The sequence below is a fragment of the Apus apus genome, chromosome 4 (genome assembly GCF_020740795.1).
Source record: "Apus apus isolate bApuApu2 chromosome 4, bApuApu2.pri.cur, whole genome shotgun sequence".
NCBI lineage: Eukaryota > Metazoa > Chordata > Aves > Apodiformes > Apodidae > Apus > Apus apus.
Genome location: NC_067285.1, coordinates 16,596,176 through 16,740,354, shown reverse-complemented (window position 1 = coordinate 16,740,354; position 144,179 = coordinate 16,596,176). Strand labels below are relative to the sequence as shown.

General features: G+C 39.7%; 3 protein-coding genes across 11 annotated transcripts; all 3 read right to left on the bottom strand.

Moving 5' to 3' along the window:
* Positions 1-29,805: 29,805 nt before the first annotated feature.
* On the bottom strand, positions 29,806-32,929 carry LOC127384922 (cytochrome P450 26A1). The gene is made up of 7 exons (XM_051620012.1): positions 32,692-32,929; positions 32,286-32,510; positions 31,909-32,196; positions 31,638-31,787; positions 31,167-31,301; positions 30,801-30,953; positions 29,806-30,609 (listed from the first exon to the last, which is right to left on the bottom strand). The coding sequence occupies exons 1-7, from the start codon at positions 32,878-32,880 to the stop codon at positions 30,268-30,270; spliced, it is 1,482 nt and encodes a 493-aa protein (XP_051475972.1). The 5' UTR covers positions 32,881-32,929; the 3' UTR covers positions 29,806-30,267.
* Positions 32,930-36,567: 3,638 nt separating this feature from the next.
* Positions 36,568-45,140, bottom strand: LOC127384921 (cytochrome P450 26C1). Its single transcript, XM_051620011.1, has 6 exons — positions 44,949-45,140; positions 44,648-44,872; positions 44,243-44,518; positions 42,420-42,575; positions 37,323-37,826; positions 36,568-37,040 (listed from the first exon to the last, which is right to left on the bottom strand). The coding sequence occupies exons 1-6, from the start codon at positions 45,138-45,140 to the stop codon at positions 36,678-36,680; spliced, it is 1,716 nt and encodes a 571-aa protein (XP_051475971.1). The 3' UTR covers positions 36,568-36,677.
* Positions 45,141-45,980: 840 nt separating this feature from the next.
* EXOC6 (exocyst complex component 6) lies at positions 45,981-138,225 on the bottom strand. Of its 9 annotated transcripts, none has more exons than XM_051620001.1 (24): positions 137,986-138,224; positions 118,978-119,149; positions 117,654-117,701; positions 117,411-117,501; positions 116,451-116,496; positions 109,123-109,327; positions 107,813-107,968; positions 107,093-107,161; positions 103,422-103,505; positions 103,282-103,328; positions 102,814-102,934; positions 100,770-100,841; positions 100,009-100,106; positions 98,786-98,891; positions 94,853-94,962; positions 93,718-93,829; positions 91,980-92,114; positions 88,802-88,981; positions 85,582-85,611; positions 79,651-79,792; positions 71,615-71,688; positions 48,059-48,171; positions 47,590-47,601; positions 45,981-47,111 (listed from the first exon to the last, which is right to left on the bottom strand). In XM_051620001.1, exons 1-24 carry the CDS (start codon positions 138,105-138,107, stop codon positions 46,979-46,981), a joined length of 2,478 nt encoding a protein of 825 aa, XP_051475961.1. In that variant the 5' UTR covers positions 138,108-138,224; the 3' UTR covers positions 45,981-46,978. The 9 variants fall into 9 exon arrangements, with proteins under 9 accessions (XP_051475961.1, XP_051475964.1, XP_051475962.1 ...); XM_051620004.1 differs by lacking the exon at positions 137,986-138,224 and adding an exon at positions 135,777-135,891; XM_051620002.1 differs by lacking the exon at positions 47,590-47,601.
* Positions 138,226-144,179: the final 5,954 nt, after the last annotated feature.

Genomic DNA, 144,179 nt, shown 5'->3' with positions numbered 1-144,179 from the left:
AAATACATAAAGCCATGACCCATTTGTTTTGATATTCTGCAATGTTCCAGACGGGGAGAAAAGCCATCATTGAAACCATGAGACATACAAGACTTCACAATTTATTAAGAAGATTAGCTGGGTTTAGTTTGTGCAGTAATGATTAGTCACTGAATATGTGTTGGTTTGAAAGCCTAAAAGGTCAGGGATCAAGGAATTATTTGGCTTAATTGTGTTTAGGTTTTTTCAGTCTTTTAAATAGTTAAAAGTTTCTTTGAGTCAAGCAGAACTTTGTAAATGCGGAACTCCAAGTATACTCCACACTGAACAACAAACGCACCTTAAATATGGCATGTTATTTCACTTTTGGATTATATTTGTAGAACTGCCTGCTGTGAGATGACAAAGTTCATGGTGCATCTGAACTTTTGAACTCAAGTGAGTATTTGACACAGCAAAACAATCTAAATGAACCTAACACAAAGTTTTCATAGTTTAAACCTAGCTTTCAGGCCTTTGTCTGGGGCAATTGGGTAGGAAAGTTCTTTATTGATGTTGTAAAAACTACCAGTTTAATAACAGGCAGAGAGAGTGGAGAGATCAGTGGAAAGAGCACCTTAGCATTTCTGAAATAGTGCTGGTTTGGTAGTTCATTGAACTTTACCTGACCCCATTACGAAGGCTTCTCCAGGACAAGTTGTAGCTGCATTTGAGACAAGACTGAAGCTTCCTATCTTATTTCAAATAAGCTCCAGGGCTGGGAGTTCACAGATAAAGTTAGTTTAAAAAAAAAATAAAAAAAAATCAACTCTGCACCCATTAATTCACTTGGCTCCCTGCACTGCTATTTCATTTTTATGTTCAGGCTGGATTCTCTTCATTATGGACAAGTTAAAATATTTTTTTCCAAAAAGTTTTTCACCTGCATTCCTGGCACATACCAGAAAGAGTCCTTAGAAAAAGTCAGAAAACACAGTGCATTTAAGAGTCTTACGCTGATGCTCCTCACAAACCCCAAAATGTCAGCCTGCTTGCATGAGCGCTGTGATCCCTTAATGTTACTACAAAAGCATGAATTGAGACTGCTGTAGAATTAACAGTTTTAGACTGCCAACCAACAAAACTTAGAAAGTATTTCGAGGCTTTTAAAATTACTTTTAAGACCCTGCAAAATGTCATGCACTTCAAGCTCATAAGCAGTTAGCTTCGTAACCCAAAAGCTCATAGGACTAAGATTTCTGGCCACATTAGAAGTGCTGACTGCATACTACACAGGGTTCAAACAAGCCTTACAATAGCAACAGATGAGTGATAAAACCCTACAACTGTTCAGTCCTCTGTAAATGTCCTGTGAAAACAATCACACTTCACAAGAACCTGTATTTCACCAGCCTGTAAGACTGAAGTCACTCGCTACTTCCTCCCATCCAAGAGTGGAAGAAAAGCTACCCAGAGATGACTTAATGAGAGCAGCTGTAATAATCACTAATTACAGTTGTTAGCATTGCCTCTCTGATGCAGTTTCATAATACAGTTCTATATTTGTTTTATTCAACTGAACTATGACAGGAAAACAATTTGAGAATTATTAAAGCAATTTCAACACATTTGCTTTTACTAACTTTTTTTTTCCAACTAAATCTTCGAAATTTGCCATTTAACACCAAACTCAAACAGCTCTGTTTCTTACCCTTCCACTTCGTTTGCTGGCAGGGCTTTACTTCCAAGATACCTGCTCTTTTTTCTGTTCACCCAAGATGATACCATTTTGCAAGAATGAGGAGTGGGAATCTCTATCTTTAAACCCTCTCTGGGGCCGCTCCCTGGGACTAACTCCCCTCCGGATCACGCAGTTAACAGGTTATACAGCTGCAAATAACGATAAGGAAGAACTTCAGCTGGCACCCAAAGCCAGCTGCAGACCCACTTCATTTCAAACAGCTAGACAAAGGGATGCCTTGTACCTGCAATTAACAATCCCGGTATCTTCTTCTATCACTTGCACAACGCACTAAACCCGCGAGGCTTTTGCAAGGCGGGGCAGCCGCCTCGAGCCTCCAGCGCAGTCGGGCACCGGCGGCCGGCCCGGGCTGGGGAGGCCGCCGCGCTCACAGAGACGCGGCGCGGAAACGAGCCCGCGGGCGAGCAGAGCGCCGCCGGGCTGCGGGGAAAAGGCCCGCCGGGCTGCGGGGAAAAGGCCCGCCGGGCCGCCAGCGGGCCCGGCACTCGCCACAGCCGCCTCCCCGCGGGCGCTCCTGCCGTGCGCGGCCCTTGGGCTGAGGGGGACGCGCGTGCCGGGCGCCCCACGCGCCCAGCCCAGCCCAACGGCCGCGCAGCCCGCGCGCCGCCGCGAGGCGGGTCCGCGGGCCCGGGCGGCGGCCCTGCCCGTGAGCGGGGGCTCCCGACACGGGTGGCCCGGGGAGTTTTTTTAATTTAGTTATTTTCCGTTTCAGGACCCACCTGTGCTCTGCGGTGTCCGCAAACACGTGAAGGAGCTGACAGTGATTCCCTGGCTCAGTGTTTGAAGGGCAACACTCTACTGAAATTCCAAACAGGGACGCGCTCTAAGGCAGTAACGTTTTGTACAACACCCAGACACAGCGGGGTGCACCCTGTCGAGAGCCGCAAACCCCACAGACCGGGCCCCGAGGTGCCATGTGCCCCCTGCAGCTGTGCCACCCCAAACGGAGCCCGCAGCCGCCATCACCGCCGGCTGCCCCGGGGAGCAAGCCCTGCTGGGCTCTCTGCACCACGTCAGGAGGAGTCTAACACCTCCTCCCCGCTCTGTCAGAGTGATTCTGCTGCTTCCTGCTCCTCTGTGAAAAGGCTGTAGGCTGGTGCTCATCTGAACCGATGGTGGAGGAGAGGCTGTGGGCACCCAAGTGGTGATCTAGGGAGAAAGTTACCCCTGGCACCTGGGATGACAATGGGTAGGAAATATTTTGTTGTCAGCCCCCCTGAGGCTGCTGCTACCTTCACAATGACAGGTGTGGATGACCAATATGTGTTTAATCCCTCAGATCCCTCTATCAGTTTTCTGGAAAGTACGGAATAGGCTATCAAGCCCATTCCCCGACTGAAACACTGAATCCTCCGTGAGACTCAGGAAGCTGACCCTTGCTCTGTAGACCCTCTATGTGCCCCTGCTCTCCCATTTCTTTCTAATTTGTTGTAGGACTTGTACTGGCTACCTCTTACTGAAGCATAAATCAAACCAGCTCCTAAAATGGCTTGTTAGACTGCTGTGTTGATGCATGTATTTTTAAGAGATTGTGAGGGAGAAAGTTTAGAAGCTAGCAGTGTCACTGAAATTGACTGGAGCCAGATTTATTAATTGTGGAGTATGCAGAAGCCGTGTAGCAAATACAGATGGCTGTACAGACTACAGTGTTTGGAACTATGCAGCAAATGCCTCAAGCTTTTTAAAAATCTGTGTTTCAATGTGACATCTCTAATCACATGAAATCTCCCTGCTTGGTGCTGAAGGAAGGTCAGGTCTACAAGGCAATTCAAGATAACTAGTAGATCCTACAAAAGGTAAGTCTACCATTTATGGGCTGTTGTGTGGAGCTATCTCAAAAGCTACAAATAATTTGCTGCTCAAAAGCAGCAAATAATTCTGGCCCCATGAAGACATATATGGTTGTTTATGGTTTTATTAATTGTTTTGTTGGCATCACTGCAGGTGCTAGCAATGTTGCATAAATGCAAAGCAGACAAAGTCCCTAAGTCCCTACCCCAAAGTGATCTGCTATTAAATAAAAGATAAATTACAACAGAGCTTTACAACAGAACACAAAAACATTAAATCTTGAGGAGCAGACAACTCAGGACACCAATAGCCTGGTATTGGCATTGTATCTAAAGGCAGTGGTGGCACTTCCTTAGAAGTTCTTGATGCAGCTTCTGCCAAATCTGTGGGTGAAAGCACTGTGGTGCTCTTTTGAAAAGGTAACAAGTGGAAAATAGACACTGACATCATTAACAGGTTAAAAATACATTTCAACCTTCAGCTGCTGAATGAGAAGCTCATATAAGCTAGGAAACTCCTTAAAAGAAAAGACAAATCACTTACACTGACTTCAGCTATGGAGAGAATGATTGAGAGAGAGAGAGGTGAGTGAAATAACAGTCTAGGAAAATAATTTTTTTACCATCTTTCTGAAAATAAATGGAGAAAAACTGAATTTATGAAAGGCAAAAAGATGTGTTTTAAACTGACCTGTAAGTGTGTGAGTTTCATAAAAAGGTTTTAGCTGTGTAGGTATCTGAAGGTCATGGATCAGGAAAAGTTTGTAAGATAAAGTTCTACAGTCAACATTGGTAGCAGCTCAAGTATGCAGTATCATGCAAACAAATGGGTGAGGGTTTATTACATGGGTCTCAGCTGGTGCACACAATCTGTGTACCAGACACCAGCTCTGATCTATTCTCTGTTCTTCAGATTGGATGTTGCCCTAGGCATTTGTTTTTTCTCTACCAGTTTTTAACCTTTTCAGACTGTATTAGAGGTTAAAGTGTTAACAAAGGTAGAAATACAGACTTGGCACTCAAGTAGTTCCAGGCTATGAACTCAAGGCCAAAGACTATGATGTTTCATAACTGTAATAATGGTTTTTATGGCTAGGATTTGAAAGAATGTGTGTTAGGTCTGCACTGAGATTTGCCTGAAAAACAGAACTCTGAAAAACATCATACCTGAGCTAATTATTTGGTTCCTTCAACTGACTTCATTGAATGTCTCAAATCACCAATCACACCTTTCATTTAGTTAGGTTTGATGTTACTGAATCAGACTCTAAGCACATTATTCAAAAGCACAGGATCAGTACATTAAGAGTGATGTAAAGAAATGCACTAAGACCTTCCACAGTTATCACTATAACTACAATGATGTATTTTTCATACATTTAAACCAAAGGACATTCTTTATCTTCTGTTTCTGGTATTTCCTGTACTGCTTTTATGTAATCAGTACCAGCTGTAGTGTTACTACAGCTCCCAGCAATGTAGGATTCCAGCTCAAGTAATTGACAGCTTTCTCCACTGACCTCATCCTCTATTGAGGCATCATCTCTAAAACTTTCCACAGACACACTCTTACTATTTGCATACACTTAACTGCTACCTCTGGTTACTATACAGTCAGATTGCACTTGAGTCTCTGCCCATCCATTGTTTCACAGTTTGTGAAAATTAATGTGGCAACGTTGTTAAAATACTATGAAATGTACATATCTTGGTCATTCTGTCCTCTATTTTAAGATCATGATTCTTGTGAAACATTATTTTTATTAGATATTCATTCTTGTTTTGTCACCAACTGTCCTTCCTCTGTCTGTACCTAGTACTGCTATTGTATTACGGTCTTAACAGAAGCAGGGATTTATACAGGTCATTAAGTTTTGGTGAGAATCACACTGACTTTAGCCACTTTGTGGTCTCCTATTGATTTTGTTCTTTTCGCTGCTTTCTTAATTCCCTCAAGAGTATGGTTGCTCACTTAAGGACATACTCCACTGACAAAAGTCTACCCTCCAAATGAGCTTTCAATGGAAAATGTAACATTGCAGTCCCTTCAAACCATCTATTTGTGGGTGGTGTCAGCACTGCCATTGCTAGCACCATACTGCCCTGACATGCTCTCATATAGAACTCTAACAAATAGACAGATTAGCCCAAATAGTCCCTCTGTCTGATCATTCATCAAAGATTTCCCACAAGATGATCTTACATCTTTTATCTGTAGTAGTGTAACTGCCTCCTTTAACTTGTTCGTGGCAGTACCTTTTACTTTAAGGCCTTTGGCTTATAAATTGTATCTGTTTCACATCTCTCCATCTGATCATGTTTGTTTTCAAATATAGGTGCAGTCTTTAGAAGCAGTGTGTCATTAAAACCATCTAGGTACCAATCAGTGTTAACTACTGCCTCCTTTTGCAAGAAGGCATGCTGTGCTGCCTCTGGATCTATTGCCCCAATAAACATCACATCTGTGACCTCAGCTCATTCTCTTCTGTGGACCTCTGTGTTTCTTTCTGGGGAAGCACATTTTTTTTTCAGGGGAGTTTTCTTTACCATTTCAACACAGTTTACCATAATTTACCATGTGCTGGCAGTTTTGCTTGTAACTGGGTGTTTGGTGCTCCACTACTTGCACTCCTTCTCAGTTCCCTTCCCTCTCAGCTCAATGTGCAGTTTGAAGTCTACCAAACCTTACACTTCCTTCTCTCTTCTAAAGTACACATCCTCTCCTGTCAAATTCATTTAAGGGCTGTTGTTTAGCATAATCATCCACCTGGCCTTTCTAGCAAGTATCATCCAATCCCCACTTCAATTGATTAAAAGACCCATTCTGATGTGAGTGAACTCTGGATTGTACCTTTTAGTATTTAATCTAATCAAATTAGATTGTACCTTGGGAAGTAGTTGATGTTTTCAGAGGGTTGTTTTTTGGGTGTTTTTTGTTTGTTTGTTTCTTTTTTTGGTTGTTTTTTTTTTTTTTTTTTAGAGAGAGAGCAAAGTTAAGATCTATTTCAAAAGAGATCTATTTCAAAATACCTCTGCTGATCTGACAGTCAAATAATCAAATGTTATATCTCACATAAAGGCTAAACCAACCAGATGGGACAGAAAGAACAGACCTATGAAAGCTACAGCACAAATATGTATGATTGCTTTTTATGCAACAGAATACACATTGATCTGTAGGCTCTGAGCTATCCTGGCACAACTGAAGCAGGACTTTGTAGCGAAGCTTTTGCCTGATACAGATTACTTTACAAGTAGGATGAGCTTCTTGCGTTACAGCCTGTGCAGTGTTGCTTAACAATAGCAAGAATGCATTATGGAGGAACTACTACTTTAACTCTTACAAACTTCCAGTGAAGTGGTATGACTCACTTGAGTAATGTAAACAGAATTCACTCTCAAATGAATGTTTTCAATAGATATGTATGTAGACTTCACAAAAGACTTACTATTGTAATTTTTTCAACAAACATCCCCCATTGACTTTACATATGTCACTGCTGTATTTTATTCTTAATTTTAAATTTTTCTTTGGTATTTTAACATTTTTAATCTACCCAAAAAGTAAACAAAGAAAGAGGTGAAGGTGTTTCACAGACAATTGCTTCAGGCAACTGTCAAATGTAAAATTCAGTGGAAAGCTTCAGCATGTCTCTAGTTTAACTCAGTTGAGGAATGCTGCAGAAACAGGTGTTGTCTGACACAAGCAATAATTATCTTTCACCTTGATGGATGTTAGTTTAATCTGGTTTTTACATGGTAGCTAGGTCTTTCCTGGGTTAATGCCAGAAAGCAGAAGAGATGTTTTGCGTACTTTGTGTATGACAATAACCCAGACAGTTTTTAGTCTCCTTTTTTAGTATTGAACAGTTTTAATACTCTTAGGGGTTTATCCACTAAATTTTAACTCCAGATTCATTTAATGTTATGCTATCAATGTATTTTAAATTAAGTGTTGGCTTTTGAGTACTTTACTGGAAGAAAAGACACTAAGTAATAGAATATGCTTCTAAAATATGGATAGTTACTTATGCAATATTCACAAAGCAAAATGGCTTAAAGTACAAGGTTAGAGGAGCAAAGTTCAAAACAACCAACTTTTTTCTTATATGTTCCTTTGCATATATTACACTAGAGAGGAAAACCCTGTAAGTTCTATCTTTAATGCTAAATACGTTATTGCTTTTTAGTATCCAGTGATGACATTACATCCTTCATCAGATTAAGCCATTCCAAACTAGCCTACATCCTTCCTACACCCTTGGGCAGACTTTCTAGCCCTGTGGGTACTGGAATGGTCCCTAAACCATGGTAACATTGAACTTGGTGCAATTTCAGGGATTCTCTTAGCATAAACAGTGTTGTAACAGTTTCTTGAAGCTGTTAGGCAATAGTTACAGCAAGTTAAACAAAAGGCATGCAGGGCCTACTGGTTTGGCAATGTTTTCTGTAGAGCTTACATTTTTAGATGTGTGGTACACCAACGCTGATGTAAGGTTCTTGGTACTATTTCTTGCTTGCACACACACACAATGATGTATTTTGGAATGATTTCATACTGGCACACGCACTAGTCACAGATCACTGTAATACCAAAAAGTATACAAATACATGCTAATTTCCACCAGAATATATCGTCCCAATCAAGTGTCTTCTGTTTCTTAGGAGCTCCTGATAGATACATTTTCTGAATATCTTTGTGAATCAGCTACCTTCAGGAATTAAGTGGTGCTGCACTGCTTCTCTAATTGGCATTTTGCCTCTTAATAGCTCTCATATGGCACAGAACTTCAGCATGACAAGTAGCCTTATGCACCGACTGCCTCTGAACATGCACCCCGATTCTCCCACTGTACAGAATAGCCAATATTTTAAATAAACTCCGTGTAATGCAGACTGGCTTTGTTTCATTTGAAGGCTGTGAATCTTGTTCAGCTGACATTAAAAATTTACTTCTAGTTTACAGCTTCCTAATTCTCCAGAGGAGTCTCAAAAGTTTTAAAAACTTTGGCAAACACACTGCATAGTCTGCATGTCCTAAGATTCTCACTCATTTCACCTTACCACAACTACCACTACTCTGGTGTTAGGGTATTAGGCTAAAATATGAAAGCACTGGTCCAAAGGAGAGCACAAAGCAGGACCAGAAAAGACACAACTACCTGGAAACTTGTATTGAAAGCTGACTGTGGTCTGTATAGCTTACAGACACACAGAGAAAAATTGTCCCAGATGTATGTTTCTGAAACAGACTATTAAAAAGCATTTCCTAGTCCCCATGAAAGCAAATTACTGATCTATAAACAGAGTTACCAGTAAATCTGAATGCACAAGGCTGGTGGGAAATTTTGCAACTGTGCAGTTTGCCTTGGAGTAAACAGTCAGGAAATACAGATTAAATCAAAGTACAAAAAACATTACAAGACCTGTGTAGTAAGGCAGAACCTTATCCATTTGTCACAGAACAGGAGACCAGAAAAATCACACAGCAGCCTTTGAAGTTGAGGAATTTCATTTCAGTTGGTACCTTAATAAAAAAATAAAAAAAAAAAAAAAAGTATCATGGAGTTACTTAAAAATCCTATCCCATGTACGCGTTCATTCCTTACTATTTAAACGTGCAATATTTTTTCTCTAATATACTCATGCTTCTCCAGTAGGAAGGGATATCAGGATTGTGTTTTCATTTCTAGAGGACAGCTCAAAATGAAAGTAAAAATTGCCAGCATTTCAGGGCAGCATTCTGTGTCTTGGGTATACAAACATAGCTTCAGAGTTGTACATTCATTTTAGGTTCCCCTTTTCAACATGGCCCTCAAAGCACAAACCCTCCACAGAGTACAATGCTTGGCAGATGATTTTCACTCTATGGGAAAGAAACAAAAGATAAGAAGAGCTGACCCTGTGTGCCTAGGTATTTAATAAAAATACTTACGGATATCTTTTAATTAAAAGTGAAGAATAAGTCTTATAACAGGTGCCCAAGAATTTCTGTGAAAGACATTCATATGAAAGATTGGCCAGCTTTCAATATGGAATCTGGTTCTATTTTGTCAATGTTTTTAAGATGGCATTATGATTTATTTAGCAGCAGCTGGAGATATCATTACTAACATGTGTGCCCCTTCCAGGGTAAGTGTCAGAAACACTCAGCAGGCACCTCAGATGCAATATTAATGTTTTTGAATGTTACTACAGTAGACAGAGAAAGTCCATAAGTGTAAAGCAAGAGAATAAAAAACCCTGCACCTATGTAGACAGAAAATACAACAAAGCAGAAGGACTTGAGTTCATACTCAAACTTTTACAACTTGTTGGCATTTTTCATCCAAAACCTCAGCAATTTCAGACTATGTAGACTCCTATGTCTTAAAGAGCTTTCCTCTAAAAGGTTGAGATAGAAACAATACATAAAGCACAGTAACCATACTAAAACTCAGGCAGTAGGACACGAGATGAGGAGCTGAAAATCTGTGTTGAAGTGTATAATTCACCAGAATTCAGCATTCTGAACCATATGTGATATGGGAATGATAACACTTCATTTTCTCATTAAGAAAAATGCAAATCAAATGCATTGGGACTACAGTACTGAGGTATTACAACCATTGTGACCACACACAGGACTGACCAGTTTTAAAATACATCTGAGATGGTGCTGTTCAGAGAGCTGCTTAGTAGTTTGGGAGTGCAAAATTATTGAGCTCTGGGTAGTCATGCTCAGTGAATTAATACATCTCCTCCAGGTACAGATAGCAAACATGGAGGAGTTGCATACCTCTCAAGAACCTATAAAATATTTAACTGTAGACAGTTGCCAGAAAAAAAGTAATTCAAACCTGGAAAAATGCCATCCTTTGTGCCAGGATGACATGAATAAAAGAGTTAATAGTCAACAAACTCTAGGTAAAACCTTTTAAAGAGAAAGGAATAACTCAAGAGGACAAACAGAAGCAAATCTGGCATTAGTTCCTTAATGTTTTAAAACAAAAATTAAAGACCCAAGAAAGTAGGAAAAACAAACAGCAGGCAGAGATTTACTTTAGGGTGCTCACAGAATATACAGTAGAAACATATAATCATTAAAGTGAATTAATAGTGGAAGAAAAGACCAATGTGAGACAGATAATCTTTCATATATAAACACCACAAAGAACTAGAACGTATTGTCAAGCTGATATTACCCTACACACTGTTAAAACAAAAATTCTTTATTCAAGTCAGCAAAGTTAGAATTGGGAAGGGGAAAAAAAGGAGAAAAAACTTTTTATTTTCTAACATGATTCTAAACAACACAGTTGCTGTTTCTTTCTAACCATCCTTAACACTTGAGAAAAAAACAGAAGTTGAACTGCAAAACAAAATTCCCCTCTTTTCCTCTACCACTTCCTCAATAAGGCCAAAACAAATTGGAGACTTGGAATTTCTGTAAGGAAGTGAGGATAACAAACACCTTCCCAGTGCAGAAGCAATACTAGGAGAAGCAATGTAACCAATCCTGATTGCTGCTGCCATGTGCCTTGGGGAAAGGCAACTGCTGGCTGCTCTGTGGTAATAATCTCAACATAACTATTGAATAGCAGCTGCTGAGTGAGTAGACTCTAAACTTTAGAGGCAAATACCACTAACCTTTGAGAAATTCCAGGTAAGAAGTAGTTTTTCTCCTCCAGCACACCTAGACTGATGTGAAGGTACTGTTAAGAGTACTTTGGTCTTATATGTGGAAACAAAGCGCTAAAGAAATGAGACTGACCAGCTCAAAGTTTTACTAGGAGTGAAGGGGGTCAGGGAGTATGAGTTTTTCCTGTTTTCTTTTTTCTTCAGAATTTGCTGATTAGCAGCAATCTTTCATTTTTTATTTATGAATGAACTTTTCATTGTTGGGAATTAACAAGAATCAGATTTTTTTCTGCTATGCTGCTCAGACCACATGCAACACACCACTGTCTTTCTGTAGCTTGTAACTAGAAATATGTCACTAATATGGCTAAACTGAAGAGAGAATAGAACAATTAAAGCTAGATCTTGATCTGCTCAGATGTGGCAGGATTCAAATCATATAATTTTTTTCCCCATTCTGTCTTCCCAAAGCTATGTACTGGAATATGTAAAAATTAATTGGAATTTTGACAGCAGACATTTTTGTGAAGCAAATGGACCTATGACCTTGGAATAGTGTTTTTTAGGAAGAGTCTCTCCCTTCCTGTGTAGTCAGGCTACAATTCAGACTTGAATTAGATTTTTTTATATGATATAGCTGATGAGGGTGACTACCTTCTGTTGTTTATTACCATTTAGAGATGTGTACAGTAGTGGAGAAAACATTTTTAACCACACAACCATATCTTATCTTTGTTTCAAAGCAGCAATCTTTAAAACATAGCTGTAATATAATTGCTTCTAGCATTTGTTGCTTGCTATAGACCTAATTATTATGATTATAGATTACTCTGTAAACTCTGTTAAAAGTATATTTCTTGTAGGCATGGAATACATCTATAGTGGTTTATTGTTAATATATATATTTTAATATTTCAAATTTCTTCTGCCTGAACAGCATGGTTATACCAGAAACAAATACTTTGCTCGTGTAATCACAGTATTTATCTACCCAGTTAACATCACTGGCTTTTTATTACTGAACAAAGCATAACATATAAAAGAAGAAAGTTTTTTCACTTACGTGCAAAACCTGAAGTGGAATTATGCTTCTGTTGTTTTAAAGAAGGAGCTGCAGCATTACAAAAGGAACATGAATGTGTGAATTTTTTCCTCCCTTGTCTTGCACCTGATCTACTTAGATGGGTCATTTTGACATCCCTGTGAAAGGTATGAAACTCCTGCATCAAGGAAATTGCCTATGATTAAGGGATAATGTGAAAGGATGTTTAAATTTTTTTTCTAGCCCTTCTAACACGTGGTAATGACTATTAAGATTTTTTTACCCTTACTTGCCAAACTAATGGCAAAACTTTCTATTGTCTTCTAAAAAAAATTCGTATCCATTTTTTCTTGTGCATTTGACTTGAAACACAAATGCATACAGAAACTAGAATAAAATACGTGGTCTATTTGTTCATGCTACAGGAGTTTACTGACTAGTCAGAAATTTAGCTAGTAGTGATTTGTATTTTATTGAAAGAACAACGTGCAAAGTCAAATTACATGTCTACTAAACTTATGAAATATGTATACAGTCGAGGCAAAAAACTGTTACAGCCATCTGTAGTAAGAAATAATTTGGCATTTAACTGCTTTTGACTAGAAAATATTCAAAGGAAATTAATGAAATGTGCTAGTCTACTAAAGGGGCTACCAAAAAAAGGAATAGTTAATATTTTTTTCATATTTGGCACATATCTTCACTGTTGCTGACAGCTCCACTGATTTTTAATTCACTCTTTTGAATTCACCCCATTATGGAGCAAGTTTATAGGGATCCCCTTACTGTGTGATTACTGAACAGGACATGTATATGTAAGAGGTTAAATTATCCTAAGTTTATGCCTGTCATTTAATTTCATATACCTATCACATATGCAATTGCTTTACATATTTAAAATACTTCCAGGAAAAAAATACCTGGCAAGCTTTGAAGAAATAAGAGGACAATAGTTCAGACTGAATTTATAGGAATCACTGTAAAACTTTCCCTAGCAAATTCTGATATTAAATGCTTGCATTCTAAAACATGGCAATGACTGGGGTTTGAATGATTAGTTATGAGGTACATTCAACAATGTGTAACAGGAAAATATCAATTTACCTTTATGAAATGCCAAATAAGAAAGCTGAGGCTTCCCATTTTGGAAATAGATTCTGTAGTTAATCCATTAAAGGTTTATGGAAAAGAAGAACTATTCCTGCACCCCAGGAATGCAGATACTAAAGATTAGTAGTAAGCAATACACTGCTGTACAAATACGCATTTTCTCAATTAAGTTAGATATTTAGCAGTGTTACAGCATTGGCATACTTCATGATTTCTTCTTTTTAGAGATTTTTAGAGATTTTTAGATTCCAGAATAAGAAATTCCCTGAAGCCCTCACTTGCATTTTTAATTATTTACATTCAGATTGGCTATGCTATTAATTGTACTGCCTTCTGGAGTAAGTGAAGCTGGTAAGGCAGATACAAAACTTCATGATTGCTGTTTTATAGGCTTGGTTTCAAATGTCTCTTGGTTTTAGAACCAGGATATTTTAAAAAGAACCACTCATTCAAATATATACTGAAGCCGTAAGACTAATATTTTGAAAACCTCTAATTCAAAGACCTGTTATCTTTGCTTGACCTTATTTCCTGTCATTGGCAAGAAGTGAGTTGCTTCTATTCACTCTAATAGCCATATAGTATAACCCTTGCTGTGAACAACTGCTATTTATGCATCCCTTTGTAGAATGCTCCAATCCTGGGAAGTCATATGTCTGCCTCAGAAGGGTCATTTACAAACAGCCTCTTGTTTGACCTGAAGGATACATCACATCACCTCGCCCTGTACTTTTTACCTTGTATACTGTACTTCCTTCCTCTCATGCTTAACACAGCACAGGTGGTTCTGTGTTCCAAAACCAGGTGTCTAGGTCTGAACTAATCTGCAGAAATGTTTGCCTTCTTACAATTTTCAGCTGTATTTCAGAAGTTATAAAAACAGTTATTTTTCTTTGAGGAGGAAAAAACTATTTTTCATGGCTTCTTTCCATTTTGTAAAGAAAATATTTTGGTGTCTTATCAGACATATTTGTCATCATGACTGACTATATATCCAAACCACATACTTACTCCCTTTTCTAGAACATTATTAATGATAAGTCATTGATTAAAAAATATATAGGAACAGACACTATTAAAAGAATGGCTAATATTGTAAAATACCTTCTGTAATTTGTATAGAGTCCAAACATGAAAACTTTTTTAAGCCTTCCCACTTTGTAATTTTATTTTGCAATTGTATACACATAGATTTGTATAGGTAGTTATATCTGCTTGAGGTTGTCCATAGCAGAAAGAAAATTAATCTTTTCCCTCCTCACCTTAGCTGTGTTTCACTAAGATCTAGACCTCAAAAGAACATAAAATCATTAAATGATACAGAAATTAAGGACTTAGAGATTATTTATACTAATGCCTTCATATACACTATGTAATTTGGAGAATATTAATATTTCTTGAAGCATGTTTTCCTATTAGGACAAATTAACTGTGCCAGGTCCCTATTACAAAGCTGTAATAAATATTGCACAACTATAGTATTGAGAATTCTTTCATCAGGTTTGAAATTTCATAATTTTGATTCTGAGTGGAGAAAGCAACAGATAAAAGAGCAATTCAGACAAGCATTTTAAAAAAAAATATTATCTTACTGCATTCTATCCCCCATTATGGGAAGAATTAGCTATTGAATGTTCCACTAATGTACCACAAAACAGCACCTATTAATAATACCATTATCCATATTTGAAATGCATATATTTTTAATAATGCATCCTTAATAAAGTTAAGGAAAGTTTTGCAGGAAATTTAACAGAATTAAGATACAAAGCTCAATGCTACCAGCGAGAATTTATGCTGGTATTCGTGAATTCAGAGATTTTAATGCTGATTTGTTTTAAGAAAATAACAGAAGTTCTGCACACAGAAGAAGCCTGCACTGGAGCACTTGATGCTATGCTTTGTAAGTCATTGTTAGTTAAGATAGAGAAGGTAGGAGCTGATAAATTTCCTAGGGGGAAGTGCTGAAAGGAGGAATATTTAGTCAGAAGCAATTAGATCAGTTTTGTAACCATCTCATTTCACAAGAGGACAAAAAGCCAGAAGGTGGTGATATCCAAAAGAGAATGATCAGAACACCACACGAGAGAAACAGATGCTCTTGAAGACTACAGTAGCAGAAGTGGAATGAAAAGTAATTATATATAAAGTATATGTATTTAGCAACTAAAAGCAAGAATTTAAATTACGCTAAGGGGCTCATTAGCTGGAAAAAAAAACAACAACCACATCACAGAAGGAAAAAAAGATCAGGAGATATTACCTGATCATGAAAAGACTGAGTCACCAACACGATACTGTTGCGAAAAGCCAAAAGTGATCCTGGAATATATGAGGCAAGGTATTTCCATTGGAAATACTCAAATATACATAACACTGGAGAAAGTGTTGTTCAAGCCTCATCTGGAATACTGTTCACATTACCACACATTTTAAATTAATCTTTGTTCAAAATTGAATGGCTGAAAAAAAGACTTGCTGCATGACAGAATCCTGGAGGAGAATGAAAAGGCTCATGTGGTGCAATAGAATGAAGACTGCCAGGATGGCTGTCCATAAATAAAAGACAAAATACCCAAAATGGGAAAATATTAATTTTAAAACCAATTTTGTGCATGAATAAATAGATATAATCTAGCTCTGAGCAATTATTTTTTGGTATTTCAAAGGTTTAACTATCAGAAAAGTGACATTCAGTAAGAGTGTATGTTTTAAGCTCAAGTTTGATACATTTTGAGAATGGGTTTCGTGACCAGATAGTAGTTACCTCCAAAAGCAGTGTCAAAGAAGATCTATTCTAGTCCAGAGCTACCATAACATATATTGCTTATGGTAAAAATGCTAGCTCTGATATAAAAATTACCACATTGTTGCCACAAAAAAGTTATCTTGAAAATAACACCTGCGAAGTATTGACATATATTGACATAGTTTCTCTCAAAATTAAAACCTAGAAACAGCAGTTCTTTCTCTCCCAACTTCCTCCTACCACTTGCATCAGCAGATACTAAATTAGGCAAGGGACACTTCACCAAGCAATAGCAGAGGTAGGAATATATTATACAGAATGTTGACTTGCTTACATTGAAAGTTCAGTATATTGTTACTTCCAAAAGAAAACATACCCTAGGATGTGGTGAAGTGTAGGAAGATTTTTACAGTCAGTGTGATATTTTAATTTCTAGTTTTTGTAGAACATGATATGCCAAGAAATTATTAGTCTGTAGTGTATGAGCTGCCGCCCAGTCCTGCTCTTTTCACTCAGGCTTATCACGACTCTTTTTCAGATTAGGTGATTCTTTTACATTAATTGTGCATTTGAGTGAGGAATGCAAATCTGGATCCCAAATTACTACATGGAAATAACATGAACAAACCAAAATACCCTATTTGGAGAAACAAGGAATTCATATTTTGCATTGATTCAGTCTCTAACACACGTTTTCCAGATTTAACCCTCATATTCCAAGTTCTCCTACTATTTGATAACTCACTCTAAAAGGTTCGGGTCTATGAATATCTTTTATTCAATTCTTCTTTCCAGGTAGAGATAATAAAGTGGACAATGCTCACATTCAGGCACAGCAATATTTATAGCCCATTAGGAAACATGAGCATTTCTGCAGTAAGTCAGTGTTGCTGCTTCTTGCCTCGCTCTTGTCAGTTTTTCCTATGAGCAAATATGCTCCCCAGTGCATTGGTCCGTACGGTCATAATAGGAAACAACTGAACTAAATCACAGAGGACAAAACTTGAGTCTTTGGACTCAAGGGACTTGGGTCCCTAAGAACTTAGCTTTCATCCTTGGAAGTATTCTCCACTCAAAACTCAAACTTAGTCACCTTTAGAAATGTGTGTTTGTTATCCAGTGCTAAGGTTGTCCATGGCAGTGTAAAAAGCAGATAGAGCTGAACACAAATTCCACACTCATCTAGACATTGCACCACCATGGTAGCCAAAATGATAATATCAAACTCATCCTCAGTCTAATCAAGCTTTCTTCAAAAGATCTACAACTTCACAAAGGATGTAGCCAAGCCCCTCATTTTCAGACAAGCTCCACAACTCCCATGTTAGAATCCCACTTCCTGACCAGATCAGTGGATACTTAGAACCTTGCTCTGCCACAATTTTCCCAGGCAAAGTTAAATTTCTCCTCCAGAGCTGAGCACTCCACTATGCTCCTGGAGGGTGTCTGGTTAGGAATGCTTTCCTAGCAGAGGGGAGAAACATGTCACCCAGCCAAGGTATGACTTATGACTAAGTCTTGCATAACAACTTTCATTAGCAGGCAACTAGATGAAACCGAGACACCCTTTCTATTTTCCCTCTGTCAGATGACATCCAGAGCATATCTAGTAGGAAAGCAATGCATCTAGGGCCCTCAAGATCTGGAGATTGTTTGGTTCAAAGATGGGGCAGAAAATACCCTTTAGGACTCCTAGTCCATGCTTCAGATGCCTAGATACTATGAGAAAATTTTGAACAGTTTTGTTCTTTATTTTTTTTTGTGAAGATGTATGTAAAAACTAATAGAAATAAAAAGTTTCACCTTCCCCAAAACAAGTAAATTATTCAATTTCTCTGCCTGAAATGAAAACCTACATGAATCCAAGACACATGCTATTGTCATTGCTCAATGCACTTCGGGAAGATTCTCAAAGTGACAAGTGCAGCAAGAGAAGCTATGTAGAATATAACAGATTAAAATCTAGCACAGGAAACAGACAGAGCTCCAAACTCAAGCAGCTAATATGAAAGAGCTGTTGGTACAGGTTTACCTAGAAAATCATTCTGGGCACTGGCTTGGCCTGTACACAACAGCACAACAGGAAATATCTTCTGCCTGGCTTCTAATGTGCCAAGACATTCTGATAACAACTTTGAACAGAGAAGGGCTAATGGTCAGGGGCATCTGAACAATGTTTAAGACATTGTTTTAATCACATTACTGCATTGTACACCAATGATAATAGTGCCTACCATGCAGTTACATGTCTTCATAGCTTGTATGCTTTCAAAAGAGAAAATCACTTTTCGCAGAGGCAGAGAGATAAAGAGACATACTCAGTCCCAGGAAGCAACTCAAACCCCAGCTGAGCAGTCTGAGACTTACTGAAAATATGTGAAAACGACTTTTCTCTGCAGTAAAGAGTGGTGAAAAGGGTGCACACATTTGTCAATAGATAATGCTGCACTCCATGTCAAAGTGGTGCTATAATTGGCATCCAGCAGCCTCTGCATAAGGCCACATGGTTAGAAGAAATTGCTAAATTATTTGACTTGTAAGCCTAGTTTGAAATGCTAACTGCAGAGTATTTGTCTGAGTGATAAACTCTTTAAGGAGAAACCTTTGATCTCCAGTCAAGTAAAGACCCTTAAAAGTCCTGAAGACTGGGGTAGCCAGCCCTAAAGACCTTTGTTTGCAGCCATCAGTGAAGAGGGGGAGTGAAAAAGCATTTTGCACAGTGATTGCCCAGAAGTTTGGCTTTGCTTGTAAAGCTAGAGGGTGAAAGGCCATGCAGCTCACTTCCCTCCCCCCCAACAAAAAAAAGGTTATCCAGCTTTATGGTATAAGACAGTCCTTAACTACAGACTAATGACTTAGTCTTAGCAAAGAAGACTGTAATCTGAAAAAAAAATGTTTATAGACAGTGAATTTTCTTGCTCATGAAAAAGCATTTTTAAGATCAAATTTGAAGCAGCCCTTGGTATACATCCCTTAAGCACAGCATGTTGCAATACATTTTGGTTTCTAGCACTGAAATGGGTAAGAGTTCAATCTGTGTGCTAGTTCTGGTAGAAACACTTATTCATTTTATCACAGAGTTCAGATCAAGCCCAAATCTTGCACGTGTGCTAACCGTAATTCTTCAGCACCACTCAAACTAAAAGCAGCAGATTGTTGGGCTGCCACTACAGTCCTCTCAGCAGAGTAGAAGGACAGTTGAACCATATATGAACTCTCTCCTGCCACTGCACAGGCAATCTCTAGCAAAGACAAGCAGGGTTACTAACCTTTTCTGCCGCTGGAGTTTATTCATGGATAATACTCTTAATTTCCAAAATTCCTTGTGACAGAAGGAACTGGAGTTAAGAAAAACATCTAGCAAAAATCAGTAAGGCCCAAGTGTCACTCCTACTTCCTCCTGTGTCCTTTCACAACCACCCTGGACAAAAGTTCACAGCTGACTAACGATGTCTAACTGGCAGATCTTTTACTGCCAGCTTTAGCCTCTGTAGAGCTCCCAAATGGGATGGTGTTGCTTGATGGGGTCATCTGTTTACTTAAAACAGGACTGGGATCAAAAGTTCATTTTCATAGACCACTAAAGGACAGTGATATATTAACAACTTCAGCCACTGATGAGTTGGGCTGTATGTGACTCATAGGTGAATGACACCGTATGTCAGCCACCCTGTTTCTGACAAGATTTGTTTCAAGTACCTTCCCTATGCATCTCAGGGAATATGGAAACAGCCATCTTCCATACCAATCTAGAACATGTACCTGTAGGCAATCTGACATTATCTTCCCCTTAGAGGTCACTAGTGATTCATGATAGCATATTTACAGACACCCCACCAGCCACTTGGATTTGTTGCAATGAATCAGTAACACTCAATTTCTGACAAGTAAAATTTTACCCATCTTTCACATTTTTGGTCACAAGAGACTTACTAGTTGTGAAACATCAAATATTAATGTCAGCATTTGTGATCCAGACAGAGAATGAAGGAAAGAGGGGAAAAAAAAACAAAAAAACACACAAAACGAGAAGAGGTGAAAATTTAACTCCTTTCCAAGTCTTCAGTCAGCAGAACTGAATATGTGAGCAACAATTCCAATAGGGAGCCCCCTGAGAAGTGGCAGAAATATGACTGAATGATTTTTTGGTGTAAAAGTCTGAGATAAGTTATTTAAGCTTTTAAATTATTTTAATCTTTTTAACCAATTAACCACAAAAGCTCCATTCCAATCAAGAGTTAAGGCAAATTTTTACAGAAACACAAAGGAAGAATTCCTTAATAAAACAGGGACACTCAGAATGGGCAGCTGATAGACACATCTTCTGAAGGCCCAGCATCTGCCTGTAAAATGCAGACTTTCCTCCCAGAAAAGTGTTATTTTTCTTTCTCATGGCACATTTAAATACTCAAGGTAAAGTAAGAGCCCAAGTCACCAAATCCCACCCTCCTCTGCACAGCCACCCAGTGCACAGCTAACTCCAAGAAGGCACAGAGACCTGTCTGCAACTGCAGCTGACAGTCCTTCCCATGAAAGACAGATCCTGCTCACCAAGCCCCTCTCCAAAACAAAAATCTCAGATTTTTTATGACATTTTGTAAAGCCTTTTCTCAACTCCAGAGTCTCAACCCTGTGTAGCACAGCATGTTTTGACTAGCCCATCCAGTCCATTAGAAAAGAATGCTAAAGAATAGTGGAGATCAGTGCTAGGCCCTTCTTCAACTGGAGGAAAATCAGAAGAGTGGGAAGTAAGAAGTGGGAAAGGCCCTGGGCAGCAGCAGCACAGCTTAAGGGACTTCTGCTACGGTCTGTAGATCACACAAGTGTCTGGTGGCACCCATTAACTGCTTTCAGCATAACAATGGCTCTTTCTCATCTCTGCCCATCCTCCCTGTCCCAGTTAAATGAGCTATTTCCCAGACAAATAAAGACTGGAGAGGCTGCCTTCACTGCACTAGGGATAGGAGGCTAAGGGGGAAATTCAGATAGGAGCCATGGGATTCGGTAGCCTCTTGACAGGTATGGGGAGACAGAGCAACGCTGAATACTGCTATGAGAGATTGACAGATGAGGGGAAAGGGAAAGCCTGGTACAGAGGAGAGACGTGCAGGGAGCACGAGGGGACAAAAACAAACAAACAAACAAACAAAACACACACACAAAAAAACCAAACCACACAACAACCAGACAAAAAAAAACCCTCAAAACCAACACATTTATGGTCTGTCCAGGGATCTGCAGGAGGGAAGGAGACCACAGTGCAGGGGCAGATATTAGGGATCAGGGACATGAAGGAGGCCAAAGGAGGATGGGAAGGGAGGAAGCTGTTACCCTGCACCGGCTCAGCCTACCGCAGCTGCAAAGTTCAGCAAAACCAGCAGGCAAAGGGCTAGGTTTCTGCTCTCCTCTCTTACTGTTTTCTTAGCATACCTACGTCCTCTCTGTCCAAAGAAGTTAAGCAGGCAGGAGGGCAGCCACACAGCTGGTGGCCTGACCCCACTCCTGCTCCTTTTGTGCTTTGGCTTGCAAGGACAATGTGTCTGATCCAGAAGTTTCTTCTGAAATCCTAGTGCTGTTGTAGTTTTGCCACTTTTGCTGTTTCAAAACCACAGCCAGCCAGTGACATAGCAGAGCCCAGAAGCAGGGCTTTGAGAAGTGTGGAGTTCAGTACATGAATAATTACAAGACAAAGACTTAATTCATTAAAAGACATGCCAAACCTCTAGGCAAGGTTGGGTAGGGCTCTGAGCAGCCTGATCTAGTGGGAGGTGTCCCTGCCCAGGCAGGGAAGTTGGAACTTGATGATCTTTAAGGTCCCTTCCAACTAACTATTCTGTGATTCTAAGATTCTCTATCTACAGCAATGTCAATTGTAAGAAAACAGTTATCAAAAGTAAAGCACTTTGATTCTGCATCACTGTAAGCCAGCTGAAGTGTGATAGTTGCAAAGTAAAAAGCTTTGGGACTGTGATAATTGGTGTATCTAACAGCTATAACTCAATGGTGACCTCCTAAGCATCTTTACCAAGGCAGCTACCCTGGAGATTGAACCTACCGTTTTCTCCTGTAAGAGTTTTGTTTACAGCCCTGCCCTCCTTTTCCTGGCAGTCAAAAACAAACCTCTCTGTAAAGTGTGAAGCTGCACCTTTCTGGAAACAAGGCTGCTGGCCCTACGAAACTGTGTCAGGGCACAAGGAGAAAAATCCCTCTCTCCAGTACTGCACAGCTGCTTGCTCTGCTGTTTTAGGGGCAAGTCCTGCAAAGGAAACTCACATTATGGCTCCTTTTTAACACATAATGTTTGCTGAAAGTAGCTGTCAGTGAGAACACTGTAGCAATGACATAATTTTTACCACTCAGAAGTCAGAGTTAGGGGACACAGTTGCAGTTCAGCATGATCAGAGAAAGTCTCTGGTTTAGTAAGGCTAACTGTGAGGTCTACCTGTTTTGTAGAAGGTGAGATGTAATGTTGCATCCTGCCCAAATTTTTCACACCAATTCTTTCCCCCCCCTTGTGCCTTTCCTAAACTCATCACTGTCCCACATATTCAAACTACAGAGCAGGATCTTTCAGCATGCAAGGTAGCCTGATGCTAGAAGCATGGCCTCATGGGCCACTGCAATTAAAATCTGGTTTTAACAGAAATCATTCATTGTTATCAATATACAGGAACTAGACAATTAATTTACCATCATATTGCCACAATCTGGAGAGGATAGAGAGCCTTGGGGAAGACACTGAAGGCATATTTGGGAACATTTTGAACAGCAACCTCCTCAAATGTAATTCTCTGCTGAAAGAATAAAGCTGATCAGTGCTGCAATCAGGACATTACTGGCAGGCATTGACTCAGCCTTTCCCAGATGTCTCCTTTCCAATCCAGCTGCTCCTGAACTCCCTATTATGCATGTACTGATGCTTCTATATGCAGGACAAGCCTGCTTGTACATGCATCTCTTCTCACCCTCCCAGCAGGCTGCAGTAGCAAGGCAGCCGAGGGTGTTCTTGCAGGAGAGGGCTTGCAGCACAGTTTCCCCTTTTGCCCTTCCAAGTGCACTCTCTTCAATATGCCCCTTGTTAACATTGCTGTGACTTTCTTCTCCCCTTCATGCTGTAATACCGGTGCTGAATTTTGATGAGACAAAACCAGGTGCAGCTCATAACATTTATTAATTTACTAACAAATGCAGTATTTTTGTAGGTATTTTGGAGTTACAGAGAAGAATGCTAGCCAAGCTTCTTCTCTCTATCCAGAATGAGTTCTTACATTTTTATGTGGTCAGTTAGAGGAAATACTTGCCTTGAATCCACAACTGTATTTTTTCTTTTAGATATTCCAGACACTTTTGGTCTTACATTAAAGCTAACGTTGGCTCTTCCTATAACTCATACAGTGGCCACAGGCACAAAAAAAAAGAAGTTAATTTTCTAACTGTAGCTTCCTTCTTTTTATGTTTGCAATTTCAATTAACTGTTCTAAATAACTGACAACATGGAATATAAAACATTCCTGCAACAATGTAGGTCTAACAGCAATTACGTTGATTTACTCTGAACCATGTTAAGTTCAGGGAGTAGGATAAAGAGACAAGAGTTTAAAACTTCTTTCACACTGATGTAATAAATTCAGTATATTGCTTTAAAGTTAGGGCAAAATAGCTGGTAACTGAAAGTCAAAAAAACCCCTTGTTTTGTTTTCCACTGTGATAGAAAACAATAGATTATGGGAAAGTTCTTCAGAAGGTGATCAGAGGAAAAGTTCACCAGCATCTATCATGGACTGTGTCTCTGTGGCCTGCTGGGATAGGAGGGAGGGACATAAAGGTGTCAGCAGTTGAACCGATACGGTAAATCACAGTAGGGTTAGTAAAGCGCAATGGCAGCCTCGTGTAAATGCCTTCAGACTTCTATTTCTTCTCTGAGGTTGTACTCGGGACACGTCCCCTCTTTGTGACCTTATCTCTGGGGCAGTGGGTTGTGCACTGGTCTCTAGTTTACGAGGACTAATCCATTTGCAGGTTAATAAAAGGTGAAAAGAACAATCACCAAGGAGCCACCAAAATAAACAAGTAGTACCTTTGACTGCTTAAGGATTCTCAGTTTCCTCATCAGCATGCTTGGCCTGTCTGCTCTCCCTCCTTCTAAATACTTTGATAATAAGTACATCTGGAAACTGTTGATAAAAAAATACTACAAGTATGCAAAACAGGAGACCAATAAGAGGATTCTATTATAAAGTAGATTATTCCACTTTGCAGGGATGTAACTTACCTCTGTAAAATTTACTTTTCTGTATATATCCCCATGATTGAAATTTGCATTTTTTTTCTTAGAAGTGATGACTGACAATTAGTGCATTTCAGTGACCAGCAAGCTCTCAGTCCCAGTTAGAGGAAAGGTTTCCTCAGAAATGCCACAAATCTGAGCCATTTAATTTTATATAATGAGCAAAAAGGTCATGACATGTCATTACTTCAAGCAATCTGTTGATAAGATTAATGAAGTTTCCTCTTTTACTGCTAGATTTATAATGCACGCACTAGCTTGCTGCAGTGCTGTGGGCAGCATCATTAACATCAATAATGTATATTTAATATAATGACACCAAAGATCAAAAAGTAGAGGCAAGAAGGATGACACTAGGGTGAAAATCACCTGTGTTACACAGCCAGGGCTGTGGTGTGGTGCTGGAGCAGTGGGGCTGTTCGCCTCACTGGTGGTTCCCCTGCGTTCCTACCCTATCTCCTTCCATTCTTGTTCAAAGTTAAGAACAATTAATAAAAGACAAGGCTATTGCCAGGTCTAGGAGCAGTTTCCAATGATGCTGTCACCCCTAGTCTTCCAAAGGAAGCTTTGGAGAGAAGCAGGGTATTTTATGAAAAGGTGTATGACAATTTTGTAAGGGGAAAAACTCCCAATGCTCTTAACATAGGCTGGCACTACTATGGCTAGCTAGTAGGGCACTATCCACTCCTCTCCCTCCATTCTCATAGGATACAGACAGGTTGTTAATTCAGGAAAGCCTAGATGTAGAATAAAGGCTATTAGATAAACCATACCACAGCCCCTTGGCTTCTCTAAGTCAATTAAGCCAGAGAGACAAGAAAACCAAGACTATAATAATTCCACTCAAAATTCAGATCTAGTCCTGAAAAAGGTGTTTGTTCTGCTGACATTTTATACAGAAAAGCAATATATTTCTGAGATAGATGCATTAAATTAACATTGACATTATACATCTAAAGCAGAAAAAAAAAAAACAATAATCAGTGGGTGCTCTTCCTTCAAAATACCAATTCCTTGAGGAAGCTATTCCATTTAAAGCAGCATTAGCAAAGACGACTCAACATAATCTGGTAGACTTAGGCATGTGCACATCTCCTCAAACTGTCTCAGCCATACCTAGACCACTGCTCAGGACCCAGAAACTGGTATTTTCAGCTCCCAACAACCTCAGAGAGTTACTGACATGCCTCCTACCCAAAAGAGTGCAAATGGGACTGCCTTTCAGTTACTTTTATCTCTGGAGAGATCCTGTGTGGGGCCCTCAGCTCTGGAATTTATTCCCCCCTTTGCTGGAAAACAGCCTCCAACAATCTTTGACCTTCTGGGTAAGCTGTGAGGCCCAAATCCAAGGATTTGTTTTGGGAGAGGCATAAGAAAGGTTGGCATTTGTGGGTGTGGTAGGAAAGCATGTTGTCAATTGCTGATTTAGTCATTGGTTTATGTTTTTCTCATGTCGTGGCAGTTATCCCATACACCAATGTAAACTTAACCTGTGAAGACTTAGGCTTTCCTAAATGGGGATAAAGTGGGAGGAAAAAAATGCATTTAAATCAACCGTTTCATGAATGATTGTGTGTTTGTGAACAAAATGACCTGGCAAACAAGTATGCCATAATTAAGTTTTGCTAAAATGATCCTTCTAGCCTTGCAATCACACAAGTTTTGCATGTCTCTCTGGGACACTAACAGCATACACAAGTGAAATGGTGTATTGGAACAGCTGATAAAGGAACAAACAACACTTTAATTAACCAAGAATACTTAATATATTACCCTGCCTATGTTGCAACTGAAAGGCAAGCTGTAAACACCTCTTAAAACAGCACTATGTCCTACTACCAAAGTTCTCTTGTCTGTCACCTTTTAAATATTAAAATCTGAGATTCTTTAAAAACTGTCTCAGCTGCTCTTATTCTTTGGATGTGAACAGATTTGTTAAATATTTCATTTCTAACCCACCCACGAAGTTATATTCATTTACATAACTTAATGAAGGCTGCATTATTCATTGAACTTCTCATGTAACATTTTTCGTAAGACATTATTAAACAAGTGAAGCAAGCCAGTCTAGTAATGAGTCTTCTCTAAGCTTGCTGCCAGTTATGTTTCCTTTCTCCTAATCTATCACTCTAATGGTTGCAACTAATAAACTTTTCAAATCTTTGCTGCTAATCTGTATATGCTTTGCATTGCATGCTGGATGTATAACTTGGCAGAGAATTTACAATACAAACCACCTGGCAAACAAAACTATCTGGATTAACACACGCTATCCAAACCTACCCACTCTTTTTTGTTATAATAGAGAAGATAAATACACTTAATATGGTACCTTTAAGACATAAATAAAATAACTAATTTGGGGCTGGAACATACCCTGCTAAGCAGCATGTTGCAAACACGACACTTGAGACTGTCTTTTATAATTTTAATAACATTGCCAAAAGTCAGCAGACTGTAGTTTTTTTTTATGTGGATGTTCAGCAGAGGCACAGTCTGGTATAGTATGCCATAGTCTTGCACAGGATCCTGTTAGACTGTTCTAGGAAATATGGTATGTAATAATATTAAGGTAAAGAAATTCTGTGGAGTGTTGCTATTACCTGTTCTTACCTTATCTGGAAATACTATTCAGGAATTGATTTATCAAATGGCATTCCTCAATGTCATTTTACACCAACATCATTCTTTAATGTCACTTTTATTCAAGGATGGGTATCACTATATGCTGTTAAGAACCATCCGTGTAGCACCACATAAATACTTCAGAAACTCTAAACACCAGAGATGCTGCTGGCTTACAGGAGCTATTTTCCCATGGGTTCAGGAGAAGTGTGGATTTCAGTAACCAACCTTACTCTGAGAAGAACACCATGCTACATCTAAATCATAGCTTTTGATTCTGAGACCAAAGCATAGCACCTACTGAATTGTGTGCAATTTTTGTAGAGAGACTTAGTCAAAAGTTTTTCTTTTAAATTACAGATTAACTAAGAGGGAAAACATGAAATACCTCAAAAAAAAAAAAGGCCCAACTACAAAAGGGAGTGAGCACTCCTCACTAAATTTAGCCCATTTTTCAGCTTGTGAGCCTTGGACCACCAGTCAGTCACAGTAACACATGGCAACACCTGCAAAGGGATAGCTAGAGCATGGCTCTAGGAATTACCTGTTCAAGCTGAGCAATCCAAAGCAGCCACTTCCTCCATCTCCACTGCAGCACCCCAGCAGAAGAAACATTCACACAGAGAGCTGGAGTGAGGACCTGGTCCACCCCAAAACAATTGGGCTTTGGTAGATAATGTTTCAACAAGATCAGTTTCTGATCCAGCATAGCAAAAGGGGTGAGGGGTGCAAGAGCCAGTCAGCCCCTAAACAGCAGCCTCAACATGTGCCCATACCAGCCACTGCTGAGTGGGCAAAGCTACAAGTGACCATACCGGAGCTCACCTGAAACTGATTTGCAGACAGCAACTGAGCTGTCAAGATACAGCTGCATGGAGGAGATTAGCAGGGATTGTAAAACCTGCTCAAAAAGTTGGGCAAATATTTCAGCAGTTAACCCACACTGAACTCCATAATACTGCAGCTACACTGCTACCATTTCTTGGAATAGCTTGTTTAAAGCTAACTCCAAGATGCCTAAATTGCACAGTAGTGACAGACCATTTAACTACAGAGATAAATTATATAGGGGCAGTGCCTAACATATATGATATTGCCATGATTTACAACAGCTGAGGATGTGCCCCGAGATATCGAGACAAAACAAAATTAAGTATATTTTTTTTTTCTCCAAACAGCCTTGTAAACCTGACAGAGAAACACATGTATGACTTTAGATTTACAAGGTGAAAGTGTTCATATTCTCCACATTTTCTAGACAGGACTTAGATTCCCACTATTTACAAAAACAAAATCTAAACTAAAATAATATGACCACGCAAAAAATTCCCAAATATTAAATACTTAAAAATAAACAAAACAAATTAAATAATATCAATACCTATTTGGATTTGCAGAATGTTGTAATGTTAAGGAGGAAAATGTTACTGAGGGATATCAAGACAAGTGTCTTGCTGTTCTCCAGCCTTCAGATCCCCTCCAAATCCAGGTCATGGTTTGCAATTTGTCTGCTACTATATTGTGATAAAGGGGTCTTAAACTTAGATTATTCATCAAATCCCTGAAAAGTATAATGATGCAAGCAGTTTACATAATAAAAATTATTTAAGATTTTAAATGTTGTCAATAATACTCAGGATATTATTATCATTATTATCATTATTATGGTATTATCTAAGGATATTATCATGTGTATTTTGAGACTCCAAAAAATTGAATACAAAAAAAATCTTGATGGGTATGTTTACGTGTAGCTTGTGCCTAAGGTCTTACATTAGAAGCGTATGCATTTAAAATGCTAGCTGGAAACACACCAAATGTATTCTCCTTTACAAAACACTCTACAAAAATAAAATTCCAAGCCTCATAGATGCTACTAAACTCCTGCAGTGATTTTTGAGCAACTTAACTCTGTCCTTCAGTTTGACCAGGGGGGGACATAATGAAAGAGTGATGGTTTTCCAGAAGCAAACAAAAATTTAAATTGGTTGATACAGTGCTATAATGATCATGACAGTGAATTACATTGGTTCACTCTGTAGATGTTTATAGAGCCAGACTATGTTGTTTGACTTTTGAGGGAAGACTAATAGGTGTAGTAATGGGGAGGGGGGCACAAAAAAAAGTATGGTTAAGCCAAAACAGGGGTCATGCCTAGGGCATTTTATCTGCCTTGCTTACACACCCCCAGGGAATTGCATCTCAACAGTTGATTCCCTGTTAATCAATTCACATTAGTGCCTGCCTTTTAGTTTTCACTTTGCTGAATTCCAGGAAAGAAGTTCTTAAGCCAAATGTATGTTCTATCTCTGACCTAGTCAGAGCCATTGCATTTCAAGAAATCCCAGCAGATTTTATTTGCTCTACGAGCTGATAAGAGACACCTTTGTAAATAAGGATGCATAGCCAGCAGACTCAACACAGAACATGATCCAGTGGTCTCTTTACACAAGTCGGCAGTAACATGGGAGGAGAGGACCTCCATGGAATTTTTTTTATTCTCAACCTATGTTTTCTAGCTACAGAGAAAGACCTCTGGTATACATTATTATTCTGCTTCCCTTTTCTTTCTTATTTTCTATGTCTCAAGATTATGTGCTTGATAAGAGACTTGATACCACTTGCTATCACCCCATACTGTTTTGAGTGACTGTGTATGTTTTTGCACTGCCCTTGCCACTTAATAGGCTAAAACTTCTAAAAATGCACTATTCACAAGTGAGAATCACATTGTGGGGGAGGTAGGGAAAATTAAGAGCATAGAGCAAATAGCTCATTCAAAAAAGCAGATCTGACTTTATATTCAAACCCTTTAGACCCACTGGTTAAGCTACTCTCCAGCATACACACAGATCTCCATACAGATGATCATAAAAAATAAACTTTATTATCAAACTTAAAATTCACACATTAAACATAAGATCTAGAAACAAATAATACTGAAAACATTCGCAAACAATAACCATTGTAGGTAATTTGGATGAGTAGCTAGTTACCATTGCTTCGAATGCCTTTAAGAATATTTAATAATACATACAGCATCATGAAATGTCTTCAAATGCGTAGCTGGCCAGCTTTCAATAAGTTTTTTAAATAGGAGAAAACTTATTTCTATAGAAATAACATTATCTAATTATGAATCAGAGACCCATAATCGTAGTGCTTGGGGAAAAAATATCATTGCCTTTTGAAATATTTAGAAGACATAAATAACTATTGTACATTCACAATTTTAAATATTTAAAGGCCTTCATTTCTATAAAAGGTTACTATGTACATATTAGATGCTATACAGAAATCCAGCTGGAGGCAAGAGTTCAGATCTCAGATTTGGCCACTGAAACTTATGAATTTGGTAGGCAGATTGTCCACAGGGTACACTATGGGGCCCGTTTTCATTGTAGGAGGTCCATTCAGCAGCTGCCAGTCACAGCTCCGAGCCAACTCCACTGTAAATATTTTCAGAAGGACTTTTGCAAACTCTTTGCCCACACAGCTCCTCAAGCCCCCACCGAAAGGAATGAAACTAAACCTAGAGGAATCCTCTGGAGATGGAGACATGAAGCGATCTGGGTTAAATTCATCCTTGTCGGTAAAGAGATCTGCCACATCGTGGGTATCACAGATACTGTAAATAACATTCCAACCTTTAGGAATCTGGTAACCCTATCAAAAGAAGAGAAAGGAGACATGAAGTGCCTTGCTGTGTTACGTAAGAGGAAGTGTCAGCACAGGACACATCGGCACATCCCACCTCCCCTCCTGGCTCCCTGCAGGTCACTCAAAGGCAGATGTGCTACACGAATGCACCAGAACTTCGCAGCTGTGCTGAGGAGTCGAGCCCAAGCCCCGCTTACATTTAGCTCAAGGGTCTTGAGTGCAATTCGAAATCCTCCAGGTACAGGAGGGCTCAGCCTGAGGGTCTCTTTGATAACACATCCCGTGTACTTCAGCTGCTCCAAGACCTCCATGTCCAGCTGCTTCTCTTGATTGGGACTGCACAGTAACCCCTAGGAACGAAGATGCTGCCATGACATTTATGAAGTGGGTGGCCAGGGCTTCCAGCACTGCAAAGCTGCCACCCCTCATTGAGTGGTGTTTTGTTGCCACCCCCAGAAGTAGGGCACCACCTCGGTCAAGGGAAGCACCGCCTGGGATTGCCTCTCCTGCGGGTACCTTCTCACTGCCCCCTCCTGTGAAATGGTTCTGGGGAAGACACACACCTTCACCTGCAGCTCTTTTCTCACTTTCTGCAGGACATCGTGGTGGAGCCCTAGGAAGGCAACCAGCGACGTGGCAGCACTGGCAGTGGTTTCATGGCCCCCAAACAGCAGTTCTGTGGCAGATTCCTTCAGCTCCTTACACAGAGACAGAGGAGGCATAAAACAGACCCCAAACATACTATCTCTACCAGGCCCACTCCACCACTATAATGCTGTGCATTGCTCCCAGGCTGGGGCAGGCACCCATGGGTCAAGGATGGAGATTGTATTCCTTGTGGACATGGCTCTCACCTTGTGCACCCCATCCAACAGCCTGATTGCAGCCTCTGCACCCCAGCGCACTACACAAGCTGGTTTATTTAATGAGGAGAGGGGGCACTTGCTGCTCTCTCCTTTTGGCCCCAAGAGGTAAGTGTTCTACTGAAAGAGGGGCAAGGGAAAAGGGATGGATCGGGTCCTGGGGAACCTCACCTGCATGTTGAGCTGCTCCCCATTGCCCTGTGTGTGCTCCATCAGCAGCTGCAGTGCATCCTTGTAGCCACCCTCAGGCTCCTTGCAGGCCATCTTGGCACGGATGTTCTCCTCGATCTTGGCATGGATGATGTTGCGAGCCCGCAAGCCCTAACCAGGCAGCAGGAAGAGTAACATGTGACTTTGGTCATACTGCCATCTTTTCCATATATTCCCCACTGTCCTGGATGCAGGGGCACTTCCCCTCCTCCCAGCCCACCAGGAGCCTTACCCGGTAGAGCCCGCTGAAAGGCACGTCAATGGGGAGGGAGAAGAGGTTGCGGATCATCTCCTCGAAGGCCTCCACCAGCTGCTGCTCGCCGTCGGGGCTGGCCTGGCGGGGTTGGAAGCCCAACAGGATCCTCATGGCGATGCGAAACATGAGGCGCTTCACCTCGGGGTACACCAGCAAGCAGGGTCCGGCGGCGCCCAGCCACCGCGCCAGGCAGGCGCTCACCTCCTCCTGGATGACGGGCACGTAGTGCTGCAGGGCGTCCCGGGAGAAGGCCCGCATGATCACCTGCCCAAGGGGACGAGGAAGGGGACACAGGCTCAGCCGCGGCGCCCAGAGGGGCCGCACCCGCTCCCCGCCCGCCGTCGGGGCCGTACCTTTTTGCGGTGCTTGTGCTGCCCGTTGTGAAGGTTGGAGAGACAGCCCGAGCCCAGAATGGTGCGCACCGAGGCGGGCCACTGCACCGACACCAGCCGGTGCTCGCCCAGCAGGATGTGCCGCACGTTCTCGGCTCCCATCACCCGCACCGTGGGCCGCCCGAAGAGGTGAGTCTTGTAGATGAAGCCGTATTTCCTGCGCTTCATCTGCAGGAATTTCCGCCTCTGGACCGGGGAAGGGAGAAAATAATAAAAAACATATTTTAAAGGAGGAGAGGAAGGGGCAGGGGGAGCTCCTTCCAGCGGAGCACGGGGGCCCGGCGAAGCCGCTGCTTATCCCCCTCCCCTGCAGCCGGAGGAGGAGCCGGGGGTGTTCTCAGCTCCCCGCGGCATCGCCTCACCTTACCTGCAGCACCATCTGCAGCGTCTCCCCGAAGAAGGGGAGCCCCATGGTGCCTGGGGGCAGCGGGAGCGGGCAGCTGGGGTCGCGGCCGCTCACGCAGTACAGGTCCCAGAGCTTCACGGCAGCCAGGAAAAGTAGCAGGGGCAGCAGGAAGGTGCACAGGGCGCTGGCGACCAGCGCGGAGAAGCCCATGGCTAGGAAGCAAATCCAGCCTAGCCCCCCGGGAGCTCCGAGTGCGCGGGCCGGGCTCGCCGCGGGCCGCCTTTTATACCCTTCCCAGGTTGCTGCCCACCCTACCTTGGTCCGATAAATTAGTTCACCCAAAGTTCATCTTTAATTACGGATTGCGGCCTGGCTCCTCCCCCCGAAATCTTTAACTATTTGCTTTGCGCGGCGCATCCTGCCTCCTCCGCAGACAGCCGCCGGGGAAGGAAAGGTGCTGCCGGGTGCGGCGGCAGCAGCGGCTCGGGGTTCTTTTCCCGCTGCACTGCCCTCGGCGAGTGAGCTGCGGACGCTGCCGACAGCTGACAGCCGGGGACCAGCCGCCTCCTCGGATTTATCGCCGATGCTCACTAGAGACCAGCAGGTTGCTCCGAGAAACGTCCCTCTACAGCACTCGGGAGCCCGGCTGCCGGGAGACACCGCGACCCCTGGACGCGCTCCGCGGCCGGAGCCGGTGTGTGCTGCAGGCTGCGGAGCTCCTTCGCCCGCCCGCTGCTGTGGCCGGCCGGCAACAGCCATCAGGGGCCGGAGCCGGGCTGGTGCTGCGGCCAGACGGGGCGGGCGCTCCCCGTGCTAGGGGCGCCCGGTGCCCGCGGGGCAGAGCCGCAACTGTGCCGTCGCATCGGCGGAGGAGCCTCCGCTGTCCTCTGGTTCACCTCGAAAGGGCCGGCTTGTATTTCTGCCCGGCCGCGGAGGAAGGAGCCGCGGGCAGCAGTCCGTCTCAGCCTCCCGATGCAGGTTCAAGCGCGGGTCACCGAGGGGAAGGGAGGTGAGGGCGGAAAGGAAACACCCAACCCGCCTTGCCCGGCACCTCTCCCCGGCATCTGCTGCTCGACCTTGCCGGGGCTCGCTGGCATCCGGGGCCGTCGGGGCTGCCGCGGCCGGGAAGAAGCACTCGGCAGCGCCGGGCAGGCAAGGCGCGGAGGGGCTCCGTCCTGAAGCCGTCGGGCAGGCACCCAGGAGGAGCGCGGCGATACCGGGGCGACCCGCGGGGCTTGCGTGGACTCTGCGCCCGCTGGGGCTCCCGCTGGGTTCCGGCGCAGGAGGCTCCGTCCGGGGGACGCGCCCGCGGGGAATGGGGCACCCATCGGAGTGCGGCTGCGGGGACGCGGAGAAAGGGACGGGGCCGCTAAGCGCTCCGTCGGCCACGACTGCTACCAATAAAGTATCGTCCTCGCTTTCTCTTTTTCTTTCCGTTTCCTCCCCCACCCTCTCTCTCTGTTATTTTTGCTTTCGTGCTCTCAGACAAGCTCAATAAACGCTGGAAGTTGTGTTTGGGTTTGTGTAGAGGGGAGATGTCACTTTTAATTATTATTTTTCTGGCAATCAATGCGTCACACGAGACCCTCCGTCCTCTTGCGATGCCTTGCCGGAGCAGGACTGCCCGCCTCGGCGGTACTTCCTCGCCCCAGAGAGCGCGCAGCCCCTCGGGGTACGGCGAGGCTCCCAGCGCGTCTCCGCAGGGCTCGATCGGCGCTGACCGGGAGCGGCGGCCGCGCCCTGACCCGGCCCTCTCCCCTTGCCGGGCGCTGACCTGCTTGTGACCTACAACACGGACCGTGACATCTGCGTGAACCCGGCCGGCAACCGCGCCAAGTTCACTGTCTATCAAAATAACGAGATACGGTGGCCTGAGCACCGATAATTGCCACAGGAAAGCTTTATTATCTCCCCAGCTGTCTATTCTGCAGCCATCGGCTCGAAAAGAATCAAATGGAAAAGAGTGAAAGGGATAATTAAAAACATCTTGGAAGGGGGTCAAGAAATTAACAGCCTAATACGAACAAACTTTGATTACAAGTAACAATTATTACACTTCATTTGGAAATGCTCGTGTTTATCTGCAAACATAATCAGTTTCAAGTCTTTTTTTTTTTTTTTTTTTTTAGTAGATTCACGTTACATTTCCAGCGGGTGGCTATGGGGCTCATTAGCGCTCAGGGTAATTTTTAAGCTGGCTGTTGGAGGAGCCAGGGCCCTCCGCACCCTGTGCTGGGCTCTGCAGGCCCAGCCCTGCCCGCAGCAGGAGCCTGCATTGCCCGCAGGTCTCAGCCATGCCAGCAGCTCCTGCTAATTAGTCATTGCCACTTGTAGCCACCACCCACTGATTTCACCTCTGATAGCCAAAAAGATTCACCTTTCAGGACAAGGTCAGGAGGGGCAGGGGCTCTGGTTCACTACGGGGTCGACCTGCCAACAGCACTTAACTCAGCCCTGCAGTTCAGCCTCTTCCAGACTTAACCTGTCGCATTTGGGAGCCACATTTCTGCCCCTGGCAGTGTTTGTGCTCGCTTCCCAGCCCTCTGACAGCAGCGCACACCCCGCTGCTGTGCCCCAGCACCGACCTACAAAGGGGACTGGCCAGGGCAAGCTTATTGCCCTGTAGGAACAATTGCCTGTAAGGGCAATGCCAAGTAGCCTGGCACTGAAGCAGGATGATGACAGAGATTCGAGGGACAAGGGAGCTCCCCAGAGCCTTTCCAAAGGGACCCTGTTGTCGTGCCACATTTCTGGCCTTGCAGGTCAAGCTGCTTCTGGTTTTTCAAACAGAGCACACCACGATGCACAGGAGGGAGAAAGTGGATGGTTTCCCCCACTGCTTCCACACAGGATGCATGCCAGTGGAGAGCAGAGGTATAGCTGAAAGGAGCTTATAAACACATTGCAGTGGAGCAAGGACCTGACCCCAGCTCTGTTTGCAATGCATAAGCAACAGGACCCACTTCATTTTACATGGGAGAGAAATACCTCATGTCTTAATAAGGCAGGTGATACTGAAAAGCCACCTGAAAAGGTGCACTCAGCACCCACGTGTAGCCCTGGTACCACCTCCTGCATGGCCCCACAAGAGCTGCTTTCCTGGCACTGTCCTGTCCCTGGCAGAGCTAGACTGCGGGAGGTGACAAGGTCAGTCTGGCCAGCCAGCCCCCATGGGGCTTGTGTCACCTTGCAAATGCCTCCTCTGTAATGTAAGCAGCATAATCAGGAACGGAGGACTTTCTACCACAAATCAGGCACATTCAGAAATGTCAGTTTTCCAAATGTTTATTCCCCAAAGTTCTCTCCCCTGCTTCAGTCCAATTCCTCCCTCAGGCTGTAGCTGGAGAGTGCATCTCCAGAGGGGGGCTCCATGGCAGACCCCAAGCAGCAGCACAGTGCTCAGGCACAGCATACACAGCTACTACTACTGAATGAGTCATGTACTCTTTGTGCCAGCTCTAATGGGAAGTGCAGGAATGAGATTAAATATTTACAATAAAAACCACTTTACACTCTATTATTCTAGCTACCGCTGATGCAGTGGATTGGGCGGCCCTAGCTTGTGTTTTCCTGCAAAGTCCTCTATCTTTCCTCTTTTTACATCTAAAAAGCTACAGTGTGCAGGATGTTTGTCCTGCTCTCCTGTAACACACCCACAGGAGATAACTGTGGGCCATAAAAGCTCTAGGAGCTGTGGGGCTGGGAGTTTAGCTCCTCACCGCTGGTGGCTGGAAATATGGGTGGAGCAGGGGCTGTCTGAGCCCCCATGGAGGGTGCTCCCTGCCAGCAGCTTCAGTGATTTTTGCCCCAGGCTTGGGCTGAGGCTTACTCCAGTGCTCAAGGGCAGGGCTCTGCAGGACTCTCTCTACGAGCTTGCACACCAAGAGGGGAAAAATAAAGACCTTTCGGGTTTTTCTCTGCAGTGACCCAGTGAAGCAGAGGCCTACCCCTGGCAGTCGTGAAGGGGCACTGACACCAGGGCTGTAGGGGACAAGCATACCCCTGGCTCAGGCCTTGCTGCTGCAGCTGGGCTGTAAGGGGTGGAAATAGAGCTGCAGCCCGTCATTGATGGGGTGCACGATGGGCACGGTCTGCATGGCAGGGTAGCCAGGGGTGGCCAGTTCCCAGCGGGCTGTGCTGACCAGCTCAATGGCCAGCAGCTTGAGGATGGCCTGTGCCAGCTCCTTGCCGATGCAGCTCCGTGCCCCGCCACCAAAGGGGATGTAGTGGAAGCGTCCCGCAGCCTCCGTCCGGGCGGCACTGAAGCGGTCTGGGTCGAAACTGTCAGGGGGGCTCTGATAGATGGCAGCCGTCTCATGTGTGTCACGGATGCTGTACATGACGCTCCAGCCCTTGGGGATCTGGTAGCCCTGAGGGGGAAGAGAGAAGAGGGGAGAAGAGGAGCATTACCTGTGAAGCCAGCTGTGCTAGTGGAGGGTGAGCAGAGGATGCCTGGGGACAGCCCTGCCACATTGCCCATCTGCTCTGCAGCTCCTTTTCTCCCCCGACCAGCTGGGACCCATGGAACCTGCTGGATGCCACCTTCCCCTGGACTACACTGCTGAGCACTACCGCTGTGCTGGACACATGGTCCTTATAGGCAGTGTCAGGCAGCAGCTCCCTAGCAGTCAGCTGGCATTCAAGGCACTTACATCCAACTCAAAAGTCTGCAGCGCTGTCCGGTAGCCTCCGGAGACAGGGGGCAGCACCCGCAGCACCTCCTTAATCACACAGTCCAGGTAGCGCAGGCGGCTTAGCTTCTCCAGGCTGATGTCTGAGGGGCAGTGACAGCTCTGCCCTGACGGTACCTGGAGCTGGGGACCAGCGCAGTGACTGCTTTGGTGCAGGGTGGACTCCAGTGGGGCACAGGACTGGGGGAAACCTTCCTCCGTTGGGTCCAAGGGCTGGCTCTGGTTCTTGCAAGCATCTTCGGCCATGGGGTGAAGTGGCTTTTCACTGTCCCTGCTATGCAAGGTCAGAGTGTCTGGGCAGGGTCCTGCAGCACAGCACTCACACTGCTGGTACAACTCGTGGGCCATCAGCTCCTGTCTTATTTTTTCAATCACTGAGGGATGCTTCAGTAGCAGGAGGATCAGAGACGTGCTAGCACTAGCCGTGGTGAAAAAAGCAGCAAATATGAGCTCAATCGCTGACTCCTGGGAGAGGAAGGAAAGTGACAAGTTTGAACACCATTTTAAACTGGTTCTGATGCAGATGATTCTCACCTTTTGCAGGTTTTTCCCCTGCGCAGAGGGCCCTGGCACCCCTGCCCCCCCTGCTCTCCACAGACCTGCACCCACTCTGGGTTGGCAGAGACCAAAACAAGACACCTTCTTTCTTCCATTTCTGTACAGACTGGACATCCACTTGCCAAGTGACTGACACAGAAACACAACTGAGATTACCTCCAATCTAATTACCTCTTTGTTCTGGTTTGGTTTGGTGGGTTTTTTGGTAGCAGGGGAAGGGCTCCAGGAGTGGCACCGGTAAGAAGCTGAGAAGCTCCCCCTGCCCCAAAATCCAGCCAAAGAGCCATCAGAGACACAACAGATGCACCTCAGCAATTAACATATGAAAGAATCAACATAACACCTGAGCAGAGAAGCACTTGGAGGAGAAGACCTGTAGTGGAGGAGTGCAGTGCTGGTGGTTGGTGAGGAAGGAGGGGAAGAAGGTGCCCTAGCAGAAGTTTCCCTGCAACCCACGGCGAGATGGCAGCTGTCCCCCTGCATTCATGGAGGAACATGGTGGAACATTCCCTGAAGGCACCAGGAGGGGTGAACTTGGCCAGTGGACTTGGATGTTGTGGCCAGAGGATTTGCTGCCAGTGGACTCTGATTAGGCAGCTTTGGAATACCCTGGCACCAGGGGAGTTTGTTCCCGAAGCAGCCCGTGACTCTGTGGGAAGCCCAGGCTGGAGCAGCTCTGGACCTCGTGGGAAGGACTCATGAAGGAGAGGTTCATGGAGGACTCTCTCCCACGGGACGGACCCCGTGAGGAAGCAGGGAAGGACTGTAAGGAATCTTCTTGAGGAGGAAGGAGCAGCAAGAACCACCAGCCTGTGAACTGACTCTAAACCCCATCCACTGTCCCCCATCCCCCTGTGCTGCTGGGGGGAAGGAGGGAGAGAAACCAGGAACAAAGTGATTTGGGCCTGGGAAGAAGGGAGGGGTGGGGTAACATATGCAAGCCCTGCTCTTTGTGTTGTTTGTGTCCCGTGTGTATTTGACTAGTGTGAAATTAAATTATTATTTTTTCCCCAAGTTGAGTCTGTTTTGCCTGGGACCTTAATTGGTGAAGAACCCTCCTTGTCCTTTGTCTCAGCCCGTGAGCTTTGTCCTCCTCATCCCAGAGCATGTGTATGTGGGGGTGGAGGGAGCTGAGGGAGCAGCCACAGAACAGGTTCTTTGTTGTTGTGTTGGGCCCAAACCATGACACTCTTCCAAGCTTTCCTCCCAAGATTTACAAATTTTAGATAAGTATTTGAACATGAATTTTAGCATACTGAGTGAAGTTAATTTCAAGCATTATGCTTTTTACCTTCATCTGCCAATTCCCCTTTGTGCATAGCATTTACCTTTCTGCCCAGCCAGGGCTTATGAGGCTGTGTGTTTTTGCATATATTCTAGATGCACTGGCAGATAAAATGGGTTGCATGTGATCCATCTCCAGTTGTAATTGACCGTTTGTTTGGGGGAGGACTCAAACCAACGGAGTCAAAAGCAGTAAGACCTCTCTGCTATATAGCAGGTCAGCCAGGGAGCTGCTGTAGCCAGCAGGGAGCTCTCTTGCAGGAATGTACACACCAGGCAAAGGAATTGCTTGCTTTTCAAGCTTTCAAGCCTGAAGCACAGCAGTGGTCCTTATAGCTTTGTAGCAGATGTGTCCAGAACAAGCTGGGAGGTTAATCAGCTCAGATGGACCACAGCACAGTCAAATCCATAATACATGCCTTGTCCTAGCTCACAGATCCCCACAGAGCATCCAAGTCTTTCTAGGACTGTCTGCAAGGCCTATACGGCACAGCACATGCAGGGTTGTTACAGGTTGTTTGCAGCACCCTGTCATCAACTTTTGGAAATTGTTTTTCAAAAGTTACAGGTTGCCTGGAGCTGGGTCATGGCATGTCAGGGCTCTGACAGCAAACACAGTGCTTAAACTTACAACACCATCTGAAGGTGCCAGTGGCTCCATAGCACTGGGCTAGGAGCACTAAGGTCAGAGGCCAGACCCAAAAGCCACAGGAGAAACCCAAGAGAAGAGCAGCACAGGGAGCTGCCACCCTGAGAGGGGCTGGGACCTGGCTGGCACTACTGAGCACTGATTGTTCCAGCCCAGGGGCAAAGAAGAGCCCAGGGAAACAGAGCAGTTTCCTTTCACACAGCTTTGTGTCTGGATTTTAAATTGTCCTGACACAACCAGTTACTGGAATGGTGAAGCAAAAAATACAGGGAAGGATACCTGAAGCCTGAAGGTACCTGGAATCAAGTCTGGTAAGGTCAAGGATAATGTAACTAGGGTTACTCTTTGCTACCATCCCCAGTGCCATATATTGGCTGGACTAGAGGCTTTTGTCAAAGTGCAGCTCTCAGGGGCATCTTTCAGCTGAAATAAAACCTCTGAAATAACAGATCTCTGTCGACCCCTATCACACCTCCTGCAGGCGTGTGCAGGAATTTTTACATTCACAAGGTAGCAGACCCAGATGAAAAGAAATCTCTCAGTTCCACCACTTGTAATTAAACATTTCAATAACACGCAAAGAATTTAGGGCAGGTTCTGCAATTTGAAGTAACAGCCCTTATGACTCCCTGCATCAACCACTGACAGTGCTGCTACACAAGCTGTGACACTGAGCTGCTGACCTTCTCTCCTTGCATTTACAAAGCCAACATAACTGGTGACTGGGAGACAGCATCTTCCCACAGCTTCACCAGTATTATCCTTGTGCTACAGACTGACTCCCCATCCTGGGAGGCAGGACTGGCTACGTTACAATTTCACCCATCCAGCCAATGACAGCACTATTATGTAGGATGTTTTTATGTTTGGGTCTTTTTTTAACCCTTCCAATGTTTTAAATGCTTTAAAACACTTTTGGCAAAGTGATAGCTTTTTAATGACCTTTACACTTCAAGGGTCCTGCTAAGCTCAAGCCAGCAGTGCAAATCATAATGTATTTAGGAAGATTTCTGGGAAAAACAGTCCTTCAAAATAATTTGAACAAAAAGCAAATTAATAACTAATGCGTGCCAGTGTTTGGAGTGTCTCTCAAAGCCAGATATATACATGACTCTGAAACAGGTTTGCACTTTTTATCCAAGTACACCACTTCACTGGATGACAGCTCTACTACTGTTTTACTAGAGTGGAGAATATTCCTGTAATTGTAAGCATAGGCACTTGGTTTGCAAATTATTTTGTTAAATACAGACAAGATAAAATTTTCTAACTGTAAAAGTACAGGACAGCATGTGAATATACTGTAACTTAAATTAGCTGTCACAAGGTTACTGCCATGTTACTCCATGTTGTGTTTAATATCCCCTTATTCCATTTGTGGTCAAAGACAGGGACATGATGAGAGATCATGTAATTATTTGTGTGTAATATCCATGTTAATATTAATGGAGATTATTCAATCTTAATCAACCACATTTTCAATCTGGCAATTCTTTTTAGAAAATAATTACAGTATAATAAAAACATTCTATTACAACAAATAATATAAAAAATAACTAAAATAAAATTACTTTAAGAATATATGTTGGTTCTAATGATTCTATGATTCTAATTGTATCCAAGTCACTGTAAAGTCTTTCAAATATTTTAGATTTAGAGATTACACTTTTACAAAATATTTATAACCATTAGTCTTTACATGGTTTTCCTTAAATCCCTAACTAAATGGTAAAATTATATATGTTCAATACTTTTAAATGATACTCAGTTGCTGTACCCATGCAAAAGTGCTTCAAAACTTGTTACATAAATGCAGTGTCATCTGTCATTCACTGACACCAAGTGACCTGGAGCTATGAACAATATTAATGTATTAATAGTATTAATGACTATTTTTTTCCCAAGATCTTTGGCAAAATACTTTTCACATTCACTTGGTAGTTTTGGCTCAGTAAGGACTGCTGGGTTCATCCCTATGTCACAGTAATGCAGCATAGCAATCCACGAGCTAGATGACAATTAATGATGAAGTGATAGGGATGACCCAGAATCCATTGCCCCATCCCTGGTCCCATTTTGATTCATCATCTCTGAGATTTCTGGGTTCACAGCACTGAGGAATACAGGGACATGATCTACATACCACACTATGCCAGAAGCCGGGGGATGTTTGTGGAGCACACACTAGCTCTAAATATTTCCAAGATAGTTTATTGGAGGCTACCGAGTGCACACTGATGCAGAGAGCCTTAGCACAGCCACATAACACTACCAGCACCCTAAGTCAGGCTAAAGCCTGGTGGCCATGAAAAGGAAAGGCAGAAGAGGCATTTATTCCTTTTTAAAATACCAGCTCTCTTCTAATGCAGAGACACAATCCTTCAAGAGCATAGGAGCATGCTGAGTCTAGGCTTTCTCATTTGTGCTGGAGATGGTGTCCTCAGAGCTGGTAAGGGGAGGGCAGGAGCTGGTGGTGGGACCCCACACAACCTCCTCCTGCCTCTCAGCCCAGGTCTCTCAAACAGCCACCAAGTTACAAGGGACCCTGCAAAGTGGGTTGTCCTTACCTTTAATTCCTGCATGGTGAATTCTTTGCCATGCTCCTTGGCACTGTTAATTATGAAATCCAGAGCATCGCTGTGATCTTCTGGGTTGTTTCTCTGCAGTTTTTCCTGTATCGCCTTCTCCATAAACTCATGTAGCATGTTCCGTGCTTTGATTCCCTGCGGGAGGCAGACACAGTTCAGGAGAGCCTTAGGAAACCACCCCCGTCTCCAGAGAGACCAGGGAATCCAAGTGCGGTAATCCTTAATCCCAGGATCTGTAACAGCAATAACTGTTTCATTTGTTGCTCAGCCCCAAAGCCTTGCAAGAGACAGCATTTTGGAGGGAACTACTGCAAGTTCTGTTGCCTTGCTGCTGTGAATCAAATACAAGTTCTAAGCCCTCTGGGAGGAAAAGACATCAGTAAACCCATGGTACCAAGTCCAGACGCACCTGCACTGAACAAACTCAGTTGCGTCAGGCCCAAAGGAAGCTTATCCAAAGGGACAGGAAGAAGTAATTTAATGAAACTGAGTCCAAGCAGGAACAGATGAGTAGCTTTACCAGAATATAGTAGATAATGACACATTTATCACACCCTATGAATAATCTCCAGTTGTTAGACTCCTGTGCAGCAAAGCATTTAAGCAAGGTTTCAGCAAGTACAATTATCAGCAATCTCTTTGCAAACTGGGGTGGATGGAGTCACAGAGTGTGTGTGGCTCTGTATCAAGATGCCTCCTGCAAAAGCCAGAGGGACCAGAAATTTTGTATGAAAAATAGCCGTGAGCAGATGTTGGGAAGAAGATACAAAGGCTGAGATTTGAGGTGGGGAAGAACTGGACAAAATAAAACAGGGCAGGGAGGAAGAGCAAAGACAGGGGGCCCTTAAATGCAATTTGTAGATGTTGGTCTGAGGCCAGACAGGCCATGCCTGACCTGAGAGTGAGCAGGGAGGACAGGATGGGAACAAAAGCTCACAGTGATGACAAGCTGTGAAGGGAAACTGGGCAGGGGAAGCAAGAGTTTGGAACTGATGGAGAAGAGCCAGCAACAAAGCTGGGGGAGAACTGGGACTGGCAGTATAAGGTGATGGGGTGGGGTAGAGCTCTCAGACGAAATAAAAGATGGGGCAAGATCTGGCTATAAGGGGCAGGAGGCTTGAGCTGTGGTAATGGTAGAGAATCCAAAGCCAGAGGAGGGAACACAGACTGAAATGGGAGAGGAGAGGTGGCACAGCAGGAGTGTGGGGAGACAGGCAAAGAGGGGCAAGGCAGCAGGGAAGAAACTGTGAGTTAAAAGAGGCAGAGGAAACTGTCCCACTGCCATGTTCCTCTCCAGGACTCCTCGCTATATCTCTGCTGCTGGGGAACAAGGGACCAAAGACCTTAAGAGGATTTCAAGTCCTCAGCCTGCCCTGAGGTGCACACGGAGTGCTAACCTGAGCTGCACTGTGCTCACCTGTCTTTGTGCTCATGCTCACAAACACCATTTCTGTGGGCTGACAGGAGTCCAGGCAGGATGAGATGGGTCAAGGACCAGACATGATGGGACTAACCAGAGCTAACAATGGCAATGTATGGGGTGAGGAAGGAGAGGAGCCCTGCACTATACAATAAACTGGAGCCAGTACTCAGAGGTACTGGAAGCCAACAGGAGCAGGTGAGAAGTGCAGAGAGACAGGGAGATGGCTGGGATGGGCAAGACCAAGCCCTCAGACCCAAAACAGGGTGTTGCAGATGTCGTGGCCCATCAGAAGTGTCTCTGGGCCAGCCTGAGAACAGGGGCCCTGTGTTGCCGAGACCTGGGCCTCCCCCAGGCAGAGGGATGGGGCAGGCGGCAGTACCTTGCGCAGCCCGCTGAAGGGTATGTTGAGGGGCAAGGAGAAGAGGTTCTCCACCAGCTGTTCAAAAGTTTTGGCCAGGTTCTTGAACTGCTTTTCCTCCAGGCGGAGTCCCAGCAGAATCCAAGCTGCAATGCGGAAAGTTAAGGTTTTAGCAGAGGAATAAACTGCGATGGAGCCTGGCTCCATGCACCAGCCCCGCAGCTCCCAGCTCACAACCTTCTGGATACGTGGCAAATAGCTTTCCAGGGCAGCACGACTGAACACTCTGGCCAGGATCTAGGAGAAGAAGAAGGGGAATAGAGGCAGGTGGTTAAAGTGGTGGGTTCCATGTGCCACCAAGGCCCAAGCTTGGGCAGGAGGTGCCGCCTGGGCTGTGGGCCCTGCCGGGGCAGTTGTGCAGCTCACCTTGCGGCGCTGGCGGTGCAGGTCACCTATGGAGCTGAGCAAGGTGTGGGAGCCCAGGATGATCTGGGTACTCTGTGGCCACTGCGTGCTGACCAGTGTGTGCTCGCCCAGCAGGATCTTGCGGATGTTCTCAGCACCCGTCACCCGCACCACCGGCCGGCCCAGTAGGTGGGTCTTGAAGACGTTGCCGAACTTCTCCCGCCGGGAGCTGTGAAAGTGGGAGCCCTGGGGACGAGATAGAGGTCAGCCCGGGGCTCCTGTCAGCCTCTTCCCATCCAGTCCTCATCCCCCTGCGCCTTACCTGGAGCAGCCAGTGCAGGGTCTCCCCGAAGAAGGGCCAGCCCATGGAGCCCTTGGGCAGGGGCAGGGGGCTGCCGCGGTCTCGGCTGAGGCTCCAGCGCAGCGCCCAGAGGTGCCGGGACAGGGTGACCAGCAGCGCCAGGGCCAGCAGCGCCAGCGCCGCCGCTTCGGGCCAGGAGAGCCCGGCCGGCATCCTCCTCCCGGGCAGAGGGAGACGAGGCGGGCGCGGGGCGGCGGCAGGTCCCCGCCCCGGGGCTCGGGCGGCTCGGGGGGCGGCCCCGGCGGCTGTCAAACGCAGGGGCACCGGGCACCCCGCGACTTAGCTGCCGGCGGCGGGAGCTTTGCGGCTGGCCCTCCCGGCTGCTGCCCGCCCGTCTCCGCTCGTTCCTGCTGCCGGTTCGCCCCTCGGCCACATTTATATAGATATTGGCCACTTACGCCCGATCCACCTTCGGAGATGACGTCTCCACTGCATATTTAAGCAGCGCGGCCAAGTGCGGTGATTGGAGCGGGAGAACCGGGGATAGTGACTGAGGGGCGCGGGGGATGGCGGCCGGGGGGGCGGGGGCGGCCGGGGCAGCCACCCTCTCCCCAGGGCTGGGGACCCGGCGTCCCTCTCCCGCCCCCTTCCTGGCTCTTCGGGGCTCCCCCGCCCCGGCTACGCCAGCTCCGCAGCGGGACGGCTGCCCCGCGGCGCGGGGTCGCGGCGGGCTCTGCCCCGCGTCCCGCCTGGACCCCCGAGGCGTCCCCTCGGGCCAGCCCTTCCCGCCGTCCGGGGAAGGCAGGGAGTCCCGTTCCGGGCTCCTCCCAGCCTCGCTCTGCGACCTTTCCCGGTCGCCCCTGCAGCCCCGGGGCCCCGAGACAGCCGGGGTGTTGCCGCAGCCCCCCAGCCCGCACCCCGCCGTCGGGACCGTCCGGACCCTCACCCGCCTGCCCCGGGGGTAAATCACCAAAGAGCCGGAACCTATACAGGTCCCCACGAAAGCAGCTCTGGGGTGCATTCCAGTGCGTGAAATAAAAACAGGAATACAGGTGAGGTTTATATCACTGTATTTAGACCGTCAATAACTTAAAAATACAGCGAAAAATGTACATTATTTTTACACGTTCCATTTGGTTTGTATTTGTTAGACATTCTCTTTGTGTCTAAAATAGCCAGGAGGGGACAGTGCAAAGAGATCAGCGGTGGGACCAAATGCTAATCACTGGGATGGGTCTTGTAGGAAGCGCATACTGACAAACAGATGCAGCACAAAACCAACAGTGGCAAATCTATTCCTTACTGCAACCTGGGGAAAAGAACCCGGGATCTTACAAAAGCACAGTTAGAAATGGTAACCCTGAGGAACAAAACCAAACCAAACCAAAAAGTCACATTATAAAGAACTCAAATGGTTATTTACATTCACAACCTCAAGAATAAACCCTTGTGAAGAACAAAGTCTATAAGCCCTAATGCTAAATAAATATCAAGTCTAGTTCTCAGATAGTTTTCAAAGGTACTAAAAATCAGAAGGATTTTTTTATACCTCGAGACTACAAAATCTGGTATATAAAATTATGCCCAATCACTTTAAGGCTAATATACATTTAATGCAGGAAAATGATAGCATCTGAAACACAAGTATCTCAGTGCTTAAAAATGATTAAATTAGGATTTGTCCAGAAAACAGCAACTAAGGGATCATTTCTCAAATAATTCCTACCTGGAGCAAAATTTTGGACACCATGTCTACAGATAGTTAAATAACATATTTACAGTTCAGCTGTTCCATGTACAATACGATTGAGGTGGTTTTTATTGTACAGTCTCATTTTTCACCATTTGTTTACAATATACAAAATAGTATTCAATCCATTAAAAATACATACAAATAATTGTTTGCTGAAGACTCAAGTTTACAAGCCATCTACTACATTTTTCCTTTATTCAGTCAACCAAATTTTCTAACTGATACCACTGTTTGCTTAGTAGATGTAGTGGCTAAGAAATACCTCTTGGCATTATGAGATACTGTCGATTTAACAGGTCTATGTGTGCTGGGACATACCATTTACTAAACTCCTAAGTTGCTTTACTACAGTCTCTATTAGCTTCTGCTTGTCACGGTCATTCTTCCTGAACTGAGCAAAAATGTTGTTCTTTTTGCTAGAGTCTTTCATTCTGGAGAAATAAAAAAAGCAAATAACACAGACACGTTAATGACATAATTTGAAGAGGAAATATCCAACTTCTTAAATAGGTTTACTTTTGTTCCTCTATTGATCTTTCTGCTAATAAGAACTGAAATACTACAAAACCTATCATCTATGTATTCTTAAATTCAACTTCCACAATGTGGAACTCGTTTTAACAAATATTACTTCATGAATCGCCCCAAAGTATTAAGCAAATACCACTTCAGCAGGAAACTGACCCTACCAATTGCATTAGGAGAGAAGCAAAACACAAACCCCTTTAGTATCATCTGCTTCCACAGTGAGTTCAGGCTCAGCAAGCGGGAGCGTTTTGTTCACCATCAAACTACCTGGTAACGTTACTGCTGATCTCCCGTATATTGATACGGGATTTAAAAACGAAATTTGGGACATACAATATATTCAAGCAACAACATCCTTGTCACAGTATCGGTGATACGTACCCTCTATGAACTCTGCAAAAAACACATCGTCGCAGGCAGGAGAGGAGAGAAAACACCGTTAGAAAAAGCCTTTAAATTTCAGGACATTCTGATACAGATTTTTAAAAGCAGGTTGGTGCTCGCCGGGCTGCAACGTACCTTCCCTGCCTTCCCCAACCTACCGAGACGCTCGCACCGGCTTTACCACGGCGAAATCCCAGGCGCTTCCCCTCCCTGAAGCGGCAACTCGGGCAGCCGCAAGCTGCTTCCCGGGGCTGCGCCGCCGCCCGCGGCTCTCGGCACCGGGACAGCCACGCTTTGCCGCCGGGCTACGGCCGCTCCCGGGAGCGCGGTCCCGGCCCCGCAGCCGCCCCGTGGGTGCCGGGCAGGGAGCGCGGCCCCCGCCCCGGCCCTGTCCGCGCCCGCCCCGCCGCCCTCGCATCCCCGCGCCGGCACCCCCGGTCCTCCCGGCCCCGGCACCCCTACTTACTTTTCCAGGAGCGTGAGGGCCGTGCTGGGACTGACCCGCAGGTATTTGGAGGTGGCTTGCCCGTAGTCAGCCAGGTAGGTGGACCAGTCCCACACCATGAAGAGGTCCAGGAGCTGTGGGAGAGGGAAAGGCGGGTGAGGGAGCGGCTCTGCGGGGAGAGAAGCGCCCGCCCGGCCCGGGCCTGGCCGCAGCCCCTCGCTTGGAGCTGACAGCCCCTTCACCTGCTCATTTCTTCCACACCTTCTCGCCTCCCTCCATGCGCTGGGAGGCGGCTGTGCAGGTGCGCCCCAGGAGGGGATGTTAATGGCTTCATGCTTGGGTATTTCGGGGGCTCGCTTTACCGTGGGGAGCAAGAACGGGATACTCGTGTCTGCTGCCGCCCACAGTATTTTAAACCAGCGGTTCAGGTAGTCTCAATTAAGTGAATTAAACAACCTAAACAACCCCTCCTGCACTCTCCACGGTGATTGATCCTCATGACTCAGCCCCAAGCCCTGGGCATACTCCTGGACCAAACAAACCTAAAACACTTAAATGGAGGAACAAAAAAGCCTCCAAGCACAGCCCTTCATCTGGCCGCAGTTTTGAAGGAGGTGTTTTGACTCACGATCTCAGAGCTGCTGCTCAAGCAAACAGCCTGCTTTCACAAGCGGATACGATGCCTAACCTCCAGCAGCCAGCACCCGCGCAGCCCTCAAAGCCTAATTCCCCCTCTGCCATCACAGGTAGGAGCCAGGCACCGCCGTGCTCCCTGCCCAGGCTGCCCGGGGCCAGGGCACAGGCGGCCCGGCTCGGTGCAGCCTTTCCCACGGCTACCTGCGGGCCCCGCTCCCACTGACGTCACCGGCGGGCGCCACAGCTTCCCCCCGAGTCTGATGCCTTGTCTCCTCGTCCTGCTGCTGAGGGCTAACGTGGGGTTGTTCTCAGGCTGCCCTGTGTTAGCCTAACCTACTGTTAAAATGAGCGTGGGGAACTATTAGGAACACTTTGCCCCAGCTGGCAATGACCTGACCGCTCTGCTGAGCTGGGTCAGCAGCATCACCTGGAGCCCCTGTTTGCCTGGAGACCTTGTTGCATCAGTAATGCCTAGAAAGATGGGATAGAACCAGATTTTTTGTAACAAAAGCACTTTAAGAAACACAACAGGCTACTGCAGGTCATACCTGCTATTTAAATAAAGAACCCTTTAAACTTTAAACATTTGCTTCTATTAAGGCAGACCAGAGCTGTTACAGCCAGGGCACAACAGCAGCTGCCTCTGGTCCCACTGGCAGAGCTGCAGCAGGTGCCCACTCCTCTTACTTCCTGGGGTACACCATAAGCAGGACTGCACCCCTGAGAGCCTTAAACTTCTAAGTTTGACAGAACATCATAGATCTCCCACAATCCTCCTCCCCCAGACTGTAACACCAACTTAATTACAGAATAAAGGCATACAGTCTTCAGAGCTTCAATTTTATATGCTTTTTTCCTCCAAATTTTTCCATTTCCTAATCCTTTTCGTATATTACTTTCAAATGAAGTTGTTAATTTGAATAATTTTCTATTTAATTACTCCTTCCATATATGTATTCTAGTATTGTATGAATATGTAGTAACATTTCCTGCCTTTATAACAGACCTCTGATACAGTTACGGCTCTGACATTCCGAAGTTCTCCAGGGACCATTACAAACCTCAGCCACATCTAGATTTCACATTTTACTATCTCATTTGGGGGAAAATGTGTATAAAAAGCAAGGAGACTATTTCATTCTCTACTGACTACATATCCATGACAGCTGTCAAGGTCAAATTCAAATAGTTCTTTCTCACAGAGCACTTTCTCAGTGTGGACAGTCAACTCTACTGAGCTGGAGAAAAGAGAATGTGCCTTTAGTCACTTAGCAAACAAATTTGGGAAGAAGGCTCTGATAACTCAGCAATTAGTGGCATTTATGAAATCCATGGCCTCAGTTGCTGATGCTTGTTACTCATAATTTCTTATTATCAGTGTTGCAGCAGATGTTAGTGCCCAGCCCTCACACAGGCTGTATGATATATCAAACAGCATGATGAAAAGAGCAGCAGAGAGAAGCAACTGAACAAATTAATAAATTACTACTAATTACAATGGCACTTGTCATGGCCTCCTTAAGAAAGAAAGGACCATGCCAATGCTCCTGCAGCAGTCGTGTTCAGTAAATCAATGGTAAAGTTTTAACTTCTTATCCCCATTGTAACATTGAAATGGAGGATTCTGGGTAAGTCCTAATCAACCCTGAAGCCCTCTATCCCATTAGCAACATGTGGCCCAAACCCTTCGATGGCTGTTGCAATTACAGTGTTGACAAGTTCAAAGAAACTTTCCTGCCAATATTGCATGAGCAATTTTCATACCATAGTGGCAATGCTTGAATCAGCCATCTGATTGTTTTGTGGCTGTGGGACATCTCAGTGACACTGATGGCTGAGATGGAAGATTACAACTCATTTGTCACCTGATCAAACACAGGTGGGCATGCAGGGCTCTGAACAGATCACAGAGTCTGCTCCTTTTCAACATGAGATAAAACAATGTCCCAAGAGAACATGAAGCATATTCTGTGCAGTCCAAGGCAGTCCTGGCTTGGAAGAGTGAATGCCAAGAGACACTATCAGCAAGTGGAATGTACCCAGAGCCTCTTCCCTGCTCCACACTTGATCAAAGAGCTGCACATAACCAGCCTCATGCTAATAAGTCTCCTAAGTTGAAGCGGCTATCATTACATGTGGCAGGTAACACAAAGGACTAGGGACATGCAATCAAATGACACGTCACTCAATCATAGCTCCCTTCTCTCCTTCTGCACGTGTTCTGGGGCCACAGTGTGACAAACGTGCCCTCCTGCTGGAGTAGATGTGATGGAGCTGCAGTCACTGCTGTAGAGTGGGCTGCTGTGCACAGCTATGCATTGTGTGCTCTGTCCTCCTCACAGCTGCAGGTCTGTGCTGTGGCACATGGCTGTACGTAATGGGCTTTGACAGCACCTACTGTACACTGTGGGTGGGCAAGAGCTGCCTGGGGTGCAGCTCTTTGGATCTGTGTCCTGGCCATTCATATCACCTGCATCTGACTTGGCATTTGGCAGATGTTCAGTCAATGCAGACACTTTGTTAGGGGACCAGGCTGGCAAGCAGCCAACGGCAGCAAGGACAGTCTAGCAGAAAGGAGCTGCTGGTCCCAGGATGATCCCATGTGTATGGGAAATAACTCCAATCCACCCCCACAAAGCTTGCCTCGAGCACAACTCTGAATTCACCTTCACTCCTGCAGCCATGCTGCTGAGATACTGACCCTACAGTCCACTTCAACTTCTGCTACTCTGTTCTTTTCTGATTTACACAGCTTTCTGCTACAGAAATGTGTGCCTTTCTTAAATCAAGCACTTTAATTCCTCTTCCTCATACAGAAATACCTCTATTAAAGTGGTACTGCCTTGGCCACAGGCATATGAACTGGAAGACAGCGCATCCATTTAAAAATGGGCTTCTTAATGTGATTTGAACATACTACTGGAAAAACAAAACTGACAATGAAGCACTGGTCTCCCTAACCCACTGGTAGATGATATTCATTTTAGCAAAGGATAAAGTTATCTTGAAATTTATACATGAAGTTTACTGAAAATAAGAGACAAACATGAAAAAGCAAGAAGTCTGTTTTTTAAATCATGCAAACAGATGGGTAAACAAAATTAATCATTAAAACTTGGCCAACTCTTCAACAGAGGAGAAAAAAACCAAACCATTTTTTTCTCTATAATTTTGCTGTACTTTCATTCACAATAGATGCGTATTAAAATGATTTTATAAAGTGACTGGGACTAGGTGTGTGCAAAACCACAAGGAGAGGGAATAGCCTTTGGTAATGCTACACGGTACTCAAGGTAAAGATATAATGGAAATACTTTGTGGATTTGGCTTGACATGCTGATGTGACTCATACTACAGTGATGTAGTACATGGGATATGTTAAGTTCTGCTGAAATAAAAAAAGGTCGTAAATCTCTGCAATTTTAAAAACTGTGATTGCTATCATGTGCAAAAAGAAAAACTGTATCAAGGGCAAGTCTAATCATAAAAGCATTAATTTTGCCAGAAAAAGAATCAGCTACAATTTAAAAAGAAAACAAACAAACCCAAAAACAAAAACCACACAAGAAAAATCCAAAAAAAACAACCCCTCAAAAAAAAAACAAAGCCAGAAAACCAAACAAAACCCCACATACCAAACAAAATATTTAGGGGATTTAAGTTCAGATGAGCTTGCCCCACAGCTTCTCAGTTGTGAAGGATGAAGTACAAGAGAATTTGCTGGCTCTGTGACAATAGTTCTTACTGTGGCAACTAGAATCAACCTATTAAAGGCTAAATTAAAGCAACATTTTCCAAGTGCTATTTTATCCACTAAAACTGTTGCCATTAGTGAGACAATAACTGAAAATGAGAGGTATTGCCTAGCAAGGAATGGTCCACACTGACATGCACTGTAGTAAGAGAAATATATACACAGAGTAGGTCCCAGCAGTAAATATTTTCCTGCTTCAAAAATCAATCAAGATCCACAGAGTCTGGCACATCACACTGGTGCTGCTGGCTGCAACTTCAAGGTTAGAATGTGCATAGTTTGCCTTGAAATTACTAGGAAGGAAAAAATACTAGGAAGGAAAAAAGTTTACTATGCACATGCAAAAGAATTTTTTGCAGTATGGGAAATACTTCAAACGGGAAAGAAAGGCAATCTCTGCCACTACTCTTAAAGACTGTGGCAGCAGTGCAGATCATTAGCTGTTAGCTGCCCCGCCCCACCCAAGGAGCCACCCGAGGGTGCTCTGTCAGAACCAGCTTATCATACAGCTGAAACACTCTGAAGCACATAATAAATTAGATGTACATACTCTTGCTCTCCAAGAACAATGGCGCCGTTGTAGTCTCTTAATCCCATAACAACCATGAAAAATAAGCTAAGGCAGACAATGCTATACCTGAGAATTTCATAATTAAGCAGAATATGCTTCCCTAGGAGCAAGAGAAGCCCTTCTGACTAGGAATAGTTTTCAGAGAAATGTGTGTACTCTAGTGAGCCACTAGAGAAAAAAAAAAAAAAGGGAACAGGCTTTACCGTTTCTAGTACACCAGAGAGTGTGTCCCATAGACCGTCAACTTACACTTAAAAATTAGATAGGGTATTTCTGCCTTTCTTCGAGGAATTGCCTCTTCTAAAGGTGTGACAGAAGGGGAACCTTTCTCCAACATCTTAGAACGATTAGGACTCGATATCAGAGAGGAGCACGTTCCTCTCACTATATCAAACAGCACTGCCTTCTCAAAGCACCAAACTGTAAATCAGATATATACTTCTAACACTACAGAAATCTGCACTTGCATTTTGAATGACACTTTACAATACTTTGATTTTCTGATTGTTCATGTCTGTATTTTCTACACGCCTTTTATTATGTCTAACACTAGTTCTCTCTGCTCGACATAAACACCATTTGGAAAAAAGATTATTATATAAACTTAAATAAAAGGTTGCACTACTGACTCTCTGACATTATATGGATGTATAAAATAGAAGACTTATTTTAAACACAACAATTTTATTTGAAAAATATACCAAATTATTTTTTGGTTAAAAGAAGCCCTTCTTTAAGACCTTCATAGCTAATGGGTTTGGTTAACACAAAATATGACAATATTGATGGTACAGGGGAAAAAAGTTCTTAAATTGTAGGGACAAACTTCTGGTTTCAGATAGGGTACTCGCACCTATTCTTCAATGCTAGTACTCTTGCTTTTTCCCAGTATCTAGGAGATATGGCCATGTTTGGATAGAAATTACTGGTAATCGTTGCTCAGTAAAGCTTTGTCTTGTATTACCTAAAGTAGCTCAGCTGTAGCGCTGTATTTAGGCCATGTTGTAATTATGTGAGAATTTTGTGCACTGGGAACTGCTGGAATTGACCATCCAGCCCTTTCAATGCTGTTTGGGGCTCTTGTCACATCCTCAAATATCATACAGATGCCCTTTCCTTTTTACTTTTGGGCAACTGTCAGGAATAATCTTGGAAGATAATGCAGCTTTGGGAACTAGCTATGCACAGAGTCAACAGAGCAGAGACAGGAGATGAGAGCTTTGCAGAAGGAAATGGGGGCAGTGTCCATTAGACAACACCAGTTGTGTTTGTTATTCTACAAAAATCATAGAACGATAATAAATTAAATTGCAAATCCTAATTGTAAACGATCAAAGTAGCTTAGTACAAGTTGGAATGGCACTGTTACCTCTTCTGGAGTAGTAAGAGTGCCAGCAAATAGCTTTGGTTGTACAATAGGCACCTGTGATTCAGGACTGGATATAAAAATGAGGAGTTGCACACTTAATATCCTGCTTACCTTTCTGTAACGTCAAATATTCCATCAAAAGAAAAGTAATTATTTTAAGATATCACTGTCAGTTATGTCCTTCTGGCCCACTCTCCTTGCTCACAAGCTGAATATTTCTTATGCTAAACAGTTTATTAACCCCTAATCACCCAGTTACGTCTGCACTTGATTGTATGCGTAATTACCTTTTGTCAGGTACAATTTGCCTGATAAACATGTCAGAACACTTGCTGCTTAGTCTGTTGAAACAGATAAATGCTGTCTTTCCACAGCCTTGGGGCATAATTAACAGGGAAGAAACCAGGCAGTTATAAAAACACACAGAAGCTGATTCAGTGAGGCAGGAGTTCACAGCGTGCAGCCGCCAAGGCCCATTGCCTGGCCTGCTATGCTTGCCTGAGCGCTTATTGAGTTCCAGCCTGCTGTGACAGGGCAACAGGGGCAGCCTCAAAACCTCAGATTTAAAGTAGGTTTCCACGTGAACTTCAAAAAAAAGTGGGATGATGCCTGTCTGGAAAAAACAACAAAAACAAAACCCCCATAAAAAACCAAACCAACAACAACAACAAAAAAAGACAAACAAACAAAAAAACCCCACCAAAGTGAAGCAGCAGATAATGATATTGGTAGAGTCCCTGTCATTGTTATGTGTCATATGCCCAAGTAGACTCTCTGGGATGGGACCAGGAATTGGAAAACTAGAACTCAGAGAAAAAAAAATAAAAAATCAGGAAAAGCAAAATGGGCGAGACTTAATTTTAAAAAAAGCAAAAAAGCAAAAAAACCCCAAACAAACCACCTTTGTGGCATTCTTGGGCTCAGTTGCTTCTGATTTCTGCCCCGTAGTGTTTTCAGGTTACGTACCCACGCGCTACGGGAGTGCAAAAAAAGAAATCCTTACCTGACCTCTGGATAACCCAAACAGGAGATTAGCCCATTTCCAAGCAAAGCAGGTTGTCACACTGTTAGGCCAATTGCTTCTATTGACACTTTGCATAAACATCTTACACAGGGTGATCAGAAAGGACTGTTATGCCATTAACGCTCTTTTTATTTTTTTATACCTAAGCCTTACAGAATAAAGGCCTTTCTGAGCAAGGGATAACAACAGGGTCAAAAGGTCACAAACATTCTTTTAAGTAGGTAAAAATCAGGAAAGTTTAGATTCATTGAAAAGTGCGAATTGGAACTCTTTTGCATCTTGTGACATTCCAGCATGCTCAGTTTTTTCTAATTTTACTTCTAGAAAATTCATTAATCTACTTAATTGTGCATTTTAACTTTTACTTTTAAATAAGAAAATGCTAAAATCTTTGTTTTAGGAAATAGCAAGCTGTCTAATCTTCTCAGCTAATCAGTAATCTAAACAGATTTAGACATTACCATTAAAATCCTCATGAGGATCAGTGTGAAAACAGAATTTTTTCTTGACATGGTGCAACGGAACAGTCTCTCACACACTGTTTTCACCTATAATTTACACAACATGTGGTTTGCACTGTGTACAGCAAAATATTCTATATTTTCCTTTGTTTTCTTTTTGCTTTGATCAGAGATGCAAACAATCTCCCTTTAATAGCATAAAAGCCACCTGCTGGGCATCACGGACTACAGCTAATTGGTAAATTCTTTGAAATTTAGATATAATGGATTTTGACCTCTTCAATTAAAAAAACCCCAAAGCCTAGAATACTGGTGAACTCCTCTGGGAAATGAACGGTGGCAGGCATATACAACTGCAAGCTATGCCCAATCTTAATTAATTTTTTTTTTAGGAGAGAACACAGAAACAACATTGCAATTTTTTCTGATCAGCTTTTTAACTAGAAAAATAAGCCCTGTGACTGTTTTTAGCTATGTGTAATTTAATTAATTAAGATGAAAGAATAGCAAATATGCTAATATTTCAATTATTGTTATGAGTATTGGGATCTGGAACATAAAAGCTCCAAAGATGAAGGGGGCTTTTTATATTTTAAACACAGTATACTCACCAAAGCCTCTCACAAACATCCCAATTCTCAACATTCCTCACCACGAGGAGCTCACACTATACCTACATACACACCTTTTATTCAGAAGAACAAACAGGTTTAATGACTGCAGAGGAAGCCTGTCAAGCACAATCATAGTTGTTTCATAATTGCTGTCATAACATTAACCTTTCAGTGGAGCTATGATTTCATTGCTTTGTGAACTTTGAGGGAACACTCTCTTCTTTTTGTTAAAACAAGTATTTATACTCTGCCCAGCATAATAGGGCCCTGGTCCACAACTGGAGCTCACAGGCACAGCAATAACACAGCTCCACAAGGACAACCCATGCACTAGTACACATTAATATATGTTACACATGTATGCACTTATTTCCAATGAATTAACAAAAACCCATTTCTATTAGTTCACCAAACTTTATCTCCCTGTTTATTACAGCAAACACACCAGGAAAGCACTTATTAGATTGGAACTAAAATATGAAGGACCAAAATAAGAACTGGACAAAGACAAGTCTTGTTCACTCTAAACATTTCCTAGTCACAAAGGAAGAACAATTAAAATATAGGTATCTTAGTTCAGCTTAGAAAGAATAAAGACAGTTTGCTAACTGTAGAATAACACTGCACCAGCCAAATGCAATTATCACTTAATCAGTTGGTGTTCTTTACTGCTGACAAATATCTTGTTAGCCTGGTTAGCAAGTCTGCCTGCCACTTGCCAAAATATTTTGTTTTATTTACTCCTGGTGACTTATTTTGTGAATGTGGTGAATTTTTAAATCCCCCCTACCGATCACATAACTGGAATAACACACATTGGTCTTGTATTTCGAAGTGTAAATTGATCCCTTGATCTGTGAGTGCCTCCCTATAGTTTATGCTACCCTTTTTCTGGATTGGTATAACAAATGCATTTTCAAAGTGATGTTATGGGGACTTAGCTATGCAATTCCCATTAGTGTCAATGGGGGTCGCAGGCTAAATTCCTAGGCAATGCTTTGAAAACTGAGCCCTGGATTTTCAAAGGATAGTTTGTGTTAAAAAGTCAGTGTCTTTCAGTTTTAAGCCACTGCATTAAAACGTGCTGGGTTTTGTTTTGTTTAAAAGCACTACGCGTTTAGAAACTGTGCCTAAATTTGGGACGTTTAAATGTTGACAAGAATTAAACAGTTTTATATTTAAAAACTTTTATCTGATCCAAATTTGTAAGTGAAAACCATATGTGTCACTATCTTGAATGCAGGGATACATATTTTACATATTTTTAGGTGTAAAGACTCAGAGGTTATGACCACTGAACAACTGAGAATTGCTGTTACACTACAAAAAAAACAAACTTATTTGTATTCAAATAAATCTTTATAACTTACATTCTTCCAAAGGGCAGAATTCTTTCCTAAAACCTCGATCCTGAGGTATACTCTAAGAGATGCCTGGCCTTGTTACATCCACAAGTAAATCCAAATACATGTTTTGTTCTTAGGCCTGCCTAAAAAATATAACGCTTGCTGACACAATGTAATTTTACAAATCCCATTAAAACTTCAAGCAGCCCAAGATGTAACTTCTGAAGAAAGTAACTGAAAAACAGCCACTGAGGCAAATATAAGCAGCTAGGTCCTATGCAATACACAACAGAGCAAGAAGTAATATATATTCAAAGAAAATTCATTTAATTATAGTGCAAATATTTATTATGAAGTGTGTTCTTCATCATCATCATTAAAGAGTAAGCAGGACTAGTAGCAAAATAACCGTCCTTTGAGCCTAGAAACAGGGAAGAGTTTGAAAAGCAGGAGCCTGGCAGACAGTCAGGCTCCAGAGGGCACGGGCTTGGGCCAAATTGCTCCTGTCAAGCCCGTTAGCCTGTACAAAAAGTCCTTTTAGACAAAGCATAAAACTATGTCAATGGTAAAATTTGTGTGGATTCAAAATTATGTATTATGCAATGCTCAGGTCATTCATCTTTTTTTTTTTTGTTTGACCATCAGACACAGGCGTATACACAGCACGCAGGGGTGACAAATGCGGCCCCCAAAACAGAACACCCACCTCTGACCTGCACAAGACTTTGAAAATAATATTTAAATTTTAAAAATTATTAATATACCAGAATTAGACTTCAAGTGTCATTTTAATTTGGCTTCTGATTTTCTCCTTTTTAAACAGATATTTGCAAGTGGCACTTACAGAGTTAAATTTAAAAAAAAAACAAAACACCATTAACTGAAGAGATACTTTTTAGAGTTTTATTTATGTAAACCTAAATCTTCTATAAGCATTTTTTTTCAAATGCACGAGCTTTATAACAGACTTGCTTTTGACTATTTGCTTGTCTATAAAATAATGCCATAGATGGCACACGATGTTGACACAGTACCTTAAAATACATTTCAAGGGACTTAAAACTGTATAATTTGTTTAAATTCTTCCAGTAAAAATCCTTTTGAGGTGTTTCACTAAAAAGGTGTATTCAAACATTTTCAGATCTACTGTTAAAATTAACTGGTTTTGAGAAGGTAGGACTTGTTAAAAATCATCTAACTTGGTGTAACTGGAATAAAATTTAAACACAAAACAAACTCACTTTATCTTCCATAGTATGTTCTGGAATTGAACACTCTTGTCCCATCTGACATATTTAATATTTAACAATATCCATGTGAATAACTCTAGATGCCTGCAGTCTCACCAGGAGTCAGTATATATACCATATCACAAAAAGTAATTATCTGATAAATGCTGTTTTGAACTAATTAATCCAAACTGTCCTTGTATTAATGCACATAAAGTCAGGCTCCTGGAACTAAACATCCACAGTGGTCTGCCCAAGTATAATTACAACTCCAAGTTTAAATTTCTGACTGATTACTTTTAGAATTGAAGGGAGGAGTTTTAGATACAGAGCCTTGGTGTGAAAACATAAACCGATGCCTACAGGAAGACAAGTAAAAATGGCACAGCTCCATAGCGTCAGCCTTGTGCTCGCACAAGAGGTGATGAACAGCTCTTTCTGTGAAGCTATGGCTCACAGAACTGACCCAGGAAGCCACCAACCTGGCCACTGGGAATTAGGAATTCAGTGGTAGAACAGGGTATTTCCTTTTCGTAGCTTTCCAGTTATTCCTTGTCATGTTCTGACTTTCAACAAAACACCAGAGTAAATTGCATCTGAGAAAAATACTGAAATGACACTGTTGGAGAGACTGAGGCTTCCAGGAGTATATACATCCTGCTTATAAGGTTTGTGAGCAACTCCTGATTCTGCAACATTTGGCCTCCATAGAGGTCAGTGATCTCTAGTGTGCACTATGAAACACATCACCTCCACTGAGGTAGCCCAGGGCTCTACAGCTGGTAGGGGAAAACAGTTTGTTTCCACACAACAGCCCAATTATTTTTCTAATCTATAACTTTTGGGGCTTTTAATTTTAGGATTTGTGCACTCTCACAAAGTTGAAAATCTAAATTTAGTAAAATCACAGAGTCTCAGTGGTCCAGATTCTTCTCCTGGGTGGCCATCAAAGCCTCAGCATTTTATATACAGGACATCTCTCTGAAAAGCCTTTTCAGGAAGCAGATACAAAGATAGCAACTGTAAAGTACCTCAGCTGATCCTGGGTGCTAAGTTAGAGTGTGTGGGAAGCCACTGAAATATAAAATATAATAGGCCAGAAACCTGCATAATTTTGCTTGCATCCAGAAACAAAAATCCAATGCAACCCCTACAACTCAAACACTTACAGATGTGCTTAGGAGTTTGCTGTAAACAGATAGTTACTTCTTCCAAAGTAGAGTATTCAGGGTATGCCTGCATAACCACTCTTCATAGCAGATGAAGTTACATCCCTTAGGGAAAGCTATACTAGACCTGGGAACCACTGGACAAGGAATTCCACAATCAGTAGCTCAGGAATGTAAATACAGACAAGTTAAAGGCAAAGCCAAAATCACCAGACACAAGTTTTCTATTCTTACCCAGACAATGTTCACTTCAGCTAATACAAGATGTTTACTTGCACATTTATATCAAATAACTCTAAAAACCTTTCAGCAAATACTACAGCCTGTATAAAATCCTGGTACTTGTTTTTGTTTTTCTTTTTCTTCTCCAGATAACCTGATTTAACAAAGGCTTCTGAGATCAGTAAGTTGCAGTAACAAGAAACTTGAATAACTCAGAATTTGTTTTTGTTGTTTTTTTTGCAAAAGATTTTTTTTTTCTCCTGCTGTCATGTTTGCAAACATTTCAAGAAAAACTGTTTCTGTTTAATGTCAGTAGACTTATATTACTTCTTTTCTAAGAAATGCACCTTCAATAAATTACTCTCCTTACAACTCCATCTTTTCCCTCAGAATATGCCTTTTCTCATTTCTCAGATTACAGTATTTTCTTAAAATAATTAATCTAAAATATTATTTTTACAATGCTCTGGAAGAAAGAAAATTTCCAAACTACATAATATGTAATTTGTACTAATTACTCTTCATATCTTAGCTCCAGTAGATCCAAATATAGATCGAACTTCTGCTGAGTAATGATGGCACAATTCAGCTTCTATTGCCTCCTGCAATTTGAAAACCCCGTCCCCTGATTCTCCTTGCCACTTTGAAATGTTATCCGTTTCTGGTGAGTAATCCTGTGCTAGATTCTTTTGCTTCTTAAACGAACATTATTCTCACCCTTTATTGACTGACCACATCTATTATCACATGTAAGCAGTGTTAATCCTCTAGTAATTAACACCCTTATTAAAGTAATTTTAACTCAAATAAGTTTAAATCGCATTATTGGTTCTATTTAATTAAGCTACAGGGGCTATTTTACACTGTTGTTTGAGTTTTCAGCTTGTGCCTTTTCAATCTACCAGTTACGCAGGTTCTTCCCAGTTACATGTGTATTTCTGTCTAGGAATTATTCAACATTATTCTGTTTTGCTGTGAACTTTTAAAGCTACCCTCTATGTCAATGGATGCAAGACTTTGACACTATACTGAACGTACTACCAATCCCAAAACACACTTTTAACGTCCTTCTCATATAACTTAAGCAAGGGCAAAGATTTTTATTTAAACTTTAGACTGGCAAAAAGAAAGGGAATTTTAATTCCCTGAGTTGTGCCATTTGCAAAGGCTGGCTCAGTACTTTTTCTGTTACTTTAAAAATAAGTCAGGTTTTAAGTTGTTTTTTGTGTGTGTGTGTGTCTATTGCATGTTCCTTTCTGAGGGAAAATATCTGATGGCCTGTGTTTTACAGATCTCAGGTAAGCTACTCAACTGACATGTTTGACACAGGGTCAAAAGATGAAAACTGTCTTCTGGTTTAACTGCATCATGTTACACTGTGCACTCTGGAAAAGTGTGGCTAATTATGTGTCTTTCTGGAACAATCTCCTGAAGGCACACCACCAAAGCAGGAAAAGCTTGTGTTCTCCTGGGAATAAGGCAACCTGATGGCTTCATGGACTTAATACACCATTAACTGTGTACTGAAAGTTCTTTCCTTTGGGTAAAAACATCATTCTACTGTTAAAAAAAAAAAAAAAAAAAAAAAGGCAGCTCTTAATGGGTCACAGCATAAACCATAGAAAATGATAAAAATAGAAAGAAATGGATAAGGACAATAAAGTGAATTTATAGACAGGAACAGACTTTTCCCTCTTTCTTTGTCCTTCATCCCATATATTTGAGTTTTTCTTTTTTTCCCCTACCATACACGGCTTTCATCTACTTGTCTTTTGACATTTATTAATTTTCTAAAAATTTTGTGCATTTCTGTTCTTATTAATTCTTTTTTTTTCTCCCATCATCTCATTCTCTATGATTCTGAGATCTTCTAAGCTGTGCTGCTCCTTTGCTACCAATGCTCTAGGGAAAGTCCTGTCCAAGAGCTTTACTTTAGGTTCTAAAACATGTGAAACTTGTATGTAAATTTTGTTATGTAAATTGTAAGGTGGAAAACTGCTCCAAACCAGACACAGCCATAAAAGACACATAAGCTACCATTTAGGCCAGTATGATATAAAACTGTGCTTAAGAACAGTTGGATCAGTCTTATTATTTGTACTATAATTAGTTCACTTCAATCAGAAACTAGTTATTTACATAACAGTATGAAATTCAATTATTTCTTTTGTCACCTATTAGTATCTTCGTACAAACAGAAAGAAAATACAAGGGCTTTAATCTCCCAGATTTTACTGACCAGAGTCAGATAGTCAGAATAGCATTTTTTTATTTGTGTTTTTGCAGTCCTAAACCACTGAAGCTGAAGATCAGTGTCACATTATGGTATATATTGTGCAAATGCTTTTGAAAATACAATCCTTTGTTCTAAGACGCTATGATCCAAATGAATGAATATTCATCAACTACATTTCACTTACGCAAGTCCTTGCCATACTGTGTCTAAGCGCTTCCTTCCTTGTGTTGTTACTGGTCTGAAACAGAGAACAATCCTTAATTTCTTGTTTCCCTTAATTTTACTGAATTTTACAGTGGTCCAGTAGTGACTTCAAGAGAAGAACTTTCTTTTTCACAGGAAAACTAGCAAAAGGGAAAAACTGGGATATTCTTTGTGCTGCCTGTGATTGACAGATAATTTAGAGAAGGAATAAAATCCAAATATGTTGATTGATGTGACTGAAAATGTACTGAAGGCAAGTTAGTATTGTTGCTAAATATATCCTACATACCAGTGATACTACCAGGTCAGATAAAACAACATGGGGGCAGAGATGCTAATGAAGCTACCAGACCCATGGCCCCTTGATGGCTGACAAGGACTCATAGATCTTAATAGATCTTAAGAAAATACAAATAACAAGTAACTTGAAGGAAAACAATTAATTTCTTCTATTGTGTTAACTATGCTCATTCATTACTCATAAAAACCACATACCACCCACGGGATTCAGAGGAAGTCCTGTGGAGCTGGGGGCTCCAAAACTGAACTCCATCCATCAGCTCTGGACTACAGAAGGGCACAGACATAATGGTAGAGATCCTGCAGCAACTGGCTGTCAGCAGGAAGACAACAGCTTGATATAACGTATTCACAAACTTCAGGAAAGCAATGCACCCAAATCATCCTTCCTTGAATTTACGTAATTTCTTCCGTGACAAAGATAAAGCCAAGGATCAGATGGGGAGCAAAACTGCTTGCAGAAGAAAGCTAGAGAGAAACTTCATTCCATTTAATAACTTCCACTGAATGGGATGTGTATCAATGACTCAAAGAACTTACAAAGGAGTTTACAAATACAATAGGCACATGGATCAATTTCTTCTAATTCAAGCAAGATATTTGTTAACAGGGAAATTATCTGAAAATTAACTTTCTGAAACTTTTCTACCAACAGGTCCTTCTGCAAAAGAATAAAACCTTCTGCAGATAAAGCTTATTTAGTGCTTTCTCTCACAATGGCCTTGGAATTTACTGCTGCATAAACAGTCTCCCAGACATGTTGCATGACATTTATTGAATGAACTTATGTCACCCAGGAAAACAGAAGGCTTGGGGTTCTGGCATTATGAATGGGGTATAATTGGCATATGCACTTCAACTACCAAGGATACAATTTTAGTGCCATTTAGGTCATGATCTTGCAGGATTTCCCTCTGCCATTATGGGATGAGCTTTCTTGTCAGAAATGTTTTGCAGGGCTATGAAGTTTTCATCATAACAACAGCTCTTTAGGTTTTGAATTAATTAACTATTATTTCTAAACCTTGTCTTGTTAAAGCAGTGATGACTCAGAAGAGCTGAAAGCTGATTAAATGTGACCATTTGTAGTATTCAGATAAGGACTCAGATATATTCATTTAAATAGTCTATTAGTCTATATAGCAGCTTTTGCCTTTTTTTTTTTTTTGGTAGCATTTGCTTTCATCAGCTTCTCCAGTGAAACATTTACTTATTTCTGTGATGGTAATATTCAGTAGCTGAACTCCCCTGCTCTGCTCTAGAAGGTAGTGTTTCACCCGCAAGTAGCAAATTACATCAATAAATGCCATTTCCCATCTTGGTCTCAAAACTTATAAATTCACCTAAAAACAACAAACTCCTCCCTCTTGTTAAACTAAGGCTTATGTTCTTAGGCAAAGGCTGTTATATCCAGGTCTCTAAGTCAAGGTGAGCCAGTGCTTCATGAGCTCTGTTATTTTCTAAATACACAGTACAGATTTCTTGTCAGGTCATCTAATTCTTGCATATAGCTGGTTCATTAAGTGGAGACCTAAGAGAAGTGTATCTCTTAAATGAATTAGCTTAAATAAACAACTAGAAAATTATTTTCTTATTTTTGATAACTTACATGGTTTAGGTAACTATAACATTCTTTATTGCCATTTAAGTATTATACTTTCCTCCAGAGAAATAGGTGCAGTTTTTGTCACTGATGGTGTAGTGTATCTTGTTGTTAAATGGCCATATGTATATTGTTTTAGTTAGGCGACGTACTGATAGCGCTACTGAAGTGAAGTAACAGCGTTTGTATACTGAGTTTTTAAAACCTGTTTTCAGGTATGGCCCCTCATTGTCAGTAAGCCAGGATCTAGAGTGGAAACTTGGTGTGCTATCAGCATATTATTCACACTTCTCAGCTGAAAAAGGGCAATTCAGATGTTGAACTGAGTACAATCTGTTTTGCACTGAATTTGATGAATGATTTAGTGTCCCAAAGAACACACATACACCTAATAACCTGGCACATGTGCTCTTATATCCTGGCAGTAACAGGGTAGGAATACCTATTGCCAGGAAATGACTGACTTGCCATTCCACTTAGATTCTGCAAATCCTTATCAAGATAGTATGTTCAAAGCCATGCTTGTTTTTGACCCCCTGTTGCTAATTTCTATGCATTTGTTTCTAAAGCTTCCTAATTCTTACCAGCTGGCAGGTATAAATCCCATCCCAGTAATAAGCTGGTTTGTTTCTGTGTACAGAGCACTGATTGAGATAGTCCTCACAAATATCTATACACACAACCTGTGATCTGAGCCTGCTGTAATTACCTACAGGCTTCACAAAATCTGAATTCACAAAAGATGAAGTCAAAAGTATGAGATTCCATTGGGGAATATATGTGCTTACAAATTGTCACGTTCATACAAAGAAACCCCGTTTACATGTAAGAATACAGTACTCTGAAAAGACACTGCGTGTCCCTCGCAAGCCGGATAACACACGTTTAGCGCGCAGTCCTGCTCACCTGTCATTTTGAAGACAAGTATGCATATGCCTGCTACCCCTCTAGGATGCAAATACACGAGATACTGAGCCCTGAAGTGTCCCTGTTCTATTCACAATGTGTCTCTAGTCTGTCTTCTGCTCTAGTGCAGTCAATTTAAGAAGAAAGGGAAGGATAGCAAAAGCTTTCTGCTCTTCCCAGCGAAGTGAGGATCCTTGGTCTGAACTCCAAAGAGCTGTGACTCTTGTTTTGTTGCTGTCTGAAATCTGAGCTACTTTCTTTAGCTGAATAAGCAGCATTGCACTGAAAACTAGAGAAGCACAAATCCCATTACATAGCACCTGGAGGCTGGGCTTCATGTTACAGAGGTAACATGCTCCTCTGCTTGTTCAGAGAAGCTAAGGAGTGCAGAGAGGGGGAGGGAAGGGATCAGTGAGCATTGTGAAAGAGTCTCTGTGAAGATGAAAGTCTGAACAACCATTTCCCTCAGGAAGCAAAAGATGAAATATTCTATACTACTTGCTAATTAAAAATTCAGACTGTTGCTATATGAAAGAGAGGCCTACTTTTATCTTTAAACTCTGACATTTTAAGGACTTAGTCCTAAACATACTGCCCAGTATTTCTCCCTCTTGGAAATTCCCAATGTTTTTCCTGGTCAACACTCTTCTGCAGAGTAGAGGCCAGGGGTGGGTGTACCCTACTCATCAAAACCTAGGCACTGTGTGAGCTGGCAGCTTGCAAAGAAAGCCACAACACACTTTTAGAGCCCTTGCCCTCCAAGAGTCATGGTGGACAGATTTGGCAACAGGTTGCAACTTATTCTCCGATGTCTACTGAAGCGGTCAAGAGCATTCTCCACAGGGAACACAGATGGTGAGAGCTTCAGCATGCTTCACATTGGGGGAATCAGAGACAAGCTAGAGCTGAAACGCAGCTACCACAGGAAATTAATTCTAATTAAACAGTGCAAACAAAACCATGGGGAAGACTGAGCTGTCAGTCTGTCTTTAGTGGCAGAAAATCCTGTGGTTGGGACTGAAGTCCAGTGATCTGTTACACAGTTCCTACCTACAAATTACTTCTGAGTTTACTAGAAGGACAGTATCACCTCTCAGTGATGAATGAGAAGCAAAGAACAAATAGGACTATATTAAGCACTAGTAAGAATTTCTCCTTCAAATAGGTTTACATCTGTTGCATGCAACACTGCAGTTCAGAAGGTAAGCAATATGTCTCACCAACAATATACCACAAAACTCATTACAAAGTAAATTAACAGGCAACCAACAGCATCTGATTATGTTCACTAGAGATGGCTGCCCCTGTTGAAAGCCCAGCACTGACAGCAACTGGATGGTATTAGTAACCTGTACTTAAGTGCAAAAAGAAAACATATATGAGAGACTTCTCACCATCACTGGGAAAATAAGGAAATTCCACAACCATCAAGCTAGCCAAATACTTGTCTGAGATCAGACAGTAGAGGAAGAAGTCCTGTCTGAAACTGAAGTAGTGCTGTGGTAGAAAGAAACACTAGAGAGAACTTTTTAAGTCTGAAGTGAAAAAAAAGTTAAGCTACATTTGCAGCTTAGGTTGTAACTTTGGAGGCAATTATTTTATTTCAAGAATCATAGATTGGTTAAGGTTGGAAGGGACCTTAAAGATCATCAGGCTCCAAGCTCCTTGCTATGAGCAGGGACACCTCCCACTAGAACAGGCTGCACAAGCCTCATCCAATGTGGCCTTCAACACTTCCAGGGAGGGGGCTTCTACAACCTCCCTGGGCAACCCATTCCAGCACCTTACCACCCTCATGATAAATAATTTCTTCCTGATGTCTGACCTAAATCTCCCCACTTTCAGTTTAAAACCATTATCCCTTGTCCTACCATGAGGCATGTTACCACCCAGCTGGTTAAGAATCAGGAAATTTGCCCTAAGACAGCAACTGCTGGCCTCAGGCCATCACAAGGTCATCGTTCTTGTTCACTACACGTTACACTGGCTCTCAAAAGAATGATGCAAAAATTTTAAGATTCAGGCCTTTTCCTCACAGTATTCAAGCATCCAGGACATTCAAGAATCTGCCTCACATTCCAGAGCTGTAACCCTAGTCTTTAGGAACAAAAGAACAGACCGTAACCAGGACAAAAGTAATTCATGTTGAAGGCTAAGCTTTCTCAGAGACTAATTCACATAGGACAAACTAAGACCTGCTTACTTTTGAAGGCTAATTCCAGTTGATCTAGGATCTGAAATGGTGGCAAAATTCCCAAAGTTTGTTCCATCTCACTTTGAGCTACTGCTCTTTTTACCCAGGCTCCCTATAAAGACAGTAGCAAATATTATCTTCAGAGGTGGTACAGGTGGCAGGAGAGCTGGGTCATCTTCACAAGATGCCAGGGACCAGTGTCTTTAAAGAAGCACATGCCACTTTGATGCTCACCTTCCTGAGCTGACCTGTTCCTCAGTGGCTTTAAGTAAGTGGGGTGAAAGGGTGCACGTAGGTATGACCTCAGGTCATACAGTAATTTCAATTTTCTTAGCAGCTGCTTCCTGCTGCAGAAGCTGCTAAACTAGCTGAACCTACAAGTTTCTAGATGGTCACAGCCATGCAATTCTCTTTTAGTATGGGGATTTGCACATTGGTGTTCTCCTCGCAGTAAACTTCAGGTATTTCTTAGAATAAAATGCTGTGTGTCATTTCATGGTTCTGCAGCCACTGTGCACCTTCCTGGGTCTGAAGCACAATCCCCTCTTATCAGCCCATGGATGAAACTACATAGGTACGTATATGCTTTGGAGAATAGTCCATTGGCTGCTATAGATGCAAGGATTTCCAGTGATGCAAAAGCCAAGTATGTTTTTGACTACACTCATAACCTACCTATTAATACGAAGCAATTAAACAGAAACTTTCACTTCAAGTAAAACACTCACATAGAAAAGACTGTCCAAACATGAAATCATCCTGGATTAATTTTTTCTTTTAAAGTTACTCTATGTGATATATAAGATTCTAAGACCTTCAGAAATTGTGCCTCCTCCCAGGTTATTTTCTGTCTTGTTTGCCAAACATACATAGCAAAGCACAGTAAAAATATAAAAATCAGAAAGTCATCTATTCACAGTTTTCCTCCTGGTAGAAGAAAACAGAATAGAGAACAAATGCACTATGTGTGATTAGTCAACCACATCAAGTCACCTTTTGTAAGATGCTGAAATACTATGGTTATGGGAACAGAGCAAAGATCTATATTGACTAGGATTTCTACAAATTACTAAGATCTTTAAGGAGCTTTTTATGGCAAGATAAGAGGAGAAAGTATAAGGAGAAAGAGGTGCCTCATCAAAGGCACTTGTAACCCCTTCCTGATGCCTGGCCTCTTAAAGCTTCTTGCTACTAACTACTGCTCATTTCTCAGAAGCAACTTGTTCTCAAGCCAACCATTTCTCCCTCTGTTTGTTCTTCTATGTCTGTGGAAGGAAGAAGGAAAAAAGTGGGCTTGCTGGGGACAACACGCTATCCATACATTGTCTTCAGTGAAAGACAAGATCAGCAGCTGTTAAGATGAAAATACCTATAGAAATTATTTTCAAAGCTCCTCCTTCCCTAATAAGTGATCATCCAAATGTAGCTCTTCACTCTGTCTTCCAAGCTGGCTCCTTGTAAGTGACTTTACTTCTTCAGTAAAATGTGCTACGATATTCTACTGCCCAATCCTTGGTAATCTTACACATTGCCTTAGTACAACAGAGGGAGAGTAAGCTGTTGTTGAGATAACTGGCTTCCATTAGCAACCATGTGATTGGCAGGACGATAAAGTCTTTTCCCTTGCAGGTCAGCTGTTTTTTAAGAAGAGGGCAATCCTGCTGATCCATCTTTTAGCTACAGTCTCTCACTGAGTCCCAAATCTCCTGCCTTTTAGCTTTGATACGGTTCAAGCTTTCCCCCTTGTATCAGCCCCTACCTGTCATCAGCTCCTCTGTACCAAACAGCCAATATCAGGAGTTTGACCTCAGGGCACAGTCCGGGTGGGCAGGTAAAACCTGACCACTGGACCTACTTCCTTATCTTTCATATCCTGCAATTCATGAAGAAGTATCAAATTCAAACTAAAAAACAGAAGCATGACCTTTTATAAGAACTTTCTGAAAAAGGCTCTATTGCCTTTCTAAGTATTCTTGAAAAGAACTGTCATCCACCCTATTAAGATAGAAATTGATCACAAATAAGGCAGAGAGGGAAAACACTGCAAATCCTTACTAAATGGTGAATACAAAGCGGGTTGCTCAGACTTTTGCTGTTTATAATGTATTTGAAATTGATTAGATTCCTATGGCATACAAAGCATTTTCTATAATGTTACTTGCATTTAGAGAATTCTACATGTAAGTTGCTTACATAACCTGAGAGGTATCATAAGCAACATAATTGCTATTTATGCAACATGCTCAACAGCTGGTGCTTAAAACATATAAAAATATTATTTATTTCCTGTAGCAGGTATGTACACACCCTGCCCTCCTGCATAGCTGCAAATCATGTTTTTCCTGGAAACAAACATAGGCTCTGCAAGGATTTATACTACTTAGGTGGATGACAGAAATGGTGCCAAAATCTCTCAACATCCTTTCCCTTCATCTAAACTGATTTAGTACAAATTGGAAGATACTTAGTCACTTCTAACATTGATAATAAAAGGAGAATAAAAAAAAGAATCCAAAAGCGGAAGGCTGCTAGTCAAGGCAAGACTTGTGGTATTTGAAGTCTGGCAAAGCACATCTTCACATACTGAATTCTGGAACTCTTAATGTGCACGTACCACATGAACAAATCTTATGGCCACAATCTTACATGCTCACATAGTCCATGGCTGTCCCATTGTAGATACTGTTCATTGTTATATTACTATGAGAATGTAACAGGTAACTCTACCTATTATCTTTTTAATTTAAAAATATGCTTTAATGAAGTCTTTGTAAGTATTAGGAGAAACTGGAATACTTTTGGCTCAGGAATTTTCCCTTCTGAAGTATCTTCTGAGAAACCTACTAAACTATTAAAAGCAAGAATACTCTTACTACATAGGTAATTTTTGTGTGGAATTATTTCTATATTTGTCTTTTCTGATGACTTTGACAGGCTCATAATGGTGCTGAAAAAGATCATCAACATCTGCATAAAACTTAAGACCTTCCGTGTGCAGTTAATGATTCATTATTTACATGACACTTATACACACAATTTTGTGAAGTAATAAACCATTTCTAAAAGCTTACTTCAAGTATGAAAAGTTTATGACAATTAATTGCTACGGGTGGATACAGTATCTGAATTTACAGAGAACAGGGAATTGAAATAACTATATGAAATTAAGATAAGTAGATTTTAGTCTGGAAAAACCTTCTTTTTGCCAAGAACTGTGGAAAAGGGCTTCCAACATGAGGCATTTAAAACTAAATTTTATATAGAATAAAGACCAGCCAGTTGGAATAAAGCTGCTTTCTAACAGTTTTAAGCGAATTCTATGCAACAAATCAAGGAAAGGAAATGCTAAAGAATACCATGCCCAATTCTGCTCTCCAGGGAGTAGTTTTGTAAACGGGAGCAATTGCTGAGAACTGAATCAGGCCAGGACACACCAGGGTAACATGTACACTCTTGCAAAAAGGCGTCACAGGATCTTTACAAAATTGTCAGGATCAAAATTTCATCCTATATCCATGTCACAGTACCACCAGTAGCACAGTGCCCCCTAACAACACATTGGAGAAACAGTTTTATGCTAAATTACAAGGAATAATGCCACTAATAACACTTCAAATAACCGCTTTTCAAAACTAATTACATGGGAATGCTAAAACATGAAAGGTTCTTGAATTTAATAACTTCAGCGCTGGTCAAAAGGGGAAATTAGTAGGATAAAAAACAACAACTAGTGTCTTACTTGTCTGAGGTCGATGAAAGCTAGCTGCAGGGTGTCTCCCTGGAATCCTGGCACAGGCTCAGAACTAGCAAACACTGCAAGGAAAGGTCAAAAATATTACAGATGCAGATATTTTTATTATTATTTTTAATTTAACAGAAAATCAAGCTCTATGCATTATAAATTAGTATCAAAATTAAACAAGTTTGGCAGAAATAGATCACAACTATTAACTGCCACTGATTAAAAGCAAACATACCAACAAATAAGCTTCTCATAATTTTTTCAGCTCCAATAATTCCCAAGAACAACACTTTCAGGAGTATCATTACGTATTTTGCTTAAAATTTTAAACCAGTAGTAATGTACCACAGAAGCCAACATCTTTTTTTGGCCCGAGATGAACAATTACTGAAGAATTTCAAAATATCAATTCCATGGCTGTCAACATATTTTCAAACATTGTTATAGCATTTGCTCTATAAAAACTCCACCTCTAGCCAAACAGCAATAAAAGACAAACACAAAGGTGGGAGTTAGTTTAATGTGTAGAGGAGAGGTGGAAAGATCTACGTGCCACTGTCAGAGCAGACCCAAAATGCCTGCTCATGCCTTTTAGCCAGTTTATCATTAATGAACTTCTCCTCTTCTTGAACCCAAAAACAGACTGTCAAAATTGGTAGGCAAAACTATACAAAGCATTTTTAAAAAATTGTAACACTTAGTATAATGAAAAAGTCAGCTTTTTTTAAAAATTACGAAATCATCAATAATTCTCAAACTTATAAGTAAATATCTTTTCTGTTGTTCTTATCCCAATCACATATTTGTAACAAAGACACTTGCAGAAACTCCCACTGCCCCACATCCCCATTCAATTTAAACATCTTACTTCAAAAGAGTTTAGGAGAACACAGTGAGAGCTTTTAACAAAACTAAGTAGATAGTAATGGAATGATTTTAGAGAGGTATTATCTGAGGCAGGAAAAGGCATGTTGTTTTCCAAGTTTGAGACACAGGTAATTCAATAGTAGAGGAAACAGAACATATGCATCCAAAACATTTCCAGATCCAGTGCTCAATTCTAGCGCCCCATGAACTCATAGTAATGTTTAAAAATAATGTGAAGTCCTATAAAATACTTTTTAAATTGCTAGCTAGAAAATGTGGATCATGAAGTGAAAGTAACACACAGAAAAACACTGAGCTAACATGATGGTAAAATAATGGCTTCAGTCATTTACTTCTGAAGATATAGTTTCAATTTAAAGCAGTCTAATGAATTCGGATATTCACAAGTCTAAAAGTGGTTATGTGGAACTCAATGTAAATGAAAATAATAAAGACTCTTACTTAAGAAGTAGAAGAAGCTACAAAGACCATATCAGAGTATCTAAGAATAGCTTAGTAATAGATTAATATAGTATCAGAGCAGCAGTTTTGCCAGCAGAATTTATTACTTTTATTACAGTAGTGCAAAAATTTTTATGGACAGTCATGTAATAGGAGATTGAATTAAAATGGAATTATTACTTGATTCTTCATCAATTAAAGGAATAAAAACCAGCAATCAAATACCCTAGGGAGTACTCCAATGTCACAGACAAGTAAGTATTGGTAACAGCAAATGCTCACTGGTTACTGTACTCAAGTCTGAATTTTAAATTGCTTGTTTTCCTGCTTTGTAAGTAATGTCAGCTCTAGGAGAGTTTTCAGGGAGTTCCAACCTACCACAAAGACGCATTTTAAATAAAAAGGGAAGACAAAAAATAGTAGAAAAAGCATATCCTAAACCCAGCATTTAATAGAGTCTGCCTAATAATAAAGTCCTTAAAAGCAGCAAAGAGAAAACAGTCTGTAAAAACACCAACCTGCAGAAAAATAAAAGATCTCCAGGCCTTTATTAAAGCAGCCTGCTGAACACCCTAGGCTCCAGGGCTGGATGTCTCCATGGCTGTCTTCTGCAAGTATTTCATGGCCACTGGGATCACCCTTTTTTCAGGGATAGACAGGCCCATGATGCTGGCTCTTCTGATGAGCCAAATCTGGTGTTTAGAATGGGAACACCATCCTGTATGAGGGAATTCTCAGTAATGCCCCATAACAAATGGCTAAAAGAGAGATACATGGGTTATGAGCTATGGCAGCACACTAATGAAGATAAGCTGGATGATCAGAAGGGGTCTTTTCTGCATCCCCAAAGCAATGAAGGATAACTTATTGTCTTGAAAGATAAGGTCCATCTGTATCTGATTCTGTATAACTTTTCATTTGTCCACAGTACAGTGAGACCAGCTTCCCCCACTAGAATCCAAGCTCCTCCAGCCACTCCACAATGGTAGCACTGGGAGACGGAAGCTCTACAGAAAAGGAATGGTTACAGAACTGAAAAGTGTATGTAACTGAAAAGTGTATATAACTGAAAAGTGTATATAACTGAAAAGTGTATATAACTGAAAAGTGTATATAACTGAAAAGTGTATATAACTGAAAAGTGTGGCCTGCAGCAGAATTTTCAGTTAGCTATTAGCACTACACTTTGGGAGATACCTTTATATAGTAGGATTCTTTTACTTGCCACAGGGCAAATATTTGCATCTTTTCTGCAGATCATTAGGCTAACATAGCTTGGAATTTATCCTAATACATTAAATAAACCAGTATGATTTAATTTAGTCTTATATTTGGGGCATTTCTGACAGGTGACTACAGCAGAATTTGTTTCATTATTACAATTTCAATAGTTCAAAGGGCAAAAAGATAATCTGCTTATGGTCATGGCCAGAGAATTCCCTCCCCTACCCTCAGTTTTTAAGTTTAGCTCACAGTTTTACAAAGCTAATTAAACATTTTCTACTGCACAGCATGTTAGGAAGATATAAGAACAGGATTAACATTCTTAATGTCTTCGTCCTAGAGTGTCCTTTTTCAGATAGTAATGAAATATTGTCATATATACATATTTTAAAATATTTACCCCTCACATTCATTCAAGGCTTAAAGAGGATTTGGAGGGGTAAGGGGCTGGTTAATTGGTTGGTTTAGTGTGTGTAAGAGCATTTAGGAATTTTATAATATGAGAGTGTGAAAATGCAGAGATCACCATTAAACTGTCACACCCAGGGGCAAACAACTGGCTGCTTGGCAGTTTGAATCAGAAACTTCAATGTTTTCGTGATATTAAGCTGAATGTATGCATTATAAGAATCTGGTATTCATAAGATTTTTTGTTAACACCTTCCTTCCCTACACTTTGCTGATACTGTCTAGACCTTTTTTGCATATACGGAACAGGGTCTTTGGCACAACATGTGTCTTCAATACGTACAATCTTAATGTAATTCCTAGAACAGACAGTTCAGGAATTTACAAGGGATAGTATCTGACAAAAAAGTATGTAATAATGCAAAAACAGTCTGGGAGGTAACACATAGACAAGAGTGGTAAGTTTAAATATTGTAAAGATAACTTTGGTCCATTTTCTTCTGAGTACTTTGATCTTTTAATTACATTTTGAATATGGGATAAATGTGAACTGATGTATATATGTGCCAAGGGATGTCTTAAGAAACAGGCTGTGTCTGCTAAAAGGAATTTAAGACATCTGTAACTGTAAATTTTACTGAATTTCTAAGCCCTTCTGGATTTATTAACAGGTCTCTTAATTTTATTTTCTCAAAAACCTCACCTTTTAGCCAACATATGTGTGTGCATCTCTGTTGGTCTGACAGATTTGCTGCTCAATGGCAGAAATTAAAAATCAGAGACCAAACTTTGGACGAAAAGCTAAATAAGGACAGTCTTACTTCAGCCTCACAGCACTGATTCAAAGGCAGGACAGCAAAGCTACAAACGTATTTTTTGAGGAAGAGTGGAGAATCAGGTGACTACCTCAGCAGCCCTCAGCCACTTTGCAGCCCTGCTGGATGCTCCAGCTGTTCAAACACGCCTGGAGGGGAGCCTCACTGAGGGGGCTGCCAGCTGGCCAGGCAGTAGCCTCCAGCCCTGCCCCCAGCATCAGCCTCCAGCCCTGCCCACAGGATCAGCCAGCTCTTGCTGCTTCCCCTCACCCTCATGCTGCCATATGTGACCACCAGATGAAGGATGGTCCCATGCGAGCTATGTTAACCTGACTTCCCAGATGGGAGAGCAGGCAGGTAGAGTGAGGGGGCTCCAGAGGAGAATCTTGTGCCATTTCAAGGAAAAACAGGATTTGGGTTCCTCAGCTTCTGGCATGCCCACTTGGAGAACACTTCTGTGTCTGTGCAACAGCGAGCACTTGAGCCAAGATTTCTCTTGCTCTTGGATACCACAGCTCTCCACCACAGTGGGTGAATAAGGAGCGACTGGCAAGAAGCCCAACCCAGGGCTGGCTAGGAAGGTATACTGCATTCTCCTTTGTGCTAATTCTCCACTAACCCATGCTCATTTATAGGCAGGACCCAAAACCTTTTAATCCTGGCACAGATTCATGCTCAGTTGAAGAAAGATGCCTACCCAACCACACCTTCTGCCAATTAAACCTGTCTCACAGTTCAGCTAGTTAAAGCACATAAAAATTATTGATAACTCTTCCAACAATCAGAATTTTTGACAGTTCTAATTCCTTAATGAAATGCTGATGTAAGGTGTCTAGATCTGGATAGTGTACCTGAAAAGCTCATTTTCTATTATATACACCTTGCTTCTCAGAGTGAGATACAGCAATCCAAATTTGAATTTCATCTTCAAGAAAAGGAAAAATGCCTCCCCAAACAGTTTCCCTCCTCAGGACACTAAAATGCAATGCTTGAGCAAAAAACCTCTTTCTTGGACTATATTAATGTGACCTAGTACTGAATTCTGTTGTCAGAATCCAAATCACCCTAGTGAAAGATCACCATTGAGAAAGAATGGTGTAAAATACAGAGGTAAAACACTGCTCTAAGATATAAAATATGTAGGGAGAATTGATAAATACTTCAGTTAGAACATAACAAACTGAAGTCAAATTGAAACTTTTGGAAAATTTAGAAGGAAAACAAAAAAACTTACTAGAAGCAGAGCAAGAAGGCCATAACTTTAAAACACATAAATAAATCATCAGAGAAGACCACCTCATACTATTACTATTCTAGAGCAAAAATACCAGATACTTCCAGACTTTCTGCTCTGCTTTTTGAAGTTAGGTACTTTGCATAGAAATGTAGTGCAGGATAATGAAATCCCAGAGTTCACCACAAGATCACCTCCTTCCCTTCCACCTTTCTTTTTTAGAAGTCCACTTATTGTTCTACCTATTTGCTGTGATTAAGAACCTCAACACTCACTGACTTTAACAGATTGCTGCTCATGAACAGAATGTTGGGTTGCTGGTTGGACTGTTGATTGCTTTTAAATGCAAAAGAAAAATCTGACAAGCACTCACATTTTCCTGCTTTTATTTAGATCTCCTCCAGTTCATATTAGAAAATAATAAAAATGCAATGTTAAAGATCAGAATAAATTTCTAGAATATTGCCAAGACATTTTAAAAATGCAGCTTCGGATATTAATGAATTTTTACATCTCACATAACCTTCAGTTCAAAAAGCATATGACCATACTGCACTGTGTCTAAATAAAATATCAAACCCATGTATGCAATACAGTAGAAAACTACCCAGCAGTTGTGAATTATTTGCACACTCTAAGCACCAATTGAAACGTCACTGTCATATCCATTAATCCTGAAGTGTCAAAGAATAAAGCTAGGGGAGGGTGATGAGCAAGAACATAAATCACAGGCATCACAGTGAGGCCTGGAATGTGCCTGTGATGGACCTTATGAATGAAACCACAACAGCAAAGCAGTCTGAGCAAAATCTTGTGTCAATCCCTTATTCCACAAATTGTAAGGTGTCATTTTTTGCAGTATACTATTCTGACAAGCTTCCACAATTATATGTAAACTACTCAAAGGGTTTCTGTACAAAATTATTTTTTTTTCCTAACGTGCTTCAGAAGTTTTGCACAAATGAAGAATTCAAGTTTATTCTATTTGCATCTGTACAGCCCACACTAGAAGTTACGCAATGGTGGAAAGAATGTATTTCTCAGTGTTTCTGGTTACTAGCTGAAACTTTCTCATTTTGGCCCAAGATTTCCCATGTCTTGTTCATGCTATATGCTCAGTATTAACAGCTACATATACAAAACATGCTATATTAAGGTTATATTTACTCTTAAAATAATGAAATGTTATCATGTTAGACTAAACAAATCTCTACTGTGATCTCTTCACTGATGGAAGCTTCCACTCTGTAGCAATCAAAGACGGTAGAAAGAGTGGTAATAGAAATGAGGATGGTATACAACCAGGCAAAAGCTGAGAAGAAAAGAGTCTGGAAACAACCTCTTACTTTGCTGTGAACATACCTGTTCATGCAGTGAAAGTCACCTGCAAGGCATGCATTTTATCCCCTCTACTGCTAGAAATCCCCAAGTCAAACAGTGAATTGGTTAATACAGAGTAGTGAAGTACTGTGTTGTTCACAGATGATATTTTAAATATTAGGAACAGTAATATGGTAGCGGGCAAGCTTTCTTCAGTGTTACACTGTTTGTTCAGAAGGCAGATGACCGTGTAGCGGGTGCAGCAATTCAGCTTGTCTAGTTTAATGATCACGGTGACAGTATTATTAATACTATGGAATCTCTGTGTTTACAATTGGGATGTTTTTTACACCCACAAAACCACACAAATGCACATACACATACTCCTACCCACCTACCTGAAAAGAACACTATTAAATTTTCAACATCAAGCTTTTTAAAAGTAAAAGAAAAAGAATGAAATCATCATCTGTTTGGCCAACTTGTGCAATCATGAGACAAACTTTAATGTCATGATCACAAATACCTTTTCCGTTGAACCCTGATAATCTCGTCAGTTCATTCCATGCAACAAAAGGCCTTAAGGCTGGATAATAAAGAACTGTCAGAAAGATGCCTACCTGCTCTACCTGTTACAGACTTTAGCTGGAATGTAACAATGCAGGAGAAGAAGACAAGTGTATGGTTAAAATGTCAAAAAATGCCTCTTAACTCTGTCCCTGGACTCTCACAAGAACCCTTTGTGATGCTAACCAAACTGCCTGAAATAAAATTTTCTGTTTCCTATAGGTGGCTGCTAATTGAGTATTCAATTTTTTTCCCGTGTCAAAACCAAAAGCTTCAGGATATGACTTGCAGAACTACCTCATTTTACAGCATTCAGCAAAATCATTGAGATCTGTGTTTCAAAGACATAAGAGGAAAAATATTCTGAAAAAACAGAGCATAAAAATAAAAAAATACACATTGAAAAAAACCCTAGTGTGCCTTTTTTTACTGCATCTCAGTCATCAAGTCTAAAACCAGACCTAAAACCTATTCATAATCTAGCCATGTTATGGAACTAACTTCCCTCATACCGATTAACAGCTCACCCTCAGCAAAACATGAGGAAATTAATCCCACCTTCAGTGCTGGATTGAACCAGTTTTGTAAAATAATTCTGATGCCATATTTTGAACAGTGAGGCTAAAACAACATCTGATGTTTACTAAATGATTGCTACTATTCTGCACAGTGACTATGGTAACAATAATTCTAGGAGGGAGGAAATCCCATGTAACAGTACATTTAAAATTTGCATCATAATAAATTAAGTGGGAAAAGTGAAATTTCACAAATATTTGACCTTTTTTTGTCCTCAACTATAAGAGCATTATATTTACATAGTTTTACACAATTTGGTACTAGACTATAGCCTTTTTACTGGTTATTGCAATTACCATTCCACTGGGATAACAACAGGTGTATCTTTCAATTGGATCCTTGACATAAAAAAAAAGTTTCATAAAATGATTTCCCAGACGTGTTAAGATACTTACTCCTAAGTACTTATACAAGAAGTTGTACTGTAATAGCTTCTTTGTTTAAAAGACAAAGATTTAGTAGATTATGGAAAAAAATATCACTATACGGCTTAAATGAAATCATTTTTTGGTCATGTTAAGACGGTTCTATATAGGAATACTGGAACATCTACTTACGTTCACATTGTATCACATCTAAATTAAACTGCTGAATTGCTCCCATGCTTATTTGTTTTAATTCAGTGTCCAGTAGCATCTGCATTAGGGATGTTGAAAGATGCTGGCAGGCTGACATGCAAGCTGTCTGGGCCACTTTTCCCTAGTAGAAAGAGCAATAGGTTTTAAGATAGAAACAAATATATGTCACTAAATAAATGCTTATCTGATTTGATTTTAATACACATCCAAAATCTTAAAAAATGCGGGGCTTAGATTAGGAGAAAGATCACACTTGCTGTTATTTCTCTGACTCTCTAGCTTTGTTTCTATTAAATCAATTGGAGACCTAAATTAAACATATGCTAAATCAATTCTTGTTATTTCTTCCAAAAATCCAATGGTCTTCATGAATACAAGGACATTTCCAAAATAATAACAATATAAGTTAATGAAGCATATGAACAGCTTTGTAATTTTATTTAACTTTTTTTTACCCAAACAGAATGAAAGCAAGAATGTAATGAAAATCAACATGCTGCATATTTTTAACAATACCCAGTTAAAATCCCCAGACTTTGTGTAAACCAAAACCAATGCCTTCAGTTGGGGCATTTAGCATAACAGCTTGTGCTAATGATTGGCACTTTAATTGCCCGAATTCCATCTCAAAGCTTGTTGCTAAATTATTGAAAATAGTCACGCTTATCCATCATCTTTTCAGGTACTTAATAAGTCAGTGCTGACCATAATCAACTGCTTAGAAAATGAAATGTAGCCCTCTGCTGTACAAAACAGAAATAATTTTCCAACCACAGCCTAGTTAGTAACATTCCTCCTTACTATGTGTATGTAATTGAGACAAATAATTTTCCAAACGAGACCAAAACACAAAGCACAAAATCAGATATTAATTTGACAAATTATTAAAAATTTAGTACAGAAAAACTGAAAGATATGGAAATTCTACCTTAGAACAAAGAAAACCCGTTAAGACCAGACACCCAATGAAATGGCACCATTCTGTTCATAGCACTGCAATCTTCTAGAGCAGAGCAATATTGGCTTTCAAATGCAATTATATGAATCTCTGTAGTTTAACATGGCATTTAAACCATGCTTTTCAACTGATATCTATATTAGAATACATATTGAATCAAAGGAAATTATGAACACACTCACAAGAAAGAAATCATAATTCCATAATACACCTACTGGAGCACACACCGCTACGGTTGTACTTATATCCATCAGTAAAGTGGTGACACCTGTTCTCTACAGCAGTCATTTCCCAGCTGTTTTCTGCAGTCAGGTTGATCAGTTCACCATTGACTCACAGAAACACACATGAGCAACAAAAAATGGTAAGGACAGACAGCAGTTCACTCTTTCAAAAAAACTGGAAAGTTCTGCTCCTGTATCTGAAGAGGCAGATCTTGTCCTTAATAAGACAACTTACTCATAGAATTTAATTTTCACATACACATACAAAACAAAGCAAACATGGCCCTAAATATTTTGTACTTTAAAAATTCATTCTTATTTAAAATGTAATTAAAATGTAGACAATACAATGGAAAGCGTTCCCTCTCCTCACATGTCACACTGAAACATTAAATGGCTTTTGCTAATGCCTCTTCAGTATTCAGACACCTTGAACTGTTAGGAGCTTTATATCTAAAATGAAATGTCAGTTTCTTAATTGAAAATCTCAGAAAAGCAAATAACATTTTTGACCAAAATAAATGAACTGACAACAAGGAATGTAAGAAACAATGCAAGAACAGCATGCTTAAAAGTCTCCCAAACCCAATGTTAATTACACTGGGAGACATGCAGCTCTATTTCCCAAGCAGAACAATATCAATATGAATGGGGAAAAAAAGAGGGAAAAAAAAAAAAAGGGGGGGGGGGGAGAAAAGAAGAAAAAAAGGAGGTGAGAAGGGGAATCAATGGGCCACAGTTCATTTAATTACAGTGTAGTTTGGAACACTTAATGGAAATGTTATTTTGATTTAATGGAACAATTAGTGCATCTCTGTTTAATGTACTGCTCCATCAAATCAGCTCCATGTCCTATTTATGCTGCCACTATAGTGTAATAAAAGCTATACCAGATTAATATGTTGTCAGGAAAAATTTTAACATCCAATTTATTTTATATGCAAACAATGTATATTCCTCTATTATTTTAAATAAAAGACAGAATTTTATATTTCTCACAAGCATCTGTAGTAAGTTGTTAAAATCTGGCAAATATTAATAGTACTGGAGCACAAGGTAATGGTTACAATACAGAAATGACATGGTAAAAGCCACTTGGACTTTAAATAAGTATCAATACATGTATAGCTAATGCTTATTTTATATTTTCATAAAATAGAAGCATCCTAACATTTAAACTATTTCCAACTATGTAACTTGAACTACAGGCTTATTGTTCACATAATATATCAACAAATAACAGAATTTTACTGTACCGTTTATACTTACTCAATAAATCACTCGATTTTCTTAAATCTAGAAAAAAATGAAGCTATGTGTATCAATCAAAATGCTGAATTTTAAGTGAGAGAAATGCGAACTTTACTGTTATCCTCTTAAAAATTTAGCACTTCCCAGTTCAAAATACATTGGGTGTAGAACATTCAGAAAATAATGAATTCAAATTTGTATTGGAAAAAGGAGATCTAGTTAAAACTCTCCACAAATTTCCACCATCCACCTATCAATCAATTCATTGTCATTTTTTTCATAATGCATTTTGAAGAGGAAATTTAAGGATTCATGAACAGAACAATAACACGTTTCTTTTCCAGAATTAAACAAATCTCAGTTTGTTATTTGTCAGTTTGGATTTTTTTAATGACTATTATTATTTTTTAAGGGGGGGGTGGTATGGTTACTGTATGTAGCAATTAAATATGTTTAATACCACGCAGAGATTCAGCAGGCTTCTCACATTCGCTCCACTTGCCTCCCATTTGGAGACACCACTATTATCTCTGCTGTGCGATGCTAATTGCTGCTGTCCACAAAACCTATTCTTCCACTCAACCAATGGAGAGTTTACAAAACAAGGACCCTATTCTATAAGCAAAAACACCTGCTAACAGTGTTAAAGGCAACTGGTTTTTCACTCAGCCTTCACATTTTGCTGAAATACAAGTTTGTAAAAAGAGAAAACCCTTAGACAAACTTCTTGTATTTCAAAGGAGCTTGTAAAGAGAATCTGCTGACTTATTAAATCCTTTTTTATAGGACCCAAAAGCTTTTCTCCTAAGAACAATTGCAGTAAAGAGACATTTGGCTCCTAGGAAATTCCCAAAGGGTCAGCCATATGCATCCTTCCACGGCACCTTCGCAGTACTGCTTTCTAAGACCGATGCTAGCTGCCTCAAAAGCAGCTTTCATCATTCACTATGGTGTCAGTCAATATGATTTATGGACTGCATTCAACAAAGTCAAAGCATATAGAATGAGAAATATGACTACAATCTGCTAATTTGTTTTGTATTGAGCTACTTAGGAGTCAAAGACCTAATGTCAGGCTGAGACCAGCAACACAATTAAGCAGCCAGTGACAGATTCATCCATCCTCCCTGCCAAGCTGTGCCAATCAAAGACAGCATGAAGCAGCATTTGGATAAATCAGTAAGATAAACCCATTTTCTAAGTAGCCTGTGGAGGCTGTTGATTGACAGTTTTTGAATATAGTTCCAGAAAACCACCACCCCTTCACCCTCATTGCAAGCTGTGAAATTAGGCTTTTGCTGCCAATCACACAAACAATAAAATAACACAAAATGCCATCCTCAGCATAAAAGAAAATAACAAAAAGTATCTGTTAAATCTAAGAAGTTAAGCTGAAGAATTAATTTATCAAAATGAAATGACAATGAAAAAAATTCTGAAAATGCAAAGAAACGAAACATGCAGATTTTATCTAATGCATGGTATTATTTAACAATGGGACTAAAATCCAACTTTCAAACTACCTACAAAAAACAACTATATTAACAAACACTAATAGAATTTTTAAGACTCAGTTTTACTTTCAGTCTCTACCCCAAATTATACTGAAAATATTCATAAACAACTGCTTCAAAGTAATTTGTAGCTGTTATTTTTCAATTACCTTTTTTTTTTTTTTTTCCAAAGAGTTGTTCAATAGTAACTAACAGAAAACATACCAAGAATAACACTTAAGATTAAAAACACATAGGTTCACCCCTCTGTAATTTCAAATTAACTGTTCTGGAAATAAAAAGTATTCTTTTTCTTTAACTGTTCAATATAAAAAATGAAAAATGCAGGTCCTTAATAACAAATTTGATCAGCCAATTGACTTCCTGAGATTAATGGCTGTATAATAAAATTTGTATTTGCTTTTTGATTCAAAGTATCTAGTGGCACTATAAAGTGCAATATAAACTTAAAAGGGGACGTAAAACAACCTGAAGACTGTAATAATCTCAAAAGACTAAATTCTCATGACTTTAGAAACCAGAACCATGAAAGCCTACATGACTTACAAATTATAACCTTTCAGAAGCAACGCAGCCTCCGTGCTCTGCATTTCTGAAATTCTGCCAGTGATTGGTCATGACATAACCAGCACACTGACACCTACACCTAAGCCACAAAATATTTGCACAGAAAATATTTTTCTCCTAGTGCTCATGACACTTAGTAGCTTGATAGTTCAACATGACACTTAGTATTCAAAAAATAGAAATGGTCATTGGAATGAATCACCAATGTCTCTGAGTCCAGCCCACTCCCTGGAGAAGGACTACTGAAAAAAAAAAAAAAAAAAATCAGACTCGTTGCCCTTTTTTCTGGCTGAGCCTTCAAACAAACCAGGGATGAGAATCCCACAGCCTCTCCGGGTAACCTCCTCCAACACTGCACTACTCTCTTCATGCAAACTTTTCCCTAACATCAGAGCTTCATGTCCCAATCTTCTACCTGGGACCACAGCCACACGTGAATTTGTCAATCCTATCAAGACCAGAGAGTTTAGCTCCATGATGTTTGTATCTGTCCTTCAAGAGGCTGCAGGCTGCCATCAGGTTTCTCCCCAGCCTTCTCTTTAACAGACTAATTCACCTCCCCAAACTTCCATTTGTAATTCATGTGCTCTAGGCCCCTAACAACTTGGAAGCCCACTGCTAGATCCTTTCTTGAGATCCACAGTGCTACTATTCAGCCAATTGCTTTCCAGACTGTAGCAATGAATGGGGTTATTCCCACACTGTGCACTCTAAGTGCCTTACACATTTGTTCACTTAAATAGTGAAAGGCACAGATTCAACCACATTAGTTATTAGAGAAAATTAGTAAAAGTCCAGAAACTCAGGGTTCAGAAGCCACTCTTAACAGAATATTAATTTCAATACTTTCATTATCATGGAAATGCTTATGCCAAATCAAAAGAAAGACCTTATGCAAAAAACTATGACCTGAAAATAATCAGGGATTGGAAGATCTCTTAAATGCAACCCACCACCTTCTTAAAAAAAGAAATAATAAAAAAAACGAGTGTACACATTCACTTGATGCCAGGTAGATGTAGCAGAGAAATGATGGAACTTTCACTATTTATTTATTCTATCACTTGACCCTTATTCTGTACGCATGTCTCATAGCTGCATTTTGATACCTGACCTCTCCTCTTAAAAGGCCTCCTAGTCTCCTCTAAATTATCTCATTTGGGATGCAAGGCACATCCCACCAACCTTCTGCAAGGTTTTTAGGGCTTCTGCTATCCCACTGCCCAATGTTAGCCCTTTACCTGATTTCTGCATGCAACCACACAAGGTACCCAGCAAATCATCAGCAAAACAGATGAGTCATTTTATTAAATGATTAAAAATGGAAGCAATAAGCCTGCAGGCAGTTCATAGTTTTTCAGTTTACATGCTTTTTCTTCATCTTGCATCTACTTACCGACATAGCTGCATGGTCATTGTTGTTATTCTGAGAAGGAAACCAGTAAGGCAATCAAAACAAAAAAAATTAAGATGTACTGTCAACATCCAAAAAAAAAAAAGGAACAAAAAAAAAAAGAATAAAAAATTGGTAGCAAAAAAGGTAAGAAAAAGCTTCGAAAAAGAACAACTACAGCTACACAATTCCTTAATTTTATTTTTAAACCTGTGAACATATATAATAGTTTGTTGAGGCATAACAAAGTTATAATTTAAATAATACTAATTTGGTGCTGAAATGTTTTTCTGTAATACGGATTTGTATGCCAGAATATCAATGTAGCAAACACTCAATGAGGAAGCATCTGTATATCAACAGCCTTTCAAAAAAAGTTTTCATTATAACAGATAATATACTCCAATATAGTTAGCTTAAAAAAATAAATGCCATGTTTACCATCTTGGCTTACACAGAGTCCCTGTACATCATTAACATACTTAATTCAAGCCATACTTAGAATGGCTTAGGACATCTAAATGTAACATGACCCATTAATAATTTTTAACATAAATCTAATGGTAATATAACTGAAAGGTGGAATAAAGCTATTTTCTATTGCAAACTGCTTAAGTACAGTACACAAACACAGAGGAGAAAACTAAGATGTAAAACTTAAGAGGGGAAAAAAAAAAAAAGACTTCAAGATGCAAGACATTTCCACTGATTCAGCGGAGATATCAGACCCAAACTTAGTTGTGCTATTAAGTGAGCAGGTTCAGTAAAACTGAGACCATGGTTTACCCTATTAGATTTGTAACATTCCAGTAAAAGTAATACAAACTGCATAAAACAGATATGAAACAAAGATACATTTTTTACAAGTTACGTCTACACTGGTACAGAAATACTTCAGTATAGCCCCACATGGAAGCACAAAAGGAGACACATCCCTGTGCATTTACACAGCTTACACACAGAGGAAAAATAAAACAGGACTAACAACAGGAACCCAATGACCGCAACAAAAACATGTTAAAGAACATATCATAACACTTCTACAGCGAGATCAGAGTTTAAAACTCTATCAAAGACTAAGTCAGTGACCCCTGAATGAGACAACGGAGAACTAATGTGGCCAACTAGTGCTCCTGGCCCTTGCACAATGCCCTCTAACATGACAGAATATGCTAAGGTAGGAAGAGATTACTCTACTTGTCCTGCTCTTTTCCTTACTAAAATTATGGCCAGTGGCAAATACTTTTGTTCTTTGATTTCTAATTACAGAAAAGGTTCCGAGAAACCTTTTGAGCAGTGGAATGTTTCTGTCAGCCATACAAAAATTATTATGGAAATTACACTGTGACATTAATGGAGTAATCCATTAATGAAAATTAAATTTAAAACTATTCCAAATCTTAACTATGGCATATGAAAATTAGCTTAGTTTAGTGCTCTAAAGCATTTATAGTTTTAAAGACATAGAACTTAGTTCTGGACTTAATTTTGAAAATGCTTTTACTATAAATTTTCTCTTAATTAAAAAAAAAAATACTATTACAAATCTAACCAAAATCACCATAATGAAACCATATACACATTTTCCTATAACCTCTGCAGCTCATGCACAACATCATTCATAGAACTATGTTTCTACAATTGGCCAGGTCAGAATAGGAAGTGACACACAAGTAAAAAATTACAAGAACCGCCTTGCCAGACCCAACTAGTTGTCCATACAGTTCTACATCCTGTTACCTGATCAGTTTGAAATTACAGAATAACCTCTTCATAGGAACTAGCTTTCTCCAAAGGTTTATTTGGGCCCCCTAACACATATTTCTGTTTCTTTCACACTTTTCAAGTCCTAATGCCACAGATGCTTCTTTCCATCTCTCTTAACAAATTGCTTTGTTCTGTCTGTGGCTCATTTCTGAACAGCTAGATCTCAACGTACATTCATGACAGATTTCTGTACAGCCTACTCAAGAAGTTGCACACCTCCTAACTGCTGTACATGTTGGTTGACAAACAACTCCATTTGTTCACTCTGTGCATTAAGTTACAAGTAATTTAACTAACTAACTTGCTGTTCATTATCAAAAACCACTAAACTGACTTTGCATGGAAGCACATGCCTCACATGTCACATTCACAGCAATATTAATGACACACTTTGAGTGGATTATATGTTAAGCCATTAAAAAAAAAAAGGGACGCTGAAGAATCACAGCTTCTTCATACATGATTTGGAAGAACAGATAAAGCACACTGTGCTGTGCACATAAAGAAATTATCTTTTTCTTCAGGTCTGGAGCCTCAAAACATTCTAAGCACTAGCAGAGGTTGCCCAGACAAGTTGTGGATGCCCTATTCCTAGAAGTGTTCAAGTCCAGGCTGGATGGAGCTTGGAGCAACCTGTTCTAGTGGGAGGTGTAGGTGTCCCTGCCCATGGCAGGGGGTTGGAAGCAGATGATCTTTAAGGTCTCTTTCAAGCCAAACCATTCTATGATTCTATGATTGCATGTGGGTAAAAGCACACAGACATTAGTGTGACAGTAGCAACCAAGGATAAGCCAATGAAAAGAAGATGTAACTTGAAAGACTTGAGTTACTACAGACGCATTAAGCTATAAACTATTATGACGATACATCAAACTAATAATCTTTTTTTGTCTTAAAGCAAGAGGAAATCAGACAGCAGAATGTAACATTTAGTACATAAAACAGGCTAACAGAATTCTTCCAGGACAAAATAACAGAGTATATTTGAATATGAACAAGGATTCATTGCAGTGAAGCTCAGTTCATTAGAATAAAATTATTTTTTATGACCAAAGCTATCTAGCTAAAATAAACCTTAGAGAATCCAAGACCTTTATAATCTTACGCACACACGCAGGATTTGCATCAATTCTGCATTGCTTGTACACAGAACCAATATGGTTAGTTAAAAATGGCATCTGATGCTCTGGAAAACTGTATGAGCTTACGCTATTTGTAAATTACTAACAATATTAGTAATGGATTTCGAAGTATTTTCTAAGTATTACCATGGGTAAGCTTCATCATCATACTGAAACACATCTGAAAGTATATCTATATTGAAAAAAAAATTAAAATACATCTGCCATTATGTAAACAATTTAAAAAAAAATCACATCTATCTTGAAAATTTTAGTATTTTAAAATAAAACAATGTTTCAGTAGATTGAAATGAAACTTAATTTTGAAGACTTACAGGTAAATGAGTAAAAACTTGAAATGTGCTTCTTAAAAAGTTAATAAGGTCCATTAAATATCCACTGGCTCTTCCATCCGATTCAGACATCGTCCAATCATAGTCAGCAATCTGAATAAATTCATCTATTTTTTGGTTAAGTTTTGTGTATATTTCTCCTTCTGCAGCATGCCTTGCATCCTGCAAATAAATTGTGTGCACTTGTCAGAATTCTAAAACATTATTAGAATGCAGATAAAATTACGTTCACCAAGGAAACAGAAGTATTGTGTTTTTCTTAGATTAAAAAATATTTTATTTAAATCAGCATTTCAATTTCTGTCTTGCAGTAAATCTGAGGCTGTGGGTTTCAAAACATTCCCTTAATGTATAGTGTAAGAGTGTTTGTAACAGAATATGCCTACAGAGTAATATAATTTCTCACAGCCGAATGAAAGGTAGTTGAATGTGGAAACAAAGCAATTGCTTTACTCTCTTCACAGCAATCACCCTTATTTCATTTCAGCCTTACAAATTTTGTAGATGGTTGTGACTATAAAAGCCTCAATTAAGATCAAGTGTATTTTTGAAGTTATCTAATTAACAATGAGACCTCAGTTTTAACAACCTATAATAAAAGAACTTGCAAATATATATGCTTAGGTTTAGTGTGATTGCTTGGGTATTTTGTTTGTGGGCTTTTTTGTTTGAAAATTAAGTAATTTATAGAGTGGTTGTATCATCTTTCCCAATTAAGATGATTTATTGCCAATGACAAGACTAGTCCTTCAGTTTTTGCTTCTGGAAACAAGTTTTGGGCTACCTTTTATGTTGCTTTGGTTATTTGGTTACAACTGGAGCAGCGTGCTGCCAGTAACTTAAGCAATGATTGTTGCTTCTGTTTCCAGAACAGACGAGAAATCAGATTTCAAACCCAGAAGTTACTTCTGAGAAGAGGCACTGCAAATCCTATGCATGAGCCAAGAGTGAGTTAGCACTATTCAGATTTGGGTAAACTCCTAGAGCCAGGCGAATTAACTCCATCTCTTCTTTTAACATGGTGACAAAATTGCACCAAAACCTTTTGAAAGCTCAACAGATTTTCCCCCATTATAAAAGAGAAAAGGGCAAATAATGTGATTTTGTTAAATTGCTTTTCTCTCAGAGAATGCCCTGAAGTCCTGCACAGGATTTGATGCTGTGTTTCTGATTCTCAAACAGCCATTACACAGTTTAATGCTGAGACCCTGGACTCAAAAACTTGTACTGACTAGATCTGCAAATACTTCTATTTATGCTTAGAGTCTGGCTCATCTAAACAAAGGAGAACAATAGTCATCCAAAGATGGAAAATGTGGCTCTAAATATTGAAAGCTATGCATTTTTCTAATATGATAAACTGAAACAAGTTTTGGTTTGTTTAGTTTTTCTTTTAATTTCCACACAAGTGCAACAATGCTTGAAAAGTTTGAAGGCCATCTTAAAATAAAATTAGAGAAACAGCCCTCTAAAACTGTAGCCAAGAAATACATCCAAGGGCTTCTGTTAAAAAATACAGTGCAGACATACTTATCAGATCATCTCATGGAATGTAAATGTGATCAATCCTGCTAATAAAAGGAGCTGTTTGGCCACTCAGAAAGAATGGAGGTGACACGCTTTGCCACCAGGAGATGAAATTAACATCAGTAGAACATACCAAACTCTGTGAGGGCCCAGCTGGGGAACTGCAAGCAGCTTTTCATTAAAAGAGAAGGGGCAAAAAGGGATTAACAAGAAAAGAATTTTCTACCATAAGTGGGGAACATTGTGCTAACAAGTTCTCCAGGGAATGAGAGAGGAAAGAAACCATAAAAAAAATGCTTATGTGTTAGTCAGTGTTCATTCTGTATCTTTCTAAAGTTCATAGATACTAACTTCACTAAAAACATATAATATTCTGTGATTCCCTCCCATAGAACTTAGATAGTTTATACAATAATTAAACATAACTTACATCGTGAGCAATCAGCACAAAACATAGTATGAACTTTCAACTGCTTTTATTAAACAAAAATCAAGGACAAAGAACATCTTAACTCTTAATGGAGACAAAGACTGGCTGCATTAAATGTTTTGTTTGAATGTTTCATTGATTATTGAAGATTGTTGATTGATCTTACATGAATAGATGTGGAAAATCAAAGGCATACTTGGACTATTGGTACATAACAAGCAAACTAGGCAGCCTGGATCTTAAGAACAGGGCAAAATTAGTAAAACTACTGGTAGGGCAATCATAACCTAACTGCAGTTGCTGGGCCAGAAGCTTTCTGTCTTCCCTCATTCTTTAAATCCTTAGTAAAACAAATGACAGTTAATGGGGAAATTGTTGGCAAGCAGCTGGAAATATGAAGCATCTTGCAATGATGGTGTCTTATTCCACCTCACCTACCTTTTAACATCTGTGCCAGAGGGGATATTATAATAGGATAGGCTACATACTGCATCAAGAGAAAAAATGAAGTACAGAAAACAGACCTACTCTCAATAGGATTAGTCCTCTTTATCCCATAAATACAAGAAATCACCCTCCTTTGTTTCAGTGTACACTGAAAAACCCCAAATAACTAAAGTTCAAGTTCCAGCTTTTAAACCGCTCATTAGGTTCTGGGTTGGGTTTTTTTTGTTTCTCTTTCAAAAATTTTTGTATAAAAGCCCCAAGTGACTAAGAAGGCAATGCACATGCTGAATTAATGGTACTAGGTAACCTCTACAAGATTATTCGTTTGTGAGAATGCTTTCTTTAGAAAGAAAAACCCAAATCGCCCCCCAAACACAGACATTTGCTTCTAATCTATAGAATAAAAAATTAATTGGCCAGACTTGGTTGATGAAATAATTTCTGCCATGTTTTATGTATATGAATCTCAAAATTTGGTTCTTCAATGTATACAACCATCTGGTGTCATTTTGTACTTAATAAAAGATCCATCAGAAGAGAATATTGAAGCTTCTCACCTACTGACATATTTCAGATCATACTGGTAACATAAAAAAACTGTTTATCTACTTATATGTTATAGAATTGCTTTGGAGTAAAAAAACAGAAAGCATGCAGCTTTTCTCTCACCACTTTTTGCTTAAAAATGCCTTAATTTATAATTATTTTAATGTAATTTTTCAGACATAGTCATATAATGTATGACATATACCATACCTTAAATGTAGAAAGTCCATAAAGTCTTGCAGTGTGAACAGTCACTTGTGAAATATTAGTGATGTTAGATATAAAATCCTCAAGGTATTTACAGGCTTGTTCCAGGTGTGTTGTGTTTATGATGATTTGAACAAGCTATAAGAGGCAAAAAATTATTGTAAAAATCCTTTTTGCATCACCTATTTTAATTTGGTTTTGTAAAAAATTAACTCATTTAACAATAATGCTACTAACTTAGTTACTTAGTTAACTAACTAAGCTACTAACTTAGTTACTTACTTAGTTACTTACTACTCACCTACTTATTGTTAATTTTTAAGTCTGCTTTCAAATACCACTACGGAGTAACGCTACTGTTTACAAAAAAAGGTGCCATTTTAAAAGTGAAGAATGCAGACACCTACTCAGTGAAACAAAGCCAACAGGTACTTTAGAATTAAAAAGATAAAATAAAGGAAAAAATATTGCCAAAACCAAATAATTCATATGTACCATAAAAATAATTAAAAAATAATTACTGCTGTTAAAAAAAATTGCCTGTTACTGACTCCTTCGTCCCCCCACCAATGATAATAATCTGCTTGTATGTAATATAGATGTTTTTATAAGCAGAACCTGCATTTGCATTCAGTTCATATATAAACAATGTGAACAGCGTATAGTAACTGAAATATCAGTATATTAAATCTTAATTCTCAATGCACATTGTCTGTTCTAGTGTACACTAATGTAATGCTTAATAAAAATAAGATTTCTCTTTCTAACATTTCTCTTATAAAGCATATTGACTTGATAATGAAACACCCCAAAAATGACTAGTGAATTTATTTTCATACCCTTGAAAATATTGAACAAATTTCAAGAACATAGAAAAATACATCTTAGAAAAACTGTGTGGCTTGTCTTAGTAACATGGTATATGTATGATTTATAGAGCTCTTTTCCTCATCTTCTTCTTTAAAAATAGCATTCAATATGAGGTGACATTGCTCTAACAGCAACAGTCTAAGTCCTTCTCAGCATGTTTCAGTAGGTACCTGCTCTCTTCTGACACTGCATGTTCCTGTAGTGAATGTTCAGACTGATTCACTGTCTCAGTCTCATTTGGTCCAATAAACAAATTTAAACCAAGAGTCTCAAAAAAAATCCAACATGCACAAACCTACTAAAATTTTAATGGCAAAAGTTTAATGTGTTAGAATGAACTTCAGACTTTAGATTTAATTATGTGGAATGCTCACTCTGAAACTTTACACAGTTCACATGAAAGAGATTTTCCACCCTTTTCTTTTTCCCTCCTCTTTGTTTTTTTCATAGGAAGAAAAAGAAACTCAACAATGTGCTACCAAATGCTAAACAGGAGCAGAACATCTGAACCATGCTCTGCATGCAACCAAAGAAGTAAGTCTTTGGCTTATTTCTTTCAAAACTTTATCATACAGGAGCCAGAACTTTTTCATTGTCATCTCTCTCTTAAAAGGCATCCCTGCAAAAATATACTTCCAACTGCACTTAGCTCTGTATTGTATGATTTAAGTAACAGGTATTGGTGCTTTTTTTATACTTGGTCTTTTACCTCTTTAAAGTTTCTATTTTAAAGCAAACATTGCTTGCTTTTCTTACACCAATCTTAATACATTTACAAGAATAATTCTTAGTACATCTACATTTGCAAGATTAATTCTAGCATTAATTGTCCTAAAAAACCACAGTTTTGACTATGTGTTCTAAAACTTACCTCTGTTAAACCTATATGAGGTTTTTTAATTAGGTTCTGTAAACAACTACTTAGAGTTCTTGTAAGCAGCAAATTTGTAGATTTTCTGAGCATATCATCTATTTCTGTTGAGCTGGAAAAAAAAGTTCATTTTTATAACTATGCTATACACTAAAATCCTTTGACAGCAATATTTAATATTTTTAATTTTTCCCTGCAAAGGGAAACTTTCCACATTAAGAATTCACTACATGCATTTAATTTGTGGTTGCTTCAAGTCTTCTGTGATCTAATACATAACACAGAGCATCTCTTTCATTTACCAATTTATCCATTAACTGAATTTCAACACTGAAGAAAAACCTGTTATTTTTAGAGTTTGGACATGTTTATTGACACAGCAGTTTGGAAAGAGTAATTTGTGGGTTTTAATGAGTTACTAAGGAGGTCAACATGCGCTCATTAGTACGTGTAAATTATAAACAGTATCAATTAAAAATGTGTGAAAGCGAGTGATTTACATATTCAACAGTGGAGGAGTGGGTGACTGCCATGAATACCTTCCAGATTTCAGATCTAAAAATGTTATTTTATGTAATTAAAACTAAGCTTATGAAGGCCATAAGAAGAAAGGAAATGGGAGAACTGTGATAATTTCCATCAGAAACAGAAGAGTGAAAGAGCTTACAGATAGCACATTTTGTTGCAGGGTAAATTACTGCTAAAGAAACTGAAAGCACTGAGAAGGGAAAGACCACTGGAAGTAATGAGGGATGATAACACAATTCTTTCTGAATTGCTCAGTATCAAAGTTTATTTTTCAAATCTTATATGCTTTGTTAAATAAATAAAATATCTAGATTATTCAAACCACTCCATATTGTTTTAAAACCCCAGCAGTGTTTTAGACTGCTTACTGTGACAAGCTACCCTCACCCATATAGTCATGGACATCTTGTATACAAAATATATATACACACATGAAATATATGCTACAACATTGGGAATCCGAGATTAAATATAAAGAATTATGTATGTAAATTATGAAACAAGCACAGCTGGCAAGAAAACATATTTTAAATGTAATATAAATATTTTGGTCACCTGGAACTTACAGGATACTTTATAGTTACATTACTGATACATTTTAGCTCACCTGCGATGAAGAGACTCTGAGAACTTAAGGCTTGCATAAATGAATTCCTTAACCTGGATATAAATCTGAGGCACTGACTGAGACATTGGAAGCTTCTTTGGAAAGGATTGCTGTGAAAAGAAAATAGTATCTTACACTTGAAACTGATTCTAAGGACAGCTTGGTATGAAATGCAACAATTAGAAAGCCACTTAACACTATCAATATTTTAATCTATCTTTTCTGGTTTTCATCAAGTACAAGCAGAAGTATGTGTTTGGCTGACTTCTACATGTATTTTAATAGCTTATAAGGAATATAGAACTTCATCACTTATTTAGGACAAAGCCTGAAGAATTTATGTAATTTAAGATCTGTCCATAGAAAGCAATTTGCAAATGCACATTAAAACACAGGTCTCATACAACTTTGAATCTGCATAAACAAGACAGATGCAAGTGGGATGAGAGATTTTTTAAAAAATGCGAACAGTTTATTGCCAAAGAAAGCGGGGGGGGAAGGGCAGGGGTTCAGAAAGTCAATACATCTGGAATTTTCCAAGCCTCTTCAGAATGTTTAGGCATGTACATTTACTATCATATATTTACTTCCTCTCGATGATTCATAGCGCCAAAGCAGTTTGAATTCTTGTCAACAATTTGGGCTAACATAAGGAAAACCCCAGTAGTCTGTACAACTACAATCATGCTTCTTATTTCAATTTTAAAGCTGACATTGTATTTAGGAGTACAAAAATAAATAAATTTAATTAAATCTAGACATACCAAATAGATATTACTACATTGAATACATAGTTTAAGTCTGCAAAACAATTTATTTTCTGTTTACTCTATGACTAATGAATGAGAAAAATAATAAACAACTGGAGAATCCCATTTCCCCCATCCCCCCCAAAAAAGGCATGAATCAACAGCAGCTCAACATTTGTACATTAAAAAACCAAGCCAAAACAGATTACCTTGACATTCTCCTAATGATACTTTTCTATTAAAGATTAGGTGGTGTGACAAATGTGTGGTGTAAGTGCCAGACTTTCACGTCATTCAACAGCAATAGGAAACCTTACTTCAAGTACGTGTTCATCTGATTTAAGCAATTAATTTTCACATATAAAACAAGTGCTATTACATACAACTACTTTGGATCATCAAATACTCTGTCTGAAGGGCTCAATTCTCAACCTTTATATATTCAACAATTTAAGAGAAGCAATTCTTTATTCTCTACAGTATCTGGGCAACACAGGAGGGCAACACTTTCTGTGTTGATTATTAGAGCAGGCAGCAAATAAATTGTTTCACTTCTGAATACAGAAAGGGAGTAAATTTAGATTATATAATCAAACCATGATAGTCTGGCACATTCAATCTAAACAGCAGAGTGCAGACAGGACTGTTGTCCAGATGTGGATGAAATGTTAAATATCTAGTAGCTTCTGGTCTGTTCTGCCTATTGTGCTGGAAGCAACTCCTATGATAAATGTACATGTAAAAGGAAAGGGTGATGTATCCTAACCTACAGTTTAAAATGAGACACTCACTCACATTCATCTCTTTGTATACTAAATTGAGAAAACCATACATTTTCAAAGGTGAAATTCTCCTTAATTCTGTAAAAGGCATCAGAGACACAACAAATGGAACTAAACCTCTCTATCAACTACACAGGCTTCTCCAGCAACTAGCCTGAACTTATACATCTATTTTTAGGGTGTTTCTTTCATTTTCTTTTTTTTTTAAACATCAAAATGTAGATTAAATTAACCCACCCAATAGGACCTCCCAGTGCCTGAGGCAACAACAGAGAGGTGTAGTGGATGAGATTATAAACAGCAACCAACAGAAGTGATGTTGGAGCATTTATGTTTCCCCTCCATGTGGATTCTCTGCTATCTAGTGACACATAAGGTACCACTGCAGTCTGCCTTTCCACGAGGACACCTAAGGATTCTTTCTCCTCTACCCCACTGCCTAGCTGACAAAACTTCTAAGAACTCAAACATCTTTGCGATTTCTGCCCCTTTTCTAAATTTGGTTGAAGTCAACTACACTGCTTCAAAAGTTGCTAGGACACAAGAAATAAGCCTCAGACTGCCTTCTTTCTAATTGTGTTGTTCTGCTTTACATAAAAGTTTCAAAGATCTTTTCTGAGAGATGTAAAAAAAATGTTTCTCCATTTTACAGACTAATTAACAGGGACAGAGAGATGTGATGTGACTTACCAGCACCACGCAGCTGGTCAATAACAGAGCTGGAAACAGACTCCAGCCTGATTCCCAGCTGTACTCTCAAGCTTACCAGCCCAAAAACTAAGCATCAGTGAGATTCTGCCCATAAAATATCTACAAAACGTGCTGCTCACTATGAAACAGAAATTTCTCTCTATGTCATAAACCAAACCGAAAATTGCTGGGTACAGAGACTACATTTCCCTTCTGTTGAATTATGAGCTAAAGCTTTGTATTAATCATACATAATATATGATGATTACAACTACACGTCTACACAAGTGACAACCACATACACACACTGATACAACAGGCAGAGAGTGAGAGAGGCTAGTGGATAAAATTATCTAGTCCAAATTCAAAATCTCTGCAATTTATTAGCAAAATATGTCATGTTAAATAGTGTCCAGGGTGTGGCATACATACAACATTGTAAGGGATTTCCATTCTGTTCATTTTATTTTAGTATTATAACGGCTAAGTAAATTAATTTGATGGAGGATAGCATCCAGCAAGCACTCTGGAGTCTTACTCAAAAACAGCAAAAAACCCACCTTTAGTTTTTCATCTTCATTGCAATATTGTATTAATGACATGCAGCTGTTACATTTGCCTGCTGGAATATTCCTGCCAAATCCTAGAATTAGAGTATGTTTTTACTCTTTGCAGGAATCTGTAGTGATGGATTGTGTATTAACTGGCTTCCCCTCTACACCAGTTACTCCCACTGTCTTGTGGTTCTTAAGATTCAATTCCCCTCTTAGAAGTCTTTTCCTACCTAAATGATTCTACAATTCCATAGAGGTAGGTGCTGGTTTCTTATCACAAGTAAATAGAGATAGGACAAGAGGGAACAACCTAAAGCTACACCAGAGGAGGTTTAGGCTGAACATTAAGAAAAACATTTTCTCTGAAAGGGGTGTCAGACATTGGAACATGGAAGTGGTTGAGCCACTACTCCTGCATTATTTAAAAGTTGCATAGATACGGTGCTTGGGGATATGGTTTTGGGGTGAACGTGGTAGAGCAGGGTTAAAGGTTGGACTTGATGATCTTAAAGGTCTTTTCCAACCTAAATGATTCTATGGGCCAGTTAGGTCTCCATCAGTGTTAACAAACCCATATTTGAATAGAACATACTAATCACCTTTCTGAGAAAGGAGTTTGTAGTGAAAGAATGGCTGAAGCTATGAAAGATTATCCTATTACAATGCTAGTGTGGCAGAATTATTTACAGTCCCTTCATGTTTATTTGTCAGACATGCTCAAACATAAATAATTAATTTTAAAAGTGAAATACAAAAGCTGCAGTCTCTAACAGATGGATGTTTTACATGTATTTTTGCAATACTACAGCATATAATACACTGTGAATTACTAAATTAAATGAGTTGCAACAAAATTTAACTAATTAAAAACAGATTGTATTATAATTACATAAAGACTGTATCAATTAAAGTGTATTATTAATTTGTTTACAAAACAATGGGTTTCATTATTCACTCATACATCAGAGGAAATTACTAATGCTTTAATTTTCATATTTATTTATGACTGGATAATTAGACACAAAGAAGGTGATTTTGCCTCTTAACCTACCTATCTTTTCAAATTTTAATTACTTTTTAATTATAAAAAATAATTAATTTCTCAACTGTCCTTAACTGGATTTTGCCAAACTTTAATAACATAAAACTTTGCCTTACCTTATCAAATTCTGAATCTTGAAAAGGAAATTTGCTTATAACTATTTTGTATTCCTCCTCATTTGCTACAGGAATAGGGCTGTAGTTGTCCGCTTCAAAAATATCCCTGGTGAATTTGTTAGTAAAGTGAAAAAAATTAGGACATGTAATTTATTTATAGTATTTTCCAGTGTTAAAACAAGTAAACTAATACAAATTTCACAATCACACTTAGGTGCGCAGCTTCAAAAAGTTATCAGCTGCAATCATTATAATTTCAGATATGCAAACTGTTTTTAGATTAATCTGAAAAGTGTCTTGTATATGCCAACTCTTTACACCCTGTCTAATCACAGAGCAAAAATAGCTGAAAGCACTTTGATATATATGACTTAAAGCATAATATAGCAAAGGAACTTTTAGATCAACTACTCCACGGTAAACCATAATGAGCTACTTGTTAATTGTGGTAGCCTGCTCTTTGCCTACACTAAAGCAGATATTTAGCACATCTCACTTTGGTACCACAGCTACACAGAGTCAATGGAGATGACTTAGGTAACTTCAACTAGGCACATGGCCACAACTTTAAGTACCCTCTGGACTTCTCTACTAATCCCTTGGTTATTCTAGGAGTCTAGAGAGCATGAGAACCTCTGACACTAGATTTAACTAGTCAATTTAATTTTAAGGTTTTCCATAATATAATGTCACTTTTTACAACACCGGCACGTTTATGTATCACACTCCATCTGCAAACAGGTGCTTGAATACAGTTCCAAGCTGCCCTATTCCTGGGTTTACAGTTCACCCAATGATTACAAGGAAGAGGTGGAAACCAACCTGCACTGAAAAAACGTGAGTATGTATTGGCAATGTCAGTAGTCTGTCAGGGAGATATACACATCAGCTAACTGTAAACATTAAGATTACCTAAATTAGGAAGCTAATGTCCTATTGCGACAGCCCAGAGTGATCAGTTTCCTAATGACGAAAAACAAGCGTTTCTCTCCTGGCTGCTTCTGCTACAATGTCCCTCTGGAGACCTCCTTCCCTCCACTAACTACAGAAGCAATCCTCAGCGGCTCTTCTCCTGAATATTAGCTACATGTGATTAATGCCTTAGTCCTACCCAATCTGCAATTCATATAAAATATTGAGTTAATAAATTCTTCCAGAATTACAACTCTATCAAAAAAACTGCAATCAATATAATACAAATATAATTATTTTTAAATACTAACCTGAACAATCCAGACCACTTTTTAAGAAGTGTTTCATTGTACTGGTCTCTAATCTCAAATAAAAGATCAAATAGTCGATTCACAGGAAAACCATAACCCTAGAGGTATGAAAAAAGAAAAGAGTGCATAATTCAAGAACACACTTGATTCCTACCCCAACACTTCAGGGCTCCGAGATGAGACTTACTGATCAATCTTGTCACTGCTATAAAACATATCACAGTACACCTCTACTATTAGAAGGTTATGTATCAAATTCTTACCAAAATAACTTAATGTCATGCTTTTGGTTTTCAAGCAGAAATTTGTCTTAATTGTTTTTAACATTTTAACCCCCCATTTATGTATACAACTAATCTTTTTCATCAGTCTGGTAAACAGTGCAAGAATACCTGCCAATAATGTTCATTTGGTCTTCCAGCTAGAGATCTAATGGTAAATGGAATGCTATTCTTGTTTAAGATCAGAAGTAAAGCATTTACAAAAGACAAAAAAGGACACAAATTACAAAGCTAACATTAATTTTGCATAGGCATGAATAACTGGACAGTAGCCGGAAAGCCCAGAATGCATACATTAAGTTGGTAACACTGAAAAAGATGAACCAAGGCAAGAAATACATATTTTTAAAAATACTTATTGTGTAATTTTGTTCTTGATTCATATATATGACATCAGGGAAATCCAAAGCATTGCAATTACTCTCTAAAGGAAAAAATCGACTCTAGGAATTTCAGTTCAACTACTAATACAATACATACCTGCAAAGTATCAGCAAATACTACAATGAGATTCTTCAGTTCCAGAACAAGGTCAGGATCACTGCAATATGACTGAAAGTGAGAAGTTCTGGTTGTGTCAAAAGGATTTAAAATATGAGACATATATTTGCAAATAATATTAGCACAGAAGATTAAAGTCTCCAGCCTTATCCCTTTATCTGACTGATTGCCTTAGTTAAAAAGCAAATTGACTCACTTGTCTTCACTTAGTCTAACTACATAAAAGTATTTGTTAAATTTTTATATGAACTATTGTGCTATAAAAGTTCAGAAAAAGTGACCTAAAATATGAGATTCAATAAATATCAGTATGTTATACCGAGATTCAAACTCAGCAAATTGCATTTATTTCAGTGGAACACAAGCACACATCAAAACGCTTTGTTAACATCAGAGAGGTTTCCACAGGACATTCTTTTGAACACTAAGCCTGGGTCTAACTAGTGCTAATCGTGCCACCTCAGAGAGTTTCCCAGCTGTATGGGGAAACCACTGTAAAATACTTCCTAGATAAGTTCAAATTCGATGGTAAAAAGTCAAGACATTAAGTTATTTACTCTACTAAATGACTGAAATTTTATGCTCAGAGGTATGGAGTCATACAACCAAGGCTTTCACTTCAGCTTCACTATCTGCAATACTGGATGAAGTAATAAAATATTTATATTAAAATAATTCACAGCACTATGAGAATATAGGATTGGTTAGAGACTATATATACCTGTTTCACCCCTCTTTAATTTCAGCTCTTAGCATACTCTAATAAAGTAAGGGTTTGGTTTACAATACCTCGTAAGACAACACACTCTTATCTAAACATTAGTCTGTACTAGCATGATGTTAGGAGGAGACTGTGATATAATTGGTTTTGATGGGAGTTATGCATTTTGAGAATAGTGATCAACTACACGACATCGAAGAGTTCTTTGGAGATTAATTACTTTTACTCCTTAATTCACCATATTCTTACATATGTGTATAAATCCATGCAAAGCCAATTAACTTGCAAAGTCTTTAGCTTAAAAAAAAGCTGACAATATCTCAATTTGTTTCAATCCTCTGAAATTAATTCAAATGTATGAGACCATAGAATGTATTGGTTAGTAAAAGTCCTATGATAAAACTATAATTGCAGTCTGAACTTTTTCCCCTTTTTTCGTCAGTATACATGAAATGTAAAATACTCCTCAAATTAAAGATCAATTGTAACACAAATAACAGCAACATTGCATAAAGGAACAGATTCTAGCAAACATTAAAAAGAGAAAGATAAAACTCCTCTATTTTTTCCAATAGTAAAAGTTAAACCAGCAGTAAACTGAAGCAATTTACTATCAGTCAGTCTGCATGAACAATGGTATTCCATTGGTTTTCACAGAGGAGTAAGAAACAGCAGGCAGATATTCAGCATCACTGGAGCTAAGGTAGAAATATAACTTTAGGAGATACACTTTGAATGTACTGAAATACTCAGCTCATACAGAATTACAATCTAACATCTGTGAAGATTTTTCTAATCCCTTTACTTCAACATAAACATATTACTACTATAGCATTGAAGAGATAGTTCCAAGGGTTTTGCTGGTGGAGTTTATTTTGGAAACACAGCATTTGGAATGATAATTAGGAACTATTTCCTGGTGGTGCTTTCAGTGCTGAACTATTCAATCTGATCTAATGAAGAGGTCAGTTGAGACTAATGAGGAAAGATTGCAATAATAACAGAAGATTAACTCTGCATATTCTAAACTGCTGGACTAAGAGAAGGTTTGGAAGACCCAGTGAGTTGTAAATCAGCAGAGGATTATGCAAATAGCCTATGGCTGTGGATCACAGCCTGATTCTGTTGGGAAAAACAAAAGCTTGGCAGGCTCCCTCCCAAATCTGAGCAATTTTTAATCACAAGGAAAAGAAAACATTAGGGAGGTGTAATTTTTCACTTTGTTACTATCCCAGCTTTAAATATACAGAGCTCTAAAGTAAGAGGATTTAAACTGCAATACTGATAAGACTTCTCACTTACTGAATGTGTTCTAAGAACAGCAATGATCTTGGAAAGGGCCATGTTCCAGAGTTCATCAGTGTATGTTCTAGTTACCAGTCCTTGGGTTACATGTAAAATGTGGTCTTCTACAACAAAGAAACTAAAACAAAATAATGCTTAAATTATTAACTTGTTTTCTAATATTAGAGCAAATCCTACCCTTCCCCATTTGAGCAGTGACACTTCTGTTAGTTTTGGCATTCTGCTTTTCCCAGCATGAAGTCCAAATACAAAGTTTGTTTCATGCCAGCTGGAGCCCAGGCTCCTGAAGGGTCCTTGTGGGGAACTGTACTGGTGGATCTGGATGCTCTTCAAGCAACAACCACCTACCAGCATCGTTTGTGCAGAAACCGAATTTTGCAAAGGAAACCTTTTCGAAAATGCGAGGACAGTGAATTAAGAATCAATATAGTAAAACTGAAATAATCCTCTGTTTAGAAGACTTACCCTACAATTTGACTGAAGTATCTTCTATAGCCTTCTACTGTTTCATGCTTTCAGTGAAAAAGAAAACAAGTTTAAGAATTAAAATACCTCCAGGTATTAGGTACATCCCAAGCCAGTACAAAAACAGAAGGACTGGTTACCATGCTTGACTGTGGCTGCAGAACTAATCTTGCTTGTTTCCTTCTTTGTTTTCTGTAGTAATTTTCAAATATTTCTCCATCACCCTAAAGCAAGACAGAAGCAGTAAAAACATGCATAAAATATGCAGAAATTATCTTTTTTTTTTTTAAGTAGCCTACAGAATGTATGGTAAATAAAAGTTTTTCTTATGTGCCTACATTTTGTCAAACAATATTACACATTTAAAGCAATATTTATGCTTTTAAACTACAACTTTCAAAGTATATTAATATTTATAAACAAAGCAAAATTACTCTATAAATGAAACTCATAGTCTCCTAAAATGTTTCTCTAGGTTATAAAAAAAAACATCTGCATTGTAAAGTTAAGTTACAAAAATGTGTTTGTGAATACATGATACATCTGAACAATGACTGCTTCAGCTTTGCCTGAGGAAAAAAACCAAACACTAGATTTGTTGAATATTTGCTTATTATCTTTGAAATTGGTAAGTATAATGATTCTGGATTTGGATTTTTCTCCTATCACGGTCCTCAAAAATACAATACCCTCTGTGCCTAATGACTGTATCATGAGGAATTCAAGTGACATCCTACCCATCTCATTAAGACGACCATTCAGTAGAAACCATCTGGCGACTTGAAATCATGCTACATTGACTCATCTACCTCTGAACACAATGTAATTTGTATGCAAGCAGAATAAAACAGCTTAGCATTTTTAAGATTTGGTATTGTTTAATGAGTTTATTATTAGGCCAAGGCAATTACAACTCCAGTACTTAAGACTTCCAAAATTCTTCAAATCAAGTCATTACAGAAATTGTATATTAATAAGTCTGCATTACTTACTGATAAAACAATAAGTTAACTATAAGACATAACACAGAAAGTTTAAATTTCAAGTTTTAAGTTCATAATGAATATTGAGAAATACTATTAACCTAACAAAATCCAAAAGTAAAAAAGAGACTTGGCTTAAAAAAAAACAAAACGCTTGAAATCAAGATGCAAATTTAATAGAACACTTTATGTTTCAGCAGAAGTTTACAGTGTGGTGTAATCTGTACTGATCAGGCATAGTTGACAATTCACCTCCAGCTCAAAGATTTTCAGATGCACAAAGGCATTACTGAGTTCTACTTCCACTGCTAAATCTCTACTCAATCCTGACACAAGCTTCTCTAGTGAAAAAGAGTAGCTGTTGTCAAACCCACTGTCCTGGTTTGAGCCAGGATTAAGCCAATTTTTCTTTTCACTGATTTTTTTTCCTTCAGTAAGCTTTCTTTTAACTAGCAACTGTGTGTTCTGCTAGGCTGATAAGACAGTGGAATGTTTTTCTAACTACTAAGGTTTCAAGGTTACACCTTCACTCCGCCGGCTCAGATACTATGGGGAGATCTCTGACCCCCCCCGTGGGAGGCTGAGTTAGACAGACAGCAAAATTGGCCAAAGATATTCCATTCCATATATCTACGTAAGCTCAAAGGAAGGTCAGAGATCACAGAAGACAGCTTCCTTTTTCTTCTCGCTCTCTCTTCCGTCCATGGCCGGCGTCCGGGGAGGACTCTGCTCATCCATCACCGTCGACCCTTAGGCTCGAGCTCTCCTGACCCTCATAACTCTCTGCTTTCTCCAGCAGCAGCTCCGGGATTCCTCGGGACTCTTCCCAGTTCAGGGGAGTGCTGTGGGAGTTGCTGGGGGTGGGGGGAGGCGAGAGGCTTTTGCCCATATCTGAATATATCTGTATATAATTGTATATATTTTCTTGTATGATTCATTAGTGTTTTAATTAAAGCTGTGTAGTTTAGTTTTCAATCCAGCCAAGTCTCTCTCTTTTTCTCTCTCTCCTTCCCTACCTGGGTGGGGGGGGGAGGGGATCGAGAGCATTGTTGTCGGACCTGAGTCAAACGGTGACACCCACACGAAAAATTGAGATGTAAAATATCTCATTATTTATAGACCATGCTCCTATGCAGTCAAGATCAGCAATGCAGGCACAGCATCTCACATAATATATGGGCTTAAAAAAGCCCCCACCTCTTTGTCTGTATTGCCCAGAAGTTTCTAAAGAAATATAAACAGTCTATGTTTGGTACATATGTACCTTGCAATCACCAGGTTGCAATCACAAGCTACTTAGTATTCTGAGGTACACAAAATCCTGCTTCCTTCTTCAGTATAAAGAAGCAGAGTGGAAAACTTTAGTACCGTGTGAAAAATATAATATTTTCTACTGTTTTGTAGCAGAGAATTCACTAAGAAGGTGACATCTTCTGTGAGATAAGTCCTTGATACAGCAATGTAATAGCCACTTCCCTCCCTTGCTGCCGTGAAGCTCTTTAGACTCCAAAAGAGATGGTGCACAACAGGAGGGCAACAAGAAGGACTCCAAGAAGTGGTTAATGCACAACTCTTGATAAGGCCACCATAGCTTATTAATTAGATTATGTTGGCAGGAAAGACAGAAGCCCTATTATGAAGACATCAACAACCCTTCTTCTAAGGGGCTAAGGGCTTTTGATATCAGAGAGCACTTGTTTTTTTTCTTTTCTGTCTGCAGTAAACTTGGAAGCTAGCAAACTTTCTGTGCAAACACAAAGAGCACAGCCTTGTTTTGAGGATCCAACGTCAGGATCCTTGTCAAAGTCAAAAATTTAATTACATATCACTTTTAAATATTATCTATCAATTTTATTTCCTGTTCTTTTATTACGCTAAACGAATAATAAGCAGATGTTGTCAACTGGTGCATATAACTTTACACATTTCTTTTACATGTTATTTCACGCTTATTTCCTCTGTAAAAGAAATAGACCACTCTTTTTTAATAGTTTTGGCAGCCTATCTTCTTGTCCCTCCTATTCTTTTCACTGATGTAATTACTGATGCTTTTGTGCAGATTCCTTCTTTTTTAACAAAAAAAAAATAAAGTAACAGTAAAGTAACACTTTAAACATTATTTCAAGATAATGAAATATCTTGAAAGCTTCCACATTACACAACTGCAGGATTCCATAACAAGTAGATAACTGAGCCTGAATGACTGAACTTATTCTGCAAGTAATCTGATTTCAAAATTAGCTGAGACATAGGGTGAGAAAATAACAAGTTGTTACCAACTTTCCTCAAAAAAGTTTTTGTCCTTGTTAGCCTGTGCATTGTATCTCTTACAGCAGCTATAATGGGCTATTGTGTCTCTGCCACTGAATCCAGTCTAATCTGCCTGCGCAGACTGTCACAACCTTCAGTTTTTCCTTGCTATTCTGCTTTACTGTTCTCATTTCCACAAGATTCAGACTGATTACTCCTATGTTTTGTAATATCAATCATATCCCCACAAACATTTGGGCAACATGAACACTTAGAACGGCATAATGGCCGATACCACTACAGAGGCAGAAAAGCTTATTTTACATAAATTCTGAAGAACACTTATGTAATTAATGTCTTGCTGTGTGTTCTTTATTATGCATATAAAGTAAAACATGCAGTTGTGCCCTGAGTATCCACACTCCACTCATCTCAGCTGGTTTATCCAGAACTACCACTACTAGAGGCAAAATGCTTGCTTACTTGCTTGGGAACTATGAAGAATATGAAAAAAAAAAAAAAATTACCTTTCCTCTTCAAAAAGTAAAATACCTTTTTGAGGTCATGTTAATACATACCAAAACTGAGTAGATGTGCAAACACCTATAAACTGGAGAAAAGTCTACAAGATCTTGGGCAGTTAAAACCTGAAGAAGAAAAGGAAAAGGAAAAAGAAAACTATATAGACCATAAGAAACATATAACCTGTAAAATGTAATACATTACCAAAAGAACTTGCCCACTTAATAAGAACCCAAAAATTTATGGGTTCTGTCACAAAAGAGTAAATTAATTGCTCAACTCTCCTCTCCCCCTGTACTTCAGTACTAGATTTTATGTGTGTTACAAGACCAGACTCCTTTCACTGTGTTTTCCAAACATCAGATTTAAAGGAATAAATATTCATTCTTCTATTCAATTTATGAATACTGAATATTTGATAGCTGAAAGAGATCTAACACAAGCTGATGTCCTCAACACAGAAACGCTGGCTTTAGCAATAACAGAATATTCCAGGGGGCCACGTACTATTTACAGTGGGTAGGTAACATAGCATGTAAACTGCAAATGATTTCCAGAATAATTACAAGTTCTATTGAATCTAATGTCCCCAAACATGATGCTAACACTAGAACTAATATAAGTCATACCCTGGCACTATTTTTTCCCCCTAATAAACTGATTTGAACTGCTGTGGCTTGAAGGTGTTCTCTGGTTCTCTCAAACTAACATTGACTATCTACAGAGAGCATACTGCATATCTTTAAATAAGACACACTGATTCAGTATAAAGTTACCTCTTCTTCATGTTCATCATCTTCTTCAAATGTTCGTTTCAACGTAACTTCATTCTTCGATTCCAAAATTCTGTTTCTGCCTAAATGCGTGCTCCGACCATAGCTCACATTATTTTGTTTTTGAAGAGCAGTGCTAAAGGTTTTCTGCTGCTGCGCCTGTTTTGGAAGTAGTAACAAGTAAGAGTATATGCTATAACATGAAAAACAGGTGGTGCTATTGAACACAGGTCAGTAGAACTGCAAGATGCATGTTCTCAGCCTACACCAATGATGTTGTCCTTAATCGATCTGGGATAACAAATGAGTTCAAGAGCTAATTGCTGTATATTTTTTTTCCTTAATCTCCAGAATGCAGTTTAAAAGGTAGGCAAAAAAAAGTAATCTGCAATTTTCCTGATCATAAACTGCAAACAGAGAAACAATGTTTAAATGAAGTATAGTTATCACAGGCTTTCAAGCTATTTGTTTGCCATCTTCAGTTAAGTCTTAGTGAGCAGTCAGCTGCAAAAGCCAAATGCTTACCACTGAAAAAAATGCAACAAGGTAGTACAGTGTAACCTTGCAATTAAGTTTCATTTATAATAATCAATGCCGCATTTTACAAGAACCTTAGATGACAAAATGGCAACCCAGCCTGAACTCTACCCAACAAAAAATCATGTGAAAAATGTACTTACTCTTGAAATGAATTTTAAAAGCATTAAATGTTTTAAAGTTTGCCCAGTACCAGTGCTTTGAAGCAGATTATTTTGTGATGAACAGGGAAGGGCACCAGCTGTCCTAGTCTCCTCCTGGCTCTCACCTCAGTCCTCTGTATTAGTTGTACTTAAGCAAGAACGAGGCAGTTATCTCAACACTTGTTTTAGCCTTATTCACCCCTGCTGGCTGGCCAGATAGGCTGCTCTTTCTCTATGTGTAGTAGCTGCTGAATGAGACTGTCTAGGAGTTGACTGTTCAAAGTATTTCACAATTTGTTGCAACTTGAGATATGCAGCATTTCTCTGTCCTTTACCAGGGAGCAAAATACTTCTTGTACAGGATACAGATACAAATTTGGAAAGTTTGATGCTAGTGAGGTGTCACAGCACTGCTTCCTGTGTTAGCCAGGGACCACTAGCATTGACAACTTTCTGTCCAGGAGAAGAAACTACCCAAGATGTTAGCAAGCATTTCACAGCTCTCCATCTTCACTCAAAGGTCTATGTGATGACTGTAAACCTTAGGCAAATCTTTAAGGCTAACCTGAGACTACTGACACTGAGATTTTCAGTAGGTAACAGGATTGAAGTCATCGTGTTAGGTCAGCTTACCTGCTTCATGGCAGTTTCCCCAATTCTGTCAGAATGCTTCCGAATACTCTCTAAGAAATCCTTGAGATCTGACATGGATATTTCTTTTATTTCTTCACGCAGTTTTGGAAGATTTTCTATCATTATCTGACAAAACCGGTATTGGCTGACTCTAGGAAGATACAGGTTTTCTAGCTGTTCCATTGTTTTTAAAGCAGAATAGTATCTACAAAGAGATAAAAATCAAATTACGTAGCTTCTTACACAACCTTAATAAAATACTTTGTTTATCAAATACAGGATATCAATGTAATGCATGCAACCAATATACATCTAATAAAATTACTCTAAGAAAAATTAAGAAAAAAAAGGTCATCCATATAATGCTTTAGTTTAGAAAAAGACAACAGCGGACTGTCAGAGTGACTTAGCAAGTCAAAATTTTAAGTAGGCTTCTATAGTACTAGCTGTTCTGATCAACACAGTCCTAATGTCACACAGAGCACCCTGCAGAATGGAGGCACTAGAGTCACAACAATTATCTCCCCTTCTAGACCAAATTTACTAGGGTTTTTTGTAAGTCTTTTTTTCTGAAACAGAAACTGCCAGTCACCCAACATTGCAGTATATGCACCAAACAATGAAAACAAATCTTTGAAAATTGTGCCTGTATGTATCTGCCTTCTTTAGGTATATGTGAACATATACACATATCCACACACAGCCTCTTTCCATCACCCTTAGCTGAAAAACACATGTATACACTTAACTCTAGCAGTACTTTTTCCAGCAGTGTATCATATTTTGCTGTAAGCCAATAATCTATTTACTCTCCTGACAAAATACATTATATGCCGCTGAGAAAACAACTCCTCTGAACAAGCACTTAGGTCAGAGGGTTTAAAAAAAAACCAAAACAGAACAAAGACTCCATATTTTTCTGTATTCTTCCATGTTTTGTTAGCCTATAGACTATTTGTAGCAGAAATATGGAAGATATGGCCAGAGAGGGGGAAAAAAAAAACCTCCAAGAAATACTTCCTCTCGTGTCCATACACTATGCAGATGTTATACAGTACATTCATACCTATATTGTGAAATTTTATATAAGAGACAATGAGTTCAAAGAAATATTAATGTAAAAACTAAGTGTTAAGTTATTTAAGTCCAAAATAAATTAAAAAAAAAAAAGGTTAAAACAATTTTGACAATAGAAAGCTACCAAACAGTAAGACATCAGCTCTATCTATTACAACAGTTATTTACCTGTACTCACTCTCAGTTCTCGCCTAGAACACAGGGGTTGCGGGCCCAAGACTTACTTGTTAAAATAATTTATTAACTTCAGGCCTGTAGCACAGACGTAAAATTTTGATTCTTTCTGCTGATTTAGGAAAACATTTACATAAGGAAATTTTAATTGAGGAAAATCAGTTTTCCATGCTTCCTCTTATAATCAGTAGACACTTGAACATTCAAAGCTGAGTCAAGCTCCTATATGCCTGCTCCTGAATTCAACACCCTTCTGTATTTAATTTTTAGATGTCACACAGGCTCCTGAGGCAGAATGCTTGTGAAAATTTTTACTTTATTGAAAAATTGAAGCAAAATAGAAGTGGGTCAATTACGAGATGGACAGCTAAAGTAAAAAGGCAATAAACAGGAAGACCATGATCAATAAATCTATGATGCCAACAACATTTTAAAGAGAGGTTAAACTTGAAAAGGATAGCAATTAGTTGGAGATGTGACAGATTTCCTTTACTTAGTATTCTTACAAGTCACACAGCCAAGGAAGCTTTTGGAAAAATGCATTTAGTTTGGCCTATTAGAACAAAATGGGGTGAACTGATGACTTCTAGTGTGGTCTTAAATGGGAAAAGCAGAAAAACCGAGATCTGACTGGCTTAACTAGCTGCTGGTTCCAACCCTTTCTTTCCATAAATACAGAACAATACCCTTAATCCATTTTTAGCTTTTCATCTTATAACCTTACCATTTTCTTCCTGAAAGTCCTACACAATCAGTACTGGAAAATTACCAAATAATTTTGAAAGGGAAAAGCTGAATATGCACAAAATCACATTCAAGAAAACCTGGAAAGTGTCCTTTCCACTTATTTTGCTTCTGGATTTTACTTTGTAGATATAGTGAGCAAACACTTTCAAACTAAAATACAATTCAAGCTGCTGGCTCCCTTTCTGTAGACAAGCAATAACAAAGTATTCATACTTCAGTCATAACTTCTTGTTTCACTTTGAAATATACACATTGTTTTGAATTTTCTCAATCAAAACATTTCTAAACTAGCAATTCAGCATAGCTGGAGGATGAGGAAAATCTTCTCTTTTATTCCATATAAAAGACTGTACATAAAGTGGTTTCAAAATTAGGAGCTTTTTTTTTTTTTTTTTTTACACTTATTTTACACTTGGTTTATAGAAAACATACTTAAGACAATGGGAATGTTGCAGATAAGGAGTCTGGGGATTTTGTGTGTGTGGTTTTGGGGGATTTTTTTTTTTAATAGTAAATAAGAGTGCCACATGGTGAGACTTCTGGGGAATAAAACCGTAATAGCATCAAAATCATATAAAAGCTTTTTCCTTAAATTATATGGATCAGCTTATCAGAACACTGTTAGTTTATCTCAAAGGTTTTTGACTGCTGTCTGTAAGATCAGAATTAACATAATCCATTTTAAATCCATTCTAGAGTCCCTTACTAATTACATATATATGGAGCTCATGACCTTTCCCTTTTAACATCTGTTCTGATAAAGCACTGAAGTCTTATTAACTTGAAGGTTATCTGCAGGTCAGGATTTAAAATAAAAAGTTTTGCCTACCATTTCATGGAATTATGTATTTGTACATTTTGCATAATTCCATAGATTTAACTCAATGCTGAAGATTTTGACAACTTTATTAATTCCTGTCATATATTAACAATAATCTAAGGTGAAGATAGCCCATTTGTCTACAAATGAGTTAAAGAAGTATCTTCAGTGTTATTTTTTTAATATAAATATGTCCTCCATCCACTCTTCTGAGATAATCTTGTAAGATGCAAGATATGTTCCCCAGCACAAAATTTATAATGTAAACTCTGAAATTGAAGACACAAGGTTGAAACAACAATAGAGGTCATATTGTAAGATAAAAATGGAAATGGAAACTTTAAAAACAGCAAGAACGAGTCTGGGAAAAAAAATTAACAAACACAACAAAGAACCCCAGATTACTACTAGTGTTTTACATCATCTTTTTCAGTAATTGAGCAGATATTTTACAAAATGTCCAAGTCACAGGCAAAGAGCAGTCAGGTCTGTATTAGAATTTGGAACATCAACACACAAAAAATCCAAAATAAGAAGAAACTGACCATTACTTTAGTGTACGCTAAGTATTAAGTTATGTTTTAATGACAAAGAGAACTTTTACATTTTCATCAGTGGAGTGTAATCTGGAGATGGTTATGAGAAATACTGTCATTTAGTAAAAAAGCCCCATCACGTTAAACTACTGCAGTCAAGAAGCTATAGAGGACAGGAGCAAGATGAACTCAAATGCTGTGAATTTTGCTGACAATAACACATTCATACACAAGCGTTTCAAGCAAAGAAACATACAGTAATGTCCCAAAACTCCCTACTGAAAAAACAAAGAGTTGTTCCAGCATCTTTCCTTACAGGCATGGGTAGAATGAAACTTATATAAAGTTTTCCTATTTGCATCCTTTATGTCTTAAGGCCTATTTGAATGTTTGGAAGGTCTATTCAGAGAAAGGATGCATGTTGTCCCAGTGAGACATAGTAACCTCAGTAACTAACCAATTTTGCCTTTCTCCCAGTTTGGAGGAAAGCTTATAGTAATGTCAGAAAACAAATCAAAGTATTTCAGCACTAAAAGCTCACTCTGAAAGACCGTACTCCCTCTTTAATCCTTCTCACAGGAGAGCTGAGAAGATCCAGCAACAACCTTAGCAGATCCATTTATTTAATTACTTTCATTGTATGGTAAGTTTGGTGTTTTTTTCTAATACTTACTGTGGAAGAAGACTTGCAAAAACATCAGTTCTAACAATTCCCAACTGGACCACAATCTCTGGAAACACCTAGGAATTTTCTCTAGACACACATCAAAATCCAAATGCACAGTCCGTGGCAAATGAGATGTGTAAAATGTGTGATGATACTATCTTCAACTTAAAATTAAAGATTTAGGTAAGTCAGTCTAAATGCATAGCCGCCACCAGGTGTTTTGGAAAGCAGTGGAGAAACTTCATGTCTCCCTTTCTGCTTCCTCAGCTAAGACTTTAAACCCTCCATAACTCTTTCCAGCCAATTGTGCCTGTTCAGAGCAGATTCTGCTGTTACTTCCTCTCACAGCTGTAGTTCTTGTCAACTTGTGTTATACATGGCTCAGGTAATGGATAAATATGATACAGAGCCTTTCACCTCTGTGTCATCAGTTCAAACATTCATAGGGACTTAAAGTTGTTATCAATACATGGCTTTTTGGACTCTGCAGTAAACCTCCACTTCATCTGTATAAACCAGTATGTATTCCAGACCCAAAATTCTGCATTATCTTAAAAGATGTCTACCACAGAGAACAGGAAATGGAATTTCAATCCTTATCCTAAAACATCTGTCCCACAAAAATGCAGAAAATCCATGCTTTCTTCTTTCCTTCAATTAAACATTAGAAACTCATACTGCAAGACTGCAAGACAATGGAGTAATTAAAATATATTCTAAAAGACTGCAAGCAGAGCAAGTCAAAATAAAATAGGTCTTTTTTAAAAAAAATCAATGAAAGCTTTGCTCCATTAACAAACCTCAGTAAAGTTTTATACAAACAACTATCTTCACCTAAAATAAACATACCTTATTGTTTTGTTAAGACAGGGACTGTGAATGCTCCACTCTCTGATTTTTCCAGGAAAGCTTCACAGCAAAACTTAGGAAGGCCAGTTTTGAAACTCCCTTTATCTGCACACACCAGCTGTCAGGTTTTGCACTGATACTATGGATGTCCTTGCTACTACTCAATCACTTAGTGATAAAAGCAAGGATACACTCTCTGAAATTGTTGTCTGCTGTGTGACAAGGAAATTACTGTTAGAAGTACCTGTGTGTTCCCAGGGTGCCACTTCTGGGCTGTATTATAGGGAATCGTTGAGTCACAGGCAAAGTAGTAACTGTAGAGTAGCTAATGAAAGAGATCCCTGAGCTGGAGCAGTAGCCTGCAGCAGAGTCTAAACCTTCTGCACTCCACGTGATTTCAAGGTATGGTACATCAAAGCTATGTCATCTTCCTTCTCCCTTACATCTTTTTGTGGTATGACAATGACATGTCCAAGTCCCTCAATTTAGTACATCATTCTTTGACTTTTAAGACTTCCTGTCTGGCAACTCCTTTCACAAGAAAACTTTCAGATCTCAATCTCTTAAACAACAGAAATTTAGTTTTACTTTAAAAGAGTACTGAAAATTTCTCAGAAAGCACATTGACCATCAGTGGACTTCACCAAACTACTAGTGAACATGGAGTCAAAATGCTAAAAGTCATCTACAATTTTATCTCATGTAAGTGATCTCTCTGTGTTGACATTAGGAACTGTAACTTCCCTTGCAATATTGAAACCAGGATACTGCTTGTCTTGCCTGACAGTGTAAAGAAAAGGCAGAATGCAGGCCTTGATCCCAGCATTTTTATGTTTTCAACACACAAAACATAGCACACTCTAGAGACCACCCTGCAGAAGGAAGAGGCGCAATTCAGACAGCACACCCTGCAGCTTGTTCTTCGACCAGAGTAGTAAGAGCACTGGACTGTTTACATCTTTCCATTGAGCAGCTCCAAGAGCACTGCCACAACACGCTGCCAGCTACTTGAAGCAGGTGTCAAACCAATGTTCTCTTCGGATGAAACAGTGTGCAGTAGTCAAGCTGTTGTGATCTACCACAGTGGCTCAACAACTACCAAGTTTTGATTGTAATAAGAGACAGCATAGTGCCATAGCTATTACATTATTCTTAAAGCTTTGATATTTCTGCAGAAGACCTCCCACAAAGCATGTGTGCAAAGGTATCATGTAGCACACATACCACTGTCAAAGATGTATCAGATTTGCTGCAATGCTGATTGAGTTGATGCATATAGCAAATCTGACACATTTTGGACATGTCTGCACACAGGCTTTAGAGCCAATTTGCTCACATACAGTGGTCATTGTCAAAGATTTTGAGATCCAGCAGTATGGGAACAGGTGTTAGCTATCCAGACCACAGAAATCCAGACAGTCGAAAAGTAATATAGATTACATGGTAGCCCTGTAGACCCCTGCCTATGCAGAGCTAGTTCCAAATGGAAACAGTCAGGTCCAGGAAGACTTGTTAGCAGGAGCTCACTGCAGTGGTGCAAGGAACACAAAAGCAATGACAATAATTGTAAATCCAGCAAGGGAAAACAAAGCAATTGGGGTGACTGAGGCTGTATGAAAAGCCGTCAGGGACAAGGGTGGCAATAATGCTGTAGGAATCAGGAAGAAGAAACAGCAGCAGTATTCCTGGGGTGGGTGTACATGAGGTGCAAGGCAGCAGCAGCCCCAGTGGGACAGAACTACAGCTACAGCAAGGCCAAGCTACCATGGAGAGAGAATGGGAGATACTGGGGCTACAGCAGCAGTGGGTGGCTCTCCAAGGAGATGGAAAGTGAAGACAGTGGAAGAAGCAACTGGTCAGGTACCAGTTAGAAACCGTTAATCTAGAAGTTTATTTTAAACTTTTTTTTAACAAGTCAATTTGTCACAGAAAAAAACCTGCAATACATTTTCTGCACTTCATTCCGTTATTCCCATGTACACAAAATATTAGGACAGAGATATCAGATAGGTCTGAAGAAAGGTATATGCATTTAAATGTCCTTTTTTCTTGGATTATTAATTTTATTTAAATACAGCATGATAGATTAATCAGATACTAATGTACTCTGCAAAGATCTTTACTCCCTAAGGATCTTATTATTCTTACTTCTTGAACTGATTTAAGAATTTAAAAAAAAATACATTCTACTTCACAATTTACAAACATAATTTCACTGCATGTCATGCTTATTTAAGTAAACATTATTTTTCATGGCAATCACTAAGTTCCTGAAGTTTTTAGATTGAATACATTTGCTCACTTTCAGTGACATTCTTGAAACACAGATATTACAAAAAGAAGACTTTACATACCAAACTACAAGACTTAGAATATTTGATTGTCTACATTAGTGTTTGCTATCCTATCAGTTTATTTACAGAAGTTGTATTTTACTCATACAAGTAAGTTCACTCACCTTTTTACATTCATCTGCTCTTTTAGTTTGCTGTACATTTCCAGCACTGTAGAAAAACAAGTAAATTAACCCATGGATCTTATTGTGGCTTTAGTTAAAAAAAGAGCAAAATACATAAAGGACGAAATAAAATAGAAAAGAAAATGCTAAATTTACCTTCTCAAATTCCTACTGTAACAAAACTGTGATGTAACTAACAAAAATAATTCTAGAATGCAGATAAGAGAAAAAAATAATTCTTAACAGCTTTTAAGTGAAAAATAATTAAGATGAAACAAAACAGTAGACATTATATATATCAAGCATATTAATTCATTTATGACATACCATAACTTTTTCTTCATTAACAGTCTATGACCTGTCTCCATTAAATGGCAACAGTACCACCTACTGTACTCATAAGAAGTCAACAACAAAACTTTACAAAGAAAACTTCTCAAATGTATTATACACCAATATCATGAACAGGATAAAATCTTGTAGAGCTGCATGCAATCACATGATATTACCTTTTTGAAACATCATTTAGAGCTCTTACATGGGTTGGTTGTGTTTTTTTTTTAAAAAAACAAACCAACCTGTAATGACACAGCGCTAAAACTACAATATTGAAATAGAATCACTAATACTTTCCATAGAATCCAAACAGTAAATACCCACTGTCATAAGCAAAGAAATTCCTGTTCATCATATTAAAATATTATTTCATTTAAAGCTGCATGTGGCTACACTGTTCACACCATTTCTTCATCTTGCCGTCTTCTCACAAAGTGGCATCATTGCTCTACGTCAAATACTGTAAAAGACACGGGACCTACATGTGGACATCATTTTAAAACCCATTAATTCTTTCGTTAAACTGGATGCTTGAGGACCACAACTTAGAAAATTCTTTCACATTTTGACTATTGTTACTTGTTTTATTTGCTTTGCCTTTATATTTAGCTATAGCTCACTTACCTGGAAGACACAGCTGCAGTTTTTCCACAACTGTTGTGATATTCCTTTGCTGAACTCTACATCGGATGATTTCCTCTGTTCGGGCTATCACCTTAGAGATTTAACAAAACAAAACAAAGAAGATAAAAAGAAGAAAAAAAAAAGGAAAAAAGTAAAAAAGAAAAATCACAATTAAATTATGGATATAAATTTAATTTACTACAAATATTCATAAAGCCCATATAGGAACCACCATATTCTCACCTCTTTCCCAGCATCCTGAAGCCTTCGGTTGGTATCAGTAACTTGGACCTTAAAAATAATTTCACCTTTGTTAGACAAATATGCATATATTGCCCTGATGTGACTGCTCACCCTTGTAATCAGATCATGCTTCATGAGAAACTTAGAACAAAGAAATGCAAATTCAAATTAACTCTACAGCTTGAACTTGAACTTTTGATCGCAAAGGGCTTTTGTTAACTTCAATTACTTATGACAGTTCTTTCTAACAGATTCTGTGGCAAACTTCTCAAATTTACTTGGGATTTTTGAACTTTCCTTGTTTCTGTAGGTCTGTCAAACAATTCAAATCATTGACCCAATTGACCACTGGTCCCTTTTTGATAACCTCAATGAGCTCTATGGGCCATTCATTGTCTGTAAGAAATGGTGATTGCATTTTATGGTAATTAAACATTCATACTTTGCTGAATGCAAACACTGGGTGGTTGATTAACATCAAACGTGGAAATCTACAAACCACAGCAACATTTTAATGCTGCAGGTGCAGGCAAAGCTCGACCTCAGATTTTCCCACATAGTAAGTGACTCATTAGGTCATCGTAATAAGGAAGCACATTCTAGTTTATTAAAAATCTCATTAATTTCTGAACAAAGATGCTCAATGACCTCATTGACGCTGTATTTGGTCTCTTGTTATCTGAATATCCTTTATATAATGCTCTTTTAATCATAACCTCTGATGAACTATGCTCATTCTGTCTGGTGTGCATATTTTGCTCTCAAAAGTGTAAAGAGAGCTAAAAGGGATGGATCTCATAATTCACTATTCTGTATTCTGATTTGGGAGTAAAACTTAGTTCTCATTTCTAATGAAAACTACAAACTCCACCTATTTCCCTACTCATTACAGAGTACTGAAATTTTTTTCATGCATACTTGCAGTATCTTTATTTTTTTAGTAAAAATTTAATTTTTTCTAAGGTCTTACATATAAATGCATGATTTTTAAAAGACCTATGTAAGAAATATTTTGGTTTTACCACTTCTTTATCTTCTGAGAAAGCTCTTAGAAAAGGCAAAACTATTTTAGTAACATTTTTTGGAAAACATACTTTTTTAAAAAAATCAATTTGAGCTAAAAAAATATTCAACTTTGTAAATGTAAACTACTAGATCAGGCAACCTGGCTAGAATCACAAATCCCAAATACTCCCTAGTTAAAAACTTGCTGCAAACATGAGAGTCTATGCAATAATCACGAAACTATTGCTCTTCAGTAAAGCTTCCTTCTTTTAAATTCAAAGACAATGATACGTTAAACTTTTAAAAGCTAGTTCCTTACCTTCAATTTTTCTGCATCAGCCCTAACTTTAAGAAGTTCTGTAATAGCATCCACAAATCCCTGATGGTGAAAATTGCACATCTTTTCTATCTCCCTGTCATGGTTACGTATGCAGGCATCTAGTTTTTCCATAAACCTCTGGTGGGCATTTGGTTGGTCATCATATACAGACCTGTTAAACACAAGTAAGAAGATCAAAGTTTACTTTTTTCCCCAGTTAAAAGAGTATGCAAGGATCTTTATTGAAATTTCTTTCTTAAAAAGAAAATAAAAGCACTCAAACTTGATGTTACAGTGGCATCATTTGTAATCCACTCCACCAAAATCAACATTAAAAGAAAGAGATGGCACAAAACTGAGAACTGAACCCAGCTCTTATGGCACTAATCCAGGTGCTTAACCAGTTACATCATGGTTGACCTGAGCCTCACTGGTCTGTTACTCATGCCCTAATGCTCAAATACGAGTACAAAGGAATCAGTTTCTCTGACCACCTCCAATAGCACGGATCGTTTTTCCATCAAATTCCACTCTTTGCTAAATATAAAGAAGTGCAAACATACAAATTTGCTTTTCTGGTACTCCCTAACATCAGAGTTATCCAACTAAATCAGAGCTGAGTGCTTCCAGGCAGAAGGACCAAAGCACTGTGCAGCAGCAGCCGGGTGCTTGGCAGAAGGCAACTCCCTCTGCTTCCTGCCTGCTCCTGCCCGTGCTCCACGTCTTCTAGAGAAAAACCATGACACGCATATGCCTAAGCCTCCTACCTCAATGAGATCTAGCTTTCAGGAATGGCTAAAATCAGGTCTTTTGGTTTATTTTATTAATTGCTTGAATAGGACCCCTATAAACCTCAATCAGGAAACATGACTCCAGGAGAAATTGCTGGCGCAGATTGTTGAGCTGAGTCAGAAATAGCCTGGAAAAATGCTCAAGCATGAGAGCGAGCCAAGGAGATGGGGGCAACTGAAAGCTTAAGACTTAGCAGAGGAAGCACGAAAAGAGGTATTACAGAGAACTGTGCTGGAAATAAAAAGGTATGAAGTCTCCCAAGCAAGGTAAGGCAAAGGCAGCTCCAAAATTCTATTAGTAACTTGATACAGCAACAACAGCAAAGGCAGATAATTTTTGAAGCAGCTTTTCAGATAGAATGAGAATGGCAATACAAGGATGATATAGTCATACATATATGAACATGTTTGTACTGCAAACTACAGGCATTCAAAAAAATCAAGAGATTGAAAAATTTTAAATTGTCTTTTTTAGTTTCTAATGTCCTTTCATAATTGCAAACTTTTCTCCAGAAATCTGTAAGAACCTGCTTTAAAAATTAAAGACATTCAAAACATCTTAAGATTTCTTTGGGGAAAGAAAAAAGAAAGGCTGAAGTTTCGATGGTCTCAGTGCTGCTTGTAGAACTACATTCTGAAGCTTACAACCCAGGCAACAATGAGTCAAAGCCTCTAAAACTTTTGACTAGAGAGAAAGTACTTTCCTCCCAGTCTTCTCAGAGAAGTATGACTTTCCATATCCTTCAAGATCCTCTTTTCTAACCAGACAGCTGGGCTCTGCCAGGATCTCGAGTCATCATCACCACCCGTTCAACAGACCTGTATCTGAGTGTCTGACAAGAATGTGACCTTTCAATGAAGAAGAGGGTGTAGGAGAGATTTAAAACAATCCTGTAACTAGATTCTTCATAATTTTTGAGTTCTTCTGATCTTGGACAATATACTCAGAGAAGTAACTTAAATGAGAGGAATGAGGAAGGTAATAAGCTGTCCTACTTGCCTAAGAAAGGAAGTAAATTCCTGATAACCTGCTTGCTACACGTATTTTCTCAAGGAAAAATCTATTCAATAAAATATTTCTAGAATATCCCCCTTTTGCTTACAATTTATAGGCAAATAAGGCTACGGTACTGAAAAGCAGGCTCTTTCCTTCAAAGTGCACCAGGGGAAAATCCAAGGTTGTGGATCCATTAAGTGGTTCACACAGGCAAAAATATCCCTCATCCTTTACACCACCACAGTTTGAAATGACAGTTGGAAGGAGCAAATGTGTGATAGCCAGTCTCTCCTCCTGAGGTTCCTGCCAGACTGCTTGAAAGGGACCACTCAAGGCTGCACAGGACGATTGAGGTTTAAAGGGCTATGAAGGAAGATCATGAGTGACCCACACTTGCCAGTGGGAAACACCTGCACCCAGAAACTGGTGCTGGCTGGAGGGAGAGGCAGCAACCTGGCCTGGGAGGAAAGAAAGGTGCAAGACAGTCAGCACTGAGTGAGCTCTCATTAGGCAAGCTGAAGACATGGGGAAAAGCATGCAGACCACACCACTGTTACCTGTAAAGAAATGGGGAGGGGATAAGAAAAAGGTTGAAAAACTGACAGTGTAGTGCTACAAAATACACAGTACACACTGATTACATGAGTGCTGCTCTGTGTCTGCAAGAAAAGGGTAAGAGATGTTGGAACCTACAGGGGGACACAGAGGGACATCCACCTGTCTCTAGAGCACCATTTCTGGAGAAGAAATAAAAAGCTTAGGAGGAAAAGATGTATCAGATAGTGCCTTTAGACAGCAGGCATGTCTGAGCTGCTGAATGGGCTGGACTCACCAACTATACTGCATTGGATGCTAAAGCATAAAAGAAAAAAAAAGTTCAATTTATTACTACTTCCTTGATCCTTTTATTTAAGGGTGTACAGAGTCTCCAAGTTTAGGTCTCCTTTCAATGTTCTCAAAGGGAAATGAGAAAGGAGTATCATTATCACAAAGACAGGAGACTTCCATCAAATGCTACGTACTCACAGCTGTGAACTGTGTAACCTAACTCTAAGTGAAAATGGCAGTAAAAGACAGTAGACAAAATACAGCTAAAATGAGATACAAGACTGCAAAAAGATGGTAGAAGAGGAACTCAATACTTAAGCTCATACCACCAAATTTTATGTGCTGATAGCAAAAAAAATTAGAAGTAGAAAAGCGTCTTTTTGGACTTAGTTATTGCCTGACAATTTCTGGGCAGTTATACAATAATCCAGTAGCTGCAGCCCAGCATAGCTGTCTTGATACCCTTTAATGATTTCAAATCTGCCAACAATGGCAGACATGCTCTTAAAATATTGAGAGAGGGAAATCATTTGTGATCAGTAGATTTCTGTTTAAAATATTATCAAATAATTCCAGACAGCACAGACAGACATTCTGGAAGCACATACAATGTACCAAAGGCAATACAATATTCACTTTTATAAAATCCATATTTATTAGTTTGTATAAAATCCATATTTATTAGTTTTTATCAGTATCAGAACTACTTATATTTCAGTTTTATCACAATAATTAAAGTACTGATTTATCATTCTCAGCAGCATTGCCACAATATTTAATTCAAAATCATAGAGAAAACAAATGTTTAAAACTGAGGGAGAGAAATCAATACTGTGAACATCCTGACACACTGCCTTAACCACAAGATCACTCTACCTTATTAAAAAAAAATAATAACTATTTTATGTTCTGCATTATACTGTTTTCTAGAGGGATACGGATAAAATGGTGATTAGTGACTTAAACCAGCATTTTGACAGAATTCCTTACGATTCACTTATACTATAACTTCCATATTAATTACATATGTAGATAGCTCCATCTTGTGGGAACAATAACAAATCAATCCTCTTCAACACACTAGTTGAAAAAATCCCTGACACACAACGACTTACTTTTAAAGAAATAAATCATCACACTATTTTAAAAAAATTCACATTTAGTAGCATAACTCCCTGATCTAGGCAAGAAGTAACAAGACCAATTAAACAAGTTTACGAACTTCCTAAAGACCCTGTACTCCTACGACACTACACACACGCTATTTCAGAGGCTTCAGAAGGAAGTCTGACCTAAAGCACTGGTTTTCTTACAAGTCTAAGTGTACTCAAAAGAGCCATGACATCTCTGACTATGGACAGAAAAACTGCAAACACAACGAGGCTCTGCATGCCTGATTTACCCATTATGGAACATCACACATAGTACAGTATGGTCTATTTCTGATGCTGGAGCTTATTTTCCATACATACATTTTAAAAATTACCTACACTTACTTAAATAAAGTAACTGATACCTTTGAGTAATTATCTGAAGGTGTACATTGCAGCAGATTATGGCACTGCAAGCAATTCTGATAGCAATTCTGCACTTGTCAGAGTGAAACTATCTGGCAGACAAATCACCATATAGCAATATCCTAGAGAAAGACACAGAATCCTGAAAGTATCCTATAACTGACTCTTTAGAAGTCAAAACAGAATTTACAACACATGCACAGAGTTCTGCTGGGAAGAGAATGAGGAAATAGCTGCACTTTGAGATCCATTTCTTCAGGACACATCTATTACATGTAATAAAATCTACTGTAAAAGTCAATCTCTCACTTTAAGTTGCTTCACACACCTCAGTGGCAAGTGTCATAAAAAGAGGCAAACATACACAGACTGTCAAAAGAACTTTTACATGTGCAATGCACAGCTCTTTCATTTTTTGTTTACATTTATAGATATCTGAATGAACAACCTCAACAATCCTCTTCAGCTTTATGCGCCTCTGAAGTGGATGCCTGTGACCTGAAATACAGCACAAACCTAGACTGAGAAAACTGAAAGACATGATCAGTTTGTATTACAACTGCTATAGGAACCTGGTTGATTCACATCATGAAACTCTGAAGAGCAAGCTTTTCCTCAGTGTGAGTCTTCAAATTGGAAAGAAAAACAAAAAAAAAAGAGAGAAGATCACTGATGTTGGAGACAGAAGTTTGTACATTATTTTGGCACAAAATATCAAAAAAACAACAAAAGCAACATAAAAAACCAAACCAAACAAAAAAAAAACCACACACCAAAAAACCAAGCAACCAAAGCAAATACATCAAATACAAAACCTAACACTCAAAACCATACTATTTAATTTCCAATATGGAAGGAGAACATTCACTTGAGTGACTAGTTAGACATCCATACTGTGAATCTGTGAACGACTGGCAGAGCAGGTACTGTTTTAATTCCTAATTGATGGGGCAAGCAGGGCACCCACGAAGGACACTCATGTGTAGGGGGTTATTTGTCTGTTTCCCAGAACTCTGTATATAGACCAAGAGACTTTTTTTTCTGACTCATCCCCACTGGACAATATGAGTCATATTAATGCCAGTCTAGGTAAATACAAGATAGTGCAGAAAGTACTTGAAAGAGGAAAAAAATTAACTAGGAATAGTTAGAGACAGCTAACCTAAAGGAGAATGATGTCTGAGTCGCTGGCTCAGTATTACTGCAATAGAGATATTTTTACCTTGATCTTTTCTTAACAGCTGAGCTGAAGGGAGAAAGACAAGCATAAACAGATATGAATTAAGTTCTCAGTAAAAAATTAAGCCCATTTTCCAACTGAAGAAAATCAAACAAGGTTGGTTTATACCAGAAAAAAACTCTCTAAATCTCTTCTTTTCAAAACTGAAACAAAACATGAAAATTATGGTTTTAATAGGTTTTATTGACAATTTTGTGTTTACATGCAAAAATCTAATGAAACACCAGAGGGCACCATTCTATGCACAAAAATATCAGCCACTGAGTAAGCAAAAGGCTAATTAACCTCCAGAGAGCTAAAATTCAATCAAGATTTATGTAAACCTAACCTGTCATGAATGCCACCTGACCCTTTATAATATAGTAATAATTTAAAAAATCAATTCCCTCAAATCACCAGATCCATTATATAATGACAACTCCATACATACACATCATCACTCTAAGTCATTGTCATAGATCTTTTTACACATGGTTACAGTACAGCTTCGAAAATGTATTTGATAGAATTTCATATAAATATTTTCTGTGCATGCAACCAGGATACATGCCATTAAATGCCCGAGTGCAAATGGGATTAAAAGAGGATTGGCATTTCACTAAGAGAAATGGAAATTAAAAGTTACAGGCAAAAAAAAATTGTAAGCCCATATTAATAAATATATTGACTAATCTACCGGAAAGGCAGGCAAAGGAAGTGGAGTGCATATGGACTAGTAAGTGTGAAAGGAGAGGAGCTTAAAATATTTTTGAAAGTCCAGCAAACATCCCAAATTTGCTTCTTCCCTCCTCATCTCCAGTCTTCACACATACGTCATCTTCCCACTAGAAAAGAGAATAATCAGAAAGCTGAACACAAATTCCACTGTAAACTACTTGGTGGGAGTTTAGCAGGCAAAAGTGAAGTGCAAGAGTAATCAGAATGAGAAATAAAGTAATTTTTTTCCATGTATCTATGGCAACAGCTGTAACTTTTCAATGGTAAGCAGAAATGCTCAGGTACCCATGCTTCAGGCAAGAATGAACTTGAAGACTTTATTAAAAGTCAAAGCACCATACTTCTATAAGAAAATAACTGTTCAGAAGATAATACACATTTCTGGTTGGGTTAAGTAACTCTGTCAATTAAAAATAACTCATAAAACATCCTATTAGATAAATAAAAACCTAGTATTTAGCAAATACTTTTTGAGTTTTTGAAAAAATCTATTATTTCTTGAAGGTTTTGGGGTTTGGCTTTGTGTGTTTGTGTTTGGGTTTTTTTTAAATGGCCAATAATATGATTTTTGATTGCTCAGGAGAAACATCTTTGATCTTATGGAGCATTACTGTAAATTTTTAGAGTGAACCGCAGGTTCCCCACCCCTACCTACGTTGCCACAAAGTCTTTCACTTCCTGATTACACAAGACATATGAAGTAATTAAAAGCTGTATACACACATTGCTCTCAGGGTACTGATAACCACTTTGTAAGTGCCAATCTCCATAAATGCAGTGATGATGATGGGAATTACACCTGTCTGCACAGCAGTTGTATAAGCTTGACATGGAACATAAGCCTGACCATGCAACATCTGAACTGCAAGAGATGCAAGAGAAAAAGAGCCATTGCAAGAGCTTCAGAATTAGCACTGTGGAAAACAAATATTTAACTGATCACTTTGATCAGCTAAACCAAGTAATAAAAAAAATTCAGACATAAAATTTTTATTCAATTTTTCAAAGTAATACTTTAAAAAAAAAACTAAACAGACACATGAATAAACCAGCTTTCAACTGAAGAAACTATGCTAGTGGAAAATCATGGGTTTAGAAGTCTTATCTTGCTACCAAAACAAATTTTCTACTGAGGCTACTGATGTTCTCAACAAGTTCCCAGACACACAATGCAAAAAGTGTCCCAATAGATGTTTGCTCTCTCTATTTCTCATTTGATTTAAAAAAAAAAAAAAAAGATATTCAATCAAGTTATAAAATAACATTTACAATTCAGATTTGCAAGATGAGATCAGTGGGATTGATGCAAGCACAAGACAACATGCAAATTAAGATTCTGCCCTTAAAACAGACCTGTCATTTTGACTATAACCATGGCATTGCTAACCACGATACTATATCACACACTCCGTTTAAGCTACAATTTCACAGGAAACACGGCAGAAACTTCCTTAGTCCTCACAATATACAAAGATATTTTCTGTTTACACAAACCGCAAACTTTGTAGGGATTTTTCCATGGAGTAATTTCATATAGGTTGCTGCATACACCCTAAAAAGCTTTATAAAATAATGTCCAGGTGTTTCCTGTAATTCAACTGGAGTTATGGTAATAAGCACATTTCTTAAAACTGAAGCAGCCATTCTACTCCAGGCACTACCTATGGTCCAGTCCTGCCATCCTTATTCCTAATTACATCTCACTGCTCTATTTAAAAGATCACATTACATGCCAGAACAACATAGAACTCAAGCTATGGCCTAATCATAGAAAATATTTTCTTAATCTTAGTTTAGTTGTTATGCTTTACTTGCCTTGTTTTCCTGGATGTGCAATTTCTGTGCATTGTTCTCACTAATAGTATCCTGTTTCTATGAGCAGGAAAGGGCTGAGTACAGTTTGTTAGTTAACATTACTTCCTATAAGCAGGGTCCATATTCTGTAGTAGCAGCACTACAGCAGTTATTGTTCATGCTGGATAAGCAATGGATCACGCTGATGGCTGTTAATGGACATCCTCTGCAGTGAAACATGAACTGATAATCAGTAAACCCAGATTTGCAATAGACTTCCTCCTTCCTGTTTTTACACTGCTGACCAAGGAGATGCCTCTTCCTGCTAAGCCTTTGTGCAACTCACTGATGTATGAAGCAAGAAACTGAAAAACAAGTGCTGCACTAGTATTTCTTTTTCTCATTTTGTGTTGTAATAATTGCTAAAGAGACAGGAAAGAAAATGCCAGCTTCACTCGCTTTGATACTAGCTATGGCCATGTAACAAAATGCCAAGTTAGCCACCTGTTTCATAGACCTGAAAGGGATGCAGTGGACATAGCTGGAACCTATGGTATTTCATAGAAAATAAAACAGGAAACTTAGAGTCCACACAGCAATATTCTTACCTTTCCTTATTATTTTCACCATCTGTACTATAAATTACATTGGTCCATTTTAGGAGCAATGGATTAGTCTCAAAAGAAAAATGTGAGTTTCTAAGTTCTTTTTAAAGATTTTATCAGTTTTCTATTACACATGTCCCAGAAATAATTAGCCATCTATTACAACCTATAGCTAACCTGTCTTCTCTATCTGGGGCACTTCAGACATAATCTTCAAGATAAATACATACCAGTTGTTTCTGTAGAGCCTTACCAAGACATATAAAAACAGATTTAATGTCACAAATGTCTAAGTTACTTATTTCAATAGGCTTTGAATACCAAAGCTATGCAGATGTAAATATATTATTTTAGAAATTAACTAGTTCCAGATTAAATAAAATATCAAATAATTAGAAAGTTTCAAAGTCAATTGAATAGAGTGTATTCTACTAATACAGATAAAGCTAGATAAAAAATATTTGATGTATCACATTCCTCTGCAAACATATAACCAAAGTATATTCTTTCCAATAATTTTATATTATTAATAATTTGTTAACTTTATGAGTTCATAGAAAATAATTGCGTATTTCTCTCATACAAATCAACAGATTGTACTTCACATACGCACATCTCCCACTATCACTAAAGAAAATGAGAGGACTTAAAAAAATTTATGTATTTAATTAAAAAGCCCAAATAAAATGAACCCACAGTATTTGTCTCTGTTGGGAAGCAACTAACAGCATTGAAGCAACAGACTTCTCACCTTGGTTACCTTACTTCAATCCTCTACCTGCTCAATAAACAGAGCAGGAGAAAAAAAATCTGTTCATGCCTTTGGGAAAGGTGAGACTTCAGCACACCACAGAAACTCAACATTTTAGGAGAAGGTATCACATATTTTCTACCTCATTACAACTCCTTAAGTTCATAACACAAAACAAACACACAGTATGAAACAATTACAGTTGTGTTATTTTTATGTCAAAACTAACCTAAAAAAAACCAACAACAAAGTAGCAATCCTTCAAAATTACCCTAATTATAAGGAAGTTTGCAAACTGTGAAAGTCCCAGTGACAGCTGCCACCAACAGAAACATCTAAACTTCTGTAATAGACAGGAAAGTATAGGGTATTAATATTGAAGTATGCAATACCTGAAGTTTAAACTTTCTTTTTGAAGTTGAAATGTCTTGAGAGAATCCTCCCATAGATTCAATGTACTACAGCATATGCATTATTAATTTTGTATTACTCTGATTCACGGGAGAATTGCAAGAGTTACCCTCACTGCAATTTTGCAAGCAAATTTTCACTGAGACATAGTGGAAATCCCACTCACAGTATCACAGATGAACACCATTCTGATGCTATATAAATAATAATTAAATAAAAGAAGTCCCAGCCCTCTCTGTAGGTCCCTAGCGCAGAACTGTTCCAAGACAATTTTTAGGTCCTCTCTGTCAAACCCCAAGTCTTTCCAATAGGGCTGATGCACTCCAAAACCTGCTTCTTTCCTTCTTAATACCTCCATCAGTAATTAAGCTCCCTGCTAGTTTGGTATTACTGGCAAAGGTTGAGGTACAGAAAGGGCTTCAGCCAAGCTCCAGGAGAGATCGTTAACTCCTTCCTGCATAGGACAGTTTGCCAGGCAAACAAGTAATTCCTTAGTAGACATGGACAAGATGAGGAAGAGACACGATGTTGAGTGTACTTCAAGCTGAACATCAAATTGAACATGATATCATTGTTTTACCAAGGTTTGTGGTGACAGGGATTAGGTTAAGGCATTCCAACCACTGTCAGGTAATAGCCAGAAAGACTGGCAACAGCTAGATGGTATAACTAGCCACAGCAAGCCCTTCAGTGAGATAAAATCTAATGTGATTACTTGATGCTGATGCAAAGCTAGGTTGATGTTTTTAAGCAAGTTAGTACTTAATAGTTTACTACAACCCACAGAAATAGTTTCCTATTTGCGAACTCATTCCTGGCATTATCTTAGAAGCATTATTTAAGAAATATCAATCCTCGTACATTTTTATTAGCTCATTTTACTACTCTAGTCCATAAAATGCAACATGACAAAACTTGTTTACCTGCAGTTGCTGCAATTCCAGCCTTGTATGTGCAAACACTTTATTACTTACAGGTCAAAACCAAGCTTATATTTAATTGAATTATGCTAATGCTCCTCAGGTAGACCTCTGCATTGAGGAAACTGCAAATTCTGAGAGCAATGGTACAGCAACACATACAGAAAGCTAGAGTACAGTGTATGCCCTTGGCTTCCCAAAAAAACCTGCAAGACACTAAGTGTCTGTGTGACTGGCATTTGTGAAGGACATAAAACTACGTATTTCCTGTGGCTATGGTGGGTCCAAAATCTCAGTTAACAAACACAAAATTAAATTAGATTGAGGAATAAGTCAATGATTAAATGACATGAGGAACAATTGGCTTTCCTGAATTTAACTGATGTAATAGTGAATGCGCCGTTTATAGGATGGGAAGGCTAAACTTAAATGAGACACAATGATACAAACTGCATGAACCACCTATCACGTACACTATTCTGGATCTGTCAGTAGATGATCCTTGTATTTTAAATGCTTTAATGTATTTTGAAACGTTTCTCAAACATGAAAGTAATTTCAAGGTTTTTGATAATGCCTGTGAAACTGTGAAGACCTATTTCAGGAGCTATAGGTTACTAGCTAGGTTAAAGCTTCACTTGGCAGTTGCCCATTTGGAAAACACTGAGCAAGAACTGAGTCAGAAGCTGATACATGAACACTTACAAAGTTCAAGATAAGGCGATTTGCAGACACATTTTTAATTACAAACTCAATCAGCATTGAACCTAAAGATTTTCTGGACAACAGAAAAATGTGGTGCAGATACAATTACCCATAAACAGTTTCAGGCTTTATAAAAACTAGAGAAGTACTATGTTGAAACTCGAAGCAATGGAAACGAATCTTCACCTTCTGAAATACATTTTGTCACCAGTGGCAAATCTGCCTGAAAAATCAGGCTAGCCTACAGAAATCAGAACTGCAGTTCTGCCACTGAATATATAAATGCCAGATTGATCAGTCTCCAGCATGCACTCTTATGCTGTTTTGACTCACAGCATGAAGTAGACATTTTACATTTGCTCTGTATTTAAAACAAGACAGAGCTATAGAGAAAAATGCAAATTGTTGGTTCATAATCCAAAACCAAAATAATGAGAACACAGAAAAAAACCTTTAGACAATTATACCTGATAAGTAACACCACAGGGCAAAAATGAGGACAACCACATCACAAATCCCAACAGCCCACCGGCAAAGTGCTCAGAAAAAATATTTCCCAGTCTCCAACTGTGTTAATGTTGTAGCATCTTCCCACATCTAGAGAAGCCATTCCTACTGTCTTTGCTACTGCTTAATAACTGTTCTGCTAAAGATACAGGATCATATAACTAAATCACGCCTGCTAATAATAACAGTGTATACTTTTGGTAAACACAAGTTACACTGAGGCTTCAGAGCATCCTGTCATACTCCAAAGGGTATTTTAGGTACCTTGTTCACTTGGCTTTGGACAGGCTGCCTCAATGAATAAAGAAATATCTCAAAAATATAAATTACAAGCCCCAGTCTGGTCAAAGCACTTGCAGTTGCACAGTGTAACACAGCTCAGTTAAAGCAGCAGAATTAGACTCTCCCTTTGTATTTCTACCTCTGAATTTTCTTAGAAGTCTTGATCAGGAGAGGACAAAATAGTCTTGCTGGGACCACTACTGCTACCTTCACTTCCTAAATTTATTCATCTAATGATGCCTTGCTGAAGTGTACCTTTTATCTTCAGCTTTTCCACAACACAAGGACAGAAGTTCAGGAAGAACAGTTATCAATTGCTTCTAACACTTCACCCATACTCGTTTATGAGGCTCACAACAAATGTACATCCTCCTCCAAACTCTGTTCATTCTGAATGAGGAAAAAGCAGCCCATGCGGAAGTCATCTTGCTTTGCAGCTGGGTGGCTCAGAGCTGCCTTTACCAGTGCCCTGCAGTCCTAGGTCAGTGGAAGGTGACCACAGCGTAGCTGCACCATCAGACAGAAATTAATCAACCTAACAGCTGGTTGGTGTGATTCCTCTAGCCGGAGATAGGCCAGTGAGAAGTCTTCCTCACAGGCCCTCTAATAGCCCTGCAAAGAACTTTCATGGCCAGCACAACTTGCAGCAATCTAGAAGATGGTCTTAACATCTACCAGGTCACAGCTTAGTGATGACAGGTTTCAGGAGCAGAGGAACAGAGAAGTTGCTTAAAAGCATTTTTCCACTGACTTTTGAGAAGTGCTTCTGAGCTGCAATGATGGGTCAAAGGCAACAGATTACATCCCACTTACGGATACATCAATACATGTAACACCTCCTTATTTGTGAACTGATTACGGGCATGGAGGTACTCCTCTGACAGGCTGTGGACAGGGAACACAGAACACGGCAAACTTGGCGACACAAAGCTCTTGAGATGAAGTGTTCAGAAGAAGTCTACCATATGCTTATACATTACATTGCCAAGATAGAGTTTAAGAGGTAATTACTTTCTTTTTAAAAAAGGACATTGAAATATTACATATTACCACAAGCTCAAAGAGACTCCTAAGTAAAGTATATCAGGACACTGGCAGAACAACATCTACTCTGTTGAGATCCACTTTGATCTGTTTTGACAAATACAAAACTAGCCAACCAGCAGATAAAGTCAATTATTTCTACTTAATGGAATTTACCTTATTAATTACCTTGGCATATCAAACAGAATATTCAAGAAGTGTGAGCACACTCTTAAAAACTGACACTTGAAATTTTGTTAATATTTCTTTATAAGAACTTCACTGAGGACCTGAAGGGTTTTTTCATTAACTTTTTAATATACTCATACATATTTTTAGAGGAATATGGGAATTGCCTTTCTTTCTTTTTGTTGTTTTTCTTTTCCTTTATAAAGATTGGAAATGCACTGACAACTTTTTCTCATTTTGCAAAGCCCAAAAGTACCTATACAACATTAATTATAAGATATTAACATGTTATATAAAAAGGTGAGAGTGACAAGCCTGTAACAGGTGTTGTCATTCCTATAATTTAGTTAGCCACCAAAGCTATAAAGATGTTGATAAAAGTTTCAGTCTGCTGAAATAAAAATTAATGCTGCCTGCTATATACACTGTCTGCCTATTTAATGAAAGGCATATTATACAGTTGATTTAAGTCTCATTTATAATGACTCAGTGAGTGCCACTAAATTTAGAGATAAAAGTTAAATACCAGCAATTTTAAATCAATACATTTATCCACTTTAAATTGTAAAAGAAAAATAAGTTAATCAATTACAGTATCTTAATTTTATATTTCATGAAATGCAAAGCAATCTTTTGGAGCTAATTTACTCTCCTTAACAGTAAATAATCCCAATTCTACTAGCTGTTCCTTGATTCCTCCTATAAAGGACCTGTGTCTCATATTCCTACACAAGTGGATCTCAGCACTAGAAAATCACCTGCAGGATCAGTCTGTATGTTGTTCCTTATCCATAAATTACACATAAAACCATTATATATTAATATATGTTGTTATTTTTGTTATCGTAAGCACAAGTTCCACCATTCTTCTAGCAGGGTAGGAAACAGCACCCTGGCAGTGCCAGCTACACCAAACCAGCAAACAAAACACAGGAAGAAAAACAAGAGCAGAAACATGTTTCCATAGAATCTACATAGAGCACTAAAAAAACCTACACTTCCTTTGTGAAGTATGGATGCATTAAGAAGATAGTAAGATCTCAATATGAACAATTAAGGATAAGTAAGATCCTGCATATCCTACAATCTTCAGCATTTAGTACTACCTCATGCTACTTACCTGAACTGCCCACCTCAAGCCTCTTGTATTGTTCTGCTGTTTAAGTAGATACTTTGGTATCTCATTTCATGTCACGATGCTGTAAATATTGTCTCAACATTGCAGATCGCAAATTACCAAAATACTCTATTTCACATAATTAAATTAATGTAATTTCAGTAATTACATGAAACAGCAACAATGGCTTCCACAACTGGCCATCAATGGATGACTTTATGTTGTAGCCTTACGTAACTGCACATAGAATTTATTTATTTGATTTACAGTGTTCAGCCAGTAAAACCCAGATCTTCTGCAGAAAATAATGCTCCATTTTATGTAAATGCTTTTGTTCATTAAAATAGATATTGAAATTAGATGTGGGATTTTAGAGTTTTCAGTTTCACACAGCACTTCACAAATTTTAACAGGCATAGCTGAACAGACAGCTACAGTTCTAATTTTAAACACTGTTGTTTTTGTAAGGTAGCAGCATATTTTTTAATTAAATTTTTTAAATTTAAAAAAAATTAGACATATTTCAAAGGTATAATAAGCGTAAGAGATTCATATTGTCCCTTGCCCCTTCTACAGTTCTCCTCATCCACACTTCTTTCCGAACACTCCTTCTTCCACTGTGTAGCCTGATTCTCTGTATGCCTTTTACACAGGTTCCTCTCATATGAACTCTATCCTGGAGATAGTAGTGAAACTACAATTATATTTTGCATTTTGTTGCTGAGGTTTTTTGTGTGTGTTTTTTTCCAGACATCAGCTCCAACCGGCCTGGGCTTGTTCGCTGAAACACAGCTAAACTGCCCCCAGGGACAACTCAAGTCTAAAAGTATCTCAGCTACTTTCTCTCAGCCTGAGCTCACAAACTCTCACAGGTGAAGCTCCTTGTGATGCTCAGCTTCTACACTTCCACGTTGCACTCCTAATACTGGCTGCGTTTAAGCAATAGTAAAGGGAGAGCAGTGTGCTCCCCCCTGGCCTCCCACATCAGGCTGACCCCATAAGCAGCCCCTGGGTGATGGCTGGGCCATCCCCCGACAAGCCCTGCTTTGAGGACTGATTCATGCCAGCCTCCCACACAACGCTCATTGCTGGAGGACCCGCACAAGACCCAGTGCAGACATACGCTGCCACCCACAAAATCATCTGCTGCACAGTGCAAAAATGACCCATTTCACATGCAATGTACATTTCTCTTCCATCAGTTCTCGGCATCGGGTTCCCCCCCGGCCCACGCTCTCCAGCAGGCACCATCCCCCTGCAGCGCTGGCCAGCAGCACCGTGCTCACCGCCCTGCTGCCACAGACTGCCTCTTCCAGTTCCTTGCATACAGGTTCTCCCTACCTCCCCAACGAGATAACATGCAAATTCACAGCTCTCTCTCCCCAGTATGCTAGTGTCCGGGCTTTTTCACTTATTTCAAACATCTCTAACCAGAAAAGCATCAGCACACGTCCAGTATTAAAATCCCTTTTACACTTTTGCCTGCTCTGTACCCCAAATTCACTCCCTCCAGGCCCTGCCCTTCCCTCCTCAGATCAAACTGAAGGTCAAGCAACACGTTCCTCTCTAAAAGGAAAGATTAAACAAAACCTTCTCTTCAACGTGCAGGCTACACTGTTTGGCAGTATGTGGAATTGGAGGAGAAAAACAGAAATAGCCATCGAAGTAATGGTATTTCAGAAACGCTCTGAACACTGTCACACTTCCAGAAGGAAACTGACCAAGGCAGGAGATTTCAGGCTGCATTAGAAAAGGCTGTACGTAGAGGAGCCCTGCAGGTACTGATGCACACACCCACCCACCGACGCTTCTGGCCCCATTCTCAGCACAGACACGGGGCTACCGGCACCCCGCAATGTCCAAGCGCGGGACAGAAGCCCTGCCTGCCCGGGCGACGGAGAGGCAGGCACCGGGTCACGGCTGGAGCGCCCAGCGCAACCGGCCGCCCCGCCGGGGCTCCGGCCCCCGCGCTCCGGCCCCGCCGCGCCCACCCCCGCCGGAAGCCCCGCTCCCCCGGCAGACAGAGGCAGGCCAGCCCGGGGGCGGGGGCACGGCCTGAGCCTCCGCTCGGCCCCCTTCCCTGTCAGCGCCGCCGGCCCCGGGTGACAGCCACCAGCGGCGGGGCCGGCCCCGCTCCCTGCCCGCACCGCGGCGGCCCCTTCTCCCTCCACCACGCCGCGGGCGGCCGGGTCGCGGCACCGCACAGCACCGGGGTGGAAGGCGGCCGTCGGGGCTCCGCGGGGCACCCTCGGAGGTTGCGTATTCCGCTCCCGGCCCCATCGGGGCCGCTCCCGGCGGAGGCGGCCCCGGCGTCCCTGGGGAGGAGGTGTCAGAGCGCGGCCGGGCCGGGCCGCGTCCCCTCGGGCGGAGGGGCAGCCTGGGGACTCAGCCCCGCAGCCCCTCACCTCAGGGTGGGTCCCACGCAGGCCGTGTCCGTGCTCTCGATCTCCTGCAGAATCCGATCATGCTCGGGTAGACTCTCCGCCATCTTGGATGGGAGGGACCCGGCGGCCGCGCCGCTGCGGGAGGCGCCGGGGAGGGACCGAGGGCGGAGGCGGCGGCGGAGCCGGTCTCGGGGGCAGCGGGAGCCGCCGGGGAGGCCTTCCCGGCGTGGAGCGGGGCCGGCGGCCCGGGCTGCGGTGAGGAGGGAGGGGGGGGGGGTGGGCGAGGAGGAGCAGGTCTCACCGGGCCGCGCCCGTCCGGTTTGCTGCAGCTCGCCGGAGCCCCGCGGGCATTGCCGGGGGCAGAGCTGGCTCGGGGGCGCCCTGGAATCCAGGCAAAGCCCCTCCGACCCCCGGGCATCTCCGGGCGCTGTTGGGCGGTAGCGACCTCGGGCAGCTGCCCCTGCCTGACGCCATCGGCTCTGCCCCCCGAGCGCCCTGTGAGAGCAGAGGGACACCCAGCACTTGCTTTCCCGGCTACAGACGGACCAGCTGCGCTTTGCACGGCGCTGCACAGGCGCCTTGAGGACTTAGAGGCTCAAATCCGGCCTTTTCCTCAGGGCTAGCTCTGGTTTATTTCGTGGGTTAGTGTGTTTGTTTTTAATTCATTTGTTTTGCTTTAAACGTCTCCCGCTCACGGACGCGCGGCCCGTGCCGCTGGCAGCAGCAGGCGGCGGGGGCTGCCCCGAAGGCGATAGCTCTGCAGGAGATTCTGCAGCGGCTTGTGTCCTTCTCTAGGAGACAGATATTGCAAAGTTGGGGTAAAAATAGAATATTCTTAAAGTGCACCTTTTGTACATGCGCTCGCTGTGTTTCACTGGAAACTGACATGTTGTTTCCTAGCGCCCTCCCGCATGGGTACAGCAAAGCTTCATTTTTCAACGAAGGAGGAATAGCCCATTTTCTATTGAAATTATACACTTTGTGGGTTATGGTCAAAGATGAACTAGTCCTTGGGTTTTGCATGCTCAGGAGACAGGGTACACGTTCCTTCTGGACAACCTTACCAGTGCAAAAGTGAAAAGCCAATGTAAAGAAAGAGGCCTGAAGTGTAAAACTTAAAGGTAAAATACTTTTCCGGTAAGGAACTGACTGCAGTTTACAACCGTGAAAGCATCAAAGTCTAGAGCTACAGTTGTGTTTGGCACCCTTCCAGTTACTGTAATCAAATGCATCATCTTTTCTGCCCTGGTGCAGCTACACCTGGACACTAGTTAATAAATGGCACCAAAGACTGTCACATCTTGTCTATGCTTGTGGTTTTATCATACTCAGTGTTGATTCAGATTAATTTACTGATGAGACATACTAAGTCAGCAAGGACTATTCCAGCTGTAGACAAGTGCCTACAAAGTGCATACTGCAGAAAGAAAAGAGGAAAAATCCTACAGGCTACCACTGCAGTAGTACTTCCTTCAAGAAATCACTACATGTAGTAACAGTCTTCCCATATTCCTTTTTTCTTCCACCAGCAACTTACTGAAGTCATAGATTGACAAATACGGTTTTCAGGGTAAACTAGATTTTCTTTCTTTAGCCTGATGGTCACTGCAATCTGACGCCTACAATGCCAGGCAGGCTATTTTTAAAACTCTTCTACAGATACTGACAATATACTTAGACACATAACATCATAATCTTCTATATGGTACATTTTTGTAGGGATGAATGAGCAGAGGAAATTTTTTCAGTTGCGCTTTTACCATTAAATAGTTTCCATAAGCTGCAAATTAAATACTAAAATCTTCAGATATTTAGGAATATCAAGAATCAAACCTTATGTAGTTCTGTCTATAGTGGTTAAAGAAAGGTTGCATTTATTAAAAATCTAAGAAGTAATTATTTAAGTGTGGCTGCTAATATCAAACTAAAAACTGCTACCCAAAAGAGCATTTTTCCCCAATTTAAAATTTAAGAGTACTTTTCTTCACAATGAATCTGCAGCCAGCCTTCAATAACAGATAGCTTTGTTTTGGTGAAAAGAGCTGAGTGGGTGACCTTGGTTTGTATTTTTTTCAGTTAGGGCCAATCACATTGCAATTAAATTCAACTTTCCTGTAGGTTTCAGGGTCAGGAAAACAAAGTTTCTAATATGTTGGGCTGGCTGAAAGAACAGATACAAAATGGAATAAATCCATCATGAACAATACAGTATTATCTAAATGATGCATACCTTAGGGTGGTTCCAAGAGGCAGCTCAAAGGACTCGATCTCAGCAAGGGCATTTTCATATATTTGATCTTTGTTTTCTTCTAGACACAATTCTGACAGAGTTGACTTGCTTTTCTTTGCCATAGATTAGCATAAAACTAGTCTAACTTTAGGAGAGGACTTTTATTCTGATTATTACAGTTGACTAAGTGATTCTGTAGTCAGCAAAACCAGGCATGAAAAAAACAGATCCTGCGCTAACCTCGTGACTCCTGAGGACTTTGTGTCCAAGAATGGTGCACAGCTGCTGTTTTCCTGTCTCTGCTGGTAACATTTGCCTCGTGTGCAGTACCAAGGCTGCACGGTCCTTTTTGTATGTGTCCAATTTATCTATCTTAACAGGAAATTTACTGGCAAAAATAATATTTCTACATCCTTGTAATAGTTCACTAGTAATAAATATTGAGCCTGAAATTTAGTCAGCCTGAAAACACATTTTTAAAGTAATTTCAGACACTAAACATCAGCGCTCAATTTCTCTGTTAAGTTTTATGACATTAAAAATAATGTAACTTTTTAAATTGCATTTTTCCTTTTGCTGTATAAAAAGCCCAAGAACACGAAAAATTAGTTGGATTTATGAAGCAGGTTTATGGATCTTGTAAAGCAGATGGGAAAAGCAGAGGAACTTTTATGTTCTTGTCTTTTTCCTTCCCAGCATTAGTAGACAACTTATAACAACAGTGCAAAAGATGCTCTGGGATAACTGGGGTTTATGTGTGTGCAATAAATAAAACTGTTACTAATTAATTACCTGCATGGAAGGAAAAGAGCATGTATAAACTATAAATGCTGCTGTCAAGTCACTGTCATTAGGATGGCAAAGAAATGCTTTGCACAACTGCCACTAATTAACGTCAGGTAGTGATTTCAAACGTAAGGCTGGACTTCTGGATCTTTTCTGTTCTCAACAGAGTTGTGAGCCATTTTTACACCTTTCACAAGAAATGGGAGGCTGTGATTGACCCATCCAGCCACTGGATGTCACACAAATGCAGGTGAAACAATACCATAACTACTCATTCTAATCTTAACAGACATCAGTAAGTACTAATTTATCAATTATGGGGTGACTCTGTGAAAGTAAACTGCAAACATTGTTGCACTAAATGAAGCTTAAGCTTATTCACATGATAGAAGGAAGTACATCAGCTGCCACTGTGGCAGAGCACAGGCCAGGTAAGTCAGAAAGAAGTTCCTTGGACATCTACATCCAGACATCACACACTATGGCTTCCAAGAAAAATAGGGTGCAGTGATGGGACCATGATGCTTTATAAAGAGTGCTTTTGTGGATGTTTTTATGTGATTTTAAGTGAGCTTGATACTTACTGAGGCTTTGGGTACAATTTCTTCTTTACCAAAAACTCATGCAGAAGCTTGCTTTAGGAATACATCTACCAAAATAATAAACAGTACTCTGAATCTGTTGTGCAAATGTTGTAGGTATCACAGCTGCCTGAAAATAGATGTTTAATAACAAAGATAAACTGCGTAAAACAAAGCAAAGAAATACAAAGGCAAATGACTAAGAAACAGGCAGGTGTTTCATCTGCTTGATTGTGGAAGTGGCTGCTTGAAGTTCCTTTGTTCTCTGTACCAGGTTAGACTAAATCACAGCAGCCCTAGTTGCTTGGTTCTTCAGAGTGGTTTACACCCATGCTGAACCTGTTTAAGACCATGACATGTGGAGAAGGTTCTAACATTAGTGGTGGATCTGTAGCTGACCCCAGATCCATAGGCAGGATCCTGTTAATAGGTGCCAAAAGCCCTTTCTGCTGCAGGCAATCCTGCTTCTTCCCTGTCTGTCCAGCCATGCTCCCCCTCCGATTCTGTCTTCTCCTTCTTCCTTTTGAATGATTCATGGAAAAGGGGGAAGGGGAAGAATGTCCACCCTCAAATGGAATTTCTATAGATAATTTTCACATGCAATGCCATCCATAACAAATTACTTCATTGGTCATTGCCCAGATATCTCCTCTTTACATCCCTCCACAAGGACAACAGTGGCATTAGTCATTTCTCTGGAATGTCCTGCTCTGTTGCTGCCCCCTTTCCTGGGCTCATCCCCAAACTGGACCCTTGCAAACCAGCTTATTCCCCTTAGAACCTGCACCAGCTGCTCCTGCTCCTCTTGTGTCTCCTTTTCTGGTCGCCAGACCCATTTCTGCCTGCTTCTTGGATGAAGCACAGTGATAATAACCCTGATAAATGGTAATTGGAGGGACAGGCAGGTAAGAAGCTGCTGGAATTACCATTGCCATCTATTGTCTTGGTACAGATGTTCTTTAAGAAATTTTATTTGAACTGTAACCTCAATAGCCACCTGAGCTTGATGAATACTGCCAGAGATTTACCAGGAGGAAAAAGAGAGGAACTCTAACTTGCTTCTTGCTCCTTTCTCTATCACCCAGAATACCTCTAGTTACCAACATGCACTTACCTGTACCCCACCATCACCAGTACAGCTGCATCTTCCTCAGCCTGGCCCATTTGATGAGGACAAATCGGGTTTTTTTTCATCAAATATATCATTGAAAGTCTGGAATGGGAAGCTCAAACTAGTAATATAGTAATGTAATATACTAATATAATAATACAGTGCTCAAGGCTATGCCACCAGGATTCAGGCACCTTTACGCAAGCAAATGGAGCAAGAGTAGCTATGCAGGTGCAGATAATTCAGTGTAATCTACACAGTAATAACCTATGTAACCTGGGGTGAACAGAGTACTTTGAGAGTATCAGCTTGAGCTGGCAGCAACACATTGAAGACAAATATTTTCTCTGCAGAAAAGGACTTCTGGTACCTTTCTAGGCCTATTCATTCATTATGCAAAGAATTCTTGGGATTTCTCATTTTTTGAGATAAAACCATGCATTTGTGTATGAAATAGGAATTTAAAAATAATTTTAAGAAAAGGTATAGTGGTTACCTACTTCTTAGGCTTTTGATCATTATAAAGTACTGCTTTTTCAGATTAAATATACAGAATGGTAGGGGTTGGAAGGGACCTCTGGAGATCACTGAGTCCAAGCCCCCTGCCAAAGTAAATGCTGGCACACTGCTCCACAAGTCCCAGGCAACTAGACCTAGGGGCCTCACTAGCAAGCGCGGTTACATCCCCTTCCTCCTTCAAGTCTAGTTTAAAGCTCTGACAATTAGGCCTACAATCTCTTGCACAATTGTAATTTCTATTTAAAAGCAGCATTTACTGTCAGGTGTTACATAAACACGTACATACCATAAGCTAAAGGAAACGTGTTGGGAATTGTTTTTGTGCTCAAAGCCCTACCATGCCTGAAAATCTAACTTTTCTAGAACTTAATTGCTACTGTCTCTCTACAGTGCATTACTACTGAAACTCTCTCCAGCAAGCATCCAATAAAATGTATTATTTTAAGGTTACTGACTTTCCTGACCACTTTGTACTGCCAGCATATTACATACCAGTGGGGAAACAGCTTTTCTTTTCTGTTTTGTTTTGGTTTTTTTAGAACGTTTAAGTGTATTATGCTTCCCAAATTGTAGTACGAATCTGTAAATACATTGCTTTCTGTTTTAATAACACTAGATTTAAGAATTGCACAGTTTATATAGCAAACCTCACCACAAGACCAAGGAAATAACATTGTTATTTTTATAGTAAATTGCTCAAAATTACACACATCTATCCCATTAGGAGAGCAGTACATCACAAACTACTTTTGACATTTCATTGACATCTTACAAGTGCCTAAAAATATCAGGAATGATCCTCAGCTGGTGCTGATGTTATCTTTGCAGAGTCAATAAAGCCATGAGACTACTGGCTGAACAGAGGCACTTCTGTCTGACAGCAGCAAAAATGAGAGGAGAATCACTCATCATACTTGATTGTATAATGCTCAGTGCCATTGAGGAGCAAGTACTATTTCATTGCAACATACAGACCATGAAATAATACTCAGCCCCACCTCTGAACATACACACACAAAATAACTAACAGTTCAGAATAAATAAATTCCTCTAGTATATTTTAACAATGTTTGAATTTCAGATTTGACAGAGACACTGCTTAATAATGTTGGGTAATAGCTTCTAAACTAGTTTCTTTATCATTCTCCAGAACAAAACACTGAAGCATAATTAAAAATTTCTCTCTGCTTACTAGTGCTTTTAAGGAACAAATGTGGATTAAAACTGAGTCAAGGACATGTCACAGGAGGCTGTGGGCTTTGCTTCCTTGTGAGCTGTGATACAGCCTGCTGTATTACAGAGGCTGTCCTAGAGGACATTGATTTTCTGGAACAGGAAGGCTTTTTTTTGCCCCCCACAATAAAAGCACCTAGTCTTAGTTTTTTAATTCCTTATGTAACCCAAAAGAACTTTCTTGAGAAAATCAGCCTCTGTTCTAGTTAGGGGGATGAGAGTCAGAAATCAAAATTACTTTTGATGTTAGGACAAGTTTATAATGGACATCTGACTGGCAACAACCAAGTGACCCCAGCTGCTCTGTCAGGGCAACTACAGTGACTGACAGACACTGTGCCTGCTCTGAGTTTATCCTCATTGCAAATTAAAATGTTTTAATTGAAAGCAATATTAATAACCCACTCAGAAGTTTGATCACTTTCATCATGGCCTATATTCTTTAAATGCTTTTGGGGAAAAGAGAAATCCCTTCTCTGAATATAAGCTTGGATCACTTTAGCTAACAATTAATTAAACTGAATGTCTCCATAGGCATTTTCAGTCTCTCAGGTTCTTATTTCAGTTTAGCTAGAACCACATAATTCACTTAAGTGAAATAATTCTTCCTTTTAAAAGGGAATATTATCAGATAGCTTTTTGTACCAGTTCTTTATAGCTCAGGCTTATGCTTATGCTACACTCTCAACTTGTGCTTCACTACATTTTGCAAGAGGGGATAGTTAGCATCAGCTTACACTGCATGATGGTTGGTATTTTAATTATCCTACTAGTCAGAGCTACAGAGAGGAAATCTTCAGGAAGAGCCTGTGCCTAATTACTCAGTAGACTTCACAATGAGAAAATTTAGAGGAAGTATGTTGACAATATCTCCTGCTTAGATAACCTGGGTTTTATTACTGTGAAAGATTAAAAGCAAAACAAAAACACCACCAACAAAACTGCCAAATATACTTCAAGAAAAATATTTTTTTTCCAGTAAATGAATGCAGGAATCATTGCATACAGTATTATACCATATCAGCTGCTTTTTGGTAATATTTCCTAGCTGTATTTAATTAACATAGCAGGTTAGACCTTGTAAATCAACACTAATAGCCCTGAGAGGAACTGCTTGTTTTTTGAGAACATTCCAATCCACAAACACTTTTTCCAGTGAAAACTGAACAATTACAATTAGTCTCTGCTTTGGTAAGAAAATAGGAAATGATGCTAAACAAAAGGGAATGTTTATTTAGAAATTCCAAGGCCACTAATTTATATTAAGAAACTGTTTGTACTCAGGGGCTATAATCAAAAGGTGATGTGAATCATTGATCACAAAATAACTTTATAGATAAGGAACAAGTGAGGTGCTGGATGATTGTATTATATATTAACAACTTTCATGAGCAGCTTTTGCTGATTCATTTGGCAGGAAGTGAGCTGCCAAGAGAGATTTCTAGGGGAGGAACAATCAACAATATTTTCATATTAAAAAACTTCCAGTTACTGTATTGTTCTCACAACATTTGATAATGAATGCTTTCCTGTTTAAAAAAAAAAACATAAATCACAAAAACAAAGGCAGATCTGATTTAGTGTTACATGACTATAAATACACGCGCAGTCTGGCAAAGTAAGGGAAGGGTCTGATCAATTAAAAAATTGGAAAGCTAAGTACTCCTTGTGAAATTGCTGCACAGCTGGGAATTAATGATACAGTAACAGCTATTATTTTTAGAGGAGAAAAAGTCTGTACCTTTATCTGCCTTCTTGGAGAGAGAGCTCACTGACCATGGGGATTTACCCAGAAAGCAGTACTTGGATACCAGGACCTCCCTGGCACCACAGCTGAGCAGCTCTGGGGGCTTGCACCATGCTGGGAGGCTGTACAAATGGTAGGGCAGCTGGGTGCTTCAAAATTTGAACTCAAGATACAGCTTGTGCAATTCATGTAGACACAGACTTGAGAAAATTCTTTA

Excerpts from the sequence above, each read along its gene's own strand:
- EXOC6 (XM_051620001.1), bottom strand. The coding sequence starts at position 138,107 with ATGGCAAAGAAAAGCAAGTCAACTCTGTCAGAATTGTGTCTAGAAGAA. Across the intron at positions 119,150-137,985 it reads CCTCTTGGAACCACCCTAAG|GTCTGTATATGATGACCAAC; the intron begins GTATGCATCATT and ends TGTGTTTAACAG. Across the intron at positions 117,702-118,977 it reads CTGATGCAGAAAAATTGAAG|GTCCAAGTTACTGATACCAA; the intron begins GTAAGGAACTAG and ends ATTATTTTTAAG.
- LOC127384921 (XM_051620011.1), bottom strand. The coding sequence starts at position 45,140 with ATGCCGGCCGGGCTCTCCTGGCCCGAAGCGGCGGCGCTGGCGCTGCTG. Across the intron at positions 44,873-44,948 it reads CCCTGCACTGGCTGCTCCAG|GGCTCCCACTTTCACAGCTC; the intron begins GTAAGGCGCAGG and ends TCTCGTCCCCAG. Across the intron at positions 37,827-42,419 it reads TCACCATGCAGGAATTAAAG|GAGTCAGCGATTGAGCTCAT; the intron begins GTAAGGACAACC and ends TTCCTCTCCCAG.
- LOC127384922 (XM_051620012.1), bottom strand. The coding sequence starts at position 32,880 with ATGGGCTTCTCCGCGCTGGTCGCCAGCGCCCTGTGCACCTTCCTGCTG. Across the intron at positions 31,302-31,637 it reads GGGAGCAGCTCAACATGCAG|GAGCTGAAGGAATCTGCCAC; the intron begins GTGAGGTTCCCC and ends TCTCTGTGTAAG. Across the intron at positions 30,954-31,166 it reads GAAAAGAGCTGCAGGTGAAG|GGGTTACTGTGCAGTCCCAA; the intron begins GTGTGTGTCTTC and ends CTTCGTTCCTAG.